Consider the following 144179-nt stretch of genomic DNA (forward strand, 5'->3'; position numbering starts at 1 on the left):
GAGCCTCTAACACCTCTGATCTCCATTTTCTCCAGTTTTCTTCTTATTCCTGGGTTCCCCATGCTTCTGTTGTCTCTTATAAGATTTTTGTTGAAGGATTCTTCTTTTCAAGTGGCTTACCTGCTTCCAGGAGAGTCCTTAAAATCACACCTGCTACTACAAGTCCACTTGCCCCAACTTAGATTTTTTTCTCTAGTGACTCCCTGTAAGCATTCATGGGTCCTGTTCCATTTCTGGTGACTATCTCCCAATTTCAGCAATTCTTTCTTATATTTTTTCAGCATATAAATAATTAAGGAGCTCACCCCAAATTTCCAAAATATCAAATCCATAGGATATACTTGAGTGTTTGTTTGATCTGACATTTCTTTTTTTTTTTTGCGGTACGCGGGCCTCTCACTGTCGTGGCCTCTCCCGCTGCGGAGCACAGGCTCCGGACGCCAAGGCTCAGCGGCCATGGTTCACGGGCCCAGCTGCTCAGCGGAATGTGGGATCTTCCTGGACCGAGGCATGAACCCGTGTCCCCTGCATCGGCAGGCGGACTCTCAACCACTGCGCCACCAGGGAAGCCCTGATCTGACATTTCTTTGAGACTCTTCTCTCTTGCAGCTTTCCATCCAATGCTTTCTCCTGGCTTTCCTACTTCTCCGGGTGGTCCTTCATTTTCTGTGCTCCAGGACTTCCTACACTATCTCATCACAGCCACTGTGCTGTCCGATGGTGAATTTAAGCACCTGGGTGTTTCACCTGCTCCTCAGACTCACAGTATCCAAAAGCAGCCTCATTATCTCCCCTGTTTTGTTAAACTGCATCCATCCACCAAGCCAGAAAATGTGGGTGTCACCCTCCCTCTCCCCAACTGCTAATGAGACATCTCCATGGCCATGAGCCTAGTCCAAGCCCTTATCATCCCAGAATTAACTTTCTAATTGGTCTCTCAGCCTCTATTCTTCCCAACATCACCCTTCCCCACACCCAATCTTCTCCTTTTACTGCCAACTCTGTAATTTTCTGAAAATGCAAATATGATTCTTTGACACTCTCGCTTTTTCAACGCTTCCGTGCCTTCTAGTCTCTACAGCAGTGCTTCTCAAACTTCAACGTGACCCTGAATCACCTGGGGGCTTGTTAAAATGTGATTTTGGGGCTTCCCTGGTGGCGCAGTGGTTGGGAGTCGGCCTGCCGATGCAGGGGACACGGGTTCCTGCCCCGGTCCGGGAAGATCCCACATGCCGCAGAGCGGCTGGGCCCGTGAGCCATGGCCGCTGAGTCTGCGCGTCCGGAGCCTGTGCTCCGCAGCGGGAGAGGCCACGACAGTGAGAGGCCCGCGTACGGCAAAAAAAAAAAAAAAAAAAAAGTGATTTTGATGGAGTCGGTGTATAGCTGGCTCCCCTTGCTGCTGCAGCCTTTTGGACCACACTTTGAGTAGCAAGAGTTCCAAGTTCATGTCCAAATCCCATAGCCCCTGACAGTCTGGTTTCTGCTTAACATTACATCTGCAATTCCTGACATTGCTCAGGAATTACCTGTCAAACCTCTGAGGCTCCAAACCTTCATTCCACCTCAATCCAGGGAAACTCACGGTTTTCTAGCCACATTTCCCATTTCTTTTGCGAGCCAGTGAAATAAGCACCAGCTGAGGATTAGTCCATATTCAAAAGATAAAATCAAATTTCCATAATAGCAAGGCAATACGCGTTTTACAGGCTCTTTAGTGTGAAATGGTTCAATAATATCACATTTGTTTCAAATTTCTTAACAATTCAGCTTTGGGTCTTTACCGTGGTAATCTTTTTTCTTAATGAAAGTCTCACTAAAATTTTCATGAGGCCAGTGGTAAGAGGACAAAACTATATTGAGTCTTATGAAAAATATATTATACATCTTCCTCTAGATACTGTCTTTTAATATTTTCATGAGATTATCAACTGCTTATCTTCATTCTAGCTTTATAGCTTCTTTTTCTTTTATCGTTAGAAGTGGCTGATAAAAAGGTAGATTAAAATACATTCGGCTGTTTGACCAGAGTTGAACAAAATTTCCTAACACCCTGAATACTGGGAAGCAATGTTTGCTTTTTAAAATTTTTATTGGAATATAGTTGATTTACAATGTTGTGTTAGTTTTAATTGTACAACAAAATGATTCAGATATATATATATTTTTCAGATTCTTTTCCATTATAGATTATTACAAGATATTGAGTATAGTTCCCTGTGCTTTACAGTAGGTCTTTATTAGTTATCTATTTTATATATATCGTAGTATGTATATGTTAATCCCAATCTCCTAATTTGTGTGAGAGAAAATCAACCTCCTTGTTCCTTGAGCCAGTACAGAACCTACTGTAGAAGAAACACCTCTCACCACATACATAGTTGAGCTGTTAGGTTCAGCCTCCTCTCCCACCATGTCCAGCAACACAACCCAACATATTATTAGTCATGCAAACTGCTGAGCTATTTTTACACATTCCTGTACTTTTGCATATGCTATTTGCTCTGCTTAAAATTCCCTTTCTCACCTCTGTAGCTAACTCATCTGATCTTTCAGAACTAGGTCAAACGTCACCTGGATCAGGAAGCCTGAGCTGCTGATGGCCTCAGCTGAGACAGCTTCTTACTGAGTTACCTACGAGGACCGCCATTTGTAATGTGGAAAATCTGATTTATTTGCATGACCCCCGCTCCCACCCCATTAGAGGCAGAGACCTTGTATCTCCTGTGCCCGGCCACAAGAGTGTTGAATTACATGGTGTTTGTGGTGGGCAGAAGAATGCCCTCTCCTCTCAAAGATGTACATGTCCTAACCCCCCGCACCTGCTTTCCATTGGTAAAAGGGACTTTGCAGTTGGAACTCATGATCTTGGAATGGAGTTTATCCTAGATTGTTATCTGGGTGGGGCCATAATCACAAGGATCCTTCTCAGAGGAAGGATGTAGGGTCAGAGTTGGAGAAGGAGATGTGAAGTGAAAACAGGTTGAGTGATGCAGCCTGGAGCTAAGGCCTCTGGAGGTGGAAAAAGACAAGGAAATGGATTTTCTCCAAGAGCCAACAGAAAGGAATGCATCCCTGCCAACACCTTGATTTTGGCGGCTGAGACACATTTAAGCACTTCTGACCCCCTGAACTCTTATATTTGTGTTGTTCTAAGCCGCTATGTTTGGGTGATTTGCTACAGCAGCAAAAGGAAACTAATACAGTGCTCAACCACTGCTCTTTTCAGAATACAGGAAGAGAAAAATGCCTCGGGGCTCACCTCTTGACCTGACCAAGATACATTTCACACCCATAGGTGTTCCGCCCCCACCCCACCCCCACCCCCGCATGGCATTCTATTGGCCCAGCTGGGTCAGGGCTGGGAGGGGATATGGAAGGGGCTCCCTACGCTATCACTCCACCCAAACTCAAAGTCCTGCATCACGAAGTATTTTCTATCACCTACTGGTGCGAGGCCCAGCGGCTGGTGCCATGGGGAATCTTATTAGGTCTATAGTTTAAGATTCTCGAGAACTCCTTGAGAACGAGTACTGCAACAAGGTAAATTCAAGCAAAACACCTCTGGCAATCCTCCGCCCTCCACCAGGTCTCTCCACGCTCCCCTTCTCCCCCAGGAAGACGGGACCGCTTACCTCCTTGGAGAACCCAGGTTTCCCCACCCACTTCGGTAACCTTATGAGATACTGCAAAATTTTCCCCTCCCAAAGCCTTCATTTCCAACGTAACGTATGTAAATATATACTGAAAAAGACCTTTTTGGAAAGGTAGATTTCCTTTTCACAGTTATCTTCATAGGTCTTTGAATTGCTATGGCGACGGTTAAGATGCAACACGAAGTCCACTCTGTAACTTGCAATCAGCCATCGGGCCTCTAGGTGTCGCCACCACCCAAGTCCTGTTATCAGAGGGGGGGGCCGGCCCTGCACCTACGTGCTAGACGTTCAGTATTGTTTCAAATTATCCAGGAAAAAAAATATGCATCTAATATACATTATATATAATATGTATTATATATACAATGTATATATTTGTTCCTATATTATATATATAATATATATTTTCTTGGCCTAGATTTCATATATATGTAAAGAACATTGGCTTTTTCCTCCATTCCATTCCAGCTCTAGTTTTCTGTGCAAAATTCAAGCTAAGAGAGTAAATGATGTACCTGGCTACTTTTAAATTTTATTCTTTTATTCTGTTTTCCACATCAGCACTGGAAAATCCTGGACTTTGGCTACCAGAATATTCATTAAAGATGCACCGAGTTCCACAGACACACACACACAATTCTTCTCATACAACATGGTGTCAGTGTTTTCTCTCCCTCTGGATTCGCATGCAGTTTTGGAGACTATTGTGAGTTGGTTTTCAAAGAAAGTGGAAAGCAGCAAACATGGAAGTGAGGACGCATTTAGAGTTCCGGAAACACGCTGAAATTTCACTAATCACTAACATTTGGTTCTTCCCCATTCTGAACTTTTACAACTTATAAATGTACATATATGGTATTTGGAATCTGAAATAAGAATGCTGGGTGGGAGAATTCAGAAGGGTTCACAAGGGTCGAAAGTCTGCTCTCCAATTCTGCTCCTCTGTGATCTTATGAAGTTTTCCTCTAAGCTGCCTATTCAGAAGATGTGTCCGTCTTGATTTCAAAACATATGACAAACTTTTACAAAAATCATCACTTCAGTTGTTCAACTTTTTCTCTTTATGCTAGAACCGCCTCCTTTGTTCCTGTGTCCTTATATATGCCACAGCATGGCTACGGCTTCTGCAGCTCTACCTGTCACTCTCTCCCCATGATTCTCCTTGGTCCTGACTCTGTAGTTATTGCACTTTACTTCTTATGTCTGCTGTAGGTCACATTTCATAGGGTAGGCCAAGTCTTAAATTGAATAACTGGAAAGAACATTCTGTTTAAAGATATTCCTTGCCTCTCTTTTTTTTTTTTTAACTAAGATTTGGTAGAGCTAAAAATTGAGACAAATCTCCACTAAGATATATATGTATGCATGTGTTTGCATATACACACATACACATACACATAAATAAACGGGAACTTTCTAAGTCTTACATTTCAAATTTAGATAGTCATTTTCTGGCAGCTTTGAATATAACCAAAGCTATTGTTAGGCAAAGAACTTTGACTGTAATCAAGGTTATTGTAAGACAAGAGAACATGCTGTTTTTATCATCCACCCCCTTGCTCTACCCAAGAAAAATACTGAACAGCAGTGAGCTCGTATTAAGGGCTATATCTAGTTACTGCTAAACTGGCAGGTTTCTGTCAGGCTTCTAAAAACAATTCGCATTGATTTTTTGACTTTGGAGCTAAAATTAATAAGGAGCCCAGGAAGGCCATGGTTTTTCCTTGAACAGAGAAATAACCCAAAGGCTATGTTAGTGAATGAATTGGCTGTGCTAGTGAAGGGTTGTTGTTGTTTTTTTAAGTATGTATATAAAATAATAGCAATCAAATTGAAAAAGTAGGGCAAACTATTTTATATAGGATGGATAAATAACAAAGTCCCACTGTATAGCACAGGGAACTATGTTCCATATCCTATGATAAACCATAATGGAAAAGAATATGAAAAAGAATGTGTATATATATATATGTATGTATGTATGTATATATATATATGTATATATCTGAATAACACAGCATTGTAAGTCAACTATACTTCAATAAAACAAATTTTTTAAAAAATTGAGGGCTTCCCTGGTGGCGCAGTGGTTGGGAGTCCGCCTGCCGATGCAGCGGAGACGGGTTCGTGCCCCGGTCCGGGAAGATCCCACATGCCGCGCAGCGGCTGGGCCCGTGAGCCATGGCCGCTGAGCCTGCACGTCCGGAGCCTGTGCTCCGCAACGGGAGAGGCCACAACAGTGAGAGGCCCGCGCACCGAAAAAAAAAAAAAAAAATTGAGAAAGTGGGTAGTTACACAATAAAAGTAAGTATCAAATTTTGGTCTGCTTCCATTGTAAGCCAGCAGTGACCCTTCCACTTGGCTACTGGGGAAATTAGAATGTTTCCTTAACTAATACTTTTGTAAAATAATAAAGTCCCCAACCTCCCTGGCATACATATTCACAGCTGACAAGTCTGGGCTTGTGGGTCAGGGTAATTAATTACCGGAACTAACACCGACGTTACCATTGATTTACAGACACCTGTAAAATCTAAACCATAGAAACTAAGAATTAAAAGGGTGCAGAGGCTGTCCGGGGCAGCTCCTCTGTGCCACAGAAACCTTTTCTACACGTGGGCTTGGTGGCACGACAGTGACATCAACACCATAAGCTCCTAAAAAGACAGAGCCACACTAGAAGTTACTTTTCTATTCCCAACAAAGTCCAGAAGGGTGCTGGTACTCTGAACATCTATTTGTTACTCTTGATTTAGTAAACATGTGTTGATGGTACACAAACGCCTCCGATGCCGTTGAGAAATCAAAACAGAAAACAAGCATTCCAGCGGCACGCCGAGAAAGGCACTGGGAAGGAACAGAGAATCCTGGACTAGTCATCTTGTGAAGCCAATTGCTTTCTCAGTAGAATTAATTTTTCTTTCACTTCAAGCTCACTTAAAAGTTAATAAAGAAGCCTAGCTGGCTGGATCATCTATCTCTTCATTTACCCATCCGTTTAATCACTAGCCACCATAGACTGAGAGTCTGGGAAAGCACCTAATCATTGGATTTAATTGGTTCTGGCGCCTACCGTTTCCTAATAACCTTTTCTGCCTTGTCTTCCATTAGAGGCAGATCTTTTAGGGTGAGTAAATAGGTCAGATTTCACAGGGTTTTTTTTTTTTTTTTCAATTTTCTGTTTGCCACAGGAGTAAATTAAAAACAAAAAGAGCGAATAGCTCTGTTCTTTATGGAAGTATTTGGTTCTTGGTATTTATTGTTTGGGAATTCAAGAGAAATTCTAGTGCTAGGCTAAGATTCACAGGTTGGTGAATATCCTCTAAGGAACAGATTACATGAAGAGTCATTTCTAGAAGCTTTAAATATATTCCTCGGCATCATGCTTTTTCCTTTAAATTTCAACAGCTTTATAAAACTGAGAACCACAAAGTAAGGCTGACTGGAAGTCAAGGTTACATCCTGAGGGTTGCATCTTCCCCTAACGTTTATAGTTGTGACAAGACACTCATCAGCTTCGTTAGCAACTTAGTTGCTAGCTTCCCACAACCGATACTTGTTAGCCAGCCATCCCTACTGCTGGTAATGCAAATTTTCACTTCAACTACCTACACTTCACAAAACATGGCTCATCCTTTGCTCTTAATGAACATGGATAATTCCAGATGAAAAGTCACTAAGAGAATCCTTTTATGATATGTGGCAGCTATCACTTTTTTGTGTCTTAGCTCCAAATTCATGCGCCAGTGCATGTTCTGTAATGATGGACAGAACTCCCTTAAGCATCTTTCCTTCACAGTGAGCACGATGTTGCGTTCTCAGTAGAGAGTGCTGGAGGGACACTGCAGGACCAAGGGGATGCTCCTGTGGGGCTGCTGCGAGGTGGGTCAGTGGTGTCGGTCTGATGGTGCTGCTTTAACTCGGGCCCCCAGAACACCTTGGTGCCTCGGGGACCTTGTAGCTCTGGCCTGGCCTGGTGATGACCAACCCCCCTGCAAGCATCCTTGACATAGACACACATGCTTCAGGCCTCCTGCCAGCACTGGCACCTCATCTCATCTGCAAGCACCTACTGGCCAGGGCTCACCTGGCCCCGCCTACACTCCGGGGTGCAGGTCGGGAGGGTGTGGTGGGGTTCGCTTCCTGTTGCCAAGCAACCGTAGAGCAGCGCTGCCCAGGGGGAACCGTGAACCTCTCAGCCAGCCAGTAGGCTGTAACTACAGCAAACTCTGAAGCCCAGCCACCCTTCCTCCCAAGTTTGTCCTTCCTTGGGTATTCTCCTTCAGCCCCAGGGTAAAATATAGTTTTCTTATATCTGGGAGTTACCCTTTCATCAAAGTTTAATAATTCTTGATATCTAACTTCCCCTGTTTAAATCACCATGGGGTGTGTATCTCCTGATTGGTCACAGCCTAATACAACACGTTTCCCACTTAGCAACCAGTAGTTGTCAGCAGAAAAGACATAAGGCATCAAAGTTACCAGTGATACCATAAGAAAAAAACTAGACTTTTCAGTACATGGCCATATAATTAATTATCAAATAGACTACTGAACACACACTGACAAACCATGTATTTCATTTGACTGTAGGGTCAGCTTTTATCTAACAAATTTACTGTATTGAAGTAAAAAGAGGACATATAAGTAATTCCTCTCTCTTAATACAAAACTGACCCAGACCAAATAGTATAAGATAAGAAACACCCACAAAAAGCAGCTTCTGAGATACTAAATAGTACACACTTATGCTCACGGGTAAGGTACAAAGAATACTACATCACACAAACGTAAATATCAATACAGGTACCAATGTAGTTATCAAAAAACTCCACACGATGGTCTTAATACAAGATAAGAGATAGGGATCTGGTTTTTATAACATATTTGGGTTTAACTGGTGATTGGTGATTATGCCATTTCTGAAGTAGGAAAGGGTTTACTCTGTCCTTTCTCAGAGGTTTACAGGTAAAAGATACAAACCAAGGTACAAAGAACAAAACAACCAAAAAAACCCACGACTTATTAGCATAGAGTTCTTGGGCTTTGGCTGGACAGCTTATTCGGTGACTTACGTCACCACACAAAGGATGCTGTTCCAACCAGCAGAAAATTAAAATGTGAATTATAACAATAGCATATTGAAAATACTACCCAGTAAAGGGCCATTTGCAATGAGAATGACTAATAAAGTTTTCAGTAACACTGGAGGAAACTTAAAATCCATTCTGTTAAAATGACCCAATTTTAGGAAGATAGCTGTCTCCCTGGGTAGGCACTACTATCACCCAAATTCCCCTTTCATCCACTTGTCATTTTGTCTGCACTACCTGATTCCAGTAATACCTGTCCATCCTCACTGCAGATGTAACTGTTTACATTTTGGGGCTCGGGTAAAGCTGTCCCTAGAGAACTGGGTCACTCTGGAATGGTCTAAGAGGCAGCCTGGTCCCTAAAGGAGTCAACGATAGGGAACTGGTTTCCTGCTGTCGTCATTCAGAAACTGACCACAAGTCTGCATGCTGTGGTCATTTTACCTGCTAAATACGTAACCGCTAAAAGTTCTGTTTGCCCAGTCAACTTATGACTAGGATGGGAAACCTGTCAGTATTCGGTTTCTCATTTATGACTGGGATCCAGTAGAATAAATATTTCTTAGGCCTGTAAAACAGTACAGGAAGGGAAGAAGCAGCCGGAGTCCTTCCTTCCTTCTGGTTGCCAATCTGGACAGTAAAAACATTGCTGTTGTCATCACTCTGCTCCCCCTGTACATGTTGGTTAGGCTGTGGCTAGGAGCGGATTGTGTGAGAGTGGTTTATCCCCAAAGACAGGCAGGGAGAAAGAAAAGGACGCGTCTGGACTAGGGAAACGGTGTCGATGCTGAATGGGTGGTGTTTCTGCCCCGGCTCTCGACCTCAGAGTCATCTCTGAGCCTAGCTGTGGACTGTCCTAGAGCCCATACATTTTAACCTGGTGATAATATTAGCACACAACATGAAATGGATTGACAGGGAGAAAATTAAGAGAAAAGTATCATCCCAACTGAACAGATGGGAAAATAGTATCAATAAGCTAAATCAAATTAGCATGAAAAATGTGTCTATCATTTATCTCAAGTTGTTCCACCCATTCCCAAAGGCTAAATCCTTCCTAGGTGTGGTAGCTCATTAAAATGACAAATGAAGAGCCCCAAAGCAGCACGCAAAAGCAGCTACGGGAAACACAGATGGTTGGCATCTCTTGGTTGGCAAAGGCTGTCCTACAATCACTCTTTTATTTCAGGGAAGGGTCCCAAACTAAATCATTCAAAGAAACATTCTACCACTTAATGAGTACTGTTGCCACCAATTGTTTTCATGATAAGAATAATACAGGCCTTCCCCCCAAACTATTTGGCTAAGAGAGTAGCAAAAAGAAAATGGTTAAAAACCCTGGGCAGGGAAAGGAAGCTATTTTCCCTTAATATTCACATTCTGTTTTAATCTTTGGCAATGAGACCAGAATGAAACTTTTAAAAGCATATTATCCATATATTCTTTCGAGCTCAAATGAGTTTTACAGATACAGAGAACTAACATTTTAGGAAATCTAGGACAAAATCCTATTAATATTCATCACTGTTCTGCAGATTATAGATGGTATCTGTGTGATTCATTAAAGTCCCTCTTTTTTTAAAAAAAGAACAAACAGATAAAGGCCACCATGACTTAGTTGGACCCATTCAACAGGGGACATCAACTTTACATGACAATACAGGAACGAGAGGCTGGACACAGAGAGATGTCTCATGTTACAAGGCACACACATTACTCTTCTTATTCCAGGAAAAAAACTCTCCCCCTTCACGACAAAAGTGCTTCAAGCTAGGGGGACAAAAAGCAAAATGAGAAAAGCATTTATCCTTGGCATCAGTATTAGAAAATTATATTCCAGAAGAGGTTCACATTTCCTTTCATATAACAATTAAAAAAAGGAGATATTTTGCCAAAATGCAAAAAAGCATTTAAAGGTATTTCTTTCTCTACTGGAAATTCAGGTAAAGAGGCTGGAACAGAACTGTCCAAGAGAACTAGAACACAAGCCATATACGTAATTGAAAATTTTCTAGTGGCCACATTAAAAAAAGACAAAATTAGTTTTTAATACTTAATTTAATCCAATATATCCAAAATATTATCACTTAAAACATAACCAATATAAAAATTAATAGATAGCTTACAGTTTTCATACTAAGTCTTCAAAATCTGGAACATATTTCACACTTACGGCACATCACAAGGTCAGTGAGCCACGTTTCAAGTGTCCAATAATTCTATGTGGCTTGCTGGTACCACACTGAGCAGCGCTGTTCTGTACTACAGAGCTTTCATTTCCATTACATTAATGATGATAGACATTTGCACTAGAGCTTTTTCAGTGGAAAGTTTGGTTACAGTGAGTTTTATCATTATAGAACCCAAAAGGATGTATATTGCAAGAGTATGGACCGCTGTTTTAATAAAAAGGTCTAAATCTTTGTGCCATTCATTATAAGCAGTACCAAGTTTTCAGTTAACATGCTTTCAAATGTCAGGGTCCTTGGTCTATTAAAAATGCTGTCCCCTGGGCTTCCCTGGTGGTGCAGTGGTTGAGAGTCCGCCTGCCGATGCAGGGGACACGGGTTCGTGCCCCGGTCCGGGAAGATCCCGCATGTCGCGGAGCAGCTGGGCCCGTGAGCCATGGCTGCTGAGCCTGCGCGTCCGGAGCCTGCGCTCCACAATGGGAGAGGTCACAACAGTGAGAGGCCCGCGTACTGCTAAAAAAAAAAAAAAAAAATGCTGTCCCCTGATTAGCAGGGGCCTCAGAAAAGAAGACTGCATTGTAGTGTCCTGTTCTTATACCTGCCAACCAGTTTATACACATGAAAACATGCTACTACCACAACATACTGGGTTATAGTCACATGATGGTCACATTTCATTCAGATTAAGAATTAGTTAATTATGAGTATAGGTTCAGTCCAGTCTCCTATAACTCAAATAAATCATTATGCGGGGGGTGGGTGGGGAAGTAGAAAAGAACAGCTTTATTGCTTTGCCAGGCAAAGGGGGCCACAGCGGGCTAATGCTCTCAAAACTGTGTGTTCTGCAAATTAATCATTTTTTAAATGTCCTTTTAAGTATAGCATCATTTTGGCCTATCGTTGTAAGCCTATTCTATGTTAACATAGTAAGGAAATGTGCATATATAAACATGCAGTCTGTATAAAGATTTCCTTCTGGTTTAATTCTGTAGCAGAAAACCAAATCATGACATTAATTTCCTACCAAATAACTGGAATTGATGAGCCTTGAAATCTCTTCAAAGAAGGAACCCTTTGAGAGCATAGAGAGGTTTCCAAGGTATATCTTCTCCTGGCTGATACGCTGGCAAGGTGAAAATTAGCATGCAATAAAAACACACAATATCTGTGTTTAATTTTATTTTCTCCAAATAGAATAAAGTTTCACATGCTTTTTTTCATAATTCTGGAAATAGTTTCAGAAGACTTCCACTCCAAATATGGTTTCTCTCTAATAGGTGAGCATTAACCAGGAAAAGGTTAAGTATAAAGAACTTTTAAAAATTAGTAATTGAAAAAAAATAAAATATTCACTTATTTAAAAAAAAAAATTGAAAACACACCACCATAGAAAAAATGGTAAAAGACACAAAGGGGGATTTCCAGGAAGAAACAGTAATTCCCATAGTAAAAACATGTTCACCTTATTAGTAATCAAATATATGCAAAATGAAACCACAACGAGATACACACCTCAGCTTGACAAAACTTTTAGTCTGATGATCTTAAATGTCGGTGAACATTGAGAGTACCAGAAATTCTAGTACACCAGTGGAGTGTCAGTTGGTACCATTACTTTGGAAAACAATTTGGCCTTATCTGTTCAGGTTGACGATGTGCTTTATTGCACGTGTGACACAGCAATTCTACTCAAGGTATACATCTACTTGTGTATGTGCACCAGAAATCACATAGAAGAATGTTTGTAGCAACATTTCCTTTCTCTATTTCAAAGAAAGATGTATTTCCATATTCAGCAATAGGAGAAGGGAAAAATTGTGATATACGACAAAATAATACTTAGCAGTGAAAATAAACAAGCTAGGGCACTTGTTTCAAAATGATTATGCCCAAATGCAATGACCATAAAAAGAAGGTGACAGAAGAACAGAGTTTAATTCCATTTATTAGTTTTTAAGGATATGTACACAAAGGTAAAATAATAAAGGACAGGAAGGCTATGATCAACATGGCGTTCCGGACGGGCTCCCGCTATCAAACAGGGACGAGACAGGGTCAGGGAGGGAGCACACAGAGCCCCAAAGGAAAGGCAGGCGGCTGGTGGCAGACACACGGGGGTGTGTTTATTTTTCTTTATATGTCAGTGTATATATTATATACGTGTGTGTGTACATATTTATTCCGTTGCATGTAGGAAATCATTTAAAAAATTGGACTGGTTGAAACATACAAAGAAAAAGACTATACAGCACGTTTCAGATGACGAACCATCGCTTGGAACACTGTGAACTTACCTGTTTCTCAAGTCACTGCCACTGTCACTGCTGCTAATCCTTCTCCGTTTCTCTCCTCTTTGAGGGTGGAGACTATTGTCCTGCTCAGACAGTCCCTGTCACATTCTAGGGGTTCAACACACGCTGATTAATGGGATGACCAAACTAACCTGGCCTGCATTTCTAGAAAACTAGGAAAACTTTGAAAATCTGGGTCACAAGTGGGCGGGGATTACTTGGCTTCTTTGGCTTCACACTTTAGTGCATTTCTGGAAACTGACAACCTGTTCTCTTTATCTCCTCCTTCACCCTCCCTCATCTTGGAGTTTAAGTTAGAAATAGTTCAGCGATGGGCTTAACCTCAGACGCTGCCTTCAGAAACGTCTTCTGCCTTCAGAGGTGTTTGCAGCAAAGGCAGCCCTGCTATTAAGGGCTGTGGCTACACTGTACTTTTCTCCTGCACGAAATTAGGGAAGGGAATCCACAGCCCATCGCTTCATTGTACTCAGGAAGCCACCGTCATCTATTTGAACCAACCAGGGGATGAGTGATTTAACGCCATCCTTCGTCCTGGTCACTGTCTGAGATGATTCTGCAGTCACCTCCAACACACACACTTACACACACACACACACACACACACACACACACACAAACACACAACCACAAGTGTGTCTCCTCAAGTACTCAAATGATCCATCTGCATTTTTACAACGAATCTGCAGCTTTCAGGTATGGGGTTCATGATGGGAGCAGAAATACAGCATCCCAGCTAAACAAGAAGGTTTCAACCAAACACAGAAGCAAAATTAGAAAAGGTGTAAGAAATGGTCGGGAACAAGCACTCCATTTTCAGAATATGTGTTTTCTGTAATTTATTCCTCTTTAATGCTGAATATAAAATCTGAGATTTCACCAATGCCTTTAGAGACAAATAAATGCATACAAATGGAAATCTAAACACAATAATTTTGCAGATCAAAGTGGGCTCTGACACTTTAGAAAAGATGTAAGCATTTCTAGAAAAAGCAAAACCCTATACAGCAAAATCAAATTAAAAAACAAAACAAAACAAACCAGAAAGAGGCTTTGGTACCTTTCAACAAGGAAGGACAAAAATAAGTTTAGTTCGTTATTAAATTCATGTAATATAAAAACATCTATGTGGGAGTGTTGAATAAATCTATAAAACAGAAACAAATCTAAAATATATTAGAGCCTGAGAGAAAAAAAAAATCCTCCTTTTCTCCTTTTTGATTTTAATAGAATACCAGAATGTGGAAAAACAAGTACTTCCCCAACTGAATTTTCTTCTGGTCTGCATATACCTAGCAGGATGGCACTCTCTGTATTTTATCTCATTTTAAAATGGGATAATTTGATTTTTAGTAGCACATTTTCTTTGCCCCAACAAGCCTACTACAGGAAATAAAAATTCTGTCTTAAAATGCTTTTGATATTACATCTATGTCTGCAATTCCCATCCACTTCTTTCCTAGATTTTTAAGACTATGATTATTCAGATCTAAAGGCAGCTAGTTAAAGAAGGGATGAAGGGCTTCCCTGGTGGCGCGCTGGTTGAGATTCCGCCTGCCAATGCTGGGGACAGGGGTTCGTGTCCCGGTCTGGGAGGATCCCACATGCCGTGGAGCGGCTGGGTCCGTGAGCCATGGACGCTGAGTCTGCGCGTCCGGAGCCTGCGCTCCGCAACGGGAGAGGCCACAACAGTGAGAGGCCCGCGTACCGTAAAAAAACAAAACAAAACAAAACAAAACGAAAAAAGAAGGGATGAAGAAAACCATTACAGGTTTGGAATTCAGCTGGTAAAACACAAGTAAGGACACAGTGCAGTCCCAGAGGGCAATACCTTAGGACTCTGCAGAGCCTGGGTACTGAGGGAAATGCCACACAGTGTGTTTCTAGCTTGCTCATAACAAGCACAATACCAGGTGAAGCTGGTCTCTCCTATTTCTTTGCTGCTCCAAAAAAAAAAAGTGGGGTGGGGTAGATGATCTGTAACTGTGGTAAATAATTTAGCACTCCTATTCATCTAGTCTGTTTAGGACAACCATACTGGGCCTACTACAAGCAGAGTAATTCAGAAGTTTTGAGACAAACAATTCTGAGTAGCTTTCTTGGTCTAGCAGGTATTGAATTGATCCTACAACCCCAAGACTCAATCTTACCAAGTTGCTTCTCGGTAGTCACTGGCAAGAGTAGACAAAATGTAAGTTAGACCATTGCAACGTTAACTTTTAAAAACTGCTGTATCTTAAAAAGAAATTTTAAGTCTTCTTAGACTTTAACACGATATCCAGTTCAAAAACATTTCCTGGTTAGTCCCTGGGATTTATCAAGTGGAATTTGACCTGGATCGTATTTAATGCCAACTAAGCAGTCACAGCCATGATTTTACAGCAGCTTTCCTTGCAGAGAAAATGGTGGATCATATATCTGTTCCAGTCATGTAGTAATCAGTGGCATGCTTTCCTTCTGGTTGTAGTCCTGGGATGCAAATCTCAGGCTGGGATGTCAGCTTTAGCATTCAACAAGTTCTTTAGAATAGGAGGGAGAGAGAACACAGGTGACAGGGACTAAATTCTTCTGTTCTTTCCATTTCTTACAAACTTCCTGCTCAGAATCAAAAGGGCAGGTCCACCATCAGGACACTGAGAATAGCAGAATATCTTAGGCAGCACTCTGAGTTTATTCTATTCAAGACTATTCCCAGCTTTGGCAACTAAAAACTCTAAAAAAATGTGAGCAGGGACAAGGATGCAGAAAAGAAGCCTTTGCCCTAATGAAGTCGACAGGTTCAGTGTTTGTCAGCACCCACTCCAAAGGAAGGAGAGATTTCACATGCCAAGTATAATTCAGAGTGAGTCTCTGACAGCCCCTTTCTCGTATGTACTCTGTTCTGAAAAATCACTGGTGTTCATATATGGAATGAGAACATGTATCTATGTTACTCTGAAAATCCGGAACTGTGCATTGGCCAGAAATATGAACTGGCAGTGTCAGAGGACCGATGAAAAGTAACACAGGAAAAAAAATTAAAGTGTGCAGCAATATTAGTATCTTTTAATATGCCTCATCAAGGGTTCACAAAATATATCTAACCGAGATCTTCCTTTCTCGAAAAATACAATCCCTTTGCAAAATATATAAGCAGCTATTAGTTGGAGGAGCTGCGTTTAAAAATATATGTGCACTTACACATAATAAGTTGCTAGAGCTGAAATGCCTTCAGGTACGAGTCAGATAATGTCCCTATAAATTAACTATCAGTGCACCTCTTTAAATATATCTTTTAAGTCATCTTACACATTAGGTGAAACTTTTCCTTTGTAAGAGATAAAGAAGCATTTTTTTTCCCAAATAGCAATTCTTTTCATCCCTGTCACTTGGTTCTGATCACACACTGTTGCAACAGTGATTTCTGGAAACATCTGTAGGGGTTTGGAGGATTTATGGGGGTAAGAATTTCCATTACCAAAAGGAGGCTAGAACATCTAAGTTTGTCCTACAGTTATGACAAAGCACTGGAATAGTGACGCCTGTGAATCTGCAGCAAAGATCTTTAGCCCTTTGTCAGCCAACATTGCTTTTTTTCCTTTCTGATCAAAATAGTCTAAGAGCCTGGCCGACTAATTTCAAGGACACCACCTAGGCAGCCTGAAGAGAAGCAGGTCTGAGCAATCCTGGCATCAACTACAACCCAGGGCAGATCCAGTACTTTCTCTCTGATGGTACCACCTGCTTATCACGCAGCTATTCAGGAGGCACACCTGTAACAGGTGACAGTACCTCCGGGTGAGTGAGGCAACTGCAGGCAATTCTGAAAACAAGGAAAAAACCCACCACGGTCCTGATTTGGTTTAAAGCACTCATGCAATCCCATTAGACCCGTGTCTTCCCAAAACACCTTTTCCGTGGCAAGCAAAGTTACTGATAATGCATGTGGCTTCTGTCACAGTGATGCATTAGGTAAGCAGGTGTGTGCTGAGTACCAGGGGCGTTCCAAAATGCATCTCCGTCCTCTTCCGCTTGTCTTCGCTAAGGTTCTGCCTATTTATTAAAAAAAAAAAAAAAAAAGCCAGTTATTGCATTGTGCGGGCAAGAAATTTCACCCTGGCGGTGATATTTTAAATGTCAGGAACAGAGATGTTGGAAATCACCGCCATGTGATGGATAAGAGCAAATAAATCCTGGGTTCAGGGATCAGAGCCCAGAGTTAAGTCACACCCACCTGACCTGCCAAATATAAAAGTGGAAAGAAAGCCACATGTTTTCAACAACTGAGGAAACTCCTCTGAGGTACTGTTCCACTCACACCTGGGTGAGTGGCGTGGCCGGGGGTTACCTTACTCAGGGGCCCTGCGGAGGGTGACCTGAGGGGACGAACGGCACTGGAATGGCCATACCTATTGGTAAATAGCTGATACCCCTCTCCCCCAAGTGCTACCATGATCCAGCCACTGGATGGCTGACCCCTGGCATCGGCTGGGAGTGGGCCTCTGAGACCTGCTCCCCGGCTGGTCAGTGCTCAAGGTTTACTGGTGGTTGCGTATTTTCAATATCACCCCTGAATGGCAGGGATCCGAAAGCAGAAACTTCCATTTCAGGCTCTGCTTTGAATCTGTTACGGTAAGAAAACCGATGATTTTCTACCTGAAAAGTATTGGTGAAAAGGCCTTCTTTTCTTTTCGGTAGGTACCACGGTGGGCTCCAGCTGGCCGCAGAAGGATGTGGGACCCCCCCCCCCCACCAGGGCTGCAACAATTCAAATTCTGGAGAAAAGTGGGAAATCTGTATTTTAAGTATCAGCAACCCACCTGAAGTCTTTAAAAAAGAGGCCGTGCAGGACAAACACATCCAGAACCAACGTGGCCTGCAGGCCGCTTTTCTGTGGCCTCCTACCCTCCTCTGCCCCACCCACTTTGCAGAACTGCCCAGGGTCTAGAGTTGGGTCTGTGAATGTTCTTTTCCTACGGACCTTCTCTCCCCTCACTGTGTGAGAGCAATTAGATGCTAATGGAGTCTTTATACGTCCCCTGGCGGGCCTGCTCGCCTGGCCTTTCGTGCGTGTACTGCAGAGAGGGTAGGAAAGGAGACAGGAAAGGGGGCTCCATCTTTTGGTACATTACACCCGTGAATGCTCCGTCTAGGCCTTAGAGGGTAGACTGTATAATGAATTACTACCAAGGTACAAAATGACTAACTAGAAAGGGGGAAAATGCTGACTCGCTCTTAAAGATATTTGCACTTCTTTCCTACGGAGGTGAAGTATGAGTTGCTATTAACCCTTAAGGCCCTGAATGGCTCACGAGAGGGGATGGAACACACACTGGCACTGTGGCCTTCCACTCTGGTTCCGTGGGCCCCTGCTCATGTCTGACTGACTCAGGTGCCTGAAAGCGGGGGTCTGAATGGGTGGAGGTGCCTAGTGCCCTCACTGACCGTGGAATGGTCTCCTGCAATCAAGCAAACCTCAATGGCATCAAGACCAACTCCAATCCCATGACCGTTAAGTCATGTGAGAACGCATATCCTACAGGTCACAGGTTTCCTGAGAAATTTCTAAGAGAATAAGTATTTTCAAAGAGTAAAAAAGTCAGCCTGAAGCCTCTCAAAGGAACCTACATCTTCAGGGAAAATGAGAACAAAGATGGCAAGCACGCAGTATTTTTCAAAGGTTTTTGCACAGACGCTGGTGTCCGCTGGATTTATGCATCCGTTAGACTGCTCCCACCCTAGTTTTTTCCAGTTCTCTGAAGATAAATCTGGATGGTTTACATGTCTTTGCATGAAACATGTTACAAAAATACTTTCATTTTCCTAAGTATTCCAATGTTCCATCTTTATAAAGATAGTTTTAAGAGCCTTTAAGGGTTTTCTGTGTGGGTTTTGTCTCTTTAAAACATGTGCACAGAAACCACCCACAAGCATCTGTGGACTTACTGATGTATAACAAAGCATGATTTCACATCCGCGAGGAACTACAGGTGCTGTTGTATAATTTTTATTATTGATAGTCTCTGTCTTCCTCCCACAAGTGTTCCAGAAACGGCACAAATCCTGGGTAGCCTCAAAAGACCTATTACTTACAGATATCAAAGTTCCCAGCAATGTACTTTCATTTCAATTCAGTGTTACAAACAGAAGCTTTAGAATTCAGTCTCAATTTGAAATACAGTCAAAACCTCAATTGCTATGTATATAAAGATTGCAAGGAAATACACCGAAAATGTTTATGTGGTTTTCTCTGGTGACTTTTTATTTTCTCCTTTGTACTTTTTTGCATTTTCCCAATTTTTCTACATGAGCCTAGGCTACTTTCATAATCAGAAAAATATAGTATTTCTGAAGTGGAAATAACAATCAAAATACTGCCTTATTTAATAAAGAAATATTATTTTTTATTTTGAAAGTGAATCCACGTGCTTCACAAAGTTACCATAATACATATCATCTATAGCTCTAAATATTAGAAAAGTTTGAGCCTTTTACATTTGCTAAAAGACATATGACATAATAAAGTGGCTTCAAAAACACTCTGATTAGTTTAGGAATTGCCCTTTTTTTCAAGGTTGACCATCTGTTACTGCAAACCACGTCCCTTCCAATGTAAAAGACTTAAATTGCAGACGACCTTAAAAACATGGCTTTGATTCTATTTCAAAAAATGTAAAGTAATGTGAACTTGCACTTTAAAATAAAAAGCACCTACTGTTTTTTGCTACCTTAAATTTTTCTTGGAAGAAGGAGATATAAATTATAAATAAACTGAATTTTAAATAAGGATAAAACTCTAATATACAGCAACAATTGAAAATGGGAAAGAAAAAAAACTGGCTTCCTTGGGTGTCTTTATTTACCCTGAGCAGTCCTAACTGTGGATTTGAGAAAGCAAAAACTGAAAATTTAGGAGACTAGATATGCACTCCTTCAACCCCAATCCCTAAGAAGAACTCAAGAAAGATACATTTTACAACAAGAAAAGATTGACCTACCTTTGATGCCAACTGTGATTTGAGGCCTAAGAATGAAAAGACTGTGTTGCTTTCCTTGGATTCAAAGAAACTGTCATAATCCTAGAAAAAAGAGAAGGAGAAAATAAACAAAAGCAAACGATTGTATTTGGTGCTGTTGACAAAGTCTCTATGTAAATAAAAAAGGTACCACTACTCCATCCAGGCCAGGGAAAAGGTACATAAATTACCGGATTTGCTCTGTTTGAGCCTCAACATTTGAGCATGATGATGAAGGTAACAACTTTTTAATCCAAAGTCTGTGGCAGGATTAAAATGTAAAACATTGAGGACAGAAACCAAATCAGAACATGCTCCCTCGAGTGTCAAACTAACATTTCTTTGTGTGGAATCACTCTGACAAGGTTTTACTTAAGCATTTCAATCTGAAAGGCTGCCTCCCAATTCCACTCTTGATACGTTGTTACCTAGGGCTTAAACAACAACAAAAAATCACTGTGTAAACAGAAAAGCCATAAAGGTCTCCGTGTGTCAAAGTTGAGCGCTTCTATTCCGCTTTTGAAGTTTTCCACATTCCTTGAGACTGTCTTCAGAGAGAATAAAAAGATCAAACAAAAACTAGAGGAAACTATATTCTCTATAACATTTATCTTTACCTCACAGAATCATTTTTCTCCTCCTTCTTTCAGGAGGGGAGCCATTAAGGAATTCTGGCCAATGTGTTCATCAGTTGTTTTCTTTTCAAAAGCTTGCATGTGTTGATACTATTGGACATAGTTGCTAAGGCGATGTGAAGCAGTCTTAAAATTGGAGAGAAATCCCTTGGATAATTTTAGGCAGAGGGTAAACAGCACAGGCAGACAATGATGAGAATCACCTGTAGGCAACTGCTTTGTGCTTAGCGCCAGATCATCAGCACATCCTTTAATCCCAGCTACCGCCCACCAGGTTAGAGACTCGCGCAGAGCAAAGAAATACGGTACCCAAGTTTGACAGCCGGTATGTAAGAAAGCTGAGATTTGGGCCCAAGTTTCACTGGTGTTGAAATCAATGCTTTTTGTATGCTATGATGCTTCTTGCCCAAGAGGAAACCAGGTATGGGGTACCCTGTATATCAGAGTCACTGAGCCCTCACGAACCCACTGCTGAGCTGGGTCAATGGCATGACAAATACTTTTGAAACCTGTTTAGGAATCTAAACGAGAGTGGATGACTTAGAGTGGAGATCTGCTTCTTGCAAAGCAGGCCTCAGCTGAAGAAAAATCTTTGAATTATTTGACTCTGTGTAGAGACTCTCTTGTCCAAGTGTTTTAGCAAGTTGAGCCTCGTGTGGTTTGAAGGCAGCTTGATTGCAGTTCCCGGTCATCTCAGCCTCAGGCCTTGCGGGCACTGCTCCTGATCCTGAAGCGGTCACTCCTGCTGTCATTTCGGGTCAGCCCTGAGGCCAGTCACCTGCAAAGGGAGGCCTTCCTTGACCATGCCGAGAAGGAGCAACACATCTGAAGGGGGAGGCTCAGCAAATACCTCCTTGGAAAATGGCATTTTAGGCTGAAATGTGAAGAATGAATAGAATTGGCCAAGTAAAGGGTTGGGATAGGAGCCTCTGAGACGGGAAACAGCACCGGGGAAGAGCGGAGCTGGCAGATGTGACCGGGATCAGCAATGCACCAGACTCTGTAAACCAAAAAACGATTTTGAATTTTATCTTAAGTACAAAAGGAAATCACGGACGGGTTCTGAGCAAGGGAGCAGAATGACCTATTTCCTTTAAGAAAATCTCCGCGTTGACTGCGTGGGGAATGGCTCAGAGAGGGCAGCAAGAAGAGAAGCAGGGACAAGGGTTAGGAGTGCACTGGGGGAATTCAGGTAAGAGACGGAGGCAGCCTGAACCAGAGCCACTGTCATAAATACAGGATAGGACAGACTGGAGATATATTTTGGAGGATTGATCATACTCAATTGTGTAATTGGTGTAGAGGGTTAGGGAGAATTAAGAATTAAAGCAGCTCTCGGGCTTCTCTCGGGCTTCCCTGGTGGCGCAGTGGTTGACAGTCCGCCTGCCGATGCAGGGGACACGGGTTTGTGCCCAGGTCCGGGAAGATCCCACATGCCGTGGAGCAGCTGGGCCCGTGAGCCGTGGCCGCTGAGCCTGCACGTCCGGAGCCTGTGCTCCGCAGCGGGAGAGGCCACAACAGTGAGAGGCCCGCGTACCCCCCAACCCAAAAAAAAGAATTAAAGCAGCTCTCGTACAACTCATCATCAAAAAACAAACAACCCAATTAAAAAGAGGTCAGAAGACCTGAATAAAACTTTTTCCAAAGAAGACATACAGACGGCCAACAGACACATGAAAAGATGGCCAACGTCGCTAATCGTCAGGGAAAGGCAAATGGAAACCACAATGAGAGATCACCTCACACCTGTCAGAATGGCCATCATCTAAAAGACCACAAATAACAAATGTGGTCGAGGGTGTGGAGAAAAGGAGCCCTCATGCACTGTTGTGGGAATGTGAATTAGTGCCACCGCTGTGCAGAACAGTGTGAAGAGTCCTCAGAAAACTAAAAACAGAACTACCATATCACCCAGCAATCCCACTCCTGGGCATATACCCGAAGAAAACGAAAACATTAATTCAAAAAGATTTATGCGCCCCAATGTTCACTGCAGCATTATTTACAACAGCCAAGATATGGCAGCAACTTAAGTGTCCATATCAACAGATGAATGGATAAAGAAGATGTGGTATGTATACACAATGGAATATTACTCAGCCATAAAAAAGAATGACATTTTTCCCATTGGACTTGCAGGGTATTATGCTTAATGAAATAAGACAGAGAAAGACAAATACTGTATGATATCACTTATATGTGGAATCTAAAAAATAAAACAAACTAGTGATTATAGCAAAAAAGAAACAGACTCACAGACATAGAGAAAAAACTCGTTGTTACCAGTAGGGAGAGGGAAGGGGGAGGGGTAAGGTAGGGGTAGGGGATAAAGAGGTACAAACTACTATGTATTATAAAATAAATAAGCTACAAGGATATATTGTACAGCACAGGGAATATAGCCAATATTTTATAACAGCTATAAATGGAGTATAACCTTTAAAAATTGTGAATCACTACGTTGTACACCTGAAACATTGTAAAAACTATACCTCAATTAAAAATTTTTTGGAAAAAAATTTAAAGCAGCTCTGAGCTTTGTGACTTGATGGGAAAGACCAGAGAAAAAGCAGGTTTGAGGGTAAGGTTGGAGTTGAGTTTTAAAATGTTAAGTTTGAGAAATTGTATGAGACACTGAGTGAAGACGATCTCAATGGGGCACTTGGAGGTTCCGACTGACTCTAGGTATTACAGATTTCATAGAAACTTATGGAAAATTGTATAACTTTTAATAAGAAAAACTATGTCTCAATTTGATGTAGAATTTTAGGCAAAATCCCATGAACTGAAAATGTTGTTACCACTATTCTTTGTAACAAAGACAGTTCCAAATAATTGAGTAGCATTTCATTGACCTGGGCTCAAGAAATAACCCTGTTTGACCCACACCTTCTCTATCTGATCGTTTGTTGTTTATATTCAATGTGGTAACAAGAGGAAGAGAGCTAAATTACAGCCAGCTTATCTCACCCTTTTAGATATCCACCATATGAAAACTGGTGTACCTGTTTCTCTCTACACCATATTCTGCCACTACTCGGTCTAAATTCTTTCCCTAGGGAATCTCAATCGCAGCCACGGCTCTAATTAAACTCAGATCCCCAGCTCTGATTCTCCTCTCAATTCTGGTTCCATGTAAGCAACGAACTGTTCGTAATAGACTATTAAACATAATGGGTCTAAATCGCAATGCATGCTATTCCTTCCACCCCACAAGCTGGACCTCTCAGAAGCCTGGCACCACCATCTAATGGGCTCTACCAGGCAGAAATCAAGCATCATAGGACTCCTCTCTTCCCTCAACCAGTAACTACCTTACATATCCCTTCAACCTCTCTGTTTTTCTACATCAGTCTCATTGCCCTAATCTAAGCTAGATATCTGCAACGGCACCTCAACATTCCAACCCCTCTACAGTCTACCCTATCTCCCCCCAACCCCCCGAATCATGCTCAAGTGAGGACAGACTGATCCTTTAAAAAGGCAAATTTGATCATATCATCCTCTGCTTAAGTCCTTTCCTTCAAGACTTCTCATTGCTCCTTGTGGGAGAAGAGGGGTCTTGAACTTCTACCTGCACCAACCACTGTCTGGGTCACAGCTTCACTTCCGGGAAACTGAGTGGTATATACACTCAGTCAACTATAGATGAGATGTCCAGCAATCTACTAGCTGAGTTATGACCGTGACCAACTCCTTTAACCTCCTCAGACTGCTTCTTCCTTTCCGTATCAGATACGACCAAAGTCCCTTGAAGTTCCAGAATTCTAAAAAATAATGGAGCATTCCGTGGAGTTGCTCTTAAATGGGCTGTTAGCTGTGTCCAGATGTGAAGTCCAGCCTATGTATTCCAGTTCCTAGTGATACCTGTTTGAAGAGCTTACCTCTCTCTGAACAGGAAACAGGTTTAACCAAATAGGAAAGGGAAAGGGCAAAAGTGAGAGAAAAAAAACTAAGGACTAGTCAACAAAATGTCATCCCTGTTCTTGAATTCTGAAAGGGCTTTACCTGTTTCTACCTGATAAATAATCTCTGATGTCAGTGTGAAAACGCAAGAATGAAAAAACTAATAATATAAGAAATAAAAAGTGAGAAACAGTGCCTGACTCAATGTCTATAAATGCAGTGTGAATTTTACTTTAAAGACGGAAGTGCTGGGACTTCCCTGATGGTCCAGTGGTTAAGACTCCACACTCCCAATGCAGGGGCATGGGTTCGAACCCTGGTGCGGGAACTAAGATCCTGCATGCCGTGCGGCGAGGCCAAAAAAAAAAAAACAGAAACAAAAACAAAACAACAAAAAAGGAAGTGCTAACGTGAAAATACAGTGCATGCAAAAGATCAAAAGGCAAGTTACGAGACTTAATATGTATAGTTCAGGTTGCAGTGTTTATATTAAAAACCTTAATCTTAAAATGATTACAATTCTCCAAATCACAAAGCTAGAAATAAGGTCAACTTTCACAAGCGAGCTTCATACATATAAAACAAAACAGAGAATACATACGTGTAGAGAAAATCTATAAACCATCCATTTAACCACACTGAACCAAAACTGTTCTCATAAATGTTAGTCACCAACAAAGGTATTTAGAAATGTCAGATATTAAGAAATCTCAGAATGGCAACATTTCTTATTTATATAAAAAATTCTCTTGAACTGTATTTCTGTCATAAAAGTTATAACCATTATTTTTAGTTTATGAACCTTTAACTCAGGGCCACATCACCATGGCTGGGGGACTTCTTACCGAATATTAACCTGGATGCTCCCAACAGTTTAGAAATTGTCACCCAAGGTGATTAACTCCCAAAGTGACAAACATAAAATTTGGTAATTAACTTTAAAAGCAATCATTTTTAAAAGTCAACGTGAGAATAGTACCTGACACACACCAGGCAAACTGGGGGATGAGTTGTGTCTGCTAATGAATGACCGACATGCCATGTTTTAGGTAATCTCATGCTAATAATGTAATCTGATTAAATCCTATTTCTACTCTATTACTTACTGATGTAAAGAATTATGTAAAAAATTTACTTTCTGACATACAAAAGCTTTTGAATGGCCTGATGAATCTCAAATTGTAAGAAGTTAAATCATCTTCTTTGACGCAAAGAGTAGATGATTGATAATTTAAAATCTAGAAGTTCTGAATACCCTCTTTTAGAGGTAATAAACTAAATACTATGATGTGAAATAATATGAGTAAAATAGTATTAGAAATCTTAAAATCACTTTCTATTAAGATAGAAGTTCTCTTATATTCTGGCCTTAGACATTCCCCAATAAAAGAGAAAGATCTGCTTCCTTATCAAATTCATTTCACTTATCAGGCTTATATTTTAAAAGAAACAAACCACACTAGGGCTTATACTGCAAACGTTAAAAGCACTGTATTTTAAAAACTCACTATAAAGTTTCTAAATGGGCTTGTTGAATTCCTTATAGTCAAAGACACTCTCTCTGAAGTGTTTGCAAATACATGTCTGCAAATTGAACACTGTAAGACAATCAACCTCCTGTGACTATAAAATATAACGATCAGTTAATATCACCTTTGGAGGAGAGTACAAATACATAAAGCATATTCAAGAAAAAAAATCATTCAGTTTCAGAAGCTGGAACATTTTTAACTACATTTAAAACAAAGGCTGAAAAATTCACTTTGTTTCTAGTGCAAAATGAAAAGAAAAAATTCTGGGTTACAAAGATATCAGCATAACTGAGCACTGTTACTAATGGAATATTTATCTAAATGCTACAATTTTAAGAAGAATAAAGCAAGCTAAATAGCTGTTAAAAAGAAAAAGGAAAAAAAAAAAGGCTTCCATTACCTACACTTCTGTTTGCGTTTAAGTGAAAACCAATGTTAGAGACATTTATAAGCTCATGATAAAATCTACAACAGGTAGAGCTCACAGTAGTCTCATTCTTCCACAGAGCTTACTTAAGGACATTACCCGTTCCTACGGTTAGACTATTATGGACTGGACAAGCATTTGAGACAAAGGCCTTAAAGTTCTTTGCCCTTTTCGCGTTCCCTCAGAGAACAGCGAGGAAAACCCACAGTAGCCACTCTGAAAAGCTGCATCGCTTCCCACGCTAAGTCGATAACAAGTGACAGACCCATACTATTTCTACATGCCAAGGGCCTTTCCAAACAGAAGGTTGCAGGGAACAAAAACAACACGTGGCCCGCAAGGAAACGGTGGCAGCAAGCACTTCTAAATGAGCCAAAGCAAATGTGGTTTACCCCAAAGGAGAAATTAAAGAAAAAAATTCCTCCTAAGACTACAAGAGCTACCGCTGCCGCTGCAAATGGGCAGAGACTCCTTCCTCCTGAAATTTCTTTCAAGCCTGAGGGTAGCCTCTGAGCAGAATTTTTTGATTCAGTGGTTAAGGACCATTAATGCTATATTCCATTTTGTGAAATCTTGATAGAGGAGGAAAAAATATTTGACAGCTCCAATCCCGGTAGGATCTATAAGATGTAGCTGTCTAAAACAGCTTCATTCAGCAATTTTTAGGCCAAATACCAAAAATACGAGTAAGTCCAAAGCTGAAGATTTAAAATTCCTAACACATTTAACATTTCTGACCATTCTGATACGAGATGGCAGACCAAGCGAATACATCTACCCAAGCAGCCACTGAAATTGGATGGGAAACAATTCTGTGCTAAACACAGGAAAAGCAACCAGCAATAAAAGTTTAAGAAATACTCAGAGGAGTAAGTGAAAAGGCTAAACTCAATGAAGAAAATCTCATAAATATTTGTGTCGTTCTTCAAGCCGCAGGAATTTAGTAAAATAGGATTATACGCCTTCCTCTGTGACCACTCACACAACTAAGCAGTTCTGTAGAGAATATTTATATGTTTATAACAATATAAATGGGGTATATTTACATAGTATACAATAGTTACTGTAATTACAGATGAGTATGTGACTGTTATAAACTTTAGCAATGCAGTGTGTGCGTGCACATGTGTGCAAGTCAAAACGGGGGAGAAATGAGAGAAGCTATAAGAATGCAAGTTTCCCCTCTTCCAAAGAAAAAAGTAAATACTATCTAATTTAAAATCAAGGAATATAGGGCTTCCCTGGTGGCGCAGTGGTTGAGAGTCCGCCTGCCGATGCAGGGGACACGGGTTCGTGCCCCGGTCTGGGAAGATCCCACATGCCGCGGAGCGGCTGGGCCCGTGAGCCATGGCCGCTGAGCCTGCGCGTCCGGAGCCTGCGCTCCGCAACGAGAGAGGCCACAACAGTGAGAGGCCCGCGTACCGCAAAAAAACCAAACAAACAAACAAAAAATCAAGGAATATAGCTATTAGTCTATGAAACACAGAGTGGTGGTAACTTAAAACCACAAAGCAGAAACTCATAAAACAGGCTACATCTTGGAAATCTGGGGGAGACTGACTTTTCACTTTGGACCCTCCCGTCAACAGACTTTATTGTCTTAACATTGATATTAACATGGCCTTAGTGTTTTAACAGTTTTGTTTTCTTTTCATTAACTTAAACTGTGTAAGGTTCAGAAAACAGGAAAATTTTAACAAAAGGGAAACCGCCAGTTTGGATATTAGTTAAGATACACTGCTAAACATGCAATTGGGGTGCCCTGAAATTGTCTGGACGAATACTGAAATATTGAATATTTCAATATTCAGAGCACAAACCATAATTTTCATGAAAGACATGTCCTAGGGATTCATCACTGTAGAATACTGAGACAAACATCTCAGTAAGGTGAAAATGGGAGATTAAACATTTATAGACAGAAGAATAAAAACTAGGGTTATATAGAAGAGATAAGACTGCAAAGAATATCTAATTAAATTGCTATGCTTCTGGGCATCCAGCAATTAGCGATAAAGAGAATTGAAATCTCCCTTCCCCACCACCCTTTCCTAGTATCTGTGAGGATGCCGCATGAGATCACGTATAGTAAAACATCTGAAGGAGAAGATTCTCCTTGATTAGATAACTGATCTTTTAGACGGAAAACCTTGGAATCCAATTTTCAAATTCAGATCACAAGTTTCCTGAGAAAATTCTACCTGTGGGGTAGGCAAGCTTCTAATAGAGGTGATTTACCGAAAAGATTTCATTGTAAAATTTAGAAGAAGGTTCAGTAAGCTTGCTTTTGAGAGATCTGGCTTTGAGTTTTATTAATAAACAGGAATGGAAATGTTCAGAACCTTGACAAGGCGAGACCCAACAGAATGGGTGAGCTACCTGCTTGGCTGAAAGTACGCGGAGCTATTCACCCACTTCTAGAACCAATTTTTGTTAAGTATGTTCTGCGTTCCCAGCTTCCTGATAGGTACCAGATACTAAGATAAATATGTCACGTAGCCTGCTGAGGGTCAGTACAAGGAACTCAGAGACCAGCGGAAGGCAAAGGCATGAAAAAACATTCCGTGAACTAAAGGTCATAATAGGAGTAATGACACGCAGGTTTGCTGGGCATGCGGGAGGGGGAGGAATAACCAGAGTCCTAGTTAATTAGAGAGAGTCAAGAGCAAGGCTCGTGTGAACTGAGCTTTGAAAGGGAAACAAAGACAGAATTATGTAGGAGGTAAAACTTACAGGATTTGGTGACCAAGGGAGTATCGAGATGCGGAAAATGGGTGTGGGGTGACTTTCAGGGCTTTGCCTTGAACCTACATAAATAACATCCCTACTTTAGAGACAGACCACATCTCCTGTGGATAATGAAAATTTTTGACTTTAACTTTCCTTTTTATTTTTCTTATGGACTCTAAACAAAGTTCTATTAATTACTGCAGACAGTTGGACTTCAACATAGGTGGGTGATGATTACGTTAGTTCTAATAATCCACCCAGGGAAATAAGAGGCAACCTCTAAAAAAATTAGTTTACAATGACATGGAAGCTATTTTTGTTGGGAGAACAAAGCAGGGCACAAAATGGTATATACACTATGATCATTTGTGAATTTTGGTAGTCGTGGAGAGTCCTGGAGCCAAACCTCTAATCCCCTGCAGATACCAAGGGTATGTGTATGTATGTGTGTGCGTTGTGTGTGTAATCTTTTTTTTCTTTTTTTTTTGCAGTATGCAGGCCCCTCACTGCTGTGGCCTCTTCCGTCGCGGAGCACAGGCTCCGGATGCACAGGCTCCGGATGCGCAGGCTCGGCGGCCATGGCTCACGGGCCCAGCCGCTCCGCGGCATGTGGGATCCTCCCGGACCGGGGTACGAACCTGCGTCCCCTGCATCGGCAGGCGGACTCTCAACCACTGCGCCACCAGGGAAGCCCTGTGTGTGTAATGTTGTTAAAAATAAAATTATATGTATGAGGCAGGGATTTGTAAAACTAATAATTAAGGGAGTTGGTTCTTCAGCTTCACAAAAGATCCCCAAACACACTTAAAATATATTATCCAGAGACAATCTTCTCAAGAGTCTTACATAAACACTGCACTTGGGAACAATACAACTGCATACATTTAGGTATTCTTGTGGTGTGCTTCTTAACCTCTACCAATGGTTAGAAAATGCTAACACATCTTGTTTCCTTTCATACCTAAGAAAGAAAAGGAGAGGATACTCCACAAAGAACCACTGCTGGTCATTTAGCTTTTCTGTGCCTCGTGAAGATTAGTCTTAACCTGTCTGTCGTCTACTTTCAGGCTCCATTAACCTACGTAATATGGGGAAAGGCTGCCATAGCTGGCCCCCAAATCATTACTTAAACAAAACTAGTCAGTAGCTTTAATGTAACCTTATTTGGTAATCTTATTTGGCTAGCAATACACCCAATGCTTGGGTACAAATTTAAGATTCTACAAGTATCATCTAAAAGTGCAAAAAAGAGTAATTCAATAGTTTTAAAATATAAATAATTTTATAAGTTGCCTCATGGAAAATAATCAAATGGTTATTTTTCTATAAAAGTCCGCCCTCTGTCTCTCAGCTGAACTGTCCTCTCTTCATTAGATAGGACTTTACATGAGTAGCTCCAGCCACACATTCTACCTCACTTCACCTCTCTCCCCACCTTCACCCAGAGCCCAGTTCTAAGTATTGGCCAAACACCCACCAGCTCATCTTGATTATCTGAATGGTCGTTGGGTTCTTCCCCCTTGATGGCAAATCCACAAACTGGTTAATGTGACCCCAGGCAAATAAAATTTGGCTGCATTCCCATTTCTAACTACAAGGTTTTTTTTTTTTTAATAAAATGAAAGAATTAATAAATTCATTCAGCAAAGTTGCAGGACAAAAAAACAACACATAAAAATCACTTGTGTCTCTATACACTAATAATACACGATTGGAAAAGGAAATTAGGAAAATAATTCTATTTACAATAGCACCAAAAACGCCCACCAAACTTAGGAGTAAACCTAACCAAGGAGGTAAAAGACTTGTACACTAAAAACTACAGAACATTGCTGAAAGAAATGAACGGAGACACAAAAAATGAAAAGACACCCACGTTCATAGACTGGAAGACTTAATATTGTTATGATGTCAACGCTACCCAAAGCAATCTAAAGATCCAACATATTCCCTATCAAAACCCTAATGGCATTTTTTGCAGAAATAGAGAAAAAAAAAACAAAACTCCTAAAATTCATACAGAATCTCAAGGGACCTCAAATAGCCAAAACAAGTTTGAAGAAGGACGAAGTTAAAGAAATCATACTTCCTAATTTCAAAACACATTACAAAGCGACAGTAATAAAAACTGTGGTCCTGGCACAGACCAGTGCAACAGAATAGAGTCCAAAAAAATATAAACCCTCACATATATCGTCAAATGATCATGAACAAAGGTGCCAAGACCACTCAATGGGGAAAGCATTGTCTCATCAACAAATGGTAACAGGAAACCTAGATATCCACACTCAGAAAATGAAGTTGGACCCTTATCTTATACCACACACAAAAATTAACTAAAAATGAATTAAAGACCTAAACCTAAGACCCCAAACTACAAAACTGCTATAGGAAAACCTAGGGGAAAAGCTTCATGACACTGTATTTGGCAAGTAATGATTTCCTGGATATGACTTCAAAAGCACAGGCAACAAAAACAAAGACAGACAAATGGGACTACATTAAACTTAAAAACTCTTGTTCATCAAAAGATGTAATCAACAGAGTGAAAGGCAACCTAAGAATGGGAGAAAATACCTGCAAAATACATATCTGATAAGAGGTTAGTATTCAGAATATACAAAGAACTCTTACAACTCAACAGCAAAAAGCCAAATAACCCAATTGAAAACTGGGCAAAGGACTTGAATAGACATTTCTCCAAAGATTATATACAAGCTCAACAACACTAATCATCAAAGAAATGCAAATCAAAGCCACAGTGAGATATCACCTCACGCCCATTAGCATGGCTACTCTCAAAACAAAACAAAAACAGAAAATAACAAGTGTTGGCAGGGATGTGGAGAAGTTAGAACTCTTGTACATTACTGATGGGTTTATAAAATGGTGTAACCACTATGGAAACCAGTACAGCAGTTCCTCAAAAAATTAACAGTAGAACTACCATATGATGCAGCAATCCCACTAATATGTACATATCCCCAAGAATTGAAAACAGGATCTTGAAGAGGTATTTGCAAACTCATGTTCATAGCAGCACTATTCATAATAGCCAAGGGGTAGAAGCAACCCAGAGTCCATCAATGCATGAGTGGAAAAACAAAATGTGATATATACATACAATGGAGATCTTAAAAAGGAAGGAAATCTTGTCACATGCTTCAATGCTATAGGCTAGGTGTTTGTATCCGCCCAAAATTCATACATTGAAATGCTGATGCCCAAAGACCTTTGGGAGGGGAGTAGGTCATGACAGCAGAGCCCTCATGGATGAGATTAATGTCTTTTATAAAACAGGTCTGGGACTTCCCTGGTGGCGCAGTGATTAAGAATCCACCTGCCAATGCAGGGGACATAGGTTTGATCCCTGGTCCAGGAAGATCCCACATGTTGTGGAGCAACTAAGCCAGTGCGCCACAACTACTGAGCCTGTGCTCTAGGGCCCGCAAGCCACAACTACTGAAGCCTGCGTGCCTAGAGCCCGTGCTCAGCAACAAGAGAAGCCCGCGCAAGAAGCCCGTGCACCACAATGAAGAGTAGCCCCTACTCGCTGCAACTAGAGAAACCTCGCACACAGCAATGAAGACCCAATGTGGCCAAAAAGAAAAAGAGGACTGAGAGAGCTCCCCTGCCCCCGTTACCACGTGAAGATACTACAGGAAGTTGGCAATCTGCAACCTAGAAGAGGGCCTTCACCAGAACCCAACCCTAGTGTAACCCTGATCTTGGACTTAACTCTGAGAAGTAAATTTCTATTGTTGGTAAGTTACCCGGTCTGTGGTATTTTGTTATAGCAGCCTGAACGGACTAAGACATACCAGATGCATGCACCTTGAGGGCATGATGCCAAGAGAAGTGAGACAGTCACAAAGGACAAATACTGGGACTTCCCTGGCGGTCCAGTGGTTAAGACTCTGCGCTTCCACCGCAGGGGGCATGGGTTCGATCCCTGGTTGGGGAACTAAGATCCCGAACGCCTCACAGTGTGGCCAAAAAACAAAAACAAAACAAAGACAACAAAGGACAAATACTACATGATTTCACTTTTATGAAGTCTCTAAAGTAGTCAAATTCATAGATATAGAAAGTAGAACGATGGTTATCGGGGGAGTGGGGTGGGGGGAGGGGACAAACAGGAGTTATTTAATGGGTATTGAGTCTCAGCTCTGCAAGGTGAAAAAGTTCTGGGGACCTGTTTTACAGCAATGTGAATACACTTAACATTACTCAACCGTACACTTGATAGTGGTTAAGATGATAAATTTTATGATGTATGTTTTTACCACAATAAAAAAATTTCAAGAAAAAATATAAAGAAATCCAATTTTTTTTTTCTTCTGAAAGGGGAGGGAGAAAAGAAATGGGAGGAAATGTCTTCCTTTTGTGTAGATACGTGTGTTTTTATTTCTAGTGCATTCCACACATGCCAGTTCCACAGAGAGAGAGAACAGAGTTTCAACCTTGAACGTGAGGATCTGAGCTTTCTAAAATGAGAAAAGCCTGTAGGCGTTGGGATGTTGACCTTCAGGAACCCATTTCCAGAGAAGAATCGTGCTTATGGTAGGACACTTCAGGGAAACAGCAAGAACAACCAGTCTGCCCCAAGAAGGGTTCTTGCCTACAAACAACTGAAACAGACACTGGCAACTTAAAAGGAAAAGAATGTGTAGCGGGGAGCTCACAGAATCCACGTTAAGCCTGGAGGACCAGTTCAGAAAACGGGAGGAACTTCCATGGCTGGGGAACCAAGAACACACCTAGGCCACACCCCAGGACCAGCCTCCTTAGGACACCAGCCATATGGTGTCCAGCCACCAGGCTCTGCCTGGCCCCATCACCCCTGGACACTCACTGAGCCACCTCCAACTGATGCTGTGTTTCGGCATCATTTCCTCAGTGTCCAAATCTGGGGTGGGAAGAACTGATTGGACATGCCAGGGAGCTGCCATTCGGTGGGGAATTCCTCCCAATAGGCAGGATTTTCATGTGCTAAAGGAGAGAGAGAAGGCAGTTGTCCACACTGGTTAGCAAGCAGCTTAGCAGCTGTGTATGTCTCACATGCCTAGCTCATCCAGTTTAAAACAAAGTAATAAGTTTCCAGCCAATTCCAGGAATCAGGAGAATCTTCATGCTTACTGGATCCTGTCACTTGCAACATGGCAGGTTTCCACAGGTTATCCAACCAGATACGACCACTCATAAACCATTGCCGGGCAATGCAAGGTGCACAGAAGCAGGTGGGATGCACGAGGCCATGGTTCATTGCCCTCAAATGTTTTTGCTTTTGTCAAAATCGAATTTATTTGACCTTGATAAGAGCAGACACTGTCTTCAAAACTCCTGCCAGAACAGACTATAAAGACAGAATGAATACACCAGCACTGCTGTGACAACTGCCATGGACTGACACTGCGCAAGCAGCCATTTATCTAGCACAGTTTAATCAATATGGACGCCTCTAGCCAGCTCCCGGTCTACCTGAAAAAACTTCCATAGACTCTATAAGGCAAAGATACACAGAGATTCAGAAAGTCATAAAGAGGTGGAAATAAAGGGAAGGAATTAACTTTATTTCACATCACGTTCTTTTTTATTCATTGAATACATTCTTCTACTCAAAGGGCTCTGAAGACTTCGGCTTTTATGGTGATAGAGCAAAGATGTCTCTGCGTCCTCCCTCTTGAGAGGTCTATCAAACAACAAGGACTAAAAAAAAAAAACAGCAACAACTCCACTTTTAAAATAAACTTAGGAGATGTCAACAGCCCTGAACCATGTATGCAGGAAGTGGGTAGAGCAATGGAGAGGGAAGTCGAGAGCAGAGGATGGTCAAACCTCAGTGTCTGCAGAGGCAGCATCAACAAGAAATAAGCTGCATTATTATATAATAAAGGTTATTATTTTTGTGGAATTTTTTTACATCATGATCTCATATTAGGGAAAGTATATGGTTACCAAGAGTGTATTCCATTCATGATTACAGGGTCTAGAAAATGTACTTTTGTGCTTGCAGACCAAAATAAGATAATAGATGAAAACGCGTGTAAACTGTACAGTTCAAAATAAAGCTATCAGTCAAACAGTGCTAGGAAACTTAAAACAAAAATCCATTGGTTCTCTGTTCCTCAGACTTGGCGGCTGTGAAAATGCCTTTATTCTGGTCTTACAGTGGAATGGTAGTTTGGGTGGGTATAGAGTTTTAGGAGTACTTTAGAAACAGTGACAAATATCCTGGGAAGTGAGATGGATATCATCGTCCTTTGCTAAAGATGAGAACATTGAGATATAAAGAGATACGTGACTTTCCAAAGGTGTCAAGCCAACATAAAGTAGAACTAGAACTCAAATCTGTGTCTAGTGCCAGGTTCGGTTTTCTCTTCATGACATGTAAAAACGCTGGGCACGATCTTTATGGCTTTATGTTTGAGCATTTCATTCTGCCTCATGTTCTTGGAGAACTGTTTCACTGTTATCCCTTTTCTCCACCCTAACGAGCACCCAGTTATTTATTTCACCTTGAGCATCTCTGCACTGTAGCCCCTTCCCCTGCTCCTGGCCATCCTTAAAGGACTGCAGTTCAGGTCTCAAAATAAACACTGACTTACATACTTAAAGCTACAGCAGAAAGCAAATCCTAACGACTCATTAGAGAGACATTTCTCAATGTTTTTTCTGAACCTAAGAAGTGAGAAGGAAAATAATTAGTCGAAAGTGGCTTCATCTTCTCAATGCCACCTGCAGCAGGAAGGCATCTGATGTATTTTAGTTGCTCATAACGATCCAGCTGGCTCATGATCATAAAAAAGTGAAACTCTGGTTTATAATCAGCCATTAGCAGTTTTTTTACACTACAGAGAGATAAAGATTCAAGAATAATTACCGCTTCCCCTCTGCCCCCCAAAATGTATTAGTAAAAAAATATGCTTTAAAATGTAGAACACAGTAAACACACAGGTACGCAGCTTCCCTTCCCACCCCCTTTTCCCAAAGCAAACAGGAAGGCACAGATTGTGACCTTGGACTCATACACCCTCTCGAATTCACCCTCTGTTAGACCTGTGGAACTGACTAGGTACTAGGTAAGGAGGTCAGTCTGCATTGAAAAAAACCCAACTGCACTCCAGATGACTCTGTTTTTTTTTTTTTTTTTCGGTACGCGGGCCTCTCACTGTTGTGGCCTCTCCCATTGTGGAGCACAGGCTCTGGACACGCAGGCTCAGCGGCCATGGCTCACGGGCCCAGCCGCTCCGCGGCATGTGGGATCTTCCCGGACCGGGGCACGGACCCGTGTCCCCTGCATCGGCAGGCGGACTCTCAACCACTGCGCCACCAGGGAAGCCCCAGATGACTCTGTTTTGAATCGGACAAAGAAATGATGTGATAACAATCATTTGATACTTACTCCACAGTATCGGTTACCATTAAATATCTGAGGTGGCAGAGGGTTGCCCTGGGCAGGCTTCTTCTCCAGGGGGATGTTCTTGTACATCCACTGCCTCTGCTCTTCCGACATCGTGATGTCCACCTCCTCAAACTCTATCTTGTTGGCTTCCAGAAATCTAACCACATCCTGCTGCTTCTTCTTTATCTGCAGAGAGAAGACAAACACATAAGGAGAAATGCTCCTCCAAAACCTAGTGGAAATATTTCCAATTTGAACTAGATTTGAGTGTTCATCGTCAGAGGCCACTGAGCTAAAAAAAAAAGAGGTGATTTTTGCAGACAGCACACACTGTCCACTCCCTGGTGATCCAGCAGACGTCTCAGCAAGTACTGACACAGTGATTTCTCCAAGAATTCTGGGGCACAACTCCGCCGGTCTGGGAGGGACAGACGAGGTCTGAGGTGGGAGATTCACTTAGTCCTCAGGGGGCCATAACTACCCACTCCCAGCCCCAGCAGTTGACATTTACAGTTACGAAAGCCCTGTCTGTCCCCAACCAATTGAAAACCACAGAGAGCCCATCTGAGATGTCGACACTTCATTGACTCCTGGGAGCGGCAACAGTTTTATTCCCCTCAGCAGCCTCTTTCAGATATGCCAGAGCTGTAGCCGCTGTCACGAGAGCATCCTTTCATCAATTCACAAGAGTAAAACGTCCTCCACTTCCAAGGGGAGAGTAAACAACAAGCGCCATCCTACTTTGAACTCTCTTTCTTAACCCTTCTTGTTCCCCTGATGTTTCATCTTTCCTTCTCCAGTCCCTAGGGGTCAGGTATGCTCTTGAAGAGCTGCAAAGACATCTGCAGGTCTTCCAGATGTTACCAATCTTCTTCACTGAAGGTACGTATGAACTCATTGAGATGCGGTGACAAGATTCAGGTATCTTAACCACAGCATGTAAAACCTGAGAAAACAAGTGTGCTTCTTCTGAACGATCCTGGGAAATCGGCAAAAACAACAAGCTTAAGTGGTGAAGTAAATGTTATAATGGCCAAAGAAAAGAATCATTTTGAGAAGTGAAGCAGCTAGAAAGACCTCTGGACAAAGAAAATAAAATGCTGAAGAACAAACTTTCACGGACTGATTGTCCCAACCAATCTCCTCCACCCCACCTCAATCCGACTGCTCCCCAAAAGCCTCAGTGACATGTGTCTCTGATCACTGGGTTCAAGTCTATGAATGACTAATGATGCAATGTCATAGTTAGTAATGGACAGAAATAAAAGGCTGGCAAGAAAGGACACCTGCTAAGCGCAATAATATTATAAAAGGAGAGAATTACTGTATGGTTGTAAATCCAAGTTGAAAATGATATTATCTCCATTTCTTGAACTAAGCCACTTCTCACGTCTGAAAAAGTTAACTTTTTCTCCTCACTCGTAGAATTTCAGAACATATATTATTTTGTAACTTCGGTATGCAAAAAAGTATCATCCATCCTACTTAACTTCCCCTTATAACTCTACCAGGTAGAGTTTATCGACCCTGAGGTTGAAAGCGTTCACCTATTTTGATCCAAGTCCTAGTGTGTGTTCTTATCAAGACAATCATGTCACTGTCCTAAAATCCTTCTTCTTCTTCTTTTTTTTTTTTTGCGGTATGCGGGCCTCTCACTGTTGTGGCCTCTCCCGTTGCGGAGCACAGGCTCCGGACGCGCAGGCTCAGCAGCCATGGCTCACGGGCCCAGCCACTCCGCGGCGTGTGGGATCTTCCCGGACCGGGGCACGAACCGATGTCCCCTGCATCGGCAGGCGGACTCTCAACCACTGCGCCACCAGGGAAGCCCCCTAAAATCCTTTTTTAGTGGGTCCCCACTGGCCTTCGTAAAGCAAACAAAAAGTTACCTACAATCCTACTATCCAGACGGCCACTGCCAAAATTTAAATAGAGGAAAGGGTCTGGATTTAATGTCCATATTCGGAGCTCTACATACCCAGCACATTTCAACTGTTCATGAGCATGATCAAAAATGGGACTTATCCATAGTCAAACCTTGGTTTTCCACATATAATGTACAGACATATAACGTCCACCACGACTCCAAAATGGGGGTACTTAAAGGCTCGATATGAGGATGAATCAAGACATGCACACAGCTTCTTCACTCCCCCCACCTCCTGGCCATAAACACACAGGGACACACATACACACACACACACAGGGTATTTATTGCTCGACTATAATCCCCTACAGCTCACCTGGTCTTTCCTTTCACACAATCACACCTGGTAAGAAACTGCACCTTGCCCCTTTCACTGAACAATAAATGTATCATGACCACTGCCCTCTGTCATTGAAAATTTTTCAGAAGTATGAATTTTAATATCTTCCTGGCAATTCCATCATGTAGATGCACAGTTAACTATTACTCTATTGTTGAATACTCGGCATGCTTGTAGGTTTCACCACTAGAAATAATATCATCTTTATATATCTTTGATGGTATCGCTCAAGACTACTTTAGGACAAAGCCCTGTGAATGAAACCCAGGTGAAAGGGCAGAGCTATTTCTCAGACTCCTGAAGGACTCAGGGTAAAACTGTCTTTCATCAAGGCCACCTCAATTTACATTACCATTAGTCTAAGAGTGTCCATGTCTCAACACCCCTCCTCCTTATAGCCAATATTTGAAAGTTACATCGTAGAATATTAAAATTCAAATGACGTGAGGTGATGGATGTTAATAAACTAATTGTGATAATCAATTCACAATATATACATACATCAAATCATTATGCTGTACACCTTAAACTTATACAAGTGTTGTATGTCAATTATATCTTAATAAAACTGGGAAAAAATGGTCGCTGTTTTAAGAAAAAAATTCAAATGCATCATTATACCCTATCAACGCTCAGGAAGCAAAGGACAGTTCCTCACCGACACTGGTGATGGCTGATGGTAGCGTGAGGAGTGAAATGTGAGTAATTATATCTGTATTTTAAGAGGAAAGCAGGAGAGGCATGACCAGCTTTGTGTTTCAAAGAGATCACTTTAATATTATGCAGCTTAAAAAGAAAAAAGGAGAAATTCTGTAAGTGCTGTTAACACTGCTATGGAAAGGTCTCCAAGATGTATACATGGAAAAAAAAAAAAGCAGAACTGTGTGTAGGCTAGGCACATTAAAAAAAAAAAAAAAGGAGGAAAATAGGAACACTTTTGTATTTACTTGTATTTTCATTTTTTAGAAAAATGCTTGAAGGTTTATATAAGAAATTAACAAAAGCGGTTGCCTGGGGAGTGAGTGGGAACTGGAGGATGGGGACAAAGTGACAGCAAGAGTTTTCACTCTATGTTTGTAAATCTTTTGGAAAAGTGTGAATGTGTCAACATTCAAAAGATTAAAGAGAAGAAATTTAAGAGAGAAAGAAAGCCTCCCATAGAAAACAACCTGGAGGGGGGCAGTAGTCCATGGCTATAGAGACCAGGGGCATTTCGTATAAATCAGCAGGACATGAAGCTGGACTTGGAGCGTTTCGTCACTTGCTGGCCTCCCTGACTCCTTACACTTAGAAGAAAGGCCAGATGATTAAAAAGAAAAAAAAAAAAAGAGCTACAAATCCTTGTTCCCCCACTTATTTACTGGGTGAGTTTGAGCAAGCTACTTAATCTCTCTATGCCTCAGTTTTTCCATCTTTAAAATGGGAATAATAGTATTACCTGCTTTATTGGATTATTGTGAGGGTTATAGATAAATTATGTGTAGCTTACAATATTTATTGCCTGGCACATAACAGTGCTGTATAACGTCTTAATTATTATTGTTGAATTTGTTATTTGACATCACATTAAAAAAAATCTTTCAGAACGCAGTGTCAGGGAAAAGTTCACTTTTTTGAGACAAGGTGAATCAAATTATCGTATTTTGCTTTGCTTTTGTTGAAGTTTAGAAATAAATTTAGCACATGTTCAAAATTTTTAAAAATTAAAAAAAAAAAGAGCTAAGGCCACAGAAAATTAATACGACAGCAGGTCACCCAAATAAACAAAGGGGAGAAATTGTGCTCCAGAGAAGGAAGTTTCAAGGGGATGTTTGTGACATTAGCCTCAGGAAGGAAGATGAGTCATGGCAGCAGGGCTGTTTTGAGATTTCCCAGGTGACCGAGGCTGGAACTGTGGAAGCCCAGGGATGAGCGGCAGGGACAGACCAGCGCAGGAGGTGGGACCTGGGAGAAGCCAGGGTCGTAGGTAACGGAAGGGCTTCCCTCGTGGCAAGAGGAAGCCGTCAAGGGCACTGCACAGGCGGCATAAACCCAGGGTTCAGATAACAATAACATATACCGTCACTTCCTTGACACAAAGAGTTTTATTTACGTTTCAACCGTTCTGAAACAAAACACACCTTGCAATCAATATCAAAAGAAGTTTGGGGAGAGAAATTTGTGGAAGAGAAGTAAATTGTGGGGTGACAGTCAAGGCCTTCACCCATGTCAATTTAGCCATGGGTGACGGTACCTGTAACTCACGTGGCTGTTTTTTTTTCTTCAAACACACTTAGAAGCCATAGCAGATAACGCTATTTATCCAGTAGCCCATCTCCCTTTCTTTCTTAATAACCGAAGCCTGATTTTGTTTTAGAAAGCAATGTGCTCAGCTATAAAAACTTGTTGAGCCAGCTCCTCTGCAGCTACGGGTGATCACAGAACACAGTGCTGGCCAGTGAGATGTGAGGCGTCTGCTCCTTGGGAAGGCTCCACCTAGTGAATGAAAAGACAAAGCCCATTTTGCACTGGGTCACTCTTCTCCCTTCTCTCTTGCGGAAATGCACCCGTGGTGCCCGGAGGTGCAGAAAGCATTTGGCAATTGTGAAAACCAACACCACATGCAAGAATGGCAGTGGTCAAGCAGAATGACAGGAACCTGGGTTCTTGGTGACATCTAACAGCTGCCACACGAGTCCTGTGCGGCCCACTCTAAACCTTATTAGACAAATAAAACCCTAATCAGTTAAGCCACTTTTTAGCAACTTTTCTAGAGCTTGCATCCCAATGCAATGCTACCTGGAAAACTCTTAATTGCTACATAAAATGTCTTCGGCAATACTGTAGTATGACGGATTGAAAATAAAAGCTATTATTGCACAGCAGAGCCTAAAAATAAAAGCTGTAAGACATAAATTTCATATAAGTGAAATGAGGATCTGTCACTGGATAAACAGATGAATTTTCATTCCTTTTCTTTGTGAAGCAACAGCAGAGCTGTTGGACCTAAAACAGGCAGATATCTGCAAAAGCATGAGTTGCATTCCATCTTATCTTTCAAACGTACACCATTACACGTCATCCAAAGCAATTAAGGGGAAAGGACACTGTTAAATCTCTTGGGCTCTATCGCAGGGAGGCCCACAGGCCAATTCTAGCCCAGTAACTGTGTTTTTATGGCCCACAGCCAAATATAGTCTTTATCTTTTTAAATGGTTGGGGGGAAAAGAAATCAAAAGAATGATAGTATTTCATGACATAAAAATTCTATGAGATACAAATTTCCGTGTCCATAATAAGTAAAGTAGCATTGGAAGACAACTACATCCATTCATTTACATTTTCTCCCTGGATGCTTTCGTCCTAGAGAAATTAGCATAATTGAGCCATTGTAACAGAGGCTGTACCGTTCCCAAAGCCTAAAGTATTTAACAGCTGCCCTTTTCAGAAAAAGTTTGCCAACTCCACGCTAGATCACAGATCTTCATTTCCGGCTCCAAGCTCACTTTCTCAGTGAGGCCTTGCCTGACTATGCGATTTTACACTTTGACCAGCCTCCCTCCCCCAAAACTCCCCATTCCCTTTCAATGCTTCATTTTACCATAGCACATAGCATCTGACATACTGTCGTTTTACACATTTGTTTGTCCACCTCGTCCTACTAGAACACAAATTCCACAAGGGCAGGGGATTTTGTGTGTGTGTGTGGGGTACACGGGCCTCTCACTGTTGTGGCCTCTCCCGTGGCGGAGCACAGGCTCCGGACGCGCAGGCTCAGCGGCCATGGCTCACGGGCCCAGCTGCTCCGCAGCATGTGGGATCTTCCCGGACCGGGGCACGAACCGGTGTCCCCTGCATCGGCAGGCAGATTCCCAACCACTGCGCCACCAGGGAAGCCCTCCTGTTGTTTTTGAGCCACTCAGTCTGTGGTATTTTCTTACAGCAGCTCAAATGGACTAAAACAATAAACCTTTACCCTTTCAACTCCGGGGCCCTGCAGGACCCAGATCTGCTGAAGCCCCAAGCCCTGACGAACCGGCCCCAGTGATAAGCTGTCTGGGCTGGTGCCACTCAATCTGCTGATGTAGCATGAACACTCAACGACCCACGCAAATCTTAGTGAAGACACTGGTAGCTTTCCCTGGCAACCTCCTGGCTCCAGGCATCCCTAGGGACTGGATCAGAGGCCAGGCTAACTAAATTATACTGCACTTGACTTACACTTACCCCCTATTCTCAGGCGCTGAGTGCAAGTAAACTTGCACTTCTCTACTCTCTCTCCGCATAGGATTAGTTCTTTCCCAGAAGGCTGCCAGTTAACTTATGTAATTAAGCAGCCCCTGCCAGATTCTTCCAGACGCTTCCAGACGTGTCTAATCATGTTTGAATTCCGGGGTGAACACAGCGAAGGCTGTACCCTGGGACCTTGGGAGTCCCTAGTAAACAAAGACGTTATCAATTTGAATAAGATAGGGCTTGTTTTTTTTTCTAACTGAGATTTAACGTGAGCAATTGTGGGAAAGCAAGTGTAAAGACAAAGCAGAAAAAAGAACGAAATAATGCCATTTGCAGCAACATGGCTGGATCTAGAGATTATCATACTAAGTGAAGTAAGTCAAACAGAGACAAATATCTTATGATATCACTTATATGTGGAATCTAAAAAAAATGATACAAATGAACTTATGTACAAAACAGAAAGAGACTCAGACATAGAAAACTTATGGTTACCAAAGGGGAAAGGGAAAGGTGGCGGGGAGGGATAAATTATGAAGTAACATAACATACATCTATATATAAAATACATAAACAGCAAGGACCTACTGTATAGCACAGGGAACTCTACTCAATATTTTGTAATAACCTATATGGGGAAAGAATCTGAAAAAGAAAACATATATATTATATATATATATACATATATACACACACACACACACATATATGTGTATCTTGAGTCGCTTTGCTGTACACCTGAAACTAACACAACATTGTAAATCAGCTATATTTCAATTAAAAAAAAAAAAGACAAAGCGCAGATGGCAGACAACAAGAAAAACTGGAAAAAAAGAAAAGTATGTATTTTAGAGTTAGACTGTCCTGGTTTTAACCCTGGCCCTGTCAGTCGAGTAGCCTTGGAGATATTACTAAGCTTCTCTTTTGGCCTTAGTTTCCAAATATGTGAAATGGACCCAGAATCTTTTTTCACAGATTTATTGGGAGGATTAAATAAGAAAAGAGCTAAACCGTAATAGGCACTGCTCAGTTGTTTCATTCATTCAAGCATGTTTTCTTTCTTTGCCCTAGATGTGGCCTTCTGCAAAAAATATAAAGTAACTTCACAGAACTTTCAAAGGCTTTAGGTATTGGATGTAACAGTTCTTCATTTCACCTCCTTTCACACTTCAAATACACAGTTTTCTTTCTTCTGACTTGAGGCAGATGTAAGGCTGATTTAGGGCCTTTTATGTCTGTCACAAGGAAAAAATCAAAGGCAGGCAGAGGAAAGAGGACGGAGAGCACAGATTTTCTTACAACTTTCTAAGACTTACAGAGGAGGCGCTGGACTAGACTAGGAGGGGTAGGGGGCCCGAAGACAACTCCTCCTTCCAAATAAAAAGGGAAGAAAGGTCTGATGATCTTTCCTGGGTCAAAGACACACGAACTTCCAAGCAATTGAGTAGGGTACCTCGAAGATCTATCATTCCATGGCAAATTCTTTCACTAATACCACACCGTTGGACTTACTAGGCATTACATTCTCATAAAGAGGATGTAAATGGCAGGCGATAGACTAGTTACCCCAAGCTATTCACTACGTCTCCTGTGAAGACTAGAAAGTGAAAGCCCTGTGTTCCCAGCCACCCTTGCAGCTGGGAAGTCACTGACCCAGAGCCCACTGCTAAGCTGGGGGCCAAAGTCCAATGGGTGGAGCTTCTGCACGAGGCTCTGCTCTCCTGCTGAAGCTAATGGATCAATACCAGGGCCCTTTGTCCCTGCCCTTCCTCCCTCTTGCTTGGAACCTTGGTGTGAGGGCTGGAGGTACAGGGGCCGCCTTTCCACCATGAGGCAACAAGCATCAGGAAAAGGCCAAGAGATCCCAGAAATACAGGCCCTGGACAAATCAGTCTCCAGACTTAACCTGGAGAGACCCAAACACCTCTGTTCATTTAAGTTCACGTTACTCAGGTTCTCTCTTCCCTGCAAACAGACACACGCCTCCCCTAAAACACCCACCGATATGTTTCCTTTCTGGGAAGCAGGACCGGGTGTAGAAGAAACCCCAACAAGCCATTGGCTCACTGGCAACATTCAAATGCTGTTTAACTCAACATGAGATTACACGTAAAGTGCTGTGTCTCTGGTGTCTATTTCAGTCTGTCTTACTAGAAAGCAAATACCAGGCTACCAAGCTGAAGATAACAATGAGAGAGGCTGTCTTGCAAGAGATTGAAACTTGAGTTTTAGGGAATCAGAGTGTCAGAAAGAGCAACTGTGCACTACAGGGCAATTTTTGAAAGAATCATTATTATATGTTGTAAATTAAAGCAGTACAATTTCAGTGATGGAAAACATTGTGCTTTTTTGTCTGTGTATCATGAGCACAGCCCCTGGTACTTACTAGGCACTCCATATGTTTGTATTAAACAAATAAACATTATTGAGCTTGAATAAATACTTTTAATATATTTTCTTTTTAACCAGTAAATACTTTGGATCCTGTTTTCTTAACCAACTTGCATTGGCTTCTTTTTTCCATGTTTATAATGTTAAGTCGTCTTTTCAATTAAAAAAAAATAATATCATCCCGAAGTAATTATTTTTTATATTACCTTCCAAGGATTCAACGTTCAGAAACAGACTTTATATGGTTGTCATAATAACATACACATTTTGGGTAGAATGTTTCGGTTGTATTACAAATATTTTCTGCTTTTGTAATCTTCACAGTTATCTTATTGCATGCATGGATTCTATTAAGTATTTAACTCTAATGTTTAGAACATTATCCAACCATTGGAAATGTAAGTATATTCTAGATATATTTTTCTTTTATAAGAAAACAAAGCTGTTTCAAACGGGCTGACATTTTTCATGATGACAAATGGTATCAATAGTAAGCTACCTAACAGACACTAAAACACACAGAGATGCTCACACGCACACACACACCTTCTTTCTTGATTTGTCCCTTCAAAGTGAAGATGATACTTTATCAGGTAACTATTTCACAAAATGGATTTTAGGAAATGTTTGATATTATGATTTTGTTACTGAAAACAATGCTTGTTGTCTATAAAAGTTGTCACTACGAAAACCTAGAAACATAATTTTCTAATCTACTAAAAATCTTTCAAATGAAAAATTCCAGTGAGTTTTTTTAATGTAAAAATCTAACATCTTTCAATTCGTTTTCAGGAACTAATTGACATCAGGGAAGAGAGTAGGATTTTAACTACAGAATTTTTACCACTTTTGCGTTATTGATGGATGGGACCAGAAAAATGATTATCACTGTCCTTGAATTCTAATGATGCTTATCCTCCATTTGCATATCCTTTATAATCTGCTTTCTCTTGATACTAATACTTTGAAGACATCACATACTTCCACATCTTCAACTGTCGCCTCTATGGAGACACATCTAAAATGTGCATTTCAAAATTGGCCTCCTTCACAAGGGCCAATCCAGAGCGCCAAAGCCTTTCTGGAAATGTATGCTTAAACGTCCCACCATCACCTCAGACTTCACTGCTAAAACAAAACAACAAAACAAGGTTTTGTTGTCATAAGATCAACCTAGCAATCTACCTCCTTCTCCTAACTTCCCTGTTTCTGTTAACAATACATCACTGTGTTGCTGGCTCAGCATGACCACAGACCTGCCTGTGAGTCCAACACTTAACACTGTTCCAAAAATAACCTACCTAAGGAAAGCCTTCACACACACACACACACACACACACACACTCTCTCTCTCTCTCTCTCTCTCTCTCTCTCTCTCTCTCCCTCTCTCCCTCTCTCCCCCTCTGTTTTAGATGAAGAGCCTCTCCTATCTCAGTTTGGTAGGTACTGGAATTGTGACTTTGATGTCCTCGGGGGGCCCTGGTTCATCTGTGACTTTTTCCACGACAGTTAGAACATCTGATGAGGATGTCAAGGGCAGTGGCCTGATCCCCAGAGGGGCCACTTCATTTTGATTTGTGTTCTAGTTCTGGACAACCAGCAAGGGATGGATCTGTCACCTCGGGCAAGTTACTTCTTCTATCAAAGCCTCAGTTTCCTCATCGGTGAAAGGCAGATCAGAATTTAGGGCAGACGGTGGTGACGAAAATTAAATGATGTAATGTTCTTAGTGCACGGCACGTAGGGAAAGAGCTCAACACACATTAGTCACTACTATCATTACACTTTTAATTCTAAGGCCACAGACCTCATCGGCTCTTCTGTTCTTTGGCAAGCTTACTCTCCTGCCAATCACTGAGGACACCTGGGCCCGTACAACGCCATTCCCTCAGTGAGTCACTCATTTGTTCACTCTAGAAGGACATTCTGAGGGTCGAGCAGGTGCCCAGGCACTGTACTAGGCTTAGCGGGTACACACCTGCCTCTGCCTTCCTTCAGCTCGCGCCCAAGAAAGCTGGGAGTTACAGGGAGTCAAAGTACTGACAGTGCCCAAACTCTAAAACTAGGTAACACAGAGAGGACTGATAAAAAGAAATGTTCACAGATTGAGATATGGGGAAGTCATTCTGGCTTTCCCATGAGTTACATTGAATTTTATGCTGACTAAAATAGACTGTGGCCTATCAAACATACATTGTACATCTGTTTTAATTATTAGAGGACACATTGATTAAAAGTAAAGAATGTCCGTGTTAAAAATAGAGATTAAGGGCTTCCCTGGTGGCGCAGTGGTTGAGAGTCCGCCTGCCGATGCAGGGGATGCGGGTTCGTGCCCCGGTCCGGGGAGGATGTAAAGGGAGGATAAGGCTCCCTTCCCAGGGGCCAAGGCCATGCTGACTTGCTAGGTACTGGCTGGAATGTTCTTTTTCTGAAATCTTGAAGAAATGTAACCCTGACTAGTTTCATGTTCTTTGTTCTGACAAGATATAAACTGTGCTGGAAACCCTGCTTCTGCAGAGCAGTTTCTCATTCACCTGGGAAGCTGGCTTCCGGCTAGTCCTCAGTTTGGCTCAAATAAAACTCTTTTCTGTTCTTACGATTGATTGTTGATTATTTCCATTGACAGGATCCACTCTCTGGGAACATACCCTTTGGTAAAAATGGGCTTCCCTTTAGAGATGAGCATGACTGCTGTCACGCTAGCACATATTCTGCGAGGCTGTATCCTCATGCCAACCCTGTCATCCTCCCATCCTGCGAGGCAGGCTAGGGCAGCCTACAAGTGATGAGGGCAGGACGGGGTCTCCTCAGGCACACGCTGCACAGAGCTCGTCACAGCAGAATGCGCCTCAACTGCCCAGGCCAGACTCACCAAACCCAGGAACAGACAGGCGCTGTCCCTTGCTGTGTGTTCACAAGAGTAACCCTTTTGACTTTCCCGTCTCTGCTGCATACAGGGACTGAGAAAAAGAATGCTAGAGTTGGGTTCCCCTGGTGGCGCAGTGGTTGAGAGTCCACCTGCCGATGCAGGGGACGTGGGTTCGTGCCCCGGTCCGGGAGGATCCCACGTGCCGCAGAGCGGCTGGGCCCGTGAGCCATGGCCGCTGAGCCTGTGCTCTGCAGCGGGAGAGGCCACGACAGTGAGAGGCCCGCGTACCGCAAAAAAAAAAGAATGCTAGAGTTAAAACTAGAAAGTGCGGGTGGGGGGGAGGGAAGGACTGGGAGATTGGGGTTAGTAGCTGCAAACTATTATATATGGAATGGATAAACAACAAGGTCTTACTGTAGCACAGGGAACTCTATTCAGTAACCTGTGATGAGCCATAATGGAAAAGAATATGAAAAAGAATGTGTGTATATATATATATATATATATGTGTGTGTGTGTGTGTGTAACTGAATCACTGTGCTGTACAGCAGAAATCAACACAACATTGTAAATCAAGTCTACTTCAATAAAATAAATTAAAAAAAAACAAACTAGAAAGTGGAACAGGGAGAACCACAGATGTCAGACACGTAAAGAGGAATTAACAAGTGTCCCCATGGCTGTCCTCTGGGACTAAAAGACCTACTGTACAGCACAGGGAACTATACTCAATACCTTGTAATAACTTATAATGGAAAAGAATCTGAAAAAGAATATATATCTGTATAACTGAATCATTTTGCGGTACACTTGACATACACACGATATTATAAATTAACTATACTCCAATATATAAACAAATAAGTAAACAAGTAAATAAAGAAAAAAGGAAAAAAGAAATTGACTGGGTCTTTCCATAATGGCTTCTGTTAACTAAATCATCTCCATATGGTCCACACGTCCTGTCCAAGTTCTATTTATTCTTCAAGGTTCAGCCCCAAAGCCCACACTGCGATCAACTATGCCTACCCAGTGGTTCTCAGCTGGGACAATTTTGTTCCCCCCCCAGGAAACAGCTGTCAACGTCTGCAGACATTTTTGGTTGTCACAGTTGGCAGGTACAACTGGCATCGAGTGGGCAGAGGCCAGGGATGCTGCCAAACGCCCCGTGATGTACAGGACAGCCCCCCAGAATGTCAACAGTGCTGACGCTGAGAAACCCCTGACTTACACCAGCCACAGCCCTCCCAGACCCTCTTTCCATCAAACTCCCATTATCCCCACGGGTCACCACCATTTAGTGATATACAGCCTGGCGCTGTTGATAACAGTTGCGAGTACCTGTGCCTCTTTCCCCAACTTAACCGTAAATTCCTCTGGCGGATGAAGACCATGTGTGTAGCACATCAGTGTTCCCCCGGGACTCAGCAGGGTGGCTCCGAAGAGCTGCTCGTCACATACCTGTTAGTTGACTTGTCTCCTTTCCCACCTGCTTGATGCAATATAGACGGCTTTAACTAATTTCTCTATCAACTCATGCCATACATTGCTTTTACTCTGCATTTTGAAAAAAACAAAAATGAAAACAAAACAACGTGTATTACTTGGCAACGCGAAGCCATAAAAAACATGAGCAAAAACCTGGAATGAAAGATGTGGGTGGTTTGATGTTTCTGTTTTTACATTCCCTGTCAAGATTACATGTTTACTTCCTTAAAGGAAAAAGTCAGCCAAGTATACAATATGAACTTAAAATGCCGCTCTTTTGCAAGACTATCTATGAAAATTACATACTACTGTTCACACACATGCTTCCTGTTAATTAGAGGATAGTTTGTAGAAAAACCTGCTCCAGCAAAACTTGCTGTAATAGTCCAAATCCTCTACAGTAATGAGGAAATCCTGCTGAGGATGGTATTTTCCACCAAGAACGACAGGACTGCAGCCAAAAGCCATGCTTTTATCAATGGCCGGAGGTGCTGCCCTGCAACAGTGTGTTTGGAGTATGTTCTTCCCAATTCTACGCCAGTCCATTCTCAGATGTGCGAGAAGAGATCCTAAGAGGTGATCTAGAAACTATATCTATTTACATTTGACGAATAATATGGGGACGGCAGATTGTTCTCACAATTACATTTTTAGGGGGATCATATAATGAATTAGTATTTCCATAGTGGGTGCACACTGATGCCTCAGAGAAAGTCTGGGCCTTTTCACCCGCATCCCATGGACCGGTCCCGTCAGCTTTCTCTTCCCTCCTTGGGCTACTGAGCCAGGCCGGTCAGTGCGCCTTGGGTGCTGAAAATTCCCATTCAGCTGGACACTCCATTCTGTTCAGATGCCACACAACCGCCCCTAGGAGCTTTCAAAGCTAGCTTGAATCTCTGCAAGCTCTCACCCTTCCTACAGAGGACCCTGATTCCTGCAGCCCAGATAAGACAGTCTGTCTTGAAGAGTGACTCCAAATTCTGGTGTCTCCACCTCAGATTCCTCGTTATCTTCAGCCATGTCATTTCTGCATTCCGTCTTGACTCCAAAGAGTCAGTGGAGAAGTTAACAAAGAATGAGAAATTAACACAACATTGTAAAGCAACTATACTTCAGTGAAAAAAATATTAAAACTGGAAAAAGAAAAAAAGGAATTAGAGAGAGAGCAGAGAGACGCAGCACAAAGAAAAACCGAAGTCTCTAAAAGGTCAAGGAGGCATGGTTCACTCAACAGGTTTTACAAGACCTTGTGGAGACCTCACGAGGCTGTAAACGCTGCCCTAGTAACTAGGGGAACGTAAGTGACAAATCAAGGGCTCCAGTGTGATGCAGTGCATAGTCGTTGGGGAAGGGGGTGGAGACAGGGCTTGTCAACAAGTAACTTCCATAGAAAACTGGCAGTAACACAGGCGTGCCCACAGGGCCAGGGCAGCCCAAAGGCAGGTGCTCCGTGGGGAAGGTGCCCGGGATGGGCGATAAACGCTGCAGCTGATGTGGAAGCAAGGAAGAGAAGCACAGCATGAGAAATATAGAAAGAATATAAAATAAACGGCTTCTAAGATGATGAGGAAAAAGAATCTACAGCTGTAATATCGAAAGGTAGAGAGAAGGAAAAGTGGCAGGCCACATGGGCACAGAGTTAAGAGCAAGTAAGTTACTTTCTCCTGGGATCGGAGAGTGAGGTCTTCCATATAACTGAAACTTGGCCCTTTAAGCACAGATTTATTATCATCTTGTTTTAAACTACTTTTATTTTAGAAATCTTTCTGAAATGCACCACATGTGTTCCTGCATTGTTCAGCAGGGTACATCAAACCATAATGTGCCAAAGCCGATCTGATCTGTTCTGGACAAGGCATCATCCTTCCGGCCCATTTTTGTCCTTTGATGTGGTGCACTGACATTCTCAGAGCCCACTTACAAGAGCCCGCTGTTTTATTTTATGCCAAGCAGAGCCCAAAGCTGTGCTTCTGGAATTCTCCACTTCTGCTTTCAGAAGGTGGCTGTCCCTTCTCAGAGCTTCCCCTGGTGATCCCTCAGGGGGGCCCAAGGCTGCAGGGGCCTACTGCATGCCCAGTCTTCTGGGTGAGGCCCTGAGGTCAGCTCCCTGACCCCTGCTCCACTGAAGGGAGAACAGCTGACTGCCTCTCAGAGGTCTCCCTGCTTCCTCCCAAGTGAAGGTTCTAGAATTATGATATCTGGATAAGAGACGTAATACTGTAATAAAATTATCCCTAATAACGTAGATTCTCCATGCCACTTATTTACAAAGCAGCGAAATAAATCATGGCCCTCGCAGCCTTTCTGTTTTCCAATCAGACTTTCGTCTACTACATACTCCACTCCAGTCCCGCCCTGGCATGGTCACCAACTTTTATTAGCTTTTGTTTTTGATGTGGAAGCTACAGAAACAATATTTCTTCTCCACGTGTTCAATAAATACAACATGCCAAGCTCTCTAACAGCAAATGTGGGGCAGTGTGTGATAAGATGATGAATAGGACCTGACCGCAACGAGCTTAGAACTTGGCATGCAAACCACCTGGGTACAAAATAATTGTAACCAAGGGTGAAATGCGCTGGGTGCCAGGAAAACAGTTCCACATCCTGGAGGGCTGTGGAAACAGCATCCTCCCAGTTTGGAGGGCAAAGGACGGATGTCTTCATTGAGAAATATTATTGGCATGGGCTTCAAAGAAGGGAGGGGACTCTGACCAGTTTCAATGCAAGGTTGGCACAATCAAGGCAAAGAAAGCAGCATGAGAAAATGCACAGAAGGCGTTTTAAACCAGGGGTTTAAACAAGGCCTGGTGTGTGTATACAGTGGTCTAAAGAATAGTGAAAGAAAATGCTGTGAAGGTAGGTCAGATTCGGATCAGAGGGCCCAAGATGCAAGGCCAAAAGGTGAGGCCCTGAAGGCAGAAGCTCTCAGCAGCCAGTGAGGTTTTCCTACACTCTCTGAACCTAACATGCAGACTTAATCTTGTTAGAAGGAGGACGCTGTTTTCCCTCCTTTAATGGAAAAGGAATTTAAAAAGGTGAATAATTAATCATCTCATCTCAGTTAATTATCTCTTAGAACCAAGCTCACTTTTAAAATATCACTGTGGAACTCACTATAGAGCATGCATGTGTCATGCTCTCACTCGACAGGAAATGCACGCCAGTGGAAAAGGAATCATCTAGTCTACAACAAAAGGCAGCATGGGTACACAAGTCAAATTCATTTCTTTGACAAAAAGAGAACAGGGGGGCTTCCCTGGTGGCGCAGTGGTTAAGAATCCACCTGCCAATGCAGGGGACATGGGTTTGAGCCCTGGTCCGGGAAGATCCCACATGCCGTGGAGCAACTAAACCCGTGTGCCACAACTACTGAGCCTGCGCTCTAGAGCCCGCGGGCCGCAACTACTGAGCCCATGTGCCACAGCTACTGAAGCCCGCGCACCTAGAGCCCATGCTCCGCAACGAGAAGCCACCGCAGTGAGAAGCCCGCGCACCGCAACGAAGAGTAGCCCCTGATCGCTGCAACTAGAGAAAGCCCGTGCGCAGCAACGAAGACCCAATGTAGCCAAAAATAAATAAATAAATAAACTTATTAAAAAAATAAAAGAGAGAACAGGAAAGATGACATCTTTTCTAGTTCACAAGCCAAGCTCAAACAAAATATTTTGGAAAAAAAAGTCTCTCAATTTTCCACTGGAGCCTTTTATTTGTGACACTTTCTAGAATCTTAAAAACAGCCACCTTCCCCATTTAAGAGATGCCATCTTTCTGTCTCGCTCAGAATATGCCTTCCTTTGCCCTTACCCAGATAAATATATCTGCCCTGGAGACTTACCTACAGGATAGATCATTCATTCTAGCACTGTATTCCCTATGGCTCTGTTTTCTGTGCTCTTCTTCTCACTCAGATGATTAGCTACTTGGGGGGAAGGATCATGCCATATATTCTGTCCTAAACATGGCTGAACACTGGGCAATAGAAGGTACTTATGAACATATGGGAATTGATTAACTCAATTAATTATAGACACACACACACACACACACACACACACACATATCCCCTAAAGACTCAATTCTGTCATACTGGTCTAAGTGTGGAATAAAAGAAAAAAAATTAAAAAGTTAAAGCGAGCTCTTAAAAATAAAAAAAGATCTAAACCAGTTCTTAAGAAACAACACCAACAGTACTAGGCAGTAGGGAAATGCAAATCAAAACCATAGCGAGATTCTACCACATACCCACTAAAATGGCCATAATCAAAAAGACAGACAATAACAAGTGTTGGTGAGGAAGCTGGAACCCTCATCCATTACTAGTGGGAATGTAAAACAGAGTAGCCGCTTTGGAAAACAGTCTGGCAGTTCTCACAAAGCTAACACAGTTATTACCATATGAAACCACCAACTCCTCGCCTAGGAATATACCCAAGAGAACTAAAAACACATTTACACAGAAACTCCAACACAAATGTTCACAGCAGCATTGTTCCTAGTAGCCAAAACATGGAAACAACCCCAAATATCCCTCGACCGATGAATGAATAAACAAAATGTGGTATATTCGTACATAGACTATTATTCAGCCATACCAAGAGACACAGTGCTGATACATTCTACAACAGGCCTGGACTTTGAGAACACGTGCTAAGTGAAAGAAGCCAGACACAAAGGTCACGTATTGTATGATTCCATTTATATGAAATGCCCAGAACAGGCAAATCCAGAGATAGAAAGTAGATTAGTGGTTGCCAGGGACTCGGGGAGGAGGGACTGGGGAGCGCGACTGCTCATGGACACGGGTTTCTTTTTGGGGTTGATGAAAGGAGCTAGTGGTGATGGTTGCGCAACCCAGTGAATCCGTGAGAAACCACTTACACAACAATTTAGAGGGTTATGGTATGTGAATGATCTCAACTAGAAAACAACAATCACATGATGAGACGCCTAAGGCCCAGAAATGCAAAGTTTCTTGTCCAAAGACACAAAGCTGATTAAATGGCATCTCCAGAACCAGATTTCAAGCCTCCCGACGCCCAGGACACCGTTCCAGGAGAATCAGGACAAGTAGTGTAGACGCGAGGCAGCTAGTCCTTTACTAGCTCACGCCTCAGCAGAAGAGAAAGATGAACTGAATGATCTCTTCTGTTCCTTCCAGTTTTTGCGATCTAAGTCTTATATCACATCGTGAGCATTTCCTCTCCGCTACTGGTGACGAGAGCAGGGGTTCTCAGTCAGGGAGTTTACCCCTCAGGGGACATGGGAGAACGTCTAGAGACATTTCTGGTTGTCGCACCTGGGGGACGGGGTGGGTAGAGACTGGGCACGCTGCTCTCTGTCTGAAACGCACAGGGCAACCTCCCACGACAGAGAACTATGCAGCCCAAGATGCTGACGGCGGTGCTGCTGACCAACCCGGGCTTAGGGTATGACCAGCTTCATCTCCAACCTTTCCAAAGAAGCTCTAGAGCATGATGACCTCAAGCCGCAGTTCTGAGATTACAGACTGACTGGGAGGCCGGCACAGCAGAGACAGGAAATAGACACTTTTCACCTCCCATAATAATTAGCTTCCACAGAGAGTCGACTATTCAAATGCCCACAGGAGTCCGGCAGTTAACAGAAAGGAATGCGGCCAACAAACACCTAATAACCATTTGGGACTATTCTGTCTTTTCCTCCACAGAAAAACTCTCACTGGCTCCTGTTCTTCCTGAAACATATAGAACCCTCTCAATACACTCAATCTAACCCACTTTGGATAGACACGGATGCCAAGAAATACTTTCTAACATAAGAAAAAGAATAACACGAGCTCAAGAACAAATGGCTCAGAGTGGGGAAGATGGTGGGAATGGTGGGGGGCTGTGGAGACCCCCGGGGTATATGCCCCCATGAAGGGGCCACCACTAGTCAGCTTCAGTGGATCCACGCCAGGATGGAGATCAAAAGGTCTCCAGATGTCTCAAGAAGAACGGGAAATCCAGATGATGTGTAGGGGTGAGAAAGACATCTCCCAGGATTTTAAAATCTTTGCTCAAAAAAATTTTAAACACTGTTAAGTCAAAAACAATGGGGTTCCAGCCTCTGCAACCAGACCGTGACCTCTTAGCTCACACTAATCCCAATAAACAATGTCAGTTTCACAGTTTCAGGTCTTCCTAGGGACAGGTTCCATCGAATGCAGGACCTATTGTCTGATTATAAGAACAATTCTTTTTCCTTAATTAAATCTTGATAGTTCATTTAAAGTTGAAAATTTACCAAAGACCAGAGAATTATTGCTGACTTAAACTCATAATATGATTGATGGCTGCCATTTCTTGAAGCTCCAACAGCTTTACAAATGGGGACGCTGAGAGCCAGAGGAATAAAAAGGCTTGCTAAGCTACCCCACCAGTTAGGGAACCAGAGGCATCATTTGAACCCAGGTCTCTCTGCTCAGAAAAATCTATTCTCTCCACTTCCAATGGCTCCCACGCCAAGTTACTGAAAGAAATACAAATAACAAACGCAAAGCCCTGAGTACTTCCTGCACATGCTGTGAACAGCAGTTGTTACTATTATTATGAAATATTAGCTTTCCATCTCAACAGCATACTCCTCATAGCTTTTATCAGAGTCTCTGAAGAAGCAAAGCTATTGTTTTCACAAGCCCTGAGGACACTGCGCCTAAAAATTACCTGCTGAGTGGAGTTCTGCCCCTTCCCCCTTCGTTAGCATGAGCTCACACACTGTTATCCCAGCCAGCTTTCTGGGTCGGCATGACCAGGTCCTCACTGATCTCCGATCAGGGGCCCTTCTGGTGGGCAATGTGGTGTCACGAAACAAGCACCACACACAAAGTCAGAAGACAGGGGCTCGAACCTGGTTTCATGGAGCTGAATGATCCTGGGCATGTTACTTAACAACTCTGTGCCTCAATATTCTCATCTGTAAAATGGGTATAATAGACTGCAGTCTGTAGGATGATTGTAAGGATTAAACTACCTGCAGAAAAAATCCTCCCACATTGCTGGCCACAGGTAAACACTCATTGTTCACCTGACTTTTCAATGTCCAAGGCTCGGCACAGTGGGCAGGCTTATCCTCGAATCTACCTATTCCAGTGCTTTTCTCCCTCTCCTGTCTCGACCACCTTTTTCCACAAAGCCCCTTATCTCTTTTACCACCACCCCTGCCCATCTGCCAGATTTGAAAGAACCCTGCCTACGTTTCACAACAACAAACAAGGTTCGGTGTTCAGTTTCACAGTCAGGATAATCACTGTCTTTTCCGGGAAGTATCACTCATTTTCATTAACCACAGAAATCCTGCCCTTTCTCTGCTGCCACCTCCTCACCCCATATTCGAGGTGAGATGTTTGCAGAGGATATAATCCATCAATTCAACCCACTTCTCATATTTCTCTTCCCTCTTACAGATTGAAAATATTGTACATTCAGTTACATGAATTTGAAAGACAGAGTCCAACTACAGAGTCTAAGACAGGGCTGGCAAGTATGTGGATAAGCCCTGGTCTTCCCTCCTCCGGGGCCAGAGCAGACATCAACAATCAATCACACTGTGTGGGGGGCTTCCCTGGTGGCGCAGTGGTTAAGAACCCACCTGCCAGTGCAGGGGACACGGGTTCACGCCCTGGTCCGGGAAGATCCCACATGCCACGGAGCAGCTAAGCCCACGCACCACAACTACTGAGCCTGTGCTCTAGAGCCTGCGAGCCACAACTACTGTAGCCTGCGCGCCTAGAGCCCATGCTCCACAACAAGAGAAGCCACCGCAATGAGAAGCCCGCTCACTGCAGTGAAGAGCAGCCCCTGCTCGCCGCAACTAGAGAAAGCCTGCAGGCAGCAATGAAGACCCAATGCAGTCATAAACAACAACAAACAAACAAACAAAAAAACCACACTGGGTGTTTTCCAGCTGATCCCAGACAAGGCTCCAAAACTCCTCTCCCAGCTCTGCAGGCAGCCACCATTCATCAGACAGGGCTGCCATTTGGGATGAAATCTACTTGCCAAGTTTAGGAAGCCTTACGTCAGATGAGGACTCTGCAATCATGGACTGTGTACAGCAAAGGAAGAGCGCCCATTTGCATCATAGTAAGCACTTTGTAGGCTGTGGATAAATATGGTTTAGTGACTGTGCACAGCATGCTGTGTCCCTATAAAGTGTTCAAAAATTACAGAAGAACTCTAAGTGGTTTGTTGGGGAATGGCCTCAAATTGTCATGTTCTTATTCAAATTTTCAGTTGAAAACTCTTGACACTTGAATTTACTAAAAATTCTCCAAACATTATATCAGCATGCATCCTTGGTAAGCATTATGTACTGTATGCAATATTCTGATGATTAAAGATCTTGCACAGTTCAGGGTTATAATTTTTTTCATGTTTTTACTACTGCTATTACTACTGCTGCTGCTGTTAATAACGATATAATAGAACTAACAGATAAAATGCACCGCGTGCTTTCTATGTACCTGGCACTGTATGTGGAATACTTCAGGCCTTCGATGCTCACAGCGATCCTACACAGAAGGTACCACTGCTGTCCCACTTTTACAAATGAAGGGGCTGAGGCTCCTTGCCTAAGGTCGTGTCACTAACCAATGGCAGACTAGGATTTGGACCAAGCCCCGCCTTAACCATGAGGCTACACTAATGTAGCCAACGTGCTGCACTGGGTGACATCTCGTCAATGGTACATAATCCAAAGGTGAGGCAGAAGTAGGTGCATGGGTTGAATGTAAACTGACTCCAGAATTAAATAAATCAGTAGGTATTCAATCCAAAGACCTACTTTGGCTAGTATGTAGTTTATCATAAAATGACAGTGTAACCCAAACCTCCTGTCAATTGGGGATCCAGGCTTATGGAAATGGCCAATTTCCAGTCAAAGGAACTATCCTGATGAACATGATTACTAAAGAAGAGAACCTGGAAGCTTCAATCCACACAGGAACGTCATGAATGGAGACCATACTCCCACTCCTTGCGCAACCCACAGAAGGAAAACTAACTCAAAAGCTATGTTGGCTGTGTTGCTTTGGGTTTTTTTGTTTTGCTTTGTTTTATTTTGTTTTGTTTTCACTTGAACTTATTTGAAATCGGATGGTGGTCATAAACTGATTTAAGTCAGATATTATAGTCACAAACTCTTTTCCCAACTTAAGTTGCATACAGGTGGTGTATTTTTTTATTTACCTTTTTTTATATTGAAGTATAATTGATTTACAATGTTGTGTTAGTTTCAGGTGTACAGCAAAGTGATTCAGATATACATATATCTATATCTATTCTTTTGCAGATTCTTTTCCCTTATAGGTTATTACAAGATACTGAGTACAGTTCCCTGTACTGTACAGTAGGTCCTTGTTGGTTGTTTTGTTTTTAATATCGGATTGGTGTGTAGCAATAGCTGCTGACTTTAACTACATATATTTGCATTTACCAAATACCACTGAACTGACCTGTCAAGCAAGTCACCTCTTACTCTTAGCCCTCCACTCCCAAGCCACTAGAGCCAAGGTGACAAAAAGCCATTTCCAGATCTGGGCTATCCATCACCAGTAGGAAATGGAAAATGCATCCTGACGTAGTAGAACTCTCTGCCCGCAGTCACAGCCAGTGTTTCCTTTCCGGCTTTGGGAGCTCTGAGGTAATATTGGCAGGGAGCACACAAAGGTGCCACAACAAGGCAGACACACTCTGATGCACACCACTCCACTCTCAGGGGTCAGTTCCAGGAAACCCCCTTTGGGGTTTTGCCAGTTACGGAGCCAGCCCCAAAGAGTCAGGTCCCCTCAGAAATACCAATCAAACTGTTCCAGAGTCTCCCAGGGGCCATGCCAGCCTAAAAGTTCCTGGGATTGTAGGTCGGGGCCCCCTCTGCCAGCATCTAGCTCAGCTTTCAGTCCTACAGCGGAGTTGTCATGAGTCCAGAAGGGAAACATTCCATTAGGTACTCTTCCTCAGTCCATTAGCGTTTGGGAACAAAACAATCAAACATAAAAGAAGTAACAACTCTAACCTTAAATTACCACAGCCCAGTTCCTGGGGGACTAGCCTGTGCTGGCAGATAAACTCAGATAAGCCTTTTCAGAGGACAGAGGGAAACCACTGCTTTAAACTAGATGCTCAGTTGCAGCTGGTGTCCATTTCCAACCTCTGACTCCCCTGTCCCGTTCTCCCAGCCACACCAACTGCCAATCAAAACTCTGGCAACGGTAAGTACTGATCCTATTGGTCTAAAAAACACCAAACAGAAGGTTTCAGCGACTTGTTGTTAAGCTACAACAAGAAAGAGGGCCCAAAAAGAGAATTGTACATGATCAGGAGTAGAGGATTTCCCTCACATGTTAAAAAGCACTGGCCATTTCTGAGAAAAAATAACTTTCCACTACATTTCTCACCTGGAAAGCTAAGCTCCTTTTCGGCAAAATGGATAAACAGAGTAATATAAAATTGATCACAGAAAAATAATGAATACAGGAATGTGATTTAAATGAGAACTTAAGTTTCTAAAGAACTCTGCAGCTAAACTAACACCCCTGAAAGCAGTCCCTACTGAAAACCTGATGAAACCTAAAAGGGTCTCCTTCTGGGTTTAGAGTTTGGAAGGCAAATTTTAAAAAGATTAACCCTTGGCAGCTAAACTAATAATTTCTTGATCCAGTTTTTTTCAACTCTGCATTTCAAAATTTCATATATAATGATCGCTAAGTCATACTAACTCTTATGTTAAAAATGAAACATTCACTAAGAATCTAGAACTTTTCTATTCTGTCACCCATTTCTAACTTTACTGAAAAAAAAAACAATTCATTTCAGAACTTTTTACAAATTAAACATGAAAAACCTGAAGAAGAAATATTCTTTAGAGTTAGTATCTCACACTGCTGCCTGTAGAATTGTTGGCTTTTTTCACAATAGCTGTTTTCTGCTTTTGATCAAAAAATTGAAAAATACAGAAATAAACAAAGCTCAATTAGGCTCACACTCCTGCGATGTGGAAACCACCTCATACTTCTATAAATAGATGTCAAAATTTAGTTTCCTCAAATCAAATGAAATATTTATTTAAAATGTCCTAATGCACATGGATTTTAAAAAGTCCCTAATTTCGTAAAGGAGTCCATGCCCTTGATTATATTTACAAGTTTAAAGTATCACAGAATGGAAAAAATATCAAATTTGGGAAATATTAAGATGAACTAGAAAAAGTGAGGTCAGGTCTTCACTTGGGATATCGATAAATCTCCCTTTCTAGCAATGGACCTTAGTATACATTGACTATAATTCCATACCCATATCTGACTTTAAGATTCAGGAAATTCGCCCAGTCTTTCCAATTAAAGGGGGGAAATGCCATCAATTAGTCCTTCTATTTCAACTGTCAACTTGCATGCTGTTATGGGAAATGAACTGTGTCCCCCTAAAAGATGCTGATGTCCTAACCCCCGGTACCTGTGACTGTGACCTTATCTGGAAATCGGATCTTTGCAAATGATCAAGTTAAGATTAGGCCAATAGCGTAGGCTGAAGTTCAATATAAAAAGGGGAAATGTAGACACAGAGGACACACACACACACAAGGGGAATGCCATGTGTACATAAAGACAGATATCAGGGTCATAATCTACACGCCAAGGGGGAGTGCCAAAGATTACCAGCAAACTGTCAAAAGTTAGGAGAGAGGCACAGAACACAGTCTCCCTCACAGCCCTCGGAAGGAACCAAGCCTGCCAACACCCTGATCTCGCCTTCTAGCTTCCAGAACTGTGAGACCAATTTCTGTTGTTTAAGCCCCACAGTTCTCGGTACTGTGTTAATGGCAGCCCTAGAAAACCAATACACAAGCCTTCCCAGCCTGACATTCCCTTACAACTTTGTCCTTGCACTCCCAACTTATTCCTGTCTCTCCTAATTATTTCTTATAATGCTCCTGCCACTTCCCTAAACTCCCTCCCTCCCCTCCCCTGCCAATGCCCTTCGGCGCTGTTTCTTGTCAGGGGTACCACTGGCATTTTGCATCGGGCAGCTCTTACAGGGGACTGTCCAGCACACTGCAGGATGTGGAACACCCCTGGTACTTTCATTCCGCCTAGGGCCTATAGTGGAGAAATTTTGCTCTAGAAGCTTTGGAGCCACCTGCCTGCCAGACTTTGACTCAGGGTCCCACCATCTACTGTGTATCATCTCAATCAGGTCCGTTAACTTCAGTCTCTCCATCTGTAAAATGGGAATAAACCTTGCCATGTGACTCAGGACTGAGTTAAAGATCCTAGCAAGCCCAGGCTTACCCTCACTAGCTTTTTTTGGCATTAGAATCACTGAGGAATTGATGCTCACTCTGTCTTATATGGTCACACCCTGACTTTAACCACGTCGGAGCTCCTTTCAGAAGCTCCCTTATACAAACGAAGCTTCACAATGCATTTTGATCATTATCACGGGTCTGACCATTGCACGTTTACAGCAGTCATATGTCACACAAAGCAAAGCACGGACACGCCTTTCTACAGCTAAAAACGAGCGTGACAACTCTGAGCACGGTTTCTACATGGTTCCCCTCCACTCCCACACCCACCTGAAAACACAGTTGCAGCCGTGGACAAAGGTCCATGTCTTCCAACTCTGCTTTCTTTGTACCTCTTCCTCCCGGTGATGGTCCCCTCCAACATGCAGGGATATACTACTTCTGTCTAGCTCATTTCCCCTTGTCCCATGGAAACATCCCCCGAGCCAGCATCAGCCCTTCGTTCTCCTTGATGAAATGGTTTGCAACCCAAGTCTCTGGGCTGTGGAGTGTCCGCACTGATTTACGCCATGAAGGCAGAGTGTGTGCCTGTTCTGCTGACCATCATACACCTGACAGCACCGAATAGAGAGCCTGGTACTTCACAGGTTTTCAACGATTGATGAGAGCATGAGTCAATCAAGGTATGAATGAATGTAGGGCTGAATGAACGTACAAAGGGATACATTCAGTAGTCAGGAGACCTGGCCTCCACTTAACCCTCAGCTCTGCATTGACTGCCACTAATGACCTCAGGGGAAGTCATTTAATCTCTAGGCCCAAATTTCCTTCTCTGTGAAATGAGGTGGTTGGACTTCACTAGAAAATCTCTTTCGGTATTCTTCCAGCTCTCACAAGTGAGCCCAAGAACTTTTCACAAAGAGTGACACACTTTACTTCCTTTTTGAGAAGTTTTAGTCAAGGCAAGCAGGATGGTAAAGCTTCTCCTGAAATCACACACCAGGGGTCTCTCCCTGTCAGACAGCACCTTGTTCCCTGGGGACAAAGGCTCCAGACAGCACGCCGGCTGCAGATCCTGAAGACATCTCTGGGATGTGGAGTACTCTGGAGTTTGTTAGCACCGGCTGCTTTCAAGGACTCAGAGTCTACTCCGTACTCAAAAGGTCCACAGGGGCCCCAGGTGCCTGTCCCCTCCCACCTAAGGTTCCTCCCTTTCCAGCCTGAACGAGATGGGCCCAGGCACTCTCTCCCGGGCTCCCCATCCAGCTCAGTCCCTCTCTGCCACCTGCCTGAGGCTCCCACATGCATATTTTATGATTTCTGGCACATTTCCTCCTTATCTGACATCCTGCAATGCATCCCTCCACCGCCTGTATAATTTCTATCTCTGGTAAAGAATGTTCCTGAAAGAGGCATGCGTCCTTGGGTTGTACTTTATTACTGGCGGTTTCACCTTTCCTATCTTATCGCCCCACCTGATCCCTACCTGAATTCCTGGAGGACAGAAACCACACCCTCTGCTCTCCTCCAATTCCCACGAGACCAAGGACAGGGCTAGGCAAGGAGCAGACCCTTAGAAAATGCTTGTTGAGCAAATAAAATAATGAATGAATGAAATAATCGACTGATTTCAATGTTTTTACATTAAAAAGTCATATCAATACATTTCCTGGATAAAGTTACCAAGACTTCCCCTTCTGGGTATACAACCAGAATAAATGAGATTTTAAAACGGCATTCCTATGACTACACTATTTTCTTAGGACTGAAATAAAGTGCCCTCCTCTATGATATGAATGACAGCAGCATGATTAGTTGCATAAGAAATCTGATTTTCCAGTAGCCGTAGCATAATAATGTGGCATTGCTTTTATTTCCTATAAAAGCTGATTTTACTTGGAGCTGGGGAAGAGAAAAGGGCAATCACCCCTTCTGTTAATTATTCTAACTACCACTGTTAGGTGTTGAAGCTGGAGAGTTCAGGCAAATCAGAACAAGATATGAGAGTTTTCCCCAGATAGATTGTTTAAATCTATTGTTGACTGGGGCAGAGCATCTTTTTTTGGAAATTCCTGGGACTTAGTTGGCCACGTCTACTTCTAGGCACATTCCTTCCTTGTGGTTTAATCCACTCCAGCTAAAACCAAACTGACTTGGAAATCACATTATTCATTCTCCCGTGCACTTGCTGGTCATGGTTGGTCACCGAACGAAGCAGAGCCAATGGTCAATGCAACACCGCTGGAGGGAAAACACAGCTGTGCCCTCACAGCTCAATACAGCATAATACCATAAGCCCTAGTGAGCCTCTTCTGCTCAACAGCTGACCTAAACAACTTCATTATCTCTTAGAAATCACCATTCTTGCATAGAAGCATAAACTTACCCTCACCCAAAGTACTGATGTTACCTAATTACAGAAAAACTCTGTACTGATACAGGAGATAAATTTACAATTGGAGGGACTCAATGACTGAGGGTTGTCTGAGACCCAAAAAGATCAGGTACTTTAAAATACATAATTAGCATTTATGGGCTGTACATATGGTATGTGATAACAGAGTATGTCTTCCAGCTGAAACCGTATCTTGTTGGAACACAGACTACCGGGTGTGTTAGTGAGGGGACCTGAGCCATCCCAGGAAAACACCAGAGGAAAAGAATAAATTCACTTTGATACTAACATGTATATTGCCAATGGGAAAGAAGTCATTATAAGGACTGATCCACATTTACCCAACTAATTAATTCAAAGCACTTTAAAGCTAGAGTGCAATGCTGAGTTATTCATCACAACCCTTCATTCTATGGACAAGAAACTCCAGCAGAGGTGAGGTACTTGAACCAACCTCACACCACTCGTCAGAGCCTTCCTCAAAACTGGGGTCTCTTAGGTCTAGCTTCATGCGCAAAACACCCAACATTAAATTTAAAAGTTAAAAAGGCACATCGCAGGCAGGCAATAAATATTTGTTCATGGAATTGAGGAAACAGAGATGTGGGGTTCCAGAACTCTCTTGATATACGACCTTCTTACAGGACAAGCCAAGTCATTACCGTAAGTTTGACTTGTCCAACATCGCTAGCGTAGGCTTCTTAACACATAAAGCATCCCTTTTTCAATCAATAAAATGCTATTGCAACAATTCTCGGAGCACGCAAGTTGATGGTGAAACCAAAAGCTTTGTAGCACTCTTAGGAAGAAGTGAATTGGAAAAAAATCTATCCATGAAACAGTATGGGTTTCCAAACACATGAAGTGCAGCTTCAGTGCAGACATCTAGAAAAGGCAGGTATGACTAAGCAGCCCCAAATAACAAGAAACACCAAAACTATCAGGAGTGTGGGGGACCAGGGCATGCCTGCATACAAAGATAAGTTGGAATTTCCCATCTATTGTAACTAATGCAAAAGGGGGCCTTTTTTTCTATTGTAGGGTAATTCCTTTTTAAATAAAAAACCTCAGTGTTGTGTTGCAAACAACATTTTCTTCCTTCCATCTCACCTGCTTCAGAAACAAATTTGGGGAAAACATGGTTGAGTTGCTGGGCCTGCAACCAACTGGCCAGACCAAATTTTAAGCTATCAGCATTGCACTTTCTGATGTATTTGAATCTGTATCTCACCAAAGAGCCTCTTAAATCTAGAGTTTTACTCTTAGCTAAGGTAACCAAATCTTAATAATCTAATCGTGTAGAACATATTGCTACCTGTCTTATTCAGTGGGCTATCAAGTATATTACTGAATTTTTCCCTAAAGTCTGACATCTAGCTATGTAACTTCTTCCTAAAAAAAAATTCAAGAATATCGACCAAACAAAACAGCTTAAAATAATGAAAGAGACCACAATTTATATATCCCCAAGATGAAACTGAGCACAGCATTACTGGAGAAAAGAAACCAAACGCACCACATTTTACATATAGATGTAAAAATATTTATAGTACCCGAGGCCAAAAAAAAAAAGGACAAAACAAAAACCCCTGGCACGACAGGACAAACCTGATTTACTGTTCTCTCTGCGCAGGTATAAAACTGAAGAAACGTGCTTGGTGGCGGGGCACAGCGGGTGGAGAGCAAGTTCTACTTAAACTTGTTCCATTCAGGAGCTAGGTTAGCAAACCAAGCAGCCTGACAAGCTCCCGTACAACACAGAACCGGGCTGAGTGTCCCAAATCGGCAAGAACTGACACCAAGGGAAGCGGGACCCCCGAAGCTCTCGGACCACCCATCCCCAAATCCCCGAGCCACTCAACTGGAGCTGGGGGCTTCCCGCCGACTCCATTTTCCTGTCTCCGTCTCAGGCCGTGCAGGGTGGGCACGTGGGTGAGTCCGGGGTCCCCCACCAACCTTGGCTCCCCGCCCTATTCATTGTCCGAGGATGATGGATCACCTGCCGGGCGCCGGCTCCCGCCGCCGGACGCGCAGCGCGCCGAGACGCACCGGGGCGGGCGCCGCGCGCCTCCCGCAGGATCGGCGCCCTGCTGCCCCTACCACGCAGACCCGGCCCGCGGCCGGTCCCCTACGTGCTCACCGCCACGAAGCCCGAGGAGGAGGCGATGAATACGCGGATGACCATCCTCTCGCCGCGCCGGGACTGACCGTCGGCCCCCCGGAGGCTCCGGGCTGGCGCGGACGCAAAGGCAGAACTCGGCTGAGAGCCTCCGCCACCGCCACCGCCACCGCCGGGCACAGCGCTCCGGTCTGGGAAGATCGCAGGGATCCGGAACCCTCCCGCCCGGTCTGCAGATAAAAGCTGAGAGCTTCCCAACCGCCGGCCAAGGTAGAGAGGGGGGGCAGAGGGGAGGGGAGGGAGCCGGCTGCGGGGCGTGATGGGAGTTGTAGTCTCCGCAGCTCCCTGGGATGGCGGTGGACTGAGCTCTTACCAACCGCCTCCTTGCTGCGCGTCGATGCCGGTCGCGCGCAGGTGGCTGGAAGGCCACCCGAGGCCGGGAAGAAGCTATGACGGGGGTGGCGAGGATCCTGGCGAGACGAAGGGGCAAAAAGAAAACTAGGCAAGAAGAGCTTGGTTCAAAGTCCGAGCTGGGGTTTCAGTGTTGTGGTTTACTGGTGTGGAGCATCCCCTCCCAGAAACGTCCACAGACTTAGTGGTGACGCGGAGACCCATCGTCTCCGGGTCTCCTGCCCGCCCAGCAAGCCCCAGCGACTCGCGGCCGGCGGGGTGGGGCGGGCCGGGCGCTCGGGGAAGTGGGGACGGTAAGGGCGGTGGGGACGCGCGCTCCTCTCTTTTCCCAGCGGCTCTGGAGGTGCGGAAAGGTGATTCTTTGCGGGGTAAATGAGAGGTTTTCTTTTTCGGTAGACGCTGAACATTAGAAACCCAGGTGAGAGCACAGCCGATATTTTATTTTTCTAGCAAAACTGTAATTGTAGCAGAAAAAATAAATACCAAGCGAAATTAGAATCGTACTATCAGCATCGGGAATCAGGACCCCGCCCGCCCCACCCCCTCCCCTACACAATGGCTTCGCCTCTGTGCACCTGATATTTACAGTTGAGCCAAATCTGTGCCTTTTTCAGACCTGCTGCACATTCCAGCGCAGTCTCCCAGGAGGATGCTGTTAAAATAAAAAGCTTCTATGTAGTTGCTAAGAGTTTAGGAATAGTTCTTCAGCAAGTGTTTTCTGTTTCACGAAAGCGCAAGCCTCTCGCAGCTCCGTGAAAATGAACCCGTTTTCCCTGCAGTACTGTATTTACTTTCTTCCTTGCAGCAGGGGAGTTTTAGCAGAGTTCTGGGAGCAATGTTAATTAATAGTTCTAGAAACAAAGAAATTAGATGATGAGGTCTCCGGCTCTTTGGTAAAATTCTTGCACAAACACTAATCGTTTTGGAGCATTTGTTTTTTAGAGCGATTTTGAATATTTCAAGTGTATAACCGTCCCTATTTATCAGAAGTCATGTCTGTAGTATTCCATTTTTTATTTAGTACAGTGACAGAAGATACAATGCTAATGGGACTTTATTTCTTCTTACTATTCAACAATTTTAACTATAAATTTTGCTGGCTGTAGATAATCTCTCTCTGCAGATTTAGTTTAATTTGGCCACCGTAAACGCGGAAATGAATGTTTATTACTTTTACAATAATTTTCTTAAAGGTAGATACCGTATTTCCTATATAAATGCAACTTTATAAAAGTCTCAATTTCTTTGGTTTGGAATTATTCAGCTTTGAGGATATGGTTAAACTCAACAAATGAGAACTCAGAGCCTGTGCTCTAACCGGTACCAGAGTGGGTGAAAAGCTGAATAAGTCATTTCCTCAGTCAGCAGAGCACCTGTTGTCTGCAAAACAAAAAGTCAGGTACAGAAATAGTGACAGAATGAGATACACTGTACCAGTAGAGTGTTGTATGGATATAAAGGAAAGCGAGGGAAAGGGTGGCCCTCTAGAAGAGACTTTAAAGGTGAGTAGAATTTCTGCTGGCAGATAGAAGGGATGCAGGATGGAAAATGCAGGGTCTATAGGAACAGCAAGGGGTCCATTTTGCTTCAGGAAGGAAATCAGGGTCCTAACAGGGGGCAATGCTGAAAATACAGCTTTGGTTGAATGCAGCAAGAGGCTCTCACCGGGTTGTCTGCCTAACTCCCTGCCTTTTTCTGGAATCTCTTCCTCAGCTTTGATCCAAGAGCTTGTAGGGGTGGTTTCCCAACACGCCCCTGGTTCATAGAGCAAGACCCAGAGCCCTGGCCACAGCTGATAGGTTGAGGGGTGAGCGTCTGAGCCAAGCAAGGCCAGGCAACATCTCTTCCCTAAGGATTTAAAATTAGGACTAGGGCTTCCCTGGCGGCACAGTGGTTGAGTATCTGCCTGCCAATGCAGGGGACAGGGGTTCAAGCCCTGGTCTGGGAAGATCCCACATGCCGCGGAGCAACTGGGCCCGTGCGCCACAACTACTGAGCTTGCGCGTCTGGAGCCTGTGCTCCGCAACATGAGAGGCCACGACAGTGAAAGGCCTGCGCACCGCGATGAAGAGTGGCCCCCACTCGCCGCAACTGGAGAAAGCCCTCGCACAGAAACGAAGACCCAACACAGCCAAAAATAAATAAATAAATAAATTTTTGAAAAAAAATAAAATAAAATTAGGACTGAGAGAGAGAGAGAGAACGCTTGAACTTCATCTTGTGACCTGGAAGCTCAGTGCTTTCAGAAGCCCTGTTCCAACGTGAGAACCACAGAAGCTGAGGAAGGTAGTCAACAGGAAGAGAACAACAAAGCAGGGGCGTGGAGGGCGATGGAGATGTTTCAGAGAATCCTCATAATGCTTTAGCCCAGGGGCCCTAAAACTCTGGCCTGTGTGTCAAATCCAGTTGGTTGTCTGTTTTGTAAATAAAGTTTTATTAGAACACAATAGTTTTCCTATTGTCTCTGGCAGAATGCCAGAAACCATATGGCCTGCAAAGCCTAGTACATTTACTCTGTAGCCCTTTTACAGAAGAAGTTTGCCAGTCCCTGTTTATGGCTCAGCCTGTTCCTGTATCCCTGCTCTGGAGGCCTGTGTCATAGTCCTGTAGTCAAATCATAAATTCGTCATCTTAACCTAAGTCACCCCAAATAGGTTTCTGTTTTGTGCAACCCAAAGTGCCTTAAGAAGGTTGTACTTAATTTGTAAGCATTCTGAGGAAGAAAAGGATATGATCAGAAGACTTCCCCGGTGCTGCAGTGGTTAAGAATCCACCTGCCAATGCAGGGGACACCGGTTCGAGCCCTGGTCCGGGAAGATCCCACATGCCGCGGAGCAACTAAGCCTGTGTGCCACAACTACTGAGCCTGTGAGCCACAACTACTGAAGCCCTCATGCCACAATTACTGAAGCCCGCGCACCTAGAGCCTGTGCTTGGCAACAAGAGAATCCACCACAATGAGAGGCCCGCGTACCGCCAGGAAGACCCAACACAGCCACAAAAAAAAACTATTTTAAACAAATTTGTTAAAACCAAGTCTTTAAAAAAAAAAAAAAAAGAACTGTACTTTGAGAAGATTACTCTGGTCATAGGTAGCTCTGTTTTTTGGACCCTCAGTGAAGAGGTTTATCCTTAAAGCTTGTATTCAGGACAAAGTGTTAGCAGTGCAGGAACCCACAGTAGCCAGTATAGAGTTGGGACCCAGAGAGTGACAGAGAGTAGAAAGCAATCTGGAACATAAGCTGAGTCCAAGATCACCACCAGGGTATCATAGCACAGAGAGGATTCCGTGCTGATCTGACAAGTCAAGTCTGCAGATAGAGCAGGTGGCTGAAACTTAAGACAGGAAATGGAGTAGGTCATTAGGCATCATGGAGGCTGCTCCTGCATTGCCTAGAAATCGATCCCTTTTACAAGTCGTGATAGAACATCTGGCGAGAGTGGGTTTTTTCCTTAGTTTTATTGACATGTAATTGATATATAACATTGTGTAAATGTAAGGTGTATAACGTCTCTTTTCCTGGCAGCTACACAATCCCGGCCAGAATATCTATGTAAGGCGCAGATAGTAAATCCTCTCCCTATAGGGGTCAGGCAGGTGACATAAATGAGAGAGGTGAGGTAGGTCCAAGTGCACATGTCTTCACCGAGAGGACTGTAGCAAACTGGACAACACTGCTCAAAAATACAGATTTTTGTCTAAAATATTCTCATCTTTCAATATTGACTCGCAAGTCCCATACAGCCCTAGGGTTCTCCAGGTTTCTCCCTCCAACGTAAATAAAGCTCTGAGCCTGGTGTTTGGCTCCAGTAAAGCCACAAGAAGCACCGGGTGTTATTATAATAATGGTTTGTTATCACTGCTGACCTTTATGAGAGCATTGCCAGCAGGAGGGCAGAGGCAGAAGCCACATCGCAGCGATAGCTAATGAGGCAGTAGAGGGAACGATCTAGTCTTTTCTAATTGGAAGTTGAGGAGTAATAAGAGAATGAACAAGGACAGAAGCTTGCAGGGGAGTCAGGGAACAGAAACATTCTTCTTTCAGGTTTATCTACAGATTAAATGAAGAGCTCTTTGAAACAGTCTGGAGTCCCCCAACTGTCCAGATTTTATTTTTAGAGTGGCATTGAATCTGATTGATAATTCTGTTTTGTCGGGGGTGCCTGTCCTTAACAGCACTTAATCCAAGACTGTCTAGCTCCCCAAGGATTTCACTTAAAAAAAACCCCACACATTTATTTATTTATTTTAGCTGTGCCGGATCTTTAGTTGCGGCATGCATGCGGGATCTAGTTCCCTGACCAGGGATTGAACCTGCGTCCCCTGCATTGGGAGTGCGGAGCTTACCCACTGGACCACCAGGGAAGTCCCAGGAATTTCTCTTTTTAAAGAATGTCAGTCACCACACCATGCGTGTAACATCCCTGCCCTAATCCAGGCAGTAGCTCCCCTGAAAGCTCAATGAGCACATTTGGCTGTTAGTAGGCGACAGATTTGTGGGAGTGGAGGTTATAAGCCAAAGGGCAGGAGTAGGGCAGGGATAGGTCAGAGTCGTTAAGGAACGGGCCTCTGAGTCAGACCTGGATTGATGTCCCAGCTCTATGAGCTTCCTTAGGCAGTTTAGGTAACTTTCCAATACCTCCCCTTCCGAGTTGTTGTTGGGGGCTTAGTGGAGAAGATGTAAGTAAAGTGCTATTCACACAGTGCCTGGGACACAGTTGGGACTCACAAAGTATTAGCTGTTACGAATCACGCAAAGTAAATCAAGGAATGGCCTTCATTTGCATAAAGCATATAAATCCTGTAAATATTTCTGTCTCATGTCTGTGATTTGAACTTGCTAAATAACAGGGATCTGGTTCGTATGAGCCTCTTGTCCAGTGCCATGTCCTGTTAAAGTACTTAAAATCTTTTTGATGTTAATGAAGTTTAGAGACCATACTTAAGAGAAAAGGAGTATTAGTGAAATGAAGCAGCAATAAAGGCAAGTAAGGCGGCTTGAATTTTGTAAGAAAATTCATTCGCTGCTTTTATGTGGCTTCATCAGGCCATTCTGTCTATTCTTAATAAAATAAAATCTTAATTGACAGAACCATACTAAGCAATCCCTGAACCGGATGGAACTTTCAGCCGTCATGTTTAAGAACTGGAGGCAAATCGTAAAGCAAGGAATTAGGCTTGAAACCAACATTCAGGACATATTCTTTTTTTTTTTTTTTAAATTGAAGTATAGTTGATTTGCAGTGTTGTATTAGTTTCAGGTTACAGCACAGTGATTCAGATATATATATATGTGTGTGTGTGTGTGTATATATATATTATATATATATATGTATATTCTTTTTCAGATTTTCTTCCCTTATAGGTTACTACAAAATGTTGAGTAGATTTCCCTGTGCTATACAGTAGGTAATCTATTTTACATACAGTAGTGTGTATATGTTAATCCCAAACTCCTAATTTGTCCATCCCCCACCCCCTTTCCTCTTCGGTAACCGTAAGTTTGTTTTCTATGCCTGTGAGTCTCTTTCTGTTTTGTAAATAAGTTCATTTGTATCTTTTTTTTTTTTAGATTCCACATATAAGTGATATCATGATATGATATTTGTCTTTCTCTTTCTGGCTTACTTCACTTAGTATGATAATCTCTGGGTCCATCCATGTTGCTGCAAATGGCATTATTTCATTCTTTTTTATGGCTGAGTAATATTCCATTGTATGTATATATACCACATCTTCTTTATCCATTTATCTGTTGATGGGCACTTGGGTTGCTTCCATGTCTTGGCTATTGTAGATAGTGTTGCAGTGAACATTGGGGTGCATATATCTTTTCGAATTATAGTTTTCTCCAGATATATGCTCAGGAGTGGGATTGCTGGGTCATATGGTAGTTCTATTTTTAATCTTTTAAGGAACCTCCACACTGTTCTCCATAGTGGCTGTACCAATTCACATTCCCACCAACAGTGTAGGAAGGTTCCTTTTTCTTCACACCAGGACATATTCTTGAATCAGTTCACATTCAATCCAATCAGTAGGGTTCCCTATCCTCTCTGACAGGAGAAAACACTTTCATTTCCCCAATACCTTATTCCCACTAGAATCTGAAAAAAGTTAGGAGGAGAGAGGTGAATGCACAAGCCATCTTGGAGCACTATATATATATATTGGAACTGTAACAAGGAAGCTTCGAGGTCTGCTGGTAACCACAGGAAGAGCTAAAAACCTTGCATGCAGTTAATTTCTTGCAGCTGTAGTCATTCAGTGTGTGTCACGTGCTATGCTAGATGCTGAGGACTCAGCACTGAATCAAACATAGTCCCTACTGTTGATCTCGGAGAGACAGCCGTCAGCGGTCCTGAAGAGAGATCTTAGTTCCTTGCCCAGGAGCTGAACCTGGGTAGCCTGGATGAAAACCGGGAATCCTAGCCACTAAACCATCAGGGGTTAGAGGCTAGAAGCAAAGTTCCCCTAGCTCTTACCCCCATTGAAAGCAAGAATGTTTCAAGGAGGCAAAAACTGTAAAAACAGGTACAAAGTTTATTATTAGAGACACAGCACATTGTATGGGAGAGCATACAGAAAAGCAGTTTATTTATTTAAGTTTATCTAAATCAGAAGCTAGGCATCCTCTCTAAGGAGGAGCCCAGTAAAGTGGTGATTTGAATCACTTACATAGGACAGTCCTTCTGAGTCTTTGTTTACCTTTGGCCAATTATCTTGTTTCTTTTTTCACACCTGACGAGTCCTAGGACCCTCCTTCCCTAAGATGGGTGAGCAACTTTTTGCCAAGATGGATCCCACCGCAGAGGCCTGTGGGTGCATGTCCACACTTATTATGGGGCAGTGCCCCCTCCCTTTTTAACCCCCAAGGAACCTTCCTGCGCATGTGCAGACAGGGAAGTGTTCCTTGGCCTCAGGAGTGGTCATCTTATCTCTTTACTTCAGCAGAGCTCAGCTTCTGCCACGAGCTTTGTCCTTGGAGTGTCTGGGTGAGAACAAAGCTTCAATTTTACTCTGCTTGACAAACACCAGTTGTCTGGCCCAGGGGCCCATCTATCTATTACCTCTCCCTCATGGAGATTATGGCTTCTCAGGAAGACGAAAACTCAACAAGAGTATGCTAGGTGCTTGAAGGAAAGGACTATTTTTATTGTTTTATTTTGTTTTTTAATCTTGTAGGACTCTCCTAATCAATTTTTTTGCAGATACATATATACACACACACGTGTGTGTGTGTGTGTGTGTGTGTGTGTGTGTGTACACATCTCCCCCTGCCCCCTCCAAGATTACATTCCAGATCAAGAGATGACGTCATCATAACAAGATAAAGGTTAAAAGTTGATATTGTTTAAATAGTTCTCGGCAAATTAGAGGAACTCCCAATACTCTACAATATTTTGATTATTAGTTCAGTACTTTATAAATGAATGCCATATTATAATAAACAAAAATTTACATTTAGGTTGTTGAATTTTGAAATTATTTTGATTCCTCATGAATACATTGCTAATGAGTTTTCAGTTCATTATAATTTCTCATTATGCTAGGCATAAAGCCATTTAGAATAATTGCAACAGAGCAAGTATAAGAAAAAGTTTATATATAGCTTCAATTAGAGTAGATGGAAAAGTCAGGTTAAGCAAATATAAAGTGATGTTGTTGTAGCAGTTATTACTTTTTATTATTGCTTTTCCTATGATTTTGAAGGGCCTACTCAATGGAAATGATGAACGTTTGCTTTTAGTACTTCTAAATACCTTGAGCTATAATGGTTTTGAGAAAAACAATGAGCTCTTCACCTTTAAATTTCTCCACTCTTTCCTAAAAAGTAAAATCAAAGGGCGACAAAAAATATAGAGCCCTTTATTAGGTTACCACTTCTTTTCCTCAGTTTTGCATCCATCTCTAGCCAGTTTATTCAGAGCAACTTAAATTGCAGCCATCACTCTATGTTGGTCTCCACTGCAATGAGAGCTGTCGGGTTTAAATAGCATCTTTTTAGAGGGAAGGCATTTTTGCATTAAGTGGAATCCCTTTTAACACCAAGGTCAGGGAATGAGACTTCTCTGTGAATGCACTCACTGTACTGGGAAGCTATGATCTGGCCCAGGTATCACTAAGTTTATGACAAAATGAAGGACTTAATAATGAAGCTCTAGTCCTTCTAGTGTTAATTGCTTTCTGGTTATAAACCAGACATATCTGAAAAACCCATTAAATTCTTCTTGCCCTGAAAACAATGTAGTGGGAATGCCTTATTTTACTTGAACCACAATTTACATTTCCCAGAACATGTAGCTTTTTATTTTTTTAAAGATTTTATTGGAGTATAGTTGATTTACAATGTTGTGTTAGTTTCAGATGTACAGCAGAATGATTCAGTTATACATATATTCGTTCTTTTTCAGATTCTTTTCCATTATAGGTTATTACAAGACATTGAGTACAGTTCCCTGTGCTATACAGGAGGCCCTGTTGGTTATCTATTTTATATTATAGTGTGTGTATGTTCATCCCAAGTTCCTGATTTATCCCCCTTCCACATTTCCCCTTTGGTGACCATAAGTTTGTTTTCAGTATCTGTGAGTCTGTTTCTGTTTTGTAGATAAGTTCATTTGTATCATTTTTTAAAATTAGATTCCACATATAAGTGAATCATATGATATTTGTCTTTGTCTGACTTACTTCACATAGTATGATAATCTCTAGGTCCATCCATGTTGCTGCAAATGGCATTATTCCATTCTTTTTTATGGCTGAGTAATATTCCATTGTATATATGTACTTCATCTTCTTTATCCATTCTTCTGTCGATGGACATTTAGGTTGCTTCCATGTCCTGGCTATTGTAAATAGTGCTGCAGTGAACATTGGGGTGTCTGTATCTTTTCTAATTTTGGTTTTCTCTGGATATATGCCCAGGAGTGGGATTGCTGGATCATATGGTGAACGTGTAGCTTTTAAAATCTTTTTTTTTAATTCATTTATTTTATTTATTTATTTTTAAATTTTGGCTGAGTTGGGTCTTCGTTGCTGCACGCGGGCTTTCTCTAGTTGCGGTGAGCGGGGGCTACTCTTTGTTGTGGTGCGTGGGCTTCTCATTGTCGTGGCTTCTCTTGTTGAGGAGCACAGGCTCTAGGTGTGTGGGCTTCAGTAGTTGTGGCACGTGGGCTCAGTAGTTGTGGCTCATGGGCTCTAGAGCTCAGGCTCCATAGTTGTGGCGCATGGGCTTAGTTGCTCCGCGGCAAGTGGGATCTTCCCAGGCCAGGGCTCGAACCCGTGTCCCTTGCATTGACAGGCAGATTCTTAACCACTGTGCCACCAGGGAAGCCCCGAACGTGTAGCTTTTTAAAAGCCAATCTGTTCAGTTCGGTTTATTTGTTTATTCGGTTTATTTGAGAGCACCTGCTCTCTATTAGCAACTTATCAAACTTCCTCTCTTAAGTAATGTGCATTTCTTTAAATGTTTAATAATTATTAAGAAATCATCTCTCAGGACCATAAAAATATGAATATGTCTTTGTAGTTCCTGAGATGCATAAATTGGATAGCTGTTCAGTAGAGGGGATATTATGTGATTTTAATTCCATACCGCTGGTATATATCAAATTCCTACTAGGTACCAGGCACTCTACTAGATGCTGGGTATATGAAGCTTCATAAAAGAGTATGTGCATTAGAGGTGGAATAAAACAGGTTTAGCACAAACTGAAGTCCTGGATAGAAGCACAAAGGCCAGTGAGTGGGTGGTTATGTGCGAACAGTGCAGAGACATGGAGTATGGGTCCTTGGAAAGGAATCTCTGTAGTATGATCTAAAGTTTACTTGCAATATGTGTCATGTCTGTTCCAGTTTTAGTAGAATAAGTAATATTTTTGGTACTTAAAAATCTCATCAGTGTCTATTTTCCTACAGTTTGCTACATTTTGCCTTTGTTCCTCAATCAAGCGTAACAACTGTGTATGTGGAGTCAAGGTTGAGGGTGGGAGGTGCTGAAGCCGACAGAATTCAGTGGTACTGAATAGCAGCCTATCAGCCCAAAACAGAAACAGGCTTCTTGTGTCCAAAATCCACTTCTGTTCCCATAACAGTTGACATACATGCAGCTGTAGGTTTGGCTAAATCTAACAAACTTGTGGCAGCAATCAGGACATTTGATGTGAAATATTACATAACAAGAAGAGGATAGGGAGGTGAATCCAGGTTTATCACCGCAATTCAGCAACGTCCTCAAAGCCCAGGACGCTTTCCACTTTCCAGTGCGCCATCTTCAGCATAGTGATGTTCCTCCTTGGGCTCGTTGCCTCATGGTTGCAAAGTGGCTGCCTCAGCCACAAGGATGGCATTGTCATACTATCATCCCAAGTAGGAAGAAAGAAGAGGGCAGTCAGAAAATATGCTTTCCTCTTATCACAGAGGAAAAGCTTTCCCAGAAGCCCCCCAGTGGGTTTCTCCCTAAAGCTCTTTGATCGGAACTGGGTCACATGGCCAAGGGAGGCTGGGAAAGTACATATCAGGAAGGAGAGTGCCAGAGGCAAGATGGGTTTAGGTCTTTATCCCCAAGGATTTTGGGGTGGAGGGTGGGCATATAGCCAACCCAAACTACCGGGGTTCTGCCAGGAAGGAAGACAGGGTGAGTGGCAAAAAACAGTAACTGTCATTTGCTCGGTGTGACCTTGGGTAAGTTAATTAGCATCCTTGCCTCAGTTTCCACAGCAAGAAAACTGAGATAATTATAAAATCCAATTCCTAGGCTTGGGGTAAGAATTAAACGGCATAACCCGTGCTAAGTGCTTGAATAAGGGCCTGGTACATGGTAAGCATGTGTAAATAATAGCTACTAATAAAAAGAGCCACTGTATTTCCCAAAGTTCTTGATTTACAACCCACCTCAGATTCTTTGGATAGCACCATGTGCAGAAGATACACAAGTGGAAAACATGGTTTCCAACCCTGAGAGGAGAGTTTTTTCCACCAGACATACGTCTGTAACATAGTTTAGACACTTTGTGCTCTTTTCCTGCAGTATCTTCCATTCCTCTCCTCTCTTCCCATTCTTTTCTTGCTTCTCTTCCTTACTTGCTCTCACTTCTACTCGTCTCTCTTCTTTGCCCACACATGCTCCTTTTCTCTCTCATGAGCCCCTTCCCTTCCTTTCAGGCCAGGAAATCATCATTGCTTTGCCACTGCTCCTGACTCCAAGGCTGAAAAGGATGTTGACCGTCACACAGGGCTCCAGATTCCTATGAGACAGTTATCCTCCAAAGACTAATAAGTGATCTATTCAGAGCTCAGTTAATTTATTCTGCGTGTGCTGAAGCTTAAGTAATTCACAAGCCAGGCGACAGTCATGCACCTAGCATGCGTGGATTAGATGATAAACACACGTCATTGCATTAGTTTCTTTTTGCCATATTACTCTCAAAGGTCAGAATAAAATTGTTGTAGGGAAAGGCAAAAAACTATTAATTTAACCAAAATGGTTTATCCACCTTTTTTTTTTAATGAATAGGGCAGAAGTAGGACAGATAACTTAAGAAATGAACTTTGAAAGAATATATTTTCAAAAGAATTACCCAGCAAGAAAGAAAGAACATTTGTTTATCTCAAAAAAAAAAAAAAAGGCAGAACCTGGCTCCTGTGAGACTGATGAATGGAACACAGCAGAAAAAGAAAAGGAGAGAATGTGTGTGTTAAGAGTTTTGGAGGGCTTCCCTGGTGGCGCAGTGGTTGAGAGTCCTCCTGCCGATGCAGGGGACATGGGTTCGTGCCCCGGTCCGCGAAGATCCCACATGCCGCGGAGCGGCTGGGCCCGTGAGCCATGGCCGCTGAGCCTGCGCGTCCGGAGCCTGTGCTCCGCAGCGGGAGAGGCCACAACAGTGAGAGGCCCCGTGTACCGCAAAAACAAAACAAAACAAAACAAAAATCAAACCAACAGATTGATAAAATCGTTGGTTACCTAGAGATAGAGAAGACAAGGGGATATGGATAAGTATAGTTGAATTCTTTAACTCTATTTTTATGTAATTTTGAATTTGAGCTACATAAATGCTCAAACATGTTTTACCTGTTCAAAACTAAAATTTACTCACAAAGAAAATAAAAGCAAACCAAATTTGAAATCAAACCAAAACAAGTTACTCTAACTATAGATCATATGGATGACATAATATATACAGAAAAATAGTTCTTTGGAGTGACATTGGAACACAATATTCTTATTGCCCATCTTTAGTTGAATATATTTGAAGGACAAAAAGAAATACCCCTTCAAAAAAAACATCTAAAATTCACCAAGTAATTTTCTGCTATTTGCATTTTAAATCTACTTTATGTCTATTGTAAACTATATCAAATTAGTAAATATGTAAATGTTATTAGAAACATATTTTTCTATGTAAGAGAAAAGAGGTACAATGTAAAATTTTAAAAGTTAAGAAAAGCCATGTAATATTAAATTTGAATTGAGAGTATCAGTATGAACTCATGATTTAAATACATTTCTTAGCTTTAGCCACTGAAAGAGCTTACAGGCAATGATAGTACAATGGCAATGAGTACAATAGCTCCCTGAGTACAGAGATCTTGGATTTCAAATACTGTTTTTCAATAAAAGATCCCAGCGTTCCTTGGAGAAATGGCTAATTCTGGATCTGGGGCGGGAAAGTACAAGGTGAGCCCAGGACCTTTTCTTGTGCCAAAAAGCAGGGAAGTGCTCAAAGAATGATGGGGACATCTCAAGGGATGCAGGAGCCAGCCAGCTTGAAGGAGCTTCCTCTGGCCAGATTTGGGGGCAATTTGAGCACCAAAAATGAGTGCAATTGATCATAAAAGTAGAGTTAATAAAAAAGCCACAAGTCTGTAGCACTGTTCAAAGAAAGACAGAAAAAAACCGATTTGCCACCATCAAAAGTGACCGTAGCAACTCCTTATTCTGAAAGTTAGCAAAGAGAAGGAGGCATTTACCCTTCCTTTTTAAAAGGAAATGTAATTCATCCCCAATAGGTAAGGAAAAGGTCTTGTTTATAGAGGTATGCCTGCAAAGAAAGGAAGGAGAAAAGAAAAACTTAGAAAATCACCAATTTGCAACTATGAATTGAACAATATATACAATTAAATATCAATGGATGTGTCTATTATCAAGTACGGAACAGATGATCCACACCCTGCCAAACAGATTTTCAAGAGAATCCCATCCTTACAATGGGAGAACCTGTGGGCTATCACTTTAGCCACGAGATCATATTTAGCGTCATATTCAACCTAGCATTGAGTCTCCTGACTGAAATGATATGAAGTACAAATCACCTATGACGTATCCCTGCCAAAGGTGTTTAACAGAATTCCAATCCAGTCTTTAGACCCAGCTTCCAGTTTACAGGAAAAATCAGGGGAGAGAGTTATGTAACACCACAAGGAAACAGAGAAATCCGGAATATGGGTTATTCTACCAGACTTTGGCCTGGACTCTTCTAAGAAAAGTCCATGTCATAAAACAAAACAAACATAGCAAAGTTTGAGGGGCTGTTCTTGTTTAACTTGCTTACCCAAATACAATGAGTGAAACTTGATTGGATCTGGGTTCAAAAACACAGGCAAAAGCTACAAACGCAATTGGGGACAAGGAAATTTTAATCTGGACTGGCTATTAAACTTGGATATAAATATGGAACTATTGTTAATTTTCTTAGGTGTGATAATGGTTTATGCTTATATAAGAAAATATTGTTATTCTTAAGGAGATGCAGGATGAAATATTTAGGGGTGAAATCTTGAGATGTCCATTACTTCATTTCAAAACTTCATATAGATGATAGATAGCTTGGTAGAGAGATAGATAGGTATGGAAGAACCAAATATGTCAAAATTTTAATAACTGTTGAATCAAGGTTTTGATATTTCTCATAATCAAAAGTTGGGTGAAAATTCATATTTGAATTGAATAGAGTAAGAGACAATGTCTGACCCTTAGTAAATAGATACTCCATGCATTTTCTTTTTGCTTCCCTGGGTCACTGAACAGAGCTTCCCAAAGTGACAAAGGCAGCATGTGAGAGGTGGAAGGGATCGTGGAGATCATCTGTCCAACCCCCTAATGTGACCATCAGGAAGACGAGGTCTGGTCCCTGAGTGCCAGTGGCTGGTGAAGATTTAGGACCACCTCCTTGAAGCTTTGTCGTTCTTCCCAGTGAAAGAATGAGCTCTGGGGCTTCCCTGGTGGCGCAGTGGTTCAGAGTCCGCCTGCCGATGCAGGGGACGTGGGTTCGTGCCCTGGTCCGGGAAGATCCTACGTGCCGCGAAGCGGCTGGGCCCGTGAGCCATGGCCGCTGAGCCTGCGCGTCCGGAGCCTGTGCTCCGCAACGGGAGGGGCCACAGCAGGGAGAGGCCCGCGTACCGCAAAAAAAAAAAAAAAGAATGAGCTCTGGAATCAGGAAGTCGTGGATGCCAAGACCCCGTGTGATCTCAGGCAAGTCACTTGACATCCCTGAGGTGTATCTTCTGCTCACATCCTCCTAACAGGATAATAGTCTAGTCTCACATAGTCATCACGAGGATGGAGTGAGAAAAATGTGTACGAAGAACCTTGGGTAGAACTGTCACAGAGCTGAGAATCCCAGCAAACGCTGGTTCTTATTATTCTTGCCTCTCACTCCTCAGCGCCCTCCGTGTCTCTCCTTTCCCTGCCTTTTGCTACAGTCGCCCTTCAGCATACGTCTCACCTGGGCTTTCAAGGGCAAGGCCGGGTGCAGCATCACAGTTCCGGTGGGCTCCTGCGTCTCTCCGTGGCTGTATGTGCCCTGCCATCTGTCCTGAGCTGCACGGTGACATTGTGCCAAGGAAACGTCCTTAACAGCTCTTTGGGCCTCCTGCTTACCAGCACGGCCAAAGAAGGTGGCTTCAGCCCACATGCTTATAAAATAAAACCGTGAAGAAATCATGGGTGGCTTAAAACAGATTTTGTAAAAAGAAATATAAGATGTGAAGAAAAATATAAATCCAGAAATCCTTTGATGGGTACAGTTTGTTGTGTGCTGTAGCTCACAAACAGGGGGAGACAGTGGCTCTTTTTTTTTTTAATATCTTGATCCTCATTAATTTATTTTCAGATATGTTTTAACAAAGATACTATTTTTCCTATATCATTCATAATTCTCCCAAAGAGCAGAACACAGAGCATAGAGCATCCAGTTCTCTATGTAAGAGAGCATACATATATGTACAGTCAAAATTAAAATTGATATCTCTCTTAATAAATTTAAAAATATAACGCTAGAGCTTGCCAAACTTTTTGAAATGATTATGGCATTGACTTAACGATATCTTATGATATTTACATCCATATCAGTCCTAAGAAATGTTTTGCATGTGCACATCCCTGTAAGTAAGCACTTGGAAGAAACATGAGTGTAACACTCCTGTTTCTTATTTAGCAAGATAAGTACCATACTTGGAAGTATCAGCAATTGAATCCACGCAAGAGGAAGGCTATTGTCATTGAAGCTAAACTGTGCTACCACCGAGGTCTTAATTCTTCCCCTCAAGACAAAAAGAAAACAACGGACTTTACTTTGCAGACAAAGTAAAGTTACCTGCCACATGATACAATCACCCAACCCCTAAGTTTGTTGTTTTTTTTAAATTGAGACAATGGTTCTTGAAGTCAAAATAAATAACCACAACTTGTGGAGTGTTTAATAGGTATCAGTTACTGCACTGGGCATTTTGCAGGTGTGATCACGCTTAATCCTCATGGCAGCTCTTTTAAGAGAGATATTATTCCCCTTTTACAGACGTGGACATGCAAGCTCAGAGAGATGAAGTGATTTGTCCAGTAAGCTGAAGAGCCTCATCTGCATCTGGGCCCCATGCCAAAGCCTGCACTTTTATTAACCAATAAACTCCACCAGCTGCAGAGTCATCCTGCCCAGAAGTGGCCTCACGGAGGTCACCGTAGCAATAAGGTCCACTCAGCTGGACTCTAACCTTTATTTTTTCTAAGCACATCAGCCAGGGAGGACAGTCCAGGTGTAAACTCATGACCTAGTTAGTCTAGGCCTTCTTGCGAATTGTCTGAAACCCAAGCCTCATTTGAGCCCCTTGCCCTCACCCCAGGAAGACGTGATCCCCTCTGTGGAGGTCCCGAAGTTAAAGCAACCATGGGCCTCATGGCCTCCCGAGCAGTGGGGCGGCACCCAAGCAACCCAAGAATGTCTGAGTGCTGGTACCGAGGCCACCATCCCCTGTGGACATTAATAACGAGTCCTCCGGGCTGCCTCGGCCAGAGCCCGAGTCAGTCCCTTGTACAAGCAATCTTTAGGCTGAGCCCTGAGAGGGGACCAGGACTGGAACACCCTCCCAGGGAGTGAACTTCCAGGCCCCCTTGGATCACTTCTAGGGCTCTTTGTGTTTCTGCTGCCGGAGTCCCACCAAATCAGAAAGTGGTTTTAGCCCTCCTCTGCTCCATGGACCTGCCTGCTACCTCTCCTGGGTTACAATCCCAGCCCTTCCTAAAAACTGCCCTTTCCCTCTCCTGTGGCCGCTGACCTCCATGACCCAGGAAATGCATACTTCATTTCCATCAACAGACCTGACTCAGGGCTTATCTCAGTTTCAATCAGAGCTTTTTCTGTACAGTGTACCAGTTAGGTACTCAGAAGCTCCCCCGAATCCTTCCTGGAACTAGTTGGGTGAGGAAGTAAGTATCTACTAGGTGCAAAGCTCTGCGGTAGGTTCAGGTCAGAGAGGGGGATGCTTACCACCCAGCAGAGGGTGAGCAAGTCAGAGAACATGACAGCGTGAGGCCCGGTGCAAATGCTGTAGGAACAAGAGTTGGAAAACAATAGAAGACGAAAAACCTCTGGCTGTCAGGGCTGAAGAAAGATTTCAAGGAGGCCATAGCATTTTACAGCATTTTGGAGCCCCAGACACTGTGTGCCGGGGAACAAAAACAAAATTCGTATCTCGCCCACCTTATCTCTTGCCTTACCCATGCATGCATCCTGCATTCCAGCCAGGCTGAACCGTTTGCTTGACCCATAATGTTGTCTATCAATTTTCACCTCCAACTCTTTGCTCTTTCTACCTGGATCACCTCCTTCCCATCCACAGTCTCCAACTGGCTAAATCTAATCACGTTTCAAGACTCATGTCAGGGGTCATCATTTCCAGAATGTTCTCCATGAGGTCCCCCCTAAGAGACTCCCACAGCAGCATGTGTCTCTCTTTATCATTGATGGTTATTAGCATGGCTTCTGGAGCCAGGGTATCTGGCTGTGATTCCTGGCTCTGACACTTACCAGCTAAATTGCCTTTACCTGTTTAAGAGGGCTGAGTTCGTACCCACATAGCACGTAGAATAGTGCCTGGTCATAAGAAGCACCAAACAGATGTTAACTATTATTAACTACTATGATTCTGCCACCAGCAGCAGCATGGCGTATATCACCCTGGATTTTAGTTCTTTATTTGTCGGTCTGTCCCAAGATGAGGATCTTCTTGAGCACAGGATTGTGTATTATATACCTTGGTATCTTCCACTCCTCATGGATTCCCTTGCACATTAGTAGCATTTAATTAATTCTTGCTGGGATTGGAGATGGGTGACTGGAGAAATGAGATGAATCTGGGCAATTCCATAGGATAAGACCTGGGAACAGTGTCTAGTGCTGGTACGGTCTAAGGCATGACCTTGTTTCAGGTGATGCAGTTACAATGGGGGTCATCAGAGTCAAGGGAGCATAGAACTGTGAATCCTGATGTTGGATCGTCCAGATGGGTTTTCTCATCACCAGGGCTGCTATCAGGAAGTGCAAGGATGTCCTAGGAAGACAGGAAGTCCAGGGATGGGATGCTTGCTTCAGATGGGAATGTGGCAAGGGTTGGAAAGATGCTGGTACAAGGGAGGAGAGAAGGTATGGCATTAAGAGGAGAGATTGCCTCTCCTCTGCTCTCCACCCACTACATCCTCAGTGCCCTGGCCACCAGTAGTTGAAAACATAGACTTTGTTTGTTAGCTGCCTATTTGAAATGCTTCTTGGGCTCCCACAGCTTGTGGAGTTTGTGTGAGCACACGTGTGTGTGAGCACACACAGAGCTTCATGTTGGCGCACTGGCTCACTCACCTCTACCCCCCCTACTCCCTTATCCTTACTGACCTCCCCTACATCCTCTTTCAGCCCTACATCCTCTTTCAGCCCTCTTTGCCTTTGAATTTGCTGTTCTCTCAATCTATTTGCTATGCGACCTTGGATAAGTTACGTCATTTTTCTGGGCTTTCTTTTTTTTCCTCCGAATAACATGGAGAGGTCGAACTGTCATCTCTATAGCAGTATTTTTAAAACTTCAGGTCATGACCCATTAATGGATCAAGAAACCAAGTTAATAGGTCCAACAGATATTAAAATGTGAAATAGAATAAATACAAATAATAATGTGAAATAGAATAGAATATGTATTTGTGTGTGTGTGTGTGTGTGTGTGTGTGTGTGTGTGTGTGTGCGCGAGAGAGAGAGACCTGGGTCATATGTAAATGTATTTCTTACTTACGGTCCAAAAAGATTGAAAGCACAATGCATTAGATCCTCTCAGCTTTAAAATTCAAAATGTGTAGAGTATTTCCAAATTTTCTATGCAACTCTGAGAATGGAAATGAACAGAAACATTTCATTTTTAAGGAAGAGATACTCATGACAATAGCCAGCCACTTCGGGTTGTGCTGACAAGACAGCACAGCCTCCGCTTCTTCAATTCAAGAAATTGTTCACAATAGTGTGATGGCAGGTACGGTACCAGATTTCTAGGGTAGCATAGTATTTAGCTCAGAACGTCATGCTGAGGGATTCGGAGGAAGCCCTCTGGCTGCCCTCTGGCTGCAGTTCCATACTGAACACAGAGCATCGTACGGTAGGTAATACTTCCCTCCTTGACTGCGTAAAATTCCACCATTACCAATCTCGTGCTGTGTGGTGATCACCCCTTCTAAAGATCCTGAGAGGGTTACACGCTAATAACATAACATATGAGAGTGAGCTTTATCGTGAAGGGCTAGAGCCTGGCGTTTTGTTAAGGTTCTGAGTTTGACGCTCACAGGAAAGACAAACTCAAGTCCCAGCTCTGATGTGCAAGATCTGGTCCCCTTTCAGTGAGCGTCTTTTGAGCATCTATTAATTTAACCATGTAAGTCTGTTTTTCCTTCTGTAATGCAAAGAGACTTAATTAGAACTTCTCTGCGGTTCCTTCTGTATACACTTCCCTCATGCACTGAGATCCCATGGTGCTAGGGCCTTTATACACTTTCTCCTTTTTTCGAATACTAACCCCTTGACAGAGGTATTTTTATGCCTGGTTTTTGGATGTAGTATGGAGAGTTAAGTGTCAGGTCCCAGGTCACATGACTTGAAACCGACTCTGGTCTCTGCCTCCAAAGCCTTTGCTCTTCCTGTTATACTCGTGGTTTTTGAACACTGGTCCCCTCAGGCTTGCTTGGAGGGCGGCAGCCCTGGCCCTACCCAAGCTTACTGACTCAGAACCCAGCCCGGTGGACAGCTTCCCAGGCAGTTTCGGTGAGTCTCAGAGTTTGAGGACCATAGCATTAAACAAAATGTAAAAAAGCCTGTAACAAAAATAGTCTGACACACTTTAGTCCAGATGAGCTGATCAGGGGCCTTTCCTGAGAGACCACAGCACCTGACATGTACAGCACAGTTTCTAATGGACAGGCGCTATGCCGGGTTCTTTACGTGAGTCCATTTCATTGCAGTCACGTTAGGAAGTGAGTGACTCCACATTTCCACGTTTTAAAGGCGAGAACTCTGAGGCTGAGGAATTTGCTGAGGTCATGGAGCCAGTAAGTGGCAGAGCCACGAACCAGGCAATGTGACTCCACTGTCCCCGCCGGCAACAAGGCAACGACCTGTTCCTCAGGCAAGAAAAGAGGCCAGGCAGCACAAGGGAACAGGGAAGTAGGAAGACAGGACAGAGTAAGAAATGGGTCTGAGAAGGAAGCCCCGGGGCTACTGACGATGAATACTCTTTATTTTAGTGTTTTCTATAAGAGCCTTCATGAGAGAGTTAGAAGAACCAGATACATTATGTAGTGTTTATTACGAAGCAAAATGAGGAAAGCAACATTTGCAACATTTCCATTTCCAATTTCTGGTTAAAAGAGGTGGCTTTATCATCAAGGAAGAAATCAGAACTCAGAGTATGACTATAGGACCCAAAACAAGCTCTGCATCACCCCCCAAACTTCCCAAAGGGTTTCAGCAAAGCACTTTTAAATGCAAGGTAAGGGAGGGGCGGGGTTACTTGTTGCAGACTTCTTGGTGCCAGGATCCTTTGTTGTTGCAGCTTGTCCACCACGTCAGGTCACCATGTTCCTATAAACCTCCAACAAAAGAAATGTTTTTCTCCATTCTGCAACTTTTTATCTTTATAGGAATGGAAAAACGTTATACTCTTAAAGGTCAGAGACTTGAGAATAGGCTCTTCTGTACATACCAGGCTATAGGCAACGTTCTTTTACAAAAGGTGCAGAGCCAGCATGACTAAGCACAGGCTGCAAAGCACAAAGCTTAAAGAAAAAGAAACAGGTCTAATAAGGAGTCAGATTTGTTCTTCCCTGTTACAGGAGTGCATAGCAATACCTACTTCATAGCGCTGCTAAAAGGATCAAACCACATTAAATATTTGGACCTGCCATGGGAACAACAGAACACTTGACAAATGTTCAAGGACATTATTATCAGTAAGAAGTTTCTTCATCATCATTTGTCTGTCAAGTACCCACTGTTCACTCAGCACTGACGAAGCATGGGTAAAGAAACTAATTCATGGTGACACAGCCATAGAGACCAGGAGTGACACAGCCAGAGACTATCAGTACCCCATTTGTGCATGGTTCTTGTCAGTTCAATAAGTGCCTTCTTAATACTGCAGATGAAAAACTACAGGGTTAGGGAGGTTAAATAAACTGCCCGGCCTTGTATTTTTTTTATTTTTTTAATTTATTTTTTAAAATATTTATTTAATTATTCTGGCTGTGCCAGGTCTTAGTTGCAGCACACAGGATCTTCACTGCGGCATGCAGATCTTTCAGTTGCAGTGTGCAGACTCTTACTTGTGGCATGCATGTGGGATCTAGTGCCCTGACCAGGGATTGAACCTGAGCCCCCTGCATTGGGAGCACGGAGTCTTACCTACTGGACCACCAGGGAAGCCCCTTGTATGTCTTTTAAAAGGCAGAACAAAAAGCAGGAAAGCACTTATTCTGGTGCCGAGAGCACTGGCTCCAGATGAATGTGATATTTTTTTGGTAAAATACAAAGGATAGAGTAGAATCCCGTTCGTTATTACTTCTGATCAGTGTAAATCAAAATTAAAGTTCAGGATGGTGTGAGAATAGAAAGCCACTTGTCTTAGTCTGTTTGGGCTGCTATAACAAAATACCGTAGACTGGGTACCTTATAAACAACAGAGATTTATTTCTCACGGTCCTGGAGGCTGGGAGCCTGAGGTCAGGTGTCAGCAGGGTCAGGTGAGGACCCGCTTCTGGGTCACAGACTTCTCACTGTGCCCTCACGTGGTGGAAGGGGCTAGGGAGTTCTGTGGCGTCTCTTTTATAGAAGAATTAATCCTGTCTGTGAGAGTTTTATCCTCATGACCTAATTACCTCCCCAAGGCCCCACCTTCTAATACCATCATCGGCGGGGATTAGGGTTTCAACATGTGGATTTGGGGCAGGGGGAAACAAACATTCAGACCATAGCACTATCTATGCTTGCTGAAACGATTCTGTCCACAAATGCATTTATACAAGAAATATTGGGGGTTTTTCTATAACCTTTTAAAAAATATTTATTTATTTACTTATTTGCCTGCACCGGGTCTTCGTTGTGGTACGCGGGATCTTCGTTGCACCCTGCAGGATCTTTAGTTGCAGCATGCGAACTCTTAGTTGCGGCATGTGGGATCTAGTTCCCTGACCAGGGATTGAACCCAGGCCCTCTGCGTTGGGAACACTGAGTCTCAGCCATTGGACCACCAGGGAAGTCCCTCTTTTTCTATAATCTGTTCATCAACTTAATCTCTACTTCAGGCCTCTACCCAAACAGACCTGGGCTTCATTTAGTCAGTATTGGGGCCCTTCCTCTCCCACCATTGCCTTCGAGTCTGGGAGGGAGGCTCACAGAGTGCTAAAAATGATGAAAAGTTCTCCGAATAATGGTCTTTGAAGACCTCTCTGTCTGTCTTAGGCGACTTGGGCTGCTGTAACAAAATACCATAGACTGGGTGGCTTAAACTCCGGATGTTTATTTCTCAAAGTTCTACAGGCTGGGAAGTCCAAGATCAAAGTGCTTGGTGAGGCCTCGCTTCTGCAGCCACAGACAGCCGCCTTCTTACTCACGTGGCCTGTCCTCGCTGCGTGCGCTGGAAGGAGAGATCACACTGGCCTCTCTTCCTCGTCTTAAAAGGGCATTAGTCCCATCATGAGAGTCCCATCTCATGCCTAATTTAAGCCTAATTACCTCCTTCCAAGGTCCTCCAGGGGTCGGCCTCTGCCTCAAACCCTGTCCTCTTCCATGGGTTTGGCTTTTGGAAAGCAAAAGCCAGCAGGGCCTGCAGACCCTTCTGCTTCCCATCTCGCCCTGTGTTGGGGAGAAGTGGGCAGGGGGAGAGAACAGAGAATGTCTATGGAGAAAAAACATAACTGAACAGCTCAGACTGTCACCCACCACAGTCTACGTGCACAGAGTGTCCCCTGGAAACTGAGGTGGCAGATGTGGCCTCTCCCCTCTCACTGTCCCCTGGCTTGGGACTGGGGCCAGACATCCAGGTTCCAGCTGCCCTGTCTCACATCACCTAATGCTCCAAACCCATCTTCCCGAGGGAAAGCACAATAATGTCATGAAGAGAATCAAGTCAAAATAATTTGTTTTCCACGAGTAACTGAGGTAGAATGATCTGACAGGTGTGGGTTCCAAAGTTCATGCAAACATTGTTCCTAAAGTTTACACAAAAGCTTTATCTCTAGAGTACAAATACTGGACTTCCCTGGTGGTGCAGTCTGCCTGCCAGTGTTGGGAACATGGGTTCGATCCCTGGTCCAGGAAGATCCCACGTGCCGAGGAGCAGCTAAGCCCATGCGCCACAACTACTGAGCCTGCGCTCTAGAGCCCGCGAGCCACAACTGCTGAGCGTGTGCACCACAACTACTGAAGCCTGTGCGCCTACAGCCCGTGCTCTGCAGCAGGAGAAGCCACGCACCGCAAGGAAGAGTAGCCCCCGCTCGCCACAACTAGAGAAAGCCCGTGTGCAGCAACGAAGACCCAATGCAGCCCAAAATAAATAAAATTAAAAAAAAGAAAGAGTACAAATACTGTCAGTTGCTTAAAAAGAGTATGACTCTTTCTGTACATTATTGCCCCCAAATATTCTCAGAAATTATGGATTATAATTTAATATACTATAAAACAACGTTTTTTAAAAGAGTCAGTTTCACTCACTTAAGGGAATGTGGCTCTTTCCTTCTCTAGGTCCTTGCTTAACTATTTCAGGCACTTTCAGGACCAAAGGCTTTCTCCCAGCACTTGAACAGCTGGGTTTTTTTTTTTAACATCTTTATCGGAGATTAATTGCTTTACAATGGTGTGTTAGTTTCTGCTGTATAACAAAGTGAATCAGCTATACATATACATATATCCCCATATCCCACCCTCCCTATCCCACCGCTCTAGGTGGTCACAAAACACCTGATCTCCCTGTGCTATGCAGCTGCTTCCCACTAGCTGTCTATTTTACATTTGGTAGTGTATATATGTCAATGCTACTCTCTCACTTTGTCCCAGTTTACCCTTCTCCCTCCCCCTGTCCTCAAGTCCATTCTCTATGTCTGCATCTTTATTCGAACAGCTGGGTTTTGATGTGGGTTTTGAGGCTGTCATAAGAACGAAGAGAGATGTACTTGATTCTTCTCATTTATGATTCTAAAAAAGGGCAGCCTGGTTGATCTTTTATTAGCTGTGGGCTAAACAGAGTGCTGCTTGCCTTTGGGTTAACCGCCCTGCAGAGGTATCCCCGCACCCGCCTCTCAGGTAAAGAGAGTCCCAGTAAATCTGGCCTTTCTCAGCAGAGAGCCTTAGGTCCCCTGGGCAAAGCCACTCACAGCCGTCCCTGACGGCTGCCCCCAGGGCTCTAGATGGCCAGGAAGATCACATGCATGTGAGTGGGACTGGCCAGTGCTGGCTGAATTCATAGAGTCAATTCTCCACGCATTTCCCACTTGATGAGTAAACAGTTTTGGTTCTGTGCATTTCATGGATTGCTGGAGGATTTCTGTAGCAAATATTTAACACGGAGCAAGCTGGGCTTCTCTGAAACCAAGTAGGTTTTTGAACTGCTGCTTCCTTGTTTCAGTTGCTATGAACTCAGGAAATGACAGTTGATTTTATACCCAGCAGAACTTGATGAGAGAGGAAGTTTGTCGCCATAACATCCAAGCTTCGTGTCAAAGTCAAATCAAAATGATTTTTTGTATTACTAACTGGTTTGGATTACTTAGGCGTTGTAACAGGGAGTAGGTTGCACTAACTATCCTTATTGTTGGAACTGGTTAAATTTTCTCACCTACTTATTGTCAGATCCTTGACAATAATCTGGAAGTTCCCAGATAAGGTGGTGTGAGAGGAATAAAACCATCATGTGGAATGCTGCTAGAAATCATTGCAGGCAGGCTGCAGTAAGAAGAATGGAATTTAATAGACTATGCTTGTTTTCTCCCATGCGTGGTGAAGTTATTAAAACACCTGAGCCCAGCCTTGCCTAACACCATGGACTTGCAATTATAGCTGGTATTTTTGAGCCACTCCTATGCCAGATTCTTTACATACCATTAATCCTCACAGAAAACCAGCAGAAGAAGCATAATAATACATCATTTACAGATGAAGAGACTGAGGTTCTGAGTGGTTAACCGGGCTGTCTAAGGTTACACAGCTAGGAAGTGGCTGAGCTATTATTAGAATCTGGATTTGCCCAACATTGGAGTCCACGACTGAATATTTTTAGAGTAGAGACCGGAGCTATATACTCTAGTTAATTTAAGGCCAGTTGATTTAGCAAAGTTCTATTAGCTAAAAGAGCGGAGGAAAGACGGTTATTTAATAATTGGGCTTCCCTGGTGGCGCAGTGGTTGAGAGTCCGCCTGCCGATGCAGGGGACACAGGTACGTGTCCCGGTCCGGGAAGATCCCACATGCCGCGGAGTGGCTGGGCCCGTGAGCCATGGCCGCTAAGCCTGTGCGTCTGGCGCCTGTGCTCCGCAACGGGAGAGGCCACAGCAGTGAGAGGCCCGCGTACCGCAAAATAAAATAAAAAAATAATGAAAACAGCAACAACGCTCCTTTGTTGGGCACCTTCTATGTGTCACAAATGTTTCTAGGAACCTCATGTCCCTTATTTCATTCAAGCCACAAAACAGCCGAAGGATTGCTGTCCACCTTTGTACGCGACAATAATGAGACTCAGAGATGTTCCCTAGTACTCGCTCATGCAGCAGTTCACTGGCTATCAGGCTCCATACAGGAAGATCAGGCCATGAATCCAAGCTGTGGGTAGATAGGATATAAAATCATAAAATGATAGAATCTTAGAGCCAAAAAATGTAGTCAAGGTGACCTTGTCTAACTCCTCTATTTGACATGTGGGAAAACTTAGACTTAGAACCTTACGCCCCAAATCACACAAGATCTAGTTAGTTACAAATCCAAGACTAGAATGCAGGCTCCATTCAGTGAATCCATTTTCATGTGCATGCCTACTATGTGCTATGCATGGCCAGGTCTCTCGTCTCCCAGACCCAGAACATTTTCTGTCAGACTGTGTGTAGAAGCAGGACATGGGGCCCAAGATCATGAAGCTCACCCCTCCTTCTGCAGGAGAGGATCCTGTGGCCTGAAGAGTAAAGAAACAGGTGGTGACAGGGAATGGAGCAGGAACTGTGTCCATTCATGCACTCCTCCTTCATACTATCGAGCACTGTTGGGGGTCTACTTGTGTACCAGACACCGGTCCTTTCTTGAACTGTGAAATACGACAGATACGCACACAATTCCTGGATACTATCAGGCCTTGTGTGGAAGACAGGACATGTCAGACATTGTATAAGAAGGCTGTACGTGGCCAAACCATGAGCTAAGTCATGGGACTGAGACATAATTAGTGAGAAACATTTTCGACCTGCTGTGAAGCCAGAGAGGAGCCGGAACATCAGATATCACTTGATCCTAAATGTGAATGTCAAAAATACCATTGTGAGTGACTTTTTGGAGTGACTTGTCCTGCACAAAATGAAGTCCAAACCTTTTGACTGGAACCTCACTGGACGATTTATTTCAGTGCAATTAATAAGAATAAGGAAAAGCATCTGTTTCTATAACAAAGGGCCATATTCATCAAGTTCACAAGTCGTGAACTGCTGGGAACATTTCTGAAGATAAGAGTGACCTCACCAGGCACAAGGCAGGCCCAGGGTGCAGCCTCCACATTGGTCTCAAATGCATGAGACCCTCTCTGTCCTTCCATGTCCTTCCACGTGAACCCCTGAACCACTTTATTTTTATTTATTTATTTATTTGGTTGCACTGGGTCTTAGTTGTGGCAGGTGGGCTCCTTAGTTGCAGCTCGCAGGCTTCTTAGTTGCAGCTCACTGCCTCCTTAGTTGTGGCTTGTGGGCTCCTTAGTTGTGTCATGCGAACTCTCAGTTGTGGCATGCATGTGGTATCTAGTTCCCTGACCAGGGATCAAACCCTGGCCCCCTGCATTGGGAGCGCAGAGTCTTAACCACTGCACCACCAGGGAAGTCCCTGAACCACTTTATTTATGAGATCTTTTGGCTCTAAATATTCGCACATAATTTAAGAAATGTATATTGAATGAAAAAAATGCATGACTGAGAAAGGTGAGCACAAGGAGTTAAGTAACCATCCAAAGTTAAATAACTAGTTAGCAGCAATCTTGTGTAATAGGGAAGAACCATTGTATTCTATTAAAAGTTAACCGCTAGAGGGATGTTGCCTATAAGCTTAAATATAGGTAATGGCCCATTGCTGGGAGCCCTGCCTCCCAGGTAATGAACATTAAGCTAAGATACCTTTTTTTTTTTTTTGCGGCACGTGGGCCTCTCACTGCTGTGGCCTCTCCCGTTGCAGAGCACAGGCTCCAGACGCGCAGGCTCAGAGGCCATGGCTCGCAGGCCCAGCCTCTCCGCGGCACGTAGGGATCTTCCCTGACCGGGGCACAAACCCATGTCCCCTGCATCAGCAGGCGGACTCTCAACCACTGCGCCACCAGGGAAGCCCTAAAATACCTTTGCTTAGAGTGCAGGAAACATCCTGACCAGGCCCACCTGTGAATAACTGCAGGGAGGAAGAAATGAACACATCCCCTCCAGAGGCTGACCAGAACTAGGAAATGTTTGACTTCAGTCCCCTCCTTTTAGTATAAAAGAAGCCTGAATTCTAACTCAGGTAAGATGGTTTTTTGGGACACTAGTTCTTCATCTTCTCAGGCTGCTGGCTTTCCAAATAAAATCACTATTCCTTGTCCCAACACATTGATTTATTGGCCTGTCGTACAGCAAGCAGTACGAGCTTGGACTTGGGAACACTTGGACTTTAGACTTCCATCCAATTTCTATTTCATTCTCCCAATTAGCTTCGGAATCTTTCAACAGTATAAAAAAGAGTAGTAATATTGTGCCCTCCTTTGCTCCAGAATAAGAATGTCAGCAAAATGTCTTGCAGTCTTTGCAGAAGCAAACGTAAAGTTAGGGTATGGAAAGGCAGACATTAACTCAGGCAGCATATCTCTAAAACCGTAGCAGGTTGCATAATGACATTTCTAAAATTCTCTAATTTGACATTGGAAATGTGGCTTCCATGTGCAGAAATGCAATAATCATTCCATTTGCTGGGCTACATGAGAAATGAGACTTAACTGGCCTGCCTTTCTTGGGTGGATAAATGGATGATAAGATTCTAGCCAGTCTCTTTTAACTTTGTGTCCACAAGTATATTTGCTGCATTAGTGGAATATAAGACTATATAATAAAGGCTGCCAGGCTGAGACATGACTGATTCAGTGTTTGGGAATCCTAACAGCTAATGGACATAGAGCTGTGTGACTGCTTAGATCAATACGGCTATTGGGTCAACTGTGTATGAATGAATCATTAATAATCACCATAGAAGAAGCATTGCGCCAACTCAGATGGCTCTCTTGACTTAACCGTGCTGTTGAGGGATGGATGAGGCGGGACAGAAATATGAGGAATGAAAAAAGAGACTCCTCTAATTGGGAGAGATGCCTGTCAGCAGGGAGAGGCCAGGGCCGGTTGCTGGTTAGGAGCCTGGGCCTGGAAAGGCAGGCACACTGTGGAATCAGAGCCAGTATGGCCATCGCTTGTCTTCTAGTCAGACTCAGCTGGATGTGTCTAAGTAGTTTGCCTTGGTGGGCAAACAGAGACTTTTCAAACAGTACATGCTTCCTGCCCTTCATAAACATTTTCTCCTCATAGAACTTTTATTTTGCAACCAACCTTAACTCATTCCTTTGACTCAGTCCACCAGCTTCAAATACACATCCTAACGTCCAATGCCATGAATTGGAAAGGCGCTTATCTCACGAGGGAAAATTCTCTTGCTTACCCATGAGGAGGCACCAACAGTAAATGTATGTTTAGTGTAAATGATCAACGTGAATCTCCACCCCTCCCTGTGCCAACCCTGATAGGAAGCTGATTGTTACGAGTGCTACACCCTCGGCCTCCCCAGCAATTTTGCAGGCCGTGGGAGGTTTAGCACACGGCTCTGCATTTCAGCGTTCTCTGGGGCCGGTGGACCCAAACCTTTGCCAGGCGTGAGACAATTACCTGGGCAACTTAAAACAAATGCGTATTTTCCAACTGCATCCCATATCTAACGCCTCAAAATCGGTGGTGAGGGGAATGGGGGTCGGGGCAGAGCAGCTGTGGTTCTGGCAAGCACCCCAGGTGGTTCTGACCTACAGCCAGGATGGGAAGCCAGATTCCTAGGTTGAATTCTGTGGGGAAGAAAAAGAAGAAAGCTGTTTAAAATAAATAATGAACAAGGGCCTGCTGTGTAGCACAGGGAACTATATTCAATATTCTGTAATAACATATAACGGAAAAGAATCTGAAAAAGAATATAGATAAATCCCTTTGCTGTATACCTGAAACTAACACGACATTGTAAATCAACTATACTTCAATTAAAAAAAAAATAGAGACCAAAAAAAGTAAAATCAAAAGAAAGATTTTGTAAGTTATAAGAGAATTTTCCCCCTGAGTAATGACGGCTGAGACAGTTTAGGAATCTTTATAAAAACCACTGTTGTGATGCTGCATGTGATTACGGTCCTACTCTCAATTTACACTGTGGTCTTTCTGGAGGAGTCTCTGGATCCTGTTAAGTTAGAATGCCTTGAACAGTTACCATATGCCAGGCCCTTTGGGCAACTCAGTGGGTTAGACAATTTTCCTGTTTACAGGAAGCTGACACTGAATCTAGACTATGGAAAATGAGACTCTTATACATGAATAATCAGATGATGAACTACAGATTGAAAGAGCCAGAGGTACTGAAGAGCTGATCCTGGCACACCTTGATCCAGGTGATGTTGCTGTCTTCCCAGGAGGCCAGGGAGGACCCTTTTCCAGTCTCTTGCTACTTTTCATGTCTCATAATGGATGGAATGCCCAAGGGTGCAGTACCTGTGTGCTAGGTGCAGCTGTCCCAGGAAGGTTAGGGTTGAGCTGTATGGAAGTGCCTCCCAGCCTCTGAGGGAAGAATTGAAGAAAGGCTGGAATAGCCATTCAGGCCATAGGTTCATGGCGGAAGTGCTCAACAGGATTGTGGGTTTAAAGAAGGGAGGAAGATGATGCTAATGAAGAGAAAAAGAAATCAGGAGAGCCAGGAATTCTCCCTTCTGCCAGGTACACTGGGAGCCCAGCATGTGCTGTTTGTCCAGCTGTGCATCTGAGCCTAAGGTTCCAGCCCTCTGCTTTCCATCCCTGGATCTGTCCGTCAGGCTGCTGGCTTTTTGTTTATGCATGCTCTGTTGCAAGGCTAGAGGTCCACTGCTGTGGTTTTGAAACTACAGGGAATCAGCCAAGGGGAGGAAGCTCCAAACTGCAGAGAATTTTAAGACCAGCTGAACCAAACTGCATCAACAGAGATCACAGTGAGTCAGGGAACAGCCCAGGCCTCTGCGCAGAAGGGCGTGTTGGGAAGCAAGGTTATTTACATTCTTATAAAACGAGTGCTGGGGAAAGATGGACGGGATTCTCATAGTAAAGTTAGCAGCTAAGTCTCTTTAAAAGGCCTGAAGGGGGCTTCCCTGGTGGCGCAGTGGTTGGGGGTCCGCCTGCCGATGTAGGGGGCACGGGTTCGTGCCCCGGTCCGGGAAGATCCCACATGCCGCAGAGCGGCTGGGCCCGTGAGCCATGGCCGCTGAGCCTGCGCGTCCGGAGCCTGTGCTCCGCAACGGGAGAGGCCACAACAGTGAGAGGCCTGCGTACCGCAAAAAAAAAAAAAAAAAAAAAAGGCCTGAAGAATTCTAAAGATAGAGGGGTGCTTGTTTCTCTCTATTCCAATAAAGAAGCAATGTGTGTTTTCCTTTTAAACAATTAGAAAAAAAAATTTATGTTTATCTCAAAACTGGAACCCAAAGTTTAATTCTGAAAATAATAAACGTCCAAAACTGAAATAGTTTTCTTTTCTTTTAAAAAAAAATGTGGTAATAAGTAATGGCATTACTTAAGGTTTACTACTAGCAGAACTTCCCATCCAGATTTTGGTGTGTAAGTAAATGACAAAAGATGTTCATTTATATAAACTCATCTGAAAAAGGAACTTTCTCCTGACCAAAAAATATGGTACTTAGTGAAAAGAAGGGGGAATCTGGGTTTCTGATTTCAAAAAAGCCAAAGATCAAATTTCCTTGACACAGTAACTTGTGACATTTTAACCAAAAAGCAGATGACTTCTAAAGGGTCTGCCAGCCAGCCAGCCAGACACCGAAGGTCAGGTTGCTTTTCTGATGCACTAGCGTTCACCCCAGTTATAACTACTCAGCAGCTCTCAGCATGGCAAGGGAAATGCAGTGTAAGCCTTATCGTGACAGCAGAAAGGTCTGAGCTCTTCCAGCAAGGGTATCTAATGCCCAACATGAAGAAAATAAGTTTTCAGAGACCCAAGAATAGGAAAGAAGGTAGCTACAGGTATGTATGTGTCTAAGAAGAGTTAAGAAAACAAAATACATGCCCCACCAACTAAAACCTAAAAATCTTGTGTAAGGATTGTCCTGAGGCTTCCGGGTTGGATACCCGGAGATCTAGGCAGGGCAGACTTGTCTTCTCCTATAGCAGAAAGGATTCTCTGCAGCCTCCACCCCAGATCAACAGGAATGCCCAGTGATCTGTGAGCGCTTCCTCAGTCAGCCTCTCTACCCGCCCACCTCCCACCTCTGAAAAGGCCTTTCAGCATCAGTTCCCCAACCTGCAAAGTCAGGTTTTGAAGACCAAGTCAACAGTACTCTCAAACATTTATTACATTATTATTTATTTTAAATGAGAAGCCTTTGGTTTCTTTCCACTGGGGATTAATATGATTAAGTCAGCAATTTTATGTCCAGGAGAAGAAGTACAAACTAAAATTTTCCACCAAGATTGCATCTCAAGGTGAAATGTGCTTCCTAGTGACCAACTCTGCCCTAATGTTTTCAGACACTTGTTTTCGTTTCCTGATTGGCTCAGCAGGAATCATCTCTCTTTTGAGTGTGTTTGATCAAACTGATATAATCAACGACACATGTTCAAAGTTTTCTTCACATTTTGACTCTCCTGGGTGCCCACAGTCAACGGGTGATAACCCTGCTTGTTCAGCTGTTTGAATTCCCACGCCACAGATTTCATCTTGGCACTTAACATCTGGGTATTCATTGTCTCAATTCCCCACATTTAAAAATTCGCTATGAATATTACGGCTTTACCAAAACATTGAAAATTCAAGGTGGTTTTGGATAATACTCTATGAAGAAACTTAAAATCTTAATATTTGTCTAAATAATTCCTTATGCAATGTCAAGGGCAAGGGGTAGGAAATTAAACTGTAAGAAGATGGGAACAAGATAATGGACGTATTCATTCACATGACTAATCATTCAACAGCTTATTTTTTTTCTCACGATTCTGTGGGTTGCCTGAGTGATTCCACCGATCTCTCCCGGCATCGTTCACGGGGCTGTGCCCATATGGCGGATGGGCTGGGGACTGGGCTCAGCGGAGGCTGTCGGCCACGGCACATTGATCTTCACCGCAGGTGGCCTCTCCACATTGCTTGCAGTATGGTGGGCTCAAGGCAACATTCTTGGAGGATTTCAGCTATAAAATCTTTTACGTGAAACTATAAGATTTATGTCACTTCTGTCACATTTTATTGGTCAAAGCAAGTCACGAAGCCAGTCCAGATTCAAGAGGAGAGAAAATAGGCACTACCTCTTGAGGAGAGAAGTGGCAGAATCACATTGTGAAAAGCTCGTGGGATGGGGAATATTGATGCTGCCATTTTGGGAAACCATCTACTATACTCCACCTCCTAACACAGTTCACGTTCCAGCCCCATGCAGAATACACTAGTCGCCACTTTTCTCCATGGCTCATGACTCAGCCATAAAAAAGAGTGAAATAATGCCATTTGCAGCAACATGGTTGGACCTAGAGATTATCATACTAAGTGAAGTAAGTCAGAGAAAGACAAATAGCATATGATATCACTTATAGGTGTAATCTAAAAAATGATACAAATGAACTTATTTACAAAACTGAAACAGAGTCACAGACATAGAAAACAAATTTATGGTTACCAAAGGGTGGGAGGGATAAATTAGGAGAGGAAAGGGAGTGGTGCTGCAGAGTGGGGAAAGGAGCCCCCTGGCCTGGGTCTCCCAGGGCTGCATGCCCAGTGACCTCAGATGTCCCTGCCACCTGACTTGGGTTTGGGTAAGCAGGGCCTGGATGGCTCCACAGCAGGACACCTCTAGTACCTGGGGCTCTAGAGCAGCCCAGGGGCACCACTGTCTTTTTAGGAAATCACAGAGAAGCAGAAAGGGAAAAAAAATCTCCCACAGTCTACCCCATGAGCAATTATCACTTTATATTTGGCATATATACTTTTCAGATTTTCTGTATGCATAAGTATGCTTATTTACAAACTTTTAAAAAATGGATTATACTATTCATACTGTCTTATAATGTACACTTTTCATTTAATATATTGTGTGTGACAAAAAAAAGCAGATGTACGCTACTATATATAAAATAGATAAACAACAAGGTCCTACTGTATAGCACAGGGAATTATATTTAATATCTTGTGATACACTATAATGGAAAAGAATCTGAAAAAGAATATATAGATATAGATATAGATATCTGTACACCAGAAACTAACACAACATTGTAAATCAATTATACTTCAATAAAAAAAAATTGATTAAAAAAATAGACAAGTTTTCTGCTCTCCACATACCCAACACACAGTGACAACACAAGGACAGGAAAACTACAATAGGTAAATGATTATATACTGTGCCCCCTCCCAGGCCCTAAAAGGAGCAGAGAGTAAGCATGGAAAAAGTGGGAAAGTTCTGCCCTCAGGACGATGGATTAGAATCCTGTGCAGTCATCCAGTGAGGAATACTCGTGAAACCACCACCATCTCCTGAGCATTTACTAGTGCCAGGCACTGTTTGAGCACTCTCCACACAATTTCTTATTTAACCTTCATCACTAACTTGAGAAGAAAGGTACCTTTTTGGCAACTGAGGGAAACTCAGGCTAAGTCATGACAGGTGAGATAACTCACCTAAGTTACATGGCTCAAGTGTTGGGAGGTGGGAAAGCTGAAGGTAGCTTTGAACTTTCTGCTTGGATATTAACTGGGATAGGGAAAGTGGAACAAGTGATAGGAGATGGAAAAATTAATCCTTGGACATGCGAATTTTGAGGTCCCTGCAGGATATCTACTGGGAGAAGCTAAAGGCTGGAAATAGAGTCTTAGGAATGATTGGCCTTCATGGGACCCAAACACGAATTTTCCCAGGGAGACTGAGAAGCAGTTTGGGGATGAAACTCTGACAAAATCCGACAGCCACCCAATTCTCACTTGTCATGGTTGCAAGTTGCTCATTTGTGGCTGGCATTTCTATTATATCAATATCATGTTGTGGGCCCGTGGGTAGGTGGGCTGGGTTAGGGATGGTTTTTCTGCCAGTTGTGATACAACAATTTGGATCACAGTTCCTGTAAACTTGCACAAAAATGCTCCATTTCTAGTGAGAGATATGAATTTAGAATATTCTCTTCCCTGTGCCTGGGAGAGTATATTCTTTGGACACGCCCACATTTGAGGAAAATTGGATTTTGGGTCAATGGAGTCTCATTTCCTTGTAGAGAACAGTTCTTGTGTTTTAGTTTACCTTTGGTTTATTTGTAAATCAACTGCAGTTGAAAACATATAAATATATCAACTGCTGAGACATCACCTAATTGTAAATTGAATAAGCACAATAGCCTCTCAAAGACTTTAAAATCAGGGCCACTGCAGTACTTCAGAGATTCCTTGATGCCCTCAAGGGGAATTGTTCTTGCCTCCTAGAGTATTTCCCGTGGAAGTAGACTTAAAAAGCATTTGTGCAGTGTTTCATTTTGATTTAGGACCACCCTTTTTAAAAATAACAAAAATAACGGGTTTCACTGTGAAGTCCATTTTCATATTTATCTAGTTTCAAGGTTATGTAACTCTTTGGCGTGGGGTAGGCAGGAACACAGATGGTACGGTAACTATAGCAACACCACTTAGGCGTGTTTTCTGCCTGTCAGCTTTTTTCAGCATCATATTCCTTCTAAAGCAGAGGCTCTCTCACACATATTCTTCCTACTCTTCCCCCTTTTGCCCCTTTTCTCCTCTCCCCTGCACTCTCCCTCTCTGCCCCTACTCTCTCAGCAGCCTAAAAAAGAATGAAGACATTTCATATAAATTCCTCTTGGTTTTTCAGTCTCTAAATTATTCAAACTTCAAATATGAATCTGAATTATAATGTTTCCATCGTAAAACTGCATTTCTTACTTATCTCTCTTTTACTTAAGGAGGAGATAGGGGAAGGAAAGCAATTATAAAGCAAGAAGTTACCAAAATGAAACCATTTTTCTTAACCTTTGAGTTCAGGCAAAATCACCTAAGTCTAAGTAAGCAGACATGTACCCTTAGGACTCTTGCAAACAGATTCTGCTCCTTCTTTAGGTAAATCCAACTTCCAGCCATCCTCACGTTAAAAGTCTCCCTTGACTCTCAATCCCATATTTAGGAATATTAATGAAAAATTAGGTATATTAATTAAAATATATTTAGGTATATTAATTTAAAATATTTAGGTATATTAATATTACAAATATACTTAGGTATATCTTTAGGTATATTAATTTAAAATATTTAGGTATGGGGACTTCCCTGGTGGCCCAGTCGTTAAGAATCCACCTTTCAGTGCAGGAGACCTGGGTTCTATCCCTGGTTGGGGAACTAACATCCCACATGCTGCAGGGCAACTAAGCCCATGCTCTCTGGGGCCCGCATGCCACCACTAGAGAGAAGCCTGCTCGCCACAACGAAGATCCCACCTGCTGCAACTAAGACCTGATGCAGCCAAATAAATAAACATTTTAAAAAATAAAAATCAAATAAATAGGTATGTTAATTAAAAATCTAGAGCCTGTCTTCCGATATGTCTAAGCAGGATATATCTGACAATCACACTCTGAGTTTCTGCCCCTTAAAAATCCTATCTTCTGTAAAAGTACTTTAGGGCCTTTCCTCTGTGCAGAAATGACATTTTTCTTCTTACTTTAAAAAAAATTTTTACTGAAGTATAGTTGATCTACAACGTTGTATTTGATTTCTGCTGCACAGCAAAGTGACTCAGTTATAAATATATATATTCTTTTTCATGTTCTTTTCCATTATGGTTTATCACAAGGTATTGAATATAGTTCCTTGTGCTCTACAGTAGGACCTTGTTATTTATCCATCCTATATATAACAGTTTACATCTGCTAATCCCAAACTCCCAATCCATCCCTCCCCTACGCCCCTTCCCCGTTGGCAACCACAAGTCTGTTCTTACTTGTTTTTTAAATGTCACCCCTTCAGGGAGGACTTCCTGATTGAATCTTGGCTATTCTCAGTTCCCTGTACATGTCTTCAATTGTGATTTATTTTTACTTATTTGATTACTTGTTTATTGTCTGTCGCTCCCAAGAGACTCTAAATTCTATGAGAGAAGAGACCATTTGGAAATGTTTACAATTATATTCCCATTATCTTCTGCGGGGTTTGGCTTATTGTAAGCATTAAATAAATACTTTTCAAATAAGTTAATGAATGTTTCCTTTTGGATAAACTCCCTCTAGATTTGGTTGTAAAACGAAACCAAACCGGTCTTTCTAATTCAAGTGTTGGTATGGTTTCTGTTTCCCTTTTTACTTTAGCTGCTAGAAAGCTCAAGTTAGTGCTCAATCAGTGTAGCTGTATTTGCTTCCTTTTGTGTATATTTGTTTCCTTTCTTTTGCATGGTTTTAAATTTCTTTTACTATTGTAGTTGCATTATTTTTATGTTTCAAGCCACCTCAAAAATCTTCTTGAAAGCAAGTACCATATAATAAATAAATAAATAAATAAATAAATAAATAAATAAATAAAGATAGGGTCCTTCATAGTAAAATGATGTTTCAGGAATCTCACAGAGAGAATGATGTGTAGTATGAATGGTTAGCTCTCAATACTGATGTGAACGGTGACCAAAGAAACTTTGAATGTATTTGTAGAAAATTGGAAAGGCCTTTCTACAGGCCTGTGACATAGCTGTCATAGAGTATTGAGTGAGAATAAGTAAATATTTCATAAACAACGGATGACATTTATCTGTGAAATAGTTGAATTTTTAAAGTGTAAAATCCACTTGAATTGCTGAAGCATGACTTTACTACAAGACATATATATATATATATATATATATATACACACACACACACACACACACACACACATATATAATTTTTTTTCTTGCAGACCCACTTAAAACTCCTTCTCTCTGTGGCTTAGTGGGTTCCCTGCCAGCTTTTTTTAAGGAAGAAAAACCTCCCTAAAAGTCACAATTTATGGGTTTTACCACCTTAGGTGAACAGTGTTGCCAGATGATCCAAGTTTGCAGATTCAGGGCGTGAAAACCTTCAACTGACACTGAGATCTGTTTACATCTGGTGGAGGGGAGGAGTGGGTGCTTTAGGGTGAACTCCTGAGATGCTTTCAGAGGAAGCTGGGATGATGGAGCAAATCAGTGACACCAGTGTCACCTGGGAAGATGGTGGGACAAGTTGAGGATCTATTAATAGAAAGGACAACTGGGAAGATGTCCCACTCAGAAAACAAATGATTAGTGGCCAGAGAAGCTGGGAACCCACTTCAGGTGAAAGAAGGAAGTACTTTTCTCAGCAGTAAGAAGACACACAGCATCTACTTCTGTACCAGAGGAGATAGGAATGGGTCAGTGTGGTTTTCTCCCTTGCCTGGGGGAGTGTGGTTAATGTGTGTAATGCAGGTTTTGAACCAGCTCAAGAGCGGAAGGACCAGTGGCTTCCTCTGTCCCTGTTCCTGATTCTCCGGGACAGGGCGGTGTAGCCAGAGGACAAGTAGAGAGAGAGCTGCTTTCTGCCTGCTTTTTCTTTTTCTCTATGCATAGCAAGAGAGAGGGGGGCCTTCACCCCACAGAGTCCCATCTTGAACCTTTGAAAACAGTCAACAAAGCCCCCATTTTCTCTACCCTCATTAATTCTTTCTGTGATTCCGGGCTCATGCTGGGCTAATAATAGGGTGCATTGCTTTTTAGGAATTTGAGGGAGTTAGGTAATCATACCCATATTACCTGTGGGTTCTGAACCAATTGAAAAAAAAGACACCCTGGTGTGTAGAGGGTATTTGTTTCATGGTGGTGGTGATGGTTGCTTTTGGCCATTCTCCTTTCCTAATAGCACCCAATTTCCATTTACAGAATGTTCCCTCTACTACTGTGGGCAGTTCCCATGGGACGATTGGTAAGGTGTCTGCCTTGTCCCAGCCAATTGAATCCGTTCCCCAGTGGGTGTACGTTTGGGTCGTACCAGTTATTTGCTGTTGTGGTAGAAGCTGCTATAAACATTATTGCATAGGTCTCCTGGTGTTTATATGCAAGAGAGGGGATTTGCTAGGTCATAGGATATGTAACAAGTTACTGCCGAAGTTTTTTCCAAAGTGGTGCTTCTAATTTGCATCCCATAAGCCGTGGATGAGAGTCTCATTGTTCTGTGATCGTGCTAACTCTTGGCACTTTCCAATATTTGAATTTTCCCAACTTGTTTGCAATAAAATATCATTGTGGTTTTAATTTGTATCTATCTGATATTGAATGAGGTTGAGCACTTTTAAATTTTTTATAACTACTTCCTTGGGATATAATTCACACAACTTACAATCCACTCATGTAAAGTGTACAATTCAATACTTTCTGATTTATTCACAGAGTTATGCAAACATTACCACAAGCAATTTTAGAATATTTTCATCACCCCTAAAAGAAACCCTGTACCCCTTAGCAGTCATTTTTCATTTCCTCCCAAGACCCTAAACCCTGGTAACTTTTTCTATAGATTTGCCTACATTGGACAGTTCCTATAAATGGAATCATATAAACCGGCTTCTTCCACTAGCGTAATGTTTTTAAGCTTCATCCATATTGTAGCATGTATCAGTATCAGCACTTGATTCCTTTTTATTGTCAAATAATATTCCATTGTATGGATGTACAACATTTTATTTATCCATTCATCAGTTAATGTTAAATGGAAATACACTATATGGGCTGTTTATACTTTTAAATATTCATGTACAAATTTTTGTGTGGATACATATTTCCATTTTTCTTGGGTATACACTTAGGAGTGGAGTTACTGGGTCATATGGTCACTCTATGTTTAACCTTTTGAGGAACTGCCAGACTGTTTTACCATGGGGGCTGCCATTACCATTTTACATTCTCACCAGTTTGTACATATCTTCATCAATTTATTATCTGTCTTTTGATTATATTCATCCTACTGGATGTGAAGTGGTATCTCAGTTTGATTTGATTTGCATTTCCTGATAGCTATTGATGTTGAGCATCTTTTCATGTGGTTATAGGACATTTGTATTATATATGCAATATATCTATATCTTCTTTAGAGAAATGTCTATTCAGAGCCTTTGCCTATTTTTAAAATGGGTTAACTGTCTTTTTATTATTGAGTAGTGAGAGTTTGTTATATATTCTCCACGCAAGTCTCTTATCAAATATAGAATTAGCAAAACTTTTCTACCATTTAGTGGGTTGTCTTTTCACTGTCTTGAGGTGTCCTTTGAAGCACAAAGTTTTAAATTTTGATGACGTCCAATTTATCATTTTTTTTCTATTGTTGCTTGAGCTTTTAATATCATAGCTAAGAAACTACTGACTTGTTCAAGGTCCTAAAGATTTATGTTTATGCTTTCTTCTAAAAGTTTTATAGTTTTAGCATTCACATTTAGATTGATCCATTTTGAATTACATTTTGTGTATGGCATAAGGTAGGGCTCCAAATTCATTTTTTTGCTTGTGGATACCCAGTTGTCCCAGCACTGTTTCTTGAAAAGACTGCTCTTTCCCCATTGAATTGTCTTGGCACCTTGTTGAAAATCAATTGGCCCTGACTATGACAGTTTATTTCTGACTCTCAATTCTATTCAAGTGACCTGTATTTGAGTGCCGCATGTCTTGCGTACTGCAGGACTGTAGTAAGTTTTATAATTGGGAAGTGTGAGCCCTCCAACTCTGCTCTTTTTCAACATTGCTTTGGCTCTTCTGGGTTCCCTGCATTTCCGTATGAATTCGAGGTTCAGCTTGTCAATTTCTGCAGAGAAACCAACCATGATTCTAATAGGGATTGCATTGAATCTGTAGACCAATTTGGAGAGTACTTCCATCACTACAATATTAAGCCTTCCAATCTGTGAGCACATAATGTCTTTCCATTTATTTTAGGTCTTCCTTAATTTCTTCCAACAATGATTTTTAATTTTCAGAGTATATTTTTTGTACTTCTGTTAAATTTGTTCTTAAATATATTATGCTTTTTGATGCTATTGTAAAATGAATTGTTTTCTTCATTTCATTTATGGTTTGTACATTGCTACTATCTAGAAATTTTGTGGTATATAAATCTTTTTTTTGTTGTTGTTGTTGTTGTTGTTTTTTTTTTTTTTTGCGTTACACGGGCCTCTCACTGTTGTGGCTTCTCCCGTTGCGGAGCACAGGCTCCGGACGCGCAGGCCCAGCGGCCATGGCTCACGGGCCCAGCCGCTCCGCGGCATGTGGGATCTTCCCAGACCGGGGCACGAACCCGCGTCCCCTGCATCGGCAGGCGGACTCTCAACCACTGCGCCACCAGGGAAGCCCGTGGTATATAAATCTTGTGTCCTGCAACCTAGCTGAATTCATTTATTAGTTCTAATAGTTTTTAAATAGAATCCTTAGGATTTTCTGTATACAAGAAAGATCATATCATCTGCAAGTAGAGATGATTTTTCTTCTTTCCTATCAGGAGACCTTTTATTTTCTTTCTTGCCTAACTGCCCTGGCTAAAACAGCTGGTACAATGTTGAATAGAAGTGGCAAGAGCAGACATTCTTTTCTTGTTCCTGATCTTAAGGAGAAAGCATCTAGTCTTTCATCATTAAGTCTGATGGAAGCTTTTCGTAGATACCCTTAATCAAATTGAGGAATTTCCTTCTATTTCTAGTTTATTGAGTGTTTTTATCATGAAGGATAAAATTTTATCAAGTGCTTTTTCTGCATCTATTGAGATGATCATGTGGTTTTTGTCCTATATTGTTTGATGTATTACATTGATTGATTTCAGATGTTAAGTTTGAGTATTTGTTTACAGGCCATTTGTGTTCTTCTATTAAATACTGTTCATAGCATCTGCCTTTTTTTCTACTGGGTTGTTTGTCCTTTTCTTACTGATTTTAATACTTTTTTTATATAGCCTAAATATCTTTCTCAGTTATAAGTGTAGCAAAAATTTTCTCCACATTTGTCATTTGTCTTTTCTGTCTTTTTATGAAGTCTTTTGATGAACAGTAGATTCTTAACCATAAATGTTATATACAATTTTTAAATCTTTATGGTTTGTACTTTTGGAGACCTGTTAAAGAAATCTGTCTCCTCAGGAAATAAGTGTATTCTCCTGAATTGTCTTCTGTTGACAGTTAGATCTTGACTCCACCTAGAATTGTTTTTTTTTTTTAGGTGTGAGGTAGGATCAGATGTCATATTGTCCCATTGTTTGGGGCCAATAAGTGGGGCTCCTCAGATTCACTCAGCCTCACCTTGCCCAGGGTCCTCCGCTGATGGTGCTTGGGGAGCTCCTCGTCTGCTGTTCCTAATGCCTCCTCTACCAGCACTGCAGCTGTCTTGACCTTACCCATGGAGAGTGGCAGCTCCAGCATTGCCCCTATCATGTCTGTTGCTGTGGGAACATCAGTAGATCTGGAACCCGGGCTGTATGGTCAGGCCACTCAAGATGGCTGTTCTCTTGCTCTGTGTACATCCCCTGCTGGACCAGTCCCTGCTTCACCTATATCCTGCTCACATGACTGACCTTCCCTCTCAATACATTGCCCCTGGCCCAGCTGGTGATTGTTCTGATCTTTGTTCAGAACATCTCCACCACGATAGCTTATCAAAGGGATGGTGAAGGGCAAGCTCCTCGGCCGGTTTCCTTGGTAATAGATGAGCCAACCTGATGTCAATTCCCCCTGTACACACCCCCGCCCCACCACCCCCATAGCAAAGACTACTGCCACGTCCTGCCTGCCGTCTGCTGCACACGGTGGGGTGTTGCTGCAGGACCTTGCTTTAGACATGTAAGATCTCCCATCCATTAAACCATTAATGTCTCTGTTGCTGACTCTGGGCTCTTTCTTGGTCTTGAGGCTGGGCAAGTACAGGGCTTGCAGGCCTGCAGGGTGCAGCCCAGGACGGGCCCAAACCAAATGGACCCATAGAGTCTCTGGCTCCTCCTGCCTCTGCCCACTCTGGACAAAATCCAACACTACAAGGTATGAGATCTTGGCGTGAGTGTTCTAGAGGTGGCCCAAAGAGGTCAAGTGATACTGCCTGCAATTGTGCTGGGGTTCATGGTTTCGGAGACAAACTTTGACCAGTGAGGAATAGAAGACGAGAGAGAACCAGCAGATCAATTCTCTCCCCAGTCTTCCCACTGATAGGCTACTGTGAACCATCCATGATGATCTGAATAACCTGTCTTAAAATGTCCAGCATCACTGAGCAGTGAGCAAACAACCATGTCTTTATGTGAAGCTGTGGATAGCTCAGAAATATATTCGTTTCCCCTCCTTCACAGCCTCACTGCTTCCCCCGCCCCTTGGCCAGCTTTTTTTTTTAAATCACTTTTTGCCTAGGATTAGATCTCCCAGTAAAGTAAAAGCCCTTAAGCTTTCCCCTAGGCTCTGGTTTCCAAGAATCCAGGCTAAGATAATTATCTTAGACTCTCTTTTACTCACTTAACCTGCAATGCCTATGATACCGTAAATCAAGTTTCTCTAAATGTGTGTGTTTCAAATGTGTATATTTGGTTCCATTGATCTATTTATGTAGCTTTACCAATACCACTCACTTTAAATTTTGTCATATAGCCCCCAAACTTAATCATCTTCAGGTGATTTGGGGTCATAATATATTATAAATCTAATACTCACCTAGATTCAGTTCATCAGTACTTTGCCAAGATTTTACAGTTATGTTCATAAGCAGAAGGGTTTGTGTAAAGTTGGGATCATATGATAGAATTCACCTGTAAATTTGATGGGGCTTGGCATTTTTTTTCTGGGAAAAATTTTAAATTACCATTTCCGTTTCCTTAATGTTTGAGATTATTTCTTATACGGTTATATATGAGTCAGTTTTAGAAAATTATACTTTTCAGTTTCATGAGCTGTAGAGTATGTGTGTGTGAATATAAATATCTATAAATCAGTACCAAAAAATCAAATAGCAGTGGATATGACCAAGCATTTCACAAAATAGGAAACACAAGAAAAATACTCAGTCTCACCAGTAGTAAAGGAAATGTAAATTTAAATAAAAATGGGTGCTATCTTATACCCATAAATTGTTAACAACGTAGGCTGAAGATACCAAACGTCAGAAAGAATTTGGAGCAGCGAGAACTTTCACTTCTTTGTGAGATATATGTTGGTGTAACTGCTTTGAAGAATACATGTTACATGTGTGTGCACAAGGACATCATACATGTACACAAAGATATCATCAGGTATATTAATGAAAAAAATGGAAACAACTTATTCGTCTATAAATATAAGAATGGAGAAATAAATTTTAGTATAATCATGCAGTAGAAAAACAAGATACTAAATGCAATATGGTATCCCAGATTAGAATCTGGAACAGAAAAAGGATATTAGTGGAAAAACTGGTCATATCTAAATAAAGTCTCTAGTTTAGTTATTTGTAATGTATGAATGTTAATTTCTTCATTTGGACAAAGTACCATTGTTGTGTGAAATATCCACTGGGAAAAGTTGAGGAGGTGATGTGTGGGTAGTCTCTTTACCCTCTGACTTTTCTGTAAGTCTAAAATTATTTCAAAATAAAGAGTTGGGCTTCCCTGGTGGCACAGTGGTTGAGAGTCCACCTGCCGATGCAGGCAGGGGACACGGGTTCGTGCCCCGGTCCGGGTAGATCCCACATGCCGCGGAGCGGCTGGGCCCGTGAGCCATGGCCGCTGAGCCTGCGCGTCCGGAGCCTGTGCTCCGCAACGAGAGAGGCCACAACAGTGAGAGGCCCGCATACCGCAAAAAATAAATAAAGAGTTTATAAAAAAGAATGAATAGAGCTACTTATATCATTATGAATAAATTTCACAAACGTAATGCTGAGAAAATAGCAAGTTGAAGATGACACATGCAATATGTCCAAATAGACAAATGTAAAAGCATTCAGCGTATTATGTGTTATTTCATGAGACATACATATGTATGTGAATAATAAACACCAAATTCTGAATATTAATTACTTCTTGAAGGTGAGGGAGTGGCATATGATCAGAAAAGTTAATGACAGAATTTAAACTTTATTTTCAGTGTTTAATTTCTTAAGTTGGATGGTGTGTACACATACAGATTCTGTTATGAAATTCTCCCTTTAAATTATTTAGAATATTTGATAATTTTTTAAAAGCCAGTTTCTCTAAAAGGAAGGAAACAAGGAAGGGAAGGATGGAGGGAGAGACAAAAGTGGAAAGGAAAGGAAGCAGTACTAAGTACAGAAAGTTTTAAAAATACTCTTTTCTAAATGGTTTGGAAGTCTTAATGACCTCTCGTAGTAACCTCTAAGGATTGGAGTTTGAGGCACATTTAGGACAACCACCATCTGATTCAGAAACTCAAGGAAGCTCACAAAGAAGTTTGATTCTAGGCCCAAGACCCCAAGAGATTTGAGTTCAAGTAAGACCTAGAACTTGGACTTTTAGCATACTAAGTGTTCTTATACCATTTAGAGTATGTCTACGTAATTAAACTGATTTGGTTTATTTTAGCATGAATGATTTCAAAAAACTTCTTATTTATCTCTCTCTTTGTCTCTCTCTCTATAATCTCTCTCTCTCTCCATCTTTCTTTATCTAGCTATCTGTATACTTTATGTGAGTATGAATGTATGTATATGTGAGTTATAGGTTACCTGAATTAATGAGTAGTCCCAGCTGAGAGATAACTTGACCAAGAGATTATTAGTCAGCTAGGTAGCTATCCTATAATGGGTTTTAAACTTTCTTGTACTTTGCATCCTTTGACAGTCTGGTAAAGTTGTGGATCCCTTTTCAGAATAGCGCATTTAAATGAATAAAATAATTACATTAGATTATAAAAGAAAATAATTATATTAAAATATAGTTATAAATTATTTAAAAATTTTTGTAGTATATTAATGTGTGCTTATTAAGGCATTGAATAACAAGATATACTGCAGATATAGCTATCATAATTTGAAAGTAGTGATGAACATAAATGATATTTGGTGATATTTGCAACAATCATAATGTCACATGAAGTCATCTATAATTTCTACTGGCCTCGAAGTCACAGATAATACTTATACTGTTATAGTTTGTTGCCTAAGTTTATAGTTAAAGACAATGCTAAAAAAAAAAGAAAAGGGAAAGGAAATGCTAAGTTTTAATTCGAAGTTTTTGAAAATAATAATTGTCTGTAGGGCTTCCCTGGTGGCGCAGTGGTTGGGAGTCCGCCTGCCGATGCAGGGGACACGGGTTCGTGTCCCGGTCCGGGAGGATCCCACATGCCGCGGAGCGGCTGGGCCCGTGAGCCATGGCCGCTGAGCCTGCGCGTCCGGAGCCTGTGCTCCGCAACGGGAGAGGCCACAACGGTGAGAGGCCCGCGTACCGCAAAAAAAAAAATTGTCTGTAGATCAGGTCTAGCACCAGGATGAGGTGAGTAAAGCCACCACCTCAACTGCAAAATTTAAGGAGCACCCAAAAACTCGGTTATCAAGATATTTTTAAGAATTTTAATATGTTTAATAAATCAAAATTTTACAAAAATATTTACAATATTTAAAGCATTTTTAAAATTTAAGGCAAAACGAATCATGATGAGCAAAATATCAAGATTTTTAAATAAAGAGAGGATCAGTATGTATGTCCTGAATGCCAACTGCAGACCCAAAGAATTCTACCCAGAATGCAGAAATCCTGCATTTAGGCAGGCATTCTCACTTTACCACTTTTCCACCACTTATTTGTCATTGGCTGGCAAAATCTTCCAAATCTCACTTTTGCATGAATAATCTCTACATGTGATAACAAATACGTTTTTCTGTCTAAGTGCTGTATAGATTCCTCAGAATACAATAAGGTTTCAAAATCAAATCAGTCTGTCTGGATTCTTTGGTGATGGTGACAAAGATTAAAAAAAATACAGAAAAAGGTAATTTTTTTTTTTTTTTTTTTTTGTTGCTGTACGCGGGCCTCTCACCGTTGTGGCCTCTCCCGTTGCGGAACACAGGCTCCGGACATGGCTCACGGGCCCAGCCGCTCCGCGGCATGTGGGATCCTCCCTGACAGGGGCACGAACCCATGTCCTCTGCATTGGCAGGCGGACTCTCAACCACTGCGCCACCAGGGAAGCCCCCCAGAAAAAGGTAATTTTGACATCTTGCGGTTTCCGTTTGTAACCTATTAAAGTCGTTTAAAATAATTCTGATTATTTCTCTTATAATGTGAGATTTTTTACCCTAAAAATAAGTTAGTGGTGGTGTCCCTCTAAGGAGCAAGGAGAAATGGTGGGGAGACCATGCTAAGAGGTTAGGGACAGTCCCTCCCGCCCAAACACTGCCTCTTAGAAACCCCCTGAGACAGAATACCCACAGCGGCATGAATGTGCTTGTTTTTTTGTTATTTTTTTAAAATTGAAGTATAGTTGATTTACAGTGTTGTGTTAATTTCTGCTATACAGCAAAGTGATTCAATTACACATACATACACTCTTTTTCATATTCTTTTCCATTACGGTTTATCCCAAGATATTGAATATAGCTCCCTGTGCTCTACAGTAGGACCTTGTTTATCCATCCTATACATAATAGCTTACATCTGCTCACCCCAGAATAATGTGCTTTCATTCTTTATTAGGGAACACACTCTTTTGAGAGTTATTCTTAAGCGAAACATATATTTTTCTATATTCATCTTTTTCCTATACCGGAAGCACAATATCAACAACGCACAAGTCTGGGGATAAAATGCTGTCATTCTTTGCGGCATTTTTAGAGGACTTTGATGTATGTTCTTTCCCATTCGCTCTTGCATTTGTGGCGACCAGTACTGAGGCTCCACCTAGGGCCCTTTTCTGTAATTACATTCATATTCGTGAAAGCTAATCTTTGGGACGGCAATAGGAAAAACAGTTATGCAAATTAGAGAGAGTGGTTGAATCTTTGTTTTCTTCTGAGCATCCAGCACAGACAAATTAGGTTTGGTCCCTCCCGACGACAGGAACGGAAAGCTAAGGCTCTGATGGCCGTGGGGGATGCTGACCAGGCGAGGATGTGGTTCACATCGTTCCTGTGGCCTTGGGACATTGCCCTCCAGGAATGCAGCAGACTAACCTCTCTAACAGGTGGTCCCAGCCCAGGCGGGGCAGTAATGGGGAGAAACAATAATCTCTTTGTGCCTCACAGGGAACACCTGCCAGGAAGGTGGGAGAGGCTTAAATCAGATGAAGGCAGAGAAAGATCAAAGGGCAGGACTGAAGAATTTGGTAAGAAGTTACAACGCTTAAAACCTTGGCTGTCTCCTCTACCTTTTGTATTTGTGTCTATTGGTTGGATTTTGAGCACTTTACTCCTCGTCCACTGGGCGATGGATTTTTTGCTTCTCTCTTTCTCCAGCAGTGAGTAATGCAGAATGCTTTGAGCTAGCGCCCCAGAGTGTTTTGACTCACACCTGCCATCTGTCTGCTTAGTCACCGTGCAACCATCCTTCCCCGAAGTGATGGTTTTTATTTGCTTTAAGAGCTGGCAGGAGGCAGTGGTTGTGTGAGGAGATTGCTGGATTCCCAGTTTTCTTTATTCTTGTGATCATAGCAACAGGGCGCATTAATGTCTCAGATATTCCCTTGGCTTTTTCTGGCAACTACCATATGTTCCTGAAGATACGGAGTGTGGGGAGAGTTGTAAAAAAGAAGGGGATTATTTTTGAAAATGTTATTTTGAGATTGTAGGCATGTAGACCGTTACCACTCAGCATAGAGCAAAGTGGAAATCTCCCAAATTATTGATATACAGAATGAATAGAAATAATCCCAGTCCCCAGTTTCATCACAACCACCCCGACTTTCTGCTTGTTCCCATGGATGGACTTACTCCATAGAGTTTGTATGTGAATTCTCGAGGAAGTAAGACAGAGCCGTAAAGAGCGAGTCCTCTTTACATTCGGTTATTGGAACCATGCACACAAAGCAGAAATTGTGCTTAAAGTGACCACTGCAGGTACATATCCAGACAATTTAGGCAAACAAACCCACTTTAGAATCAGGTTGTAAACCAGGAACATAGTTAGTTCACTAAACGCCTATTACATATGGTAACAACAAATTCATTTAATTATTTAGATATGTAAAGAATATATAATATACATATGCACAGTATAAATAAGAAAAATAAAATAAACACACCTCTACGTACCACGCGGCTTAAGAATGAAAACCGTGACATATTTTTGATCCTAGCATTACCAAGCATCACCAGCCTTCCAACTTACTCCACTCCTGGCTTCCTGGGTAACCACTATCTGGAATTATGGGTTGTTATTTCTTTATTTTTCTTCGTAGTTCCAAAAAACGTATGTATCACTAAATAATACGTTTGTGGGGTTTTGTATGTGTTTCTATATACATTTTTTATAAATGGAACTGCAGTCTATGTATTCTTCTGTCTTTCTTTTTCATCAGCATTGTTTCATTCATCTGGCTGCATGAAACTCTAGTCCATTTTTTTCACTGCTATAAATTAAGTATTCCACCTTATGTATCTACCACAACTTATTTATCCAGTCTCCTGTCAATGATCTTTTGAGTTGGTTCCGGTTTTCACTATTAAAACCAGTACTGCAATGAGTATTTTAGCCCCTGTGTACTGTTGCATATATATGAGAGTTTCTGTAGTCTAGGGTATTTATCTAGAGTTGGAATTGCTAGCTGTTAGGTGGGTACATCTTCACCTTTACTAGATAATATCAAATTATTCTCAGAGGAGGTTGGACACATTTACTCTCTCATGAGCCATATTTAAGAATTTCTGTTTTCCCTTATCCTCACCAGCACATTGGTCTGTCAGGCTTTCAAATTGTGGCCAATATTTTGGGTGCAAAATGATATTTCAGGCTTTTCCTGATTACAAGTGAAGCTGGACATCTTTTTGTATGTTTACTTAATATTGGCTTTTCATCTTCTATGAAATGGGTACCCATGCTTTTTGTCCATTTTTCTATTGGTTTGCATGGCTTTTTTTTTTTTTAACTGATGTTTTATAGATGTATATGATTCTAACACTTTGTTCTAACTAAAATGTGTTGGAAATATATTACCCTGGTTTATATCTTGTCTTTTTACATTTTAAAAATGGTGTCTTCCAATCAACAGAAGTTCTTATTCTAAGAGACTTGTATTTGCTGTTTTTCGGTCTTAAGAAGTCCCTTTTGTGACACAAGTTTGCAAAGATAATCTATATTTTCTTCAGAAAGTTTAGAAATTTATGTGTATTTAATCATCAGGAATTTATTTTTTGGTTATGACGCGGGTCCATATAGAAAGCAAACTCTCCATTCATTATTTATTAAGTCATCCATTCCTTCCACATTGCTCTAAAACTGCAGCTCTGACTTCTTTCATATACACATGTGAAGGTCTGTCTCTGAGGTTTGGTTCCTATTTTTGTTGCTTTGGTATATTTGTGTATCTCTGCACCACTAAGACACTTGTGAAGCTTTAAGCCTCTAAATCTAGTAGGTAAATTCTCTCCTCCATCTATGCACATTTTTTCTTCAGTAGTGTATTGGCTATTCTTTCTTCTCCTTGGCTATTCTCATTCTTTTGCTCTTTCGTGTAAAATTTCAATTCACTTATCACATTTCACAAAAGCAATTTAATAAACTTTTTCTGCAGGTGTACTTTCATTAATTATAATTTTTCTATAACATAGGAGGAAAATAAATGTTAAATACTTAATTAAGTGTTAGACACTGCACAAATAAGTGTTAAATTATTTTAAAGCAGTGCTGAGAGATTAAGGAATGAGTTAACTCAGTAACATCCATCCTAAAAAATTTAATTAGCAAGACTTTATTTTGTTTAAAAACATGAAACATCACAGCCTATAGGAAACCAGCCAAGATCAATGAATGGAGATTTTATATGTTCTATACCAGATAGCTCATTTTTGGGAGAATCTGAGCTTTCAATAAAAATTGTGAACAAGTATTTATTCATAATCAATTGTAATGTACCTAGCCCTGTTCCAGATAATATAAAAATATGTAAATGGAGTAAAATATGATGTATGTCTTCCAAGGATTTATAATTTATTGTGAAAACAATTGATTATTAATAAAATTCCGAGCTTTGTACTTCTGACTATGAGCTATTGTGGAATACAAGTTCAGAGAAAAGAGTTCTGTGGATTAAAGGAATCGGGATAAATTTCATATTAAATAAGTAGGATTTTTTTTAATAAGGAAAGGAAGAGCAAGGTCTGGTACATGATAGGTGTCCAATAAATATTTGTAAAATGAGTGACATCAAGGAATAGTTGACCAAGTAGGTACAGAGCTGTATATGGTCCGATGGAAAATTCACTTGATAGGGTAGAGGGCAGAATAAATCAAGGAGAAACTGAGTCACAGGTAGTTGATTAATCCAGTTCAAGGCAATAAAGGTCGGAAAAAAAAGTGTCATGGCAACGTGGAAAGAATGTAATTGGAGAATTAAGAAAATATTAATAAAGGAGGGGGCTTCCCTGGAGGGACAGTGGTTGAGAATCTGCCTGCCAATGCAGGGGACATGGGTTCGAGCCCTGGTCTGGGAAGATCCCACATGCCGCGGAGCAACTAAGCCCGCATGCTGCAACTACTGAGCCTGCGCTCTAGAACCCATGAGCCACAACTACTGAGCCCACGTGCCACAACTACTGAAGCCCGTGCTCCTAGAGCCTGTACTCTGCAACAAGAGAAGCCACCCATTGAGAAGCCCACGTACTGCAACAGAGAGTAGCTCCCGCTCGCCGCAACTAGAGAAAGCCCACACGCAGCAACGAAGACCCAATGCAGCCAAAACTAAATAAATTAATTTAAAAAGTTTTTTTTTAATTTATAAAGGGATCGTTGAAATTAGTGACATATTAGGTCACTAAGAAGGAATTACTAACATGTAATAATTAGTATGTAATAAAAATAAGAAAGGGAAGAGTCAAAGATTACCTCAACGTTTTTCATGAAGTATGATTATACTACTCATTCCTCTCCCCTCCTCCACAAATTTAAGAAGTTGGAAAGACTTTCTAGCAGGTTTGATGGGAAAGATAATACTTCTGTTCTGGACATATTGAGTTTGGGACAACAGAAAAATATAAGCATTTGGAAGCATAAGATGAGCACACAGTTAAGATTTCAACTAAGTTTTTAAAAGCTAAAATTATAGAGGAGTGTCTCAGTCTGGGAATTTAAATAGGGCTCTGTTTGGATGCGACACTTTTGAGTATATCTAGAGGTCTAGCAGAGGCTGCTGCTTAATTCAGGAACTTTAATACACGAGTTCAAGATAAATCCAAGCTCTAAATATTTGACACTGGCAATAAGCCAGGTATTGTTCCTCAAAACTCCCTGCTCTCATGGAATCCAGAATCCGGTAGGGGCTGAGATGCTCTTGGGAAGTAACTCATTCTAAGGGAGGAGAGTGTTACATACAGGTTCTGGGATGAAAGGCTAGAGCTCTCAGCTCCAACCTCCTCCCCCCGAAACTTACCAAAGCGTACCGTTCATCTCACTTAATACTAGGTCGACTGAAAAATAATGCACAACGTAAAAGTTGAGAGCTATGTTTTATTCGGTGGGCACTCTGAGGACTTCAAGCCCGGGACATAGCATCTCAAATAACGCTGAGAAACTGTTCTGAAGAGGCAAGGGGGGAGCCAGGATACATCAGAGTTTTTGCAACAAAAGACCAGGTAGTTGGAACGTTAAAAGCTTACTATTAATAAAAGAAAACCAGACATCTCAAGTTAAGAAATTTAGCACTTTTCTATATATGGGGAGATGCAAGAGTCTGGGCTCACTGAAATTATTCCTTTGATATGCACTTCAGCTGTCTGTGGCCAGTATCCTGTGTTTTCTCATCCTGAGTCCTCTCAGGGTGCAACGTAGGGGTGCCTGCAGCAGCTGACTGCTAGATGGGGGGCATCCTGCCTCCACCCTGAGTTCCCTCAGGGTTCACCGTCAGGCTTGATGGCTGCAGCATCCTTTGTTTACTGATATGGCAGGTGATATTTTCGTTCACAACTGTCAGAATGTGGAGGAAACAGGCAGGTTCTGAGAAGCCAGTGGTACCAGTGTGTATCTGGAAAGAGCTGTCACAGGAAAAAGCACCAGCAATGATGAGATGGACATCACTGCAGAAAGCTGAAGCAGGAGGAAGGAAGTTAGCTGCTGCCATGTAGGAGAGGACAGGTCTATTCCATGAGCACAAGTGAGATACCCCCTAGGGACTCCTATAATTCATTGGGACAGATGTAGAGGGGAAAAAGAGAGAGTTTGGGATGTCTCAAATCTGCACTGTATCAATGAATATCCTCAGGGACAATACGACACCCCCAAAGGGTAATTGTAAATGTGTGTGGGCATTTTTGCTTCTCCCAATGACTCTGGGGTCCTGTAGCCATTTAGTGTGTTGGGACCAGATGTGATAAACTAATGCAATGCTCAGAACAATCTCACACAGGGAATTATCTTTCTGGCCAAAATGCTACTAAATAGTGCCTCTAGTGAGAAACCGTGCATTATAACGATACCAAATGATATGATAAACTATGAGTTATGTTCTAATTCTCTTTCTTCTACAATATTTAAGATCTTTGATACATGACAAAAACAACTGCATTTGATGAGCATTAATTTTGAAATCTAACATCATGGCAAAAGTAGTAAAAGACATAATTTGCAAACTCAAGGAAAGTACAAACTAATGTTGAATTATAAAATTCTAAAAATTAAATAAAATACAGTGCAGTTTTATATTCTTGAAGTTTCTTCTGCCACACATAAAGTCATTGTAGGAGGCTTAATTCTTATTGTATTCATGTTTTTAAAAGATGGAGAATTTTCTCATTTCCAAATCCCAGGAGAACGGAGATTGTGAGAAAATTCAAAGAATAAAAGACTTAAAGAAATTTATTATGTGTTCCCTGATTCCAGGGAAAATAACATATAAATTGTTCCAAGAATAGAGTTCTCTGTGTGGAGGAAAAAAAAAAGGGAACAATCATCTTAACTGAATGTATTCCTCCCTTTCTAAGTAGGTTTAATATTATATCCTCCTGCTGTTGAACATTCATTTCTTCCTTGTTCTCCTGCCAGGGAAAATTCCATTTCATTAATCTAAATGGGAATTTTCCAAATAAAAAAAAACAGAGAAAAAGCTTATCCAGAAAAAGAGGAAGAAGCTAAGCCAGAAACAGCAGAAGATATACCAGGGGAGCATTACGGGTCAGATATCAAAGAGAGTCCACCTTCAACAGCACAAGCTATCGGGACACCGTAGTAATTTCCTCTCTATTATAATTAAAAAAGCATATTATAGCCCTTCATACATAATGTATCATTCTATCACCCATCTTGAATATTAAAAAGATTCAGTTCTGTGAAACTCTTGTGTATATTTTGAGAACCATTATAAATGAAAAAAATAGGATACATTTTATTTTAAGTTAAATAACTCATAAATTGGAAGACTCTCTTGATTGATAGAATTAGGGAAACAGGGAAGAAGGAAAGAGTACTAATTTTGAATCCAGAGAGCTGGAGATCAAATCCTGGCTTTACTACATGCTGTGTAATTGGGTAAATAGCTTCCGTGACCTCATCTGTAACCTCAGAGATTCGCTTTTTCTAATAAAGCATCATGGCAGAATTAGTAAAAGAATTTGCAAACTCAAGGGAAGTACAAATTAATATTGAATAAAAAATTTTTAAATTGAATAAAATATAATGCACTTCCACTTTCTTAAAGTTTCTCCTGCTGCGCATGAAGGTCATTGTCTTCTAAATTCTATTTACAAACTGAGCAGTTCCTTCTTTAGCTCATCTCTCTCTTAACAGTAGTTTTTTAAAACTTAATTTTATATTGGAGTATATACATTGGATTTATAATGTGTTAGTTTCTGCTGTACAGCAAAGTGGATCAGCCATACATATACATATATCCACTCTCCTCCAGACTTACGATACCTTCTAATAGACAGCTAGCAGAAACCAGGTGGTACTGCCTGGAAACCTCCATAAGAGCTCCACAAGTTTATTAGGTATATTTGCTAGCTTCCAAAGTACCACAGGTGACAGCTGTGAATTGTTGGACTACTATACTAATGGGTCACCATGTTTTCAGCCTGCTACAGCAGTTTACCTATTCTCGTTCCAGTCTTCACTAATAGTTGGTTCAGCATTCTTTCCAGCCTTTGCTAACGGCTTTCTTGCTACTATTCCAGTCTTTGCGAACAGCCTTGGTCCACAGCTTTTCCAGCTTCCGCTGGCTGCCTACCCCTAAAGCCGCTGTCACCCCTTTTAGATATTTTTTATAGCAACACCTCACTTATAGAAACACATTTTTCTATCAGCTCATTTTTGCTTGTTACGAATCACTCCAAAACATAGTCCCTGAAAAGGATCATCGGTTACTAGCTCACAAATCTGTAGACCAGCGATTTTGGCCGGATGTATCTGCATGGTCTCACCTGGACTCACTCATGTGATTACGTTCAGCTGGTGTGTCACTGGGGTCTGGTTGTTTGTGAACGGTCTCACTCACGTGTGTGGTGGATGGCAGGAGCCACAGGAACAATTGGGTTACATGTCTCCAACATGTAGCAGGGAAGCCGAGGCTTCTTGACACTGTTGCTGTGTACCCAAAAGAGCAAGAGAAAGTAAGTTTCAATTCATAATCCTTTTCAAGTCTTTGCTTGTGTCACACTTGTTATTCTCACTGGCCAAGCAAGTTAGTGTGGGAGGTGACCACCAGGTGTAAGGAGAGAAATGTTGTAAACGACCTGTGACAGATGGTGATGCCTGAGCTCGGTTTTGGATGCACAGGATTTTACAGATAGAGAGGCAGGAGGGAAATTCATTGCAAAAAGAGGGAGCAGTATGTTCAAAGCCATGGAGGACTAAACATCATAACCTGCTCTGAAAATACGTGATGTTGCCTTTTCTTCATAGTGCCACCGTTCAACCTTGCGTGTGTCAAGCTTTGAAATAGAACTTAGATTATATTTTTAAATGTCAAATTTGAATTCCAACCCATTTGCCTATGCTAATAGAAGAAGTCTTAAAAATCATGAAGAGGACAGTAAGAAAATGCAATGTTTAGAGTTGACACACCTTGCCTTTCAGACTTCTATTGTCATCACTTTCTAAATATGATAAAATTTCAACTCACAGACACATAATAAATGAATGATTAATATTATTTCCATTCAAGACAAGTCAGATTGGGAGTGGCGATGGTGGTGGGCGGTATATGAAAACAGTGAAGCACACCAGTGGAAACCCTTGAAAAAATGGACTCTGTGGCCTATGATGGATTTTACGTAGCTGAGTAGAACGGGAACCAATGACTAAGTAGAGTTTATTGGTGATGGTCGGTTTTATGCAGAAAATGGTTTAGCCAGTGATAGTAGTTGACCTGTTTTGTTATGTACTCTATTCTATGCTTAAGTGACATTACGTAACTCTCCATATTCTGATGTTCTGAAGTTGAAAGAAACATCTGTGTTTAGATGCATTTCACACTTAACTGCAGGGGCTAGAAGATTTTGCTACTAGATCTGTTTTATGCCACTGCCAAGGTGTCTGTTTTTCAGCATTTTACCTCTGTGATCTAGATGATGAAAATTGCTCAGAGCAGTTGTAACCCAACTTTATATCTTCGCTCCCTCACGACCTATCTGACATGACAGTTTTCAGAAGAAGAATGTCATACATTTGAAAATCAGTGAGTTACTAAGCTGTTACATCTAGAGTCTTGCAAAATTATTAATATTTTTTTGCCAAAGATGTGGGGAGATTCATCTTAGTGTATTAGAGGTGAATTAGAGACTGGAAATATGGTTCACCCTTTCATTTTAGCACTGTCCAGAGAGCTGAAGTAACTTATCCAGAGCTATGAAGCCAGTTAATTGAAGAGTTGAGTTCCTAACCTAGACCACCCATCTGGACTAGTGCTGTCTACCACATCATGCTGCCTCTGGTCAAAATAAAGTTTGTGGTACAAATCAATCACCATTTCATAGCTATTTCAAAGTGTTAATTAAATATTTGATATCAGCCCAAGTTCAAGGTGCCTAAGATAGGACAGTGAACAAAAGATAGTACTTGCCTTCATATAGTACCAGCTTAGTTAAAATATCACATAACTAATGGTTTTGACATTTTACAACTGTTTGCCCCTACATTCATTTGTTCAGGAAATATTTCGTAAGCACTGAATATACGTCATTACTTTTATAGGCACTGGGAAAATGTCAGTGAATGAATCAAAAAAAAAAAAAACCCTGCTCTCAAGGAGCTTGTATTGATAGTATAGTATTCATTTTTAAATGTGTTTTTAAATAAATAAATATAATAGTGTAAATATAAAATATATAAACATAAAATAAAATATTAACTAAATAAAATAAATATCAATATTATAAATATAAACATACACACATAAATAATATGGCATAGTGCAAAGGCAACTTTCTTGTAATCAGGAGATGTGGATTTTAATTTTGATTTTTGCCTCTGAACAACTTTATGAGTTTTTAAAAGTTACATAACTTCCCTGGGTGCACATTTACGAGTCTGTGAAACAAGGGGAATAGACTACGCCTATATGATTCAGTATGATAGCACGCCAGCCCTGGAATCAGTCATTCCTCTTAGAAGCCCTGGTTCCTTCCTTTCTGTAGGGAATGACATTAGAGAACAAGGTCTTGGCACTCACTATACTTGTTGTTTTGCTTCCAGGGCCCTTTCACTCGACAGAGCTCTTCCTGTTTCTTTTCCTTAAAAGTATCCATCTTCTCCCATTTATCTGAATCATCCCTACCTGCTTCTGATTCTTTCATCCTGTTTGCTTTCTTTTTGCACTTGCAGTACACCATTACTGTACCAATCCCAACCCTCATTCCTGATTTGCCCTTCTTCTACAGATCCAAAATAGGGTGTCTGTTATTCTTAGGAAAGTTGATACATGTTAACTTATTTCTTTTCTTCTTTCCTTCTGGGCTCTGGAAAGCGGATCAGCCTACTTTTCTTTTTTCTTTTTTGGTGGATATATGGTTGGATTGTGATTTACTCTATTTCACACTTTCATCTCTCCAGTTCTTATATCAAATCGGTCTGCTAGAGTGCAGTATTCTAGTAGTGATTTAGCTCTTTTTTCCTGTTACAATTTTCTGAACTAAATACTTTTATTTTTTTATTTTTTTTGGCCACACCACATGGCTTGAGGGCTCTTAGTTCCCCAACCAGGGATTGAACCCAGGCCCACAGCAGTGAAAGCTCAAAGTCCTAACCACTGGCCTGCCAGGGAATTTCCCTTTTACTTTCTTTTAGTTTGAAATTTGTTCATTAAGTCACTCATTTATATATGTGTCATGACTATGCTTGGTATTCCAGATAATAAGGTGAAAGAGACACACCCTGCAGTGGTAATTCTAATCAAAGTCCATGCCACCAAAATATTGATCATTGTTTTCACTTGGTGATAGATACATGGAGACTCATTATACTAGTCTCTCTATTTTTCTGTATGTTTGAACATTTTCATAATAAAAAGTTAAATTAAAAAACACCCCAAGTGCCAAGAATGCCTCTTATAAAGTCACCTCAGTTTGTTATCAAATTGTTGTGGTGCACGGGCTTCTCGTTGCGGTGGCTTCTCTTGTTGCGAAGCACGGACTCTAGGCTCGCGGGCTCCAGTAGTTGCAGCATGTGGGCTCAGTAGTTGTGGCACGTGGGCCCTGGAGTGTGCAGGCTGCGGTAGTTGTGGTGCGTGGGCTCAGTAGCTGTGGCGTGTGGGCTCTAGGGCACCTGGGCTTCAGTAGTTGTGGTGTGCAGGCTTAGTTGCTCCACGGCATGCGGGATCTTCCCAGACCAGGGATTGAACCCCTGTCTGCTGCATTGGCAGGCAGGTTCCTAACCACTGTGACACCAGGGAAGTCCTGATATCTCTATTCTTTTTTAGCTTCTTTTCCATTATAGGTTATTACAAGGTATTGAATATAGTTCCCAGTGCAATACAATAAGACCTTGCTGTTTATCTATTTTATATATGGTAGTGTGTATCTGTTAATCCCAAACTCCTAATTTATCCTTCCCCCCCAACCCTTTCCCCTTTGGTAACCATAAGTGTGTTTTCTATGTTTGTGAGTCATTTCTGTTTTGTAAATAAGTTCATTTGTATCATTTTTTTAGAGTCCACATATAAGTGATATCATATGATATTTGTCTTTCTCTGTCTGACTTACTGCACTTAGTATGATAATCTCTAGGTCCATCCATGTTGCTGCAAATGGCATTATTTCATTCCTTTTTGTGGCTAATATTCCATTGTGTATATATACCACATTCAATCGTCGATGGACATTTAGGTTTCTTCCATGTCTTGGCTATTGTAAATAGTGCTGCTATGAATATTGGGGTGCATGTATCTTTTTGAATTAGAGTTTTCTTCGGATATATGCCCAGAAGTGGGATTGCTGGATCTATGGTAACTCTGTTTTCAGTTTTTTTAAACTAAAAAACTATACCGTTCTCCATACCGTTCTCCATAGTGGCTGCATCGATTTACATTCTCACCAACAGGGTAGGAGAGTTCCTTTTTCATTTTTTAAAGTGAATATATGACTATATGTAGTTAACAGATTCTGTGATGTAAGTATCCTCAAATAAATTGCTTCCTCCCTTCAAAAAGGATTCTAAAATTCACATTTATATTATGCATTTATGCAACCATGGAAGGCTGGTCTTGACACCAGGATATAGTTTTTATCCTTATATTCGCAACACCCTCAACCATTGCCTATTTGACAGTGGTGGACCCTTCTGTGTGTAGATGACCTGTGTTCAAACCATGCTGATTCTCCAGTCCACCCATCTCCAGAGCTGAGCTGTCTGCAGGAGTTAAAGCAGCAGACTCCACACACATCCTCTCATCTGCTGTTCATTCCTCAGGGCTATGCTGTCTCCTTCCTCGTAGGTGTGGCTCAGTCGAGTGAAACTCATTTGACCCTCATAGCAAGTCAGTTCGCTGATGTGTTTAAAATTAGTTTTCTTATTTAGGAGATTCTCATTTATGATACTCATTTGCCTTGTAAACATTTTCTCCCTTGATGATTCCAAGGAAAACAAGAGCCCAGTCAGACTTGAATGATCATGTCTTAAATCAGTGACGTTCAAAATAATAAACTGTAATATACATAATTGTTTGTCCATTCCAGCCTGATTAATTCCAAACTCCCCACAATCAGGGTAACTTTTCTCCTGCAAGCATTCTGGAAAAAGTTTTGCATGCCAAATGGGACACATAAATGAATAATTGTCTTGTAAAATATTAAAATTGACTTAAACATGGTATTTTCTGGATAGCTAATGTTTGCTGGCTGAAGCAAGTTGTGTCCTAGCAAGCTTATCCACTACTAATTACAATGCATTTTCCTTCAGTGCTCATTTAGTCCAAATGTAAATATTCCAAACATAATTACCCTCAGAAGGTTACTGTATGGTAATGTTTGCTACAATCTGGGAACATTCCCAGTGGGATAGCTCCAGTTCTCTTATTTCTCTATTAATAGCTCCCCACATTTTCTTTTCCATTTTACAGATGTTTTTGAAAATCTTTGCTGGATGCTTTTTGTTGCTCAATAAGAATTTTAAACCTTTTATATTTTAATAATAATTTGGAAAACTCAACATCTTCTCCATAGTCATCAATTTTAATTTTTCGTGTCACGAACCACTAAAATGATCATGAACTAAAAAGGAAAAAGAAATAAATAGGTATTAATTTTAATAAAAATTAAAATGTGACTCATATTATAATTCTGTGTATCTTCTTTTCCCAATCATCTTATTTATCATGATTTAATTTTGAAGTTATCTATAAAATATTATAAATATAAATTGCAGGTACGCTTTTATATCTGCTGATTAAACAAACAAATCATGTTTATTTATTTATTTATTTATTTTTTTTTTGCGGTACGCGGGCCTCTCACTGCCGTGGCCTCTCCCGCTGCGGAGCACAGGCTCCGGACGTGCAGGCCCAGCGGCCATGGCTCACGGGCCCAGCCACTCCGCGGCATGTGGGATCCTCCCGGACCAGGGCATGAACCCGCGTCCCCTGCATCAGCAGGCGGGCTCTCAACCACTGTGCCACCAGGGAAGCCCCAAATCATGTTTTTTAATCAAAGTTTATTGCAATGTATATAATAGCATTCTACTTGGACACCTAGGAGTCTATAATTATGCATGTGGTCTGGGAAGAAATATAAATTGGCAATTGTTATTTTATATATTTCTCACATAGTCAGAAAAGCATGAATTGTTATAAAAACAAATATGTTACTTTCTGAGTTTTCAAAAGTACTTTATCTTTTTCTAATCATAAAAGTTAAACATGTTCATAATAGACAAATCAGAACATATATTTAAAAAAATACAGAAAATTCCAGTAGTTCCATCATCCAAAAACAGTTAATATTTTTGCACATTTATTATGCTTTTGTATTGAAGTTTGTTTCTTTTTAAAAATTATCATATTATTTCCTCTCCTCATTGTAAATTTTACATTTTTAGTGTTTCCAAAGTTTAATCGTATACCATGATATTTAATCACATTACTATTTATGGTTATCTTCAATTTTCTTTTTAAAATATTTTTGTGACTATTGTACATTTGCACATTACAAGTCTTGTATATAGGAATTTCTTCAAGGAGAATAATTCTAAAAGTGGAATTATTGGGTTGAGAGATACAGTCATTTTAAGATTTTTGATGTACTACTAACAAAATGGTTTAAACCAGTTTATACTACCAGAGAGTCTGAGAGTGCCTGTTTTAATACCTCCTTACCAGCATTCAGTATTTTTATTCTTGAAATAAGAAATAAGTGGAGGGATGAAAATAGAATCTACTTGGATTTAATCATTTCATTCTGAAAAAATTTTAAAGCCTTCTAATGACGTTAGACTTTTCTATATTTCTAACATGCATTAATTTCTCTTTGGGCAACTGTCTATTCATATCTTTTGTTTATATGTTTACTGGAGACTTGTTTCACTATTTTTAATTTTAGAAAGCTTCCTCCTTGCAGAAATCTGATAAATATTTCATTTTATGCTTGCTTTTTATATTTTGAATTTTACATTTAATTCGTAAATTCATTTGATATGCATTTAATGAAATAGTATAAGGTATGGGTTATAAATAATGATCTCTAAGCCCGTGACTTTCCCTAGAGTCATTTAATGAATAATTCTTTTATTTTTTTGCGGTACGCAGGCCTCTCACTGTTGTGGCCTCTCCCGCTGCGGAGCACAGGCTCCGGACGCACAGGCTCAGCGGCCATGGCTCACGGGCCCAGCCGCTCCGCGGCATGTGGGATCTTCACAGACCGGGGCATGAACCCGTGTCCCCTGCATCGGCAGGCAGACTCTCAACCACTGCGCCACCAGGGAAGCCCCTCTTTCTTTTTTTGATTTGAGAAGTTTTCCTTATCGTATATTTTAATTTGTGTTAGTACTATTATAAAAATTGTGGTAGGACTCTAACATTTTAATGTTTGAATATGTTATATTTCTCCTCATAATTATTATTTTTCATTTTTAAACTTACTTTGCATGTTTATTCATCTAAATATGTTTTAAGATCCTTTTGAAAAAAAATTTTAAATGGTTTTGGACTATCAGTGAGCCTATAAATCAATTTGGGATGATTTGACACCTTTAAATTATTCAGTTTTCCTTTCCAGGGACATGGTATATTTTTAGCTTTTTCTTTATGTAGGTCATGAAATGTAACTATTGTGAATGAACTATCTTGTCTTCTACATTATCTAGCCAGATATTGGTAGATATCTGATAACAATATCTGTAATAACAATATTTATCTATATAATAATATCTATCTCTTTCATTGTCCAACTAGATATTGCCAGGTCCCTAATAAAAATATAATAATACCTATGTTCACTGAGGTTTACTTGGGGTTTACTAAACAATTATGTTATTTAATTTTCAAAAAAGTCTGAGGAAGTGGACATTTTGGTTTCCATTTTACAAGTAAGGAAGCTAAAACTTAAGAGCATTTGAGTAACTTGCCCCAGTTTGCAGCTTCTGAGTGACAGAGCCAAGTTTCTCTGACCTCTGACCTCAAAGTCTGTGCTATTAACCACACCACACTGCAGTAGGAAAGTTATTCCATTTTATATTTTTGACTTATACTCTGATGGACTGAATTTTAGGATTGAGAGGAAAGTACATTTGACTTACAAATTTCAAGTCAGCATTCTTTATTCCCTGTTGCAGACTCCTCAATAAATCTCTATTGACTTTCAAAGAATACTCTAGAAACAAGAATTCTCAAATGACTGTCTGTAGAACTTGTCAAAAGAAGTTTAGAAAGGCTCTATTAATATTTTTGCACGTATTATGTCCTTAGCACAAACTTTGTGATTTAAAAATTTTGTCTCTCTCTCCCACCCCTGGAATTTCTTATATACAAAAAGCTTCTAGACACTTCCAGAAACTCCTATTTAATTTTTTGTTATACATTAAACAGCTATCATAATGACACAGTATTAATAGACCTACTATGGTCACAACAGGAGAAATAAGAGGGAAAGACAGGTCATTTGCCTCTTCAAAGGCCATTGAAAATTATACTCATGAGCTCAACACAGCTTAATTGACCACATAATTTAAAATGACTATTAAGAAATGCATGATAAATAATAGCTTCTGAACAATAACTGTAGCATTTCTTCAGAATGAAGAAGAGTCCTTAAAAAATGGGACCAGACCTTATAATTTTCTCAGAAACCTGTTCATTATCAAAGATACTTAATGGAAGAGGAAGGAAAATGGCTCCGTGTTACAAGATTAAGTCATCCAGGATCTTTGGTATTCTGATGGCTTCTGTCCATCATGGCTGCAAAAGTCACCGTTCTTATTTTTGATATATCATGTTTGCATGCTTGTGCACGTGGTAAAAAAAAAAAAAACCGAACAAACCAAAACATACACTGAATTTTTGGGCCACAAGTATGGATTAGCTGCTTTTTTTTTTCTTGCGGTACGTGGGCCTCTCACTGTTGTGGCCTCTTCCGTTGCGGAGCACAGGCTCCGGACGCGCAGGCTCAGCGGCCATGGCTCATGGGCCCAGCCGCTCCGCGGCATGTGGGATCTTCCCGGACCAGGGCACGAACCCGTGGCCCCTGCATCGGCAGGCGGACTCTCAACCACTGCGCCACCAGGGAAGCCCAGATTATCTTTATTTAGATGGTAAACTTTTTCTTTTGCACTCGGTTCTTCTGAACATGTGTGTATCTTGTCTAAAACTGAGGTTTTGTTGTGATTTTGAAGAGATTCATTAGAATCCAGTTTTGCAAAATATTTCCACGTGTAAGAAAACATACAAACACTATCTTCCTCAACATTCTGTAATTTTGATCAGAGAGACATTGGGACTGGCAGGTACGAACTCAGAGGCCATGGCAGATTAGACAGTAAAACTAGAACTTCGTTGCTTGACTTGCATCAGCTATGAACTCCATCTTTTCTTTCTTCACTTGGTTGTTTAGACTCTATAAATGCTTCTCAAAGGAAAATTCCAGCAGTGACTGAGAAGTGGCTTCCATACCCAAACTGAATACTCTCTGGGAGATGGGAGTCTCTCTGGTCTACTGCAGCACAATTAAAAGAGTCTGAATCACCAAGGCAATGAGGGGTTGATTGCACATCCTTTGGCGTAGCATCTCATGCTTAGAGTAACTGCAATCTGAAATACTGCAATCATTATGAGAATCATGTAACCTATTTTAAATATCAAATAACCATTAGAGCACGCTCAGAAGTTAGTCGTAAAATTCATAGATGTAGATCCTCTGTTTTGACAGCTGAGAACATTCCCAAAGCAGGCTTGGATTCTCCTAAACCAGTACTTTTCAAACTTTACTGTGCGTACAAATCACCTGGATGAAGGTTTTTATTCTGTAGGTCTGGGGTGGGACCTGAGATTCTAAGTGATGTGCAGAGATACTGACACTGCTTGTTTGTGGACTCCACTTTGAGAAGCAAGATCTTGGCCAAAAGAATCCCAGCTGACATTTAGATAAACCACTGAGAAGGTAGTCATGACTCCCTTAGTATTTCAATAACTTCTACTGCTCCATTATATAGCAAAGAATTTGAGGGGTGAGGCTTTGTAACTCCTAAGAACTTGCACATAATTTAAAATCTCTTTATAGCCTGTGATGAAAAAAGCACACCAAAGGATCAGTAAAAAAGTCCTTCAAAAAAGTAACAGTCCCCATTAGTTTATAAACTATAAATGGAGTAAAATCTTTAAAAATTGTGAATCACTATGTTGTACACCTGAAACTTACATAATGTTGTACATCAAGTATACCTTAAGAAAAAATTAAAAATAAATAAAGTCTTGGCAATGGGGGAAAAACGTAACAGCCCTTCAAATTTTGAAACATTGCAAAAATATTCTCAATTGGCCTTCATCACGGTGCCTTGAAATGATAGATATTTCTAAAGGGCCTCCTTGTAGTAGGCTGGCATGCTTCCCTTTTGATGTTCAATTAACACTGCATCTTTGACTACTGACTTTTGTAGAAAATCTTTGCTGGATTTTGCATGAAAGAATATGCTCTTCTGGGACACTGGCAGAAAAAGTATTAAAAGAAAGGCTCAGAGGTAGACGCCATGGTCATGACATTGAAGTCCCAGTAAGACAGGTTTGCTGGGGGCACTGATAGTTGTGCCCGCATGGAAACTGCTAGGAAAAGCACCCACTATGGTAATCAGTTACTGTCTGATAATATTCTGCATTAACCACACCATATGTGGTGACCATCCCATAGAAGACCTTAGCCTGCGTGGTCTTGACCACTTGTAGGAACAGCCGTCAGGTGGTCGTCAGGTGGTCGTGGAGCTAACTCTGTAAGATCATGTCCGGTTTGTGTGAGACAGGACCAGCCAGTGCAAAAGCAGGAAGCAGCAGCTCCAGGAAGAGTATGTCCTAATGGGGAAGGTCTCATCGATGGTCTCGGCAGTGGTCAGGTTTTTCTCTTGGTTGTTTTAAATAAGGGGGGGAAATGAATATGCATGTCTCATCCTACAGAAAAATCTAGAGAAGCAGAGGATCTCAGGGGGGGAAAATCCAGAAGTGGCTCAGTAAACCCATGGCTGGTCACACCCTCCATTTTGTGTACCTGCAGAAATCATTCCTTTCTGAAACCAGGGCCAGCCTCCTCTCTTCAGGTCCAGTGTTTGCCTCTTCCAGCTACCAGTAGTTGCAAAGTCCAGCCTTCCCTCTTGGCCTCCTCCCTTCAGATACATGTTATTTTAAATTCTTTATCTGCATGTATAATACTTTACAGCAAGCCCATGGTCATTACTTTGTGTGTGTGTGTTTTGAGAGCCTATTTTTTTCTTATCTTTAAAAATTTTTTAAATTTATTTTTAGTTAAAATTTTATTTAAATTTTTTTAATTTTATTTTTTATTGCAGTATAGTTGATTTACAATGTTGTATTAGTTTCAGGTGTGCAGCAAAGTGATTCAGTTCTACGTATATATCTCTATTCTTTTTCAGATTCTTTTTCCTTGTAGGTTATTATAAAATATTGAGTATAGTTCCCTGTGCTATACGGTAGGCATGACATTTTCCTAATAATGATTTTTTTTTCTATGACAGAAGAAATAGAGATAGGAAGCTTGGGGAATGTAGAATTGTAGAAAATCCAAAATTGTCCATAATTCTTATCATTCAAAAACAACCACTATTAACAGTTTAGTGTATTTTTGCTGTTTTCCTCTTACTAAGCATTTAAACATTTGTTTTTATTAAAGCAATATAAAAACTTAGAAAACCTTTTAAATTATACAAACTTCTCTGAGACTCCTTGCCACTCCCCCCACCTCCTATGCCAAGTGTCACTTCCTGGGCATAATCATTTTCATCAGTAGTCCACTCACTGTTTGTAAGGGATTTTTGTTTGTTTGTGGTGGTTACTCCTTAACCTCAAATAATACATTTCACTTCTATTTCTTTTATTTCTTTTTTTATTTAAAATTTAAAAACAAATTTTTTTTAATTGAAGTATAGTTGATTTACAATGTTGTGTTAGTTCCAGGTGTACAGCATCACTTGTATTTCTTGACTTATTAATTGTAGGTAGTATTCATCAACTTGTCATGAAAGATGAGGAAATTGAACACCTACGGACACTCTGCCTTTGTCCTTCCTGAGTTTGTTAAATTTTTTAAATTGTTGTCATTTATAATGTTGATATTGTCTCCTGGCTTTAAGGAGATCTTCCATGCTGTGTTTATAGGTTTGAGTTTGGAAATATAAACCCAGGGGAAAGAGAGGGAAAAGGGAGTGGGGAGGACCCAACAGTCTCAGTACTTCTTATTTATTTATTTTAAAATTTATTTATTTATTTTTATCTTTGGCTGCACTGGGTCTTCGTTGCTGCGCGCGGGCTTTCTCTAATTGCAGTGAACGGGGGCTACTCTTCGTTGCAGTGCATGGGCTTCTCATTGCGGTGGCTTCTCTTGTGGCAGAGCACAGGCTCTAGGGGTTCAGTAGTTGTGGCTCACGAGCTCTAGAGCGCAGGCTCAGTAGTTGTGGCGCACGGGCTTAGTTGCTCTGCGGCATGTGGGATCTTCCCGGACCAGGGATCGAACCCACGTCCCCTGCATTGGCAGGCGGATTCTTAACCACTGCGCCACCAGGGAAGTCCTCTTAGTACTTCTTTAATTAGTTACACTGATAATATCCCCATCCTGAACTGACTTTTGCCAGTGTTGCCTCTGAACTTGGAATTTCTTTGGGCCTCCTTTAGAAAGGACTCCTCTTACCTATGAACTTTTGGACTGTAGTTTTTCACTCTTTTTGCCCCTTCAGTCTGATCCTAATTAGTTTCTGTCTTCTAGGACTTCTGCAAACTTCTGGTCAGCTGCTAGCTATCTCCATCCCACGGAGATATATTATGTTTTTGGGGGTTTTTTTTTTTTTTTTGCAGTATGCAGGCCTCTCACTGCTGTGGCCTCTCCCGTTGTGGAGCACAGGCTCCGGATGCGCAGGTTCAGCGGCCATGGCTCATGGGCCCAGCTGCTCCGCGGCATGTGGGATCTTCCCAGACCAGGGCACGAACCCATGTCCCCTGCATCAGCAGGCGGACTCTCAACCACTGTGCCACCAGGGAAGCCCGATATATTATGTTTTTAATCTTCAAAAATATTTAAAAAAAATCTATGTGATGGCTCTTCTGTTATTTCCCTAGGACTTCAGGGAGCAGGGGGTTCAATGTGTATGTTCAGTCCACCACTTGGCAACACTAGGAATAACTTCCCCTGTATGGCAATGGGTGGTTTCAGCCATATTATGGTAAACCTAATATCTCACTAACTGAATTAACTTAATTTAGATCTTAATACAAACAAGATCACGTCATGTAGGATCATGTCGATATTTATTCAGATGCCAGGACCCAAAGCTCCCTCTTCCCCTTCGTCTCTGCTTCTGCTAGTGGCTCTGCCTCCTCTCATTTTCTTCTGTTAGATCCATTCTTATCCTAACCGCCTCCTATGTGGTTCCCATAAATGCACCCTGCAAAAACTGAAGGGAAATTGAGGAGTAATTATGTCCCATTCCTACTTAAAACTACATTAATTTATTTTTAAGTACTTATTCAGCGCCTTCCCTTATTGGGCCCTGTTCAAGGTACCAGGCATACGACAGAGGATGAAACAGTGACAAACACCCACCCTTGTGGTGCTTATATTCTAAAAGGCAGAGACATGTTATATCCTGTAGGACTGCAGCCATCAGCTCCACACAAATTGGCAAACACTAGAAGGATAAAATGTGTAATGCTGCCAGCTTAGTAAACACATCATCGAAACTCCTGGCTGGCTTACTGATATCCCAAACTGTTCTAATGAATTACTAGGTAGTCAGTGGATACTTAATAATGATAAAAATAATCACATTGGGCTTCCCTGGTGGCGCAGTGGTTGGGAGTCTGCCTGCCGATGCAGGGGACGCGGGTTCGTGCCCCGGTCCGGGAGGATCCCACGTGCCGCGGAGCGGCTGGGCCCGTGAGCCATGGTCGTTGGGACTGCGCGTCCGGAGCCTGTGCTCCACAGCGGGAGGGGCCACAGCAGTGAGAGTCCCGCGTACTGTAAAAAAAAATAATAATAATAATCACATTAAAAGAACAAAAAAATATTATAATTCAAATTTGAAAGCAACATCTATGTCCTACAACAGAGTAATGGTTAAAAACTTGTGACATATCTGTAAAATGGAAATATGCAGCTGTTATAAATAATATTTATAAAGTTTTTTGAGCATGTGAAGATTTTTTTAAGATGATGAGAAAATTGTTATAAGTAAAAAAAATCACGTATAAAATTGTGTACATAGTTTGATTCTGTACGTTAATTAAGCTGTCTCAATATTCAAAAATACAACAGTATCACTGCTTTCAACTGTGCTCTCTTCAATTCCAGATTAACATCTTGGACAGATTCCATAACACTGTGGTTACTTTCAGGTTTTGAAGTATAGTCTAGTTTTAAACCTTCAGTCTCATTTCTGATTCAATTTCTTTTCCTTCCCTCGTACAGTAGAAGCTGGAACTCTGAACACAACAGAAGTAGGGGAGGCCGTACAGCTGGTTCTGGACAATGGAGGCGGTCAGCATCCACCTCCTTTTGTGAATGGCCCATGGATCACAGGTGGGGAGACATCACTTGTCTCTCTCTGGTTCGTCGTGTTCTTGTCCGATGCCAATGCCTCAGAGGATGAGATGGTCTCCAGACAGGTGAAGGTGTGGGTCCCTTGGGGCAATGCTCAGCTTTCCCCAGGTCCCCTCTGTTGCTGTGGGGAAGAGAAGGGCAAACTAGACTTCCTTCAGGTCGCCCAGCTGTTTGCCCTCCCAGCTTCTATGGGTTGTGCATCTACCACACATCTGCCTCCATGCTCTTCTGCTTCTCCTCTAACTCTCCACTCCTTCCCTGGAATAATGAGACTTCGGGTGTCCCTGCCATGTCCTTTAAAATCATGGCCAACTGATTGGGGGCAGGAGCCTTCACCTTCTTCTAGGCATACTGTATCTTCAAGCCTTATTGGGAGTGGTTTTTCTACTCTCAGCTTCAGACATTTCTAGACTAGAAATGGACATTAGTCTCTATGCATGCCCCATAAACAATGGAAGATGCTCCCAAAGCCATCTCAAATGCCTTATTCCAATGGCAGCACAAAGTTACAAAGGGGCTGCAACTTAGCAGGCGTCAGTCAGGGAGCAAGATGCTAGTCTCCTCTTCTTCAAGTTACCTGTGAATTGTTCTCCTGGATTTCTTCCCCTCACCCCTTTGGTGAGGCCCAAAGGCCCAAAGGCCTTTCCTTTGGTGAGATGAAGACAAAGAAAGGAGTTTCCTAGGGTGGTGGTTGGTAGTGGTAAGATTGCTTCTATACTTTTTAAAAAGCACTGGTAGAAGGTTTTGAGTCCTAATTATTTATGGCTCTTTAGAGAATGATCTCAGCTTTGGGAAGTAGCCACAATTCTGGACCAACAGGAAAAAATCCCATGCAACATGTCACTAAGCAGGAAGTGGGTAAGGGGAAGACTAGAGACACTTTCAAGTTTAATAACTTTTACCCCACTATTTGTATTATTTAATTTTTATTATCTGAAAAGAAAAGTCTTCTCAATTCATCCAACTCTTGCAGTTTTCTTAAATGTCTTAGGTATTGTCCTAGTGTCAGAGTCTGCCTGGTGTCTGTTCCCAGTTACTAATGTTGGTGTTATAGACTGGACCAAAGCTTATGAAATGGCTACCCTGTTCTCCCTAACCTTCTACCTGGTCCAGATACCATGACCTTAATCCCACTCTTGTCCTGTCACTAGGAGCAGGCAACTGGCCACTATGCCTTTTTTTTTTTTTTTTTTGCGGTACGCGGGCCTCTCCCTGCTGTGGCCTCTCCCGTTGCGGAGCACAGGCTCCGGACGCGCAGGCTCAGCAGCCATGGCTCACGGGCCCAGCCGCTCTGCGGCATGTGGGATCTTCCCGGACTGGGTCACGAACCCGTGTCTCCTGCATCGGCAGGTGGACTCCCAACCACTGTGCCACCAGGGAAGCCCGCCACTATGCCTTTGACAAGATGTTGCTCCCTGCTGTCTGATTTCTTACCTGAGCTTTCACAGCCAGGTCCCTCGTTCTTATCTCAGGATCCGGTATGGTGAATTGCATTGTTACTGATGCTCATCCACAGCCTGGACTTGCCCTGGGTGTCCTGCTTTGCCTCTGAATTTTCAGGAAGGGCATCCTGTGCACGTCAGCTTCCCTAAACTCTAATGCTAGATTGTGATCTATCACTAGTTTCTGCCCATGCCAGTTCACTAAAACTTCTTTCACCAAGGATAAGAACAGCTATGAATTGCAATATTTTTAAAAATTGTAGCAAAATACACATAAATATATATAAAATTTACCTTTTTTTTTTTTTTTTTTTGCGGTACGCGGGCCTCTCACTGTTGTGGCCCCTCCCGTTGTGGAGCACAGGCTCTGGACGTGCAGGCTCAGTGGCCATGGCTCACGGGCCCAGCCGCTCCGCGGCATGTGGGATCTTCCTGGACTGGGGCACGAACCCGCGTCCCCTGCATCGGCAGGCAGACTCTCAACCACTGCGCCACCAGGGAAGCCCTAAAATTTACCATTTTAAGTGTACAGTTCAGTGGCAGTAAGTAAATTCAAAGGTATAACCATCACCATTGTTTATTTCCAGAAGGTTTCATCATCTCAAACAAAAATGCTGTATCCATTAGACAGTAACTCCCGTTCTCTCCCTGCCCTTTGGCTGCTGATTACCTCGGTTCCACTATCTGTCTCTCTGAGCTTGCCTATTCTGGATATTTCATATGATATTAATGTTTTCCCCAAGGCTTACTCACCTCTGGTTACAATGATCACTGAGTGCCAGATTTTTATGGGTTTTTTTGTTTGTTTTCTGTTCTTTTTTTCTTTTTTTTAAATTGAAGTATAGTTGGTGTACAGGATTATATGTTACAGGTATACAATATAGTGACTTACGATTTTTAAAGGTTATACTCCATTTATAGTTGTTATAAAATATTGGCTATATTCCTTGTGTTGTACAGTATATCCCTATAGCTTATTTTATACCTAATAGTTTGTACCTCTTAATCCCCTACCCCTATCTTGCCCCACCCCCTTTCCCTCTCCCAACTGGAAACCACTAGTTTGTCCTCTATATCTGTGAGTCTGTTTCCCTTTTCTTACAGTGTTATGTAGGCTCTCCAAACTTTACTTAACCTAGTATAAGTTCCTTATATACATGTAGTGAGAAGAAACTTTAAATATCTTTTATAATTCCTTTTCCTTTGGAATCATATTTTTGAAATTATCTTCCTATTGATTTAATTATCAAGAAAAAAGTGCAGTTGCTGAGATCAAAAAGATTCTTCGAATTTACCGAGGGAAAAAAGGTTAAAAAAAAAAAAAGGAAAGAAAGAAAAGAGAAAGCATGTTAATTCTTCTTTAATAATTCAAGATTTCAGTGATCCAAAAGTATTGGGGAAAAAAAAATCACCTGAGTAATAAAGCATGCATCATTTGAACGGATTAAAGTTCAAATCACTGCAAAGCAGCTTACTTTTCATCCATCACCATGGATACAAAAGGACAGCTCAAGTGCAGGCATCTGACATCACAAGCATGTCCAGACAAGCCAGGGAGGGGAGCGGAGCCACAAAGGACTGGAAGAAAAGCCACGAAGGGAGGGGAGGAAGAGGCAGAGGGAATGGGTTATTGTTAAAATGGTAAATCAGAAGTTCGGTTGGGAGGACTGAATAGGTGGAGGCACGAGGCCAGCTGAGAAGCTTGGAGACCAGCGTTTGTTTACAATGACCTTTAAATACCTTCTTAGCCAGAAACAGAACCAGAGGAAGACTGAGAAGAGGTATATCAGATCATTCGCTACTCAAACGGCAATTTCGATAGTTTCATTTGTTCTCCTTATTTTATTTTTAGACTTTAATTTTAACTAATGTTCTAAAGGTTTCACTTGCCTGGCCAGTGGTTAAGACTCCGCAGAGGCTCAGGTTTGATCCCTGGTCCGGGAAGTAAGATCCCGCATGCCGCGCGGCTCTGTCAAAACAAACAAACAAGAACAAAAACACCTCAATCCCCAAAGTAGCTGAAATCTCCAAATAACAGCTGAAAAGACTCAATGGGACCAGTGCCCACAGGACAATACAAAGTGGTAAATATTGAGACAAATTGCTAGGTATTGGGCTTCCCTGGTGGCGCAGTGGATGAGAGTCCGCCTGCCGATGCCGCGGAGCGGCTGGGCCCGTGAGCCATGGCCGCTGAGCCTGCGCGTCCGGAGCCTGTGCTGCGCAACGGGAGAGGCCACAGCAGGGAGAGGCCTGTGTACCGCAAAAAAAAAAAAAAAAAAAAATTGCTAGGTATTAAGTTCTTCTTCATGAACAGACACAATTTTTACTATTTAAAATTTTTTATTAACTTAAAATTTTGTTTCCTATAAAGCGACAACGAGTGCATCTTATTCTCAGGTTGCTGCCTAGCGTATAAAGACCTGGACTTGGAAACTCTGGATTGGGAGGTGTGCTGGTCAAGGTATAACAACCGGTTCTCTGGGGAAAGCCCTGATTTGTAGTGTTTGCTGATTTCTGTGGTTTAAATATTTTCGCCATGCCTGATTTCCGGCTACTATCCTGATGTCAGCTGGCTTACAAACCTTCTGAAAATGTTAACAGTTGGCTCTTGGGAGCCAGTACCAGCGAGCTCTCGCAGGTCATTGATTGGTTTCTGTGACAGCTCTGACACCAGCTTGTCCTGGGACTCCAAGCATCTCACAAGACCTCAGTTTCCTCATGGGATGAAGGGGTTAGAACTGGACTTAAACTTTGGTTGTTAAAATTCTGTGTTGGTTTGCCCTGGTGATTTGAGAGAGGATTCTTGGGGGCCTGCTTCTGGGAGGGGTTTGGGAGATCCTCATATGCACTTCCCCTTTGCACAGCTATCCTCCTGACTCTATCATAGAGTATATATATATATTTTTTCCTTTATTTAAAATTGAAGTATAGTTGATTTACAATATCATGTTAGTTTCAGGTATACAGCACACTGATTCAGTTATACATATATATATTCTTTTTCAGATTCTTTCCCCTTATAGATTATTACATAACGTTGAGTAGAGTTCCTTGTGCTATACAGTAGGTCCTTGTTGATTATCTATTTTATGTATAGTAGTGTATATATGTAAATCCCATCCTCCTAATTTATCCACCCCCCCCTTCCCTTTTGGTAACCATAAGTTTATTTTCTATGTTTGTGGGTCTCTTTCTGTTTTGTAAATAAGCTCATTTGTGTTTTTTTTTTTTTAGATTCCACATATAAATGGTGTCATATGATATTTGTCTTTGTCTGGCTTACTTCATTTAGTATGATAATCTCTAGGTCCATCCATGTTGCTGCAAATGGCATTATTTCATTCTTTTTTACGGCTGAGTACTATTCCATTGTATATATGTACCATATCTTCTTTAATCATTCATCTGTCAATGGACACTCGGGTTGTTTCCATGTCTTGGCTATTGTAAATAGTACTGCCATGAACATTGGGGTGCATGTACCTTTTCAAATTATAGTTTTCTCTGGATATATGCCCAGGAATGGGATTGCTGGATCATATGATAACTCTATTTTTAGTTTTATAAGGAAGCTCCGTACTGTTTTCCATAGTGGCTATACCAATTTACATTCCCGTCAACAGCGTAGAAGGGTTCCTTTTTCTCATAGAGTATATTTTAGATTTCTGTGTAACCTACTGTTTGAAAAGAAGCTTCTATTACTACGGGAAAATAATCAGAAAGCCACTTGACTAATTGATCTTAAAGACTCCCTTCCATTTATGAAAACTGACGATTCTATGAAACTAAAAATGTGAGTCAAACACAAATATAATGATGTCTGTGGATTGTACTGTACTCACAACAGTACTTTCTTTTTCTTGGTTAAATCTTAAACTAAACAGTGGCTGAAAGAGTCAACCATAACTGAGTGGAGTTGTACCCATGGAATCATAGACTTTAAAATGAGAAGAACTTAGAGGTGATTTCCTCCAAGGGTTTCAAATATGCCCAAGGGGTTCATCCAAGTCCCCTCAGAAGATGCTCTGTGTGTGTGTGCATGTGTATGCACAAACACGTGTGTATGCTAAACAGGTTGTGAGCCACTTGTACCCCTCCCTCCCCATTGGCATTCCTCCTTCAACAGAGAAGCACATCTTATGTTTTAAATATTGGCTTTCCATTCAAGATTTCCCTTGAGGAAAGGGTTCCGATGTGTGTATGGGGGAAAGAGGAAGACTGGGAACAGAGTAAAGACAAGTGATTAATGCCATTTGCTTTGTTTTAAAGAAGAAGAATTCCTTGTCCTCTATCCCACAACCAGTAAGAGGCTGAGTCATGTCTAAAATTCAGGTCTTTAAGTTTTCAGACTATTATTTCCCTTTTCAGAAGCTGACTACCTTCCTTATTACATGCCTTTGGGTAAATAGTCTAACCCTATATTGCCCAATAGGATAGCCACAACCCACTGTTGAGTACTTGAAGTGTGGCTGGTCTGAGATGTGTTGTAACTGTAAAATAGACACTTAACTGTCAAAGTCTTAGCAGAAAAAATGTGAAATATCTCATTGATAATTTTCAAATATCAATTGCATGTTGAAAATGATAATACTTTGGATATATTATGTTAAATGAATTGTCTAAAACTTATTTTAGCCTGAGTACTAGACAGTTTAAAATTAAACATGTGGCTCACATTATGGGTCTATTAGACAAATCTGACTTAACCTTGGGGTCAGTTTCCTCATCTGTTGAAAGGGGAAAGTATCTGCCCTTTCTATTTCTCAGGATTGTTTTAAAATCAAATGAGGTAATCTTTGTGAAAGTGCTATACAAAATGCTACACAAATCTAAGATCCTACTCCAAGGCATTTTAATGCTTGTTGGGTCACCCATTGTGTTAGTTGCTCCTTGGAAAGTTTTGTGGAGTTTTTTCTTTGTTATTGTTTATATGTTTTTGGAGGGTGGGGCAGGGGGAGGTAAAGTAATAGTGTAGGCTACAAACATAATAATGAGCACATTCACTTAGTCTTCTCATTTATATTCTGTGTGTGCACTGAGTCTGTTAACTCAGCCTCAGTACTGAACCATATAAATGGTAGATGCTATACTTACATGCTGTGAGGATCTCAGCTTGAGCCATAGACCTCAGAATCCTCCTGGGAAAGAACTTTTCCAAGGGGAAAAGGGTAAAGTACAGCTACCTTGATCAAGAGCTGTCAGAGAAGGTAGTGTCTGACTACAGCACTCAAATCCATGCCAGTCCAGCTCCCTACTGTGTTTGTATGATAAGGCAAGAGAAATGAAAGCACTGTTTCATTAAATTATGTAAAACATCTGGGCATAATGAGTGTCTTAGTCAGTGTGGGCTGCTATAACAAAAATACTGTACCATAGACTGGGTGGCTTAAACAACATTAATTTATTTCTCACAGTTCTGGAAGCTAAGAAGTCAAGATCAAGATGGCAGCAGATCTGGTGTCTGGTGAGAACCCACTTCCTGGCTTGCAGGTAGCTGTCTCATTGTAGCCTCACATGGCAGAGTCCTAGCTTTCTGGCCTCTTCTTATAAGAGCACTAATCCCATTTGTGAGAGCTCCACCCTCATGACCTGATCACCTCCTAAAGGCCCCATTTCATAATACCATCACATTGGGGATTAGATTTCAACATATGAATTTTCAGGGAGACACAAACATTCAATCTATAACAGCAAGAAACACTTAACTGGGATCCATGTAACAGAGAGTGACACATAGGGAAGGGGGCATATCACTTTCACCTCCAAAACTTGGCTCTAGAACACTAGGTCAGGATGCTGTTGGGAAAATAGAAACTGCACTAGGTTTAAATAGAGGGTATTTGGGAATTCCCTGGCAGTCCAGTGGTTAGGACTTCATGTTCTCACTGCCGAGGCCGTGGGTTCAATCCCTGGTCGGGGAACTAAGATCCCTCAAGCCGTGCTGTGTGGCAATAAATAAAATAAAATAAAATAAAATAAAATAAAATAAAATAAATGAGAGTATTTAATACAGGGAACTGGTACACAGGTGTTGAAAGGCTGAAAGATCACAAAGGATAACCCAGATATTTGTAACTGCAAAAAGCAATTACCTGTATGGATTAAAGGAATAAACAGAGAGGTGGGGTCACTAGAACCTAGGGACTCAGAGAGAAGGCCCCACAGGTCTGGTATCTACACCCAGAGGAGAGAGCTCTAGGTATCTAGTCCTGGGAGCAGCAAAAGACATGTTAGACTAGAGCCAACTGCTTCTGCTGCTGGAGCAATACTGATAGGAACAGGGACACGAAGAAGGAATGTCTCTCTGCTCACCACCTGCCTTCTAAACTTTCCCCA

The 144179-nt window shown here is 41.8% G+C and overlaps 1 protein-coding gene across 1 annotated transcript; it reads right to left on the reverse strand.

The window, feature by feature from the left end:
- Positions 1-12898: 12898 nt before the first annotated feature.
- SH3BGRL2 (SH3 domain binding glutamate rich protein like 2) lies at positions 12899-108986 on the reverse strand. The gene is made up of 7 exons (XM_060167688.1): positions 108867-108986; positions 89824-89986; positions 82018-82112; positions 66901-67224; positions 36875-37060; positions 20222-20302; positions 12899-17276 (listed from the first exon to the last, which is right to left on the reverse strand). Exons 1-7 carry the CDS (start codon positions 108984-108986, stop codon positions 17265-17267), a joined length of 981 nt encoding a protein of 326 aa, XP_060023671.1. The 3' UTR covers positions 12899-17264.
- Between the last annotated feature and the right edge of the window lie 35193 nt (positions 108987-144179).

This window comes from Lagenorhynchus albirostris, chromosome 12, assembly GCF_949774975.1.
Source record: "Lagenorhynchus albirostris chromosome 12, mLagAlb1.1, whole genome shotgun sequence".
NCBI classification, from domain to species: domain Eukaryota; kingdom Metazoa; phylum Chordata; class Mammalia; order Artiodactyla; family Delphinidae; genus Lagenorhynchus; species Lagenorhynchus albirostris.

Coding starts and splice junctions, on each gene's coding strand:
- SH3BGRL2 (XM_060167688.1), bottom strand. CDS start 108,986: ATGCTGGAGCTGCCACTCTCCATGGGTAAGGTCAAGACAGCTGCAGTG. Junction 82,113..89,823: donor CTGGAGGACCTTGGAAGGAG/GTAATTAGGCTT, acceptor GTCACCGTGCAG/CTCAGGACAGATGGCAGGGC. Junction 37,061..66,900: donor CCTCCTCGGGCTTCGTGGCG/GTGAGCACGTAG, acceptor TTCTCTCTGCAG/ATAAAGAAGAAGCAGCAGGA.